Source organism: Peromyscus maniculatus, chromosome 17 (assembly GCF_049852395.1).
Source record: "Peromyscus maniculatus bairdii isolate BWxNUB_F1_BW_parent chromosome 17, HU_Pman_BW_mat_3.1, whole genome shotgun sequence".
Classification (NCBI taxonomy): domain Eukaryota; kingdom Metazoa; phylum Chordata; class Mammalia; order Rodentia; family Cricetidae; genus Peromyscus; species Peromyscus maniculatus.
This window is the reverse complement of record NC_134868.1, coordinates 25,340,194-25,484,372: the sequence shown is the minus strand read 5'-3', so window position 1 is coordinate 25,484,372 and position 144,179 is coordinate 25,340,194. Positions and strand designations below refer to the sequence as shown.

Below are 144,179 nucleotides of genomic sequence, written 5' to 3'. Positions count from 1 at the left end.
TCCTTACTAAGGTTTCAATTTTGCATGAAGTAAATCCGCAGGATGCACCTCACAGGTTGAGACACACCTTTCTAGTTCCTAGCTTTCCTTTATCACCAGGTGTAGCCTCCAAATTGATTATAGTGTAGTTGTTATTCTCTTTTTGAAACCTGTCTTAAATATCACCACAGATTGGATATGATTTTCCAAACCCAGATTGGATTTGAATCAGCCCTCAAGGCAACAAGAATACTAGAGACATTTTAAAAAAGTTTTAGCAAGAGTGACAATTTCCCAACTATTCTGGGGAAGTCTGTTCCTTGATATAAGCTGGGGAAAAGAATGTTTAATTAATTAAGAGACTGTAAGCAGTCAAGGTTAGAGCATATATAGATAGATAGAACCTTAATTGTAACGGTAGCCCTAGCTTAGGAAGCCAGTTGGCCACAAAATAGTCTACCAGAAAGTCAACTGCTAACAACTGGTACCTACTAACAATCTAGGGAGCCAAACCATAACCTCTCTGACTAGTGGCCTGAATAGCCAAGATTTGATTAATAAATTATAGTGTCCTTAATTTTAATCCTTACTTCCCACGTAGTATCAACAAAAAAAGTCAAATACGCATCCCTGAGCAAACTCAGAGGAGACCCCATTTCCCTTAGCCTGCTTGGAGCTTCCCATGCCAAGAGGCCTGAGCAAGGCCTGCCAAGGCCTTCTCTTTTCCCACTATAACATTTTTACTTTAGTTTTCTGTCTCGGAGTCTCTGCAAGATGCAAGCCAACAGTGGTGACTCCTGCCTATAGCAACCTTGGAATTAATGGCCTTTGTTTATTCTCATGTAGCTGGTCATCATTTAATTTCTGCTCAGTCAATATATTGAGCCCACATTGAGTGCCCTCTACAGACACCCATTCTACCAGGAAAAGACCTGGATTCACGGATCCACCCATCAAGTTGGGAAGCTAATACAATGACATAAACCATTCTTCAGGTAACTATAAAACAGTGAGGCAGATTATGACAAAGATTATGGATTTTGCGGTACCGTGGTGTAGGTTTTAGAACCTACTCCATGAGAAAATAATGCCTTATTACCACAGAGGTGCGATTCTGTTGTTTCACACAGGCAGGATGTCTCATTTGAGCATGGCTTCCCATTGGCCCGAGAGAAATCCTCTCAGCAACATTCTCTGCTCCCAGGGTTCCCTTGATGTTGACACCTTTCTCAGGACCCCAGTGACACTCAGGGTTTTTCATACTGGTCACCAAGATGCTGCAGGAGAAAGTGACTGAAACCCTTGCATTGTTGGAGGACCTGAGACAATAATGGTTGCCCAAGGGCTTCTTTCCCACAAACCTCAGTGTTTTTTTTAGCATGCTTTTGCTTCCAGTTCAGTTACATCCTTAACCCTGAGCTCTTGATTAATTATGGGACCAGTGCGATGGAAAAATGGTATTTAACTTGACAGAGTGACTCCATTCTCACAAGCAATTAGGCCCGATACCACATAAGCCTTCTAGGTAGACTGGAGCAAAAATGACTTTTCTTTTTTTCTTCATGACAAGGTTTCTCTGTGTAGCCCTGGCTGTCCTGGAACTCACTCCGTAGACCAGGATGGTCTTGAACTCAGAGATCTGCCTGCCTCTGCTTCCCGAGGGCTGGGATTAACAGAGTGTGCCACCAGTGCCCGATGCAAAAATGATTTCTAGGCCGGGTGGTGGTGGCGCACACCTTTAATCCCAGCCCTCGGGAGGCAGAGGCAGGCGGATCTCTGTGAGTTCGAGGCCAGCCTGGGCTACCAAGTGAGTTCCAGGAAAGGCGCAAAGCTACACAGAGAAACCCTGTCTCGAAAAACCAAAAAAAAAAAAAAAAAAAAAAAAAAAAAAAAGATTCCTAATGGACATTGGGAATAATGTTTCCAAAGCCACGTCACATAGAGACTGGACAAAACAAACAAACAAACAAACAACAAACAAACAAATGAAAACAAACCTTCAAACATCTTGTGTAACAACTTACATTCTTTTGGTCAATAAAGTATGCTGAGATGTTCCTGCTTCAGCCACTGTGCTGTGCTTTGGGGATTGAGACTTAAAAGACGACACCATTATATTATTCTGTTATGAAAAAAAAAATAACAGCAAAACTGAGGAAAGAAAATATGCAAATACTGTAGAAGCGCCCAGACTTTCACAGTCCCGAGACTGTGTCCTTTGCAAATATTTGAGTTCTTCGGAAAAACCAAATCCTATTGGTTCAAACCTGGAGTGGTGGGGCTTCCTGCCCTCTTCCTTCAGGGCACAGGGTCTTAGCGGTTGGCCTGACCCCCGTGTCCTTATGGACACTGTAATCTGTGGGTTCCTGAACACAGACTGGTTTTGAACTCAGAGTCCCTGCCCAATTCTCTCTGAGCGTTGTGGTTCAGGCAGCTTCCTGGATCTGTCTGGCAGATAATATTCTACTTTTCAGCTTCTCTTGGTTTAGCCTGTCTCCTTGGCTAATCTTGGAGTCACGTAGGTTTGAGCCACGGATATTTCCAGTCAGCACCGTTTCCTGCCTTGCCGCATAAGGAAGATATCTAGTCCTTGTGTGGGGTCAAGAAGACATGGGGAGGTGCATAAACAGAGTTTCTGGCTCTCAAGGCATGTGGAATAAAGAGAAGGAGCCAGACTACAGTCCCACTTGCCCCCCAGTGATGTAGAAAACCGGGTCAGAGGAGATCCCAGGGGCACCAAGGAAGATTCATAGCACCCACAGGCAGGACCATCCACATCAGTGTGACGCTCCTCACCCCTACTTGGGGACAGGCATCTTTTGGTTGGCTGTGTTGACCAGCCTAGAATTTGTTTTCATCTTTCCTTGCTCTGGCTTCTTAAGTGTCTGTTCTCCTTTGAATCTGAGCTGGGCCTCCGGTTCTGAGTTTATTATTATCAAACCCAGACCAAGGTGTCCGGAGCTAAAGACAAATGCATTCTCTGTGGACTAGGCTGGCCTGCTCCAGAGTTCACAGAGCCAGGATTTGAGCTGAGACGGGGCGAGAGTGGCAGTTATGACCAGAAGGGTCATACTTAAACCAGCCACAGCAAATTGGGCGTGGCTAACCTACAGTCAGCACGGTCTGTGGCCTGGAGATGGGAAGGTAGGGCTGGGCAGGGGGGAAACTACTGAGAAAGGAAACGGGACCTTGAAACCCATGTTGTGCCTCTTGAGGAGTGTTCCATGTAAGCCGTAGAAACGGGCTGTGACTTCACAAGATATTTGCCTTAACTCTCTCTCTCTCTCTCTCTCTCTCTCTCTCTCTCTCTCTCTCTCTCTCTCGTATTTATCTGTGCATCTATTATGCACTATATGGAACATAGCAGGCATGTTAATCAGTTTTTTTACCGCTGTGACAAGATCTCCGAGAAAAATAATAAGCCATGGTTGATTTTAACTCATGGATGGAAGGTTTCATTCCGTGGTCGCTTGGTTCCATGGTTTCTGAGCTGCTGTAGGTCACAACATCGTGGGGGTGGGGTAGAGAAGAACCTCATGGTAAGCTAGAAGGAAGATGGAGAGGGGGAGCAAAGATGGTCTCCAAGGTCACGCTCCAGTGATCACTTCCTCCACCCAGACTCCACTTTCTGTAGTCTCTACCACCTCTCATCAACGGTCAGGCAAATTAAAGACTCATCAAAAGCAGGAGTGGTGGAGCGCGTCTGGGATCCCAACACTCTGGAGGTGAAGGAACGAGGATCACAGGTTCAAGGTCACCCTAGGCTGCGTATGGAGTTTGAGGTCAGCCTGAGATGTATGAGACTGTGCCAACAAACAAAAACAAACAAACAAACAGCAAGAACCCAATCACAAACCTATTGGTGGACTGATCCGTCAATAAGATCAGATTCCTCACAATCCAATCACTCTCCAAAGCCCACAACCAGGTACAAAGCTTTTAGCTTTGAGGGGACATTTTAGATGTAAACCATAGCACCAGGCAAAAGCTCTTACCATTGAGCTACACCTCACCCCAATATTTATTTTTATTTATTAAAAATTTTCAGGGCTGGAGAGATGGCTCAGAGGTTAAGAGCACTGCTTGTTCTTCCAAAGGTCCTGAGTTCAATTCCCAGCAACCACATGGTGGCTCACAACCATCTGTAGTGAGATCTGGTGCCCTCTTCTGGCCTGCAGGGGTGTGTGCAGACAGAACACTGTATACATAATAAATAAATAAATCTTAAAAAAAAAGAAAAAAAAAGAAAAAATTTTCATGTATTTTACCCACCGGCCACAGTTTCCTCTCCCTCCCCTTCTCTCATTTCTTTCCCCACCTCCCATCTCCTCCCTCCCCCACGCCCCTGCATCCATCTTTCCTCTGTCTCTGTCTCTGCTCAGAAAGGGGCAGGTCTCCCATGGGAGTCAGCAGAGCATGACACATCAAGTTGAGGCAGCGCCAAGCTCCTCCCCCTGCATCAAGGTTGGGAGAGGCAACTCAGCATGGGGAATGGGTTCCCAAAAGCCAGTTCAAGTGCCAGGGACAGGTTCTGATCCCACTGCTAGGAGCCCCACAAACAGACCAAGCTTCACAACTGTCACCCACATGCAAAGGACCTAGGTCGGTCCCATGCAGGCTCCCTAGCTGTCGGTCTAGAGTCCCTGATCTCCCATGAGCTCAGGTCAGCTGTCTCTGTGGGTTCCCCTGTCATGACCTTGACTCCACTGGCTCCTACAATCCTTCCTCTCTCTCTTCAACAGGACTCCCAGAGCTCAGCCTGGTGCCTGGCTATGGATCTCTGCATCTGCTTCCATCAGTTACTGGATGAAGGCTGTATGATGACAATTAGGGTAGTCACCAATCTGATTACAGGAGAAGGCCAGTCAGGCACCCTCTCCACTAGGAGTCTCAGCTGGGGTCATCCGTGTGGACTCCTGGGAGTTTCCCTGGCACCAGGTTTCTCCCTAACCCCCAAAATGCCCCCCCCCCCGTCAAGATATCTTTTTCAATATTCTCCCCTTCTGTCTTGCCCCCAACTAGACCAACCCAATCCCTCATGTTCCCATCCCCCACTTCCTCTCCCACCCCCACCCCAAATTTACCCAGGACACTTTTTCTGTTTCCTCTTATCCTCTTCCCAGGGAATTCCGTGCATCCCTCTTTGGGCCCTCTTTGTTACTTAGCATCTCTGGGGCTGTGGATTATAGCCTGGTTTTCCTTTACATTACAGCTAATGCTTACTCATGAGTGAGTGCGTACTGTGTTTGTCTTTCTGGGTCTGGGTTACCTCACTCAGGATGATTTTTGCTAGTTCCATCCATATCACCCCAATATTTATACATCTTCAGGTGCACTCTCTGTTTGCCAATGTACACTGAAGTCTCATGAAAGTAGGTAGACACTAGTCACATTTACACCTCAGCATCCCGGCTCCCGGGCTTCATAAGGGCTTCTTTTCATGACCTGAAAGAGAAAGAACCAGAGGAGTTGATGTGGTGGAATGGTGAACCCAGGACTTTGATAGGCAAAGATCAGGACCTTATGGCTTATGTTCGGGTTCTAGGTGAAAACTTTGAATTGCTGTATTGAAGGCTCTGGAGCTGTAGAGGTGGCCCTCGCTACCTTGTTAGAATATACTAGCTTCCCATCTTCTGAAGAGTCTGGAGTAAGACAATACCTTCCAGGAAAGTGTTTGTCCTTCGTGGAATCTGCCAGCATATCTATCTACTGGCTACAAGCCCATAATCAGGGTTAAACATCAATGTAACCCGACTCAGGGAGGAAGAGCTGACACCGAGCAGCTCAGACTGTGGCTAGCATGCTCTGGAAATGGAGAGAATGTTTGGTTGATAAACACAACAGTGTTGGAGCAAAGTGTTGGAAGGTAGGAGCAGAAGGAGATTGACGACTTAGCTCCCTAGCAGGAGTCCCAGGCAGCGGGTCTAGCACTTTGCTTGAGTAACTCTGTACCTCAGAACAATGCTGTGGATTACCTGAAGTGACGCTAAGACAGAGCCTTTGAGGCTTCTGAGACAAAAGGTTGAGAGAAATAGAGAACAGACTTCTTTGTGAGAGCAGCTGACTGTGTGTCTTAGGAAGACACTTCACTTATGAAGGAGATGTGGATGCCCTGGTGAGGGTACCGGAGCCATCAAGAAACTCAGTGTACCGTTTCTTAGGTCCAAAATGACATGAGATGATGTCATAGAATCCGTCCATTCAACAGCACTGAGGATAAGAGACTCACAAAACAACCAAGACCAGGAGGCCGGAGAGATGGTTCAGGGGTGGAGAACACTGGCTGCTCTTCTAAAGAGCTGAGGTTTGATTCCCAGCATCCACATTGGGCAACTCACATTCACTGATCGTTCCACCTCTGGGGGACCCAACACTCTCTTCTGGCCTCCATAAGTATAAGCGTATATTCTCACATACATATATACATGCACACATGCATGCATGCATACATACATACAGGTCCTTAATAACATCTTACATTGAATCCTTGGGTTCTATCAACTCCAGAAACATTCTTCTACTGATCCTGGCCCCCTCCAATCCCAGGTGTCATTGCCTTGGTTTTAGAATACATAACACATAAACTGATCGTGCCAGTTAGCTGGCAGAGTCCCGCCATCAGTTTTGTGAACAAGAATTTCTTGACTCCCAGAATAATATTTATGTAGAAAAAAACCACATGGGCCGTCAAGATGCTCTGTGGGTAAAGGCATTTGCAGCCAAGATCGATGACCCGAGTTCTAGTCCTGGAACTCACATGATGAAAGGAAAGAAATAATTCTGACAAGCAGTCCTCTGACCTCCACGTTTGTGTGGTGGTTTACACACACACACACACACACACACACACACACACACACGCGAAAAAGAGAAATTAAACAAATAGAAAAGAAAGAGCCATACGGGGGCTCCTAACACGATTCTCTTTTGACTGAGATAGCCGGGATTAGTGACAGCCTTCAGAATTTATGTGGTTCAAAGACGGGCTCCGCATAATGCCATCTAGTTTTCCCCTCTGGCTCCAGAAAGTAAAGATGAATATGAATGAATCGTGGCACGTGGGCAGCAGACAGTCACCAAGGCAGCCATGCCATACTCAGTTCTAGTTGCTGTTCTGGCTCTGATGTCTTTATCAGAACACATTAACCCAGACCTGGCACGTGGTCAGTAGTTACTGATCTTTGACCCAACTGGGAAGGAGAACATGTGAGGGAGTGACCTAGAGTCCACTTTCGCTGTCTCACCCTATTACGATGTCCTCACAGGCTAGTGTATTGTTATTGTGTTTCCGGCGGCTCCCAGGATGTCAGGGGGTATTCAATGGCTTCTCAGGCTGGTCTGCATGCTGTGGTCTGCATCCTTGAAAAGACGTTGAGTCCTTTGGCTACAGTGTATCTTCACTGCTCTGTAGAACTCTAAGCCAACGCTCATGTCAAGTCAAAGCTGCAAGACAGAGAGTTTGGACTTGAGATCTAGCAAACGTTTTCCCACTGCAGTACTGGCAGGAAGTCCCTGCCAAGCACAGATGGGTCATTATGGATGACAGTGACTTCATCAAAGTTGTCTAAAGACTGAAATTTTGTGTGCCCAAATTTTGTGTGCTCCAAGTTACCAGCATTCCTCAGCTTAGAAAAACAGGTTCCGGGGCTGGAGAGATGGCTCAGCGGTTAAGAGCACTGGCTGTTCTTCCAGAGGTCCTGAGTTCAATTCCCAGCACCCACATGGTGGCTCACAGCCATCTGTAATGAGATTTGGTGCCCTCTCCTGGCCTGCAAGCATGCATGCAGGCAGAGCACTGTATACATAATTAATAAATAAATGTTTAAAAGAAAGAAAAAGCAGGCCTTAATCACTGTCCCTTTCTTCACCCAGGGGACAGGTAGTGTGGCAGTTCAGTTATGCTGACATATTCCATTATTTCATTCAACTCTCACTGGGAGCCAACAATATCTTTTGTCCAACCACTTGCCCCATAACTAAGACAGTGGATGCGTTAGCTTCGAGGTGCTTCTTTCCTTTTCTATTCATTAGCAGGGTTAGGGATCAAATCCAAGGCCTCCTGCCTGGCAGGCTGGCATTCTACCACGGCACCACAGCCCCAGTCCTGGGTACACCCCTTCGGAATTCTAGGATATCGCATCTCTGGTTCATGCCCATCTGGTATTCTATCAGCTTTGATGCCTGTGGTCTTAAAGACCATTCCCAAATAACCCTTCATGGAACAAGAAAATGTCTGCATTATATAACATGGCTCTTTAGGGATAAATACATTTAAAAGCCATAGAGTCTTTTTCCTGAGGTGTACCACACACATACAAGGAGAGGGTTCCTGTCCTGTGCCCCAACTCTCCTTTTCTCTCAGAGAGGAGTAAGATCTGTCACAGTAGAACATGGAATTCATTACTCTCACTTCACCGTTCAATGTCTTGTTCACCCAGTGGCTTCTGATACAGATGTTTTTGCCAAAAGTTGTTCGCTTTCTACTTCTAGGGTATAATGTCAGCCATGAACTTCAGGACTGGCTTCATGGTTCTTTTATGTTGTATTTATTGTTGTTATTGTTGTTGTGTGTAGGATGTGTGTATGTGGCTCTCATGCCACGGTACCTATGTGGGAATCAGAGAGCAACCTCACAGAGTCAATTCTCTTCTTCCATCCTCACGTGGGTTCCGTTCAGGACTGCTAACTCGGGTCACTGGGCTTGCGGGGTGAGTTTAGCCTCTAATCCATCTCACAGACCCCAGCTTTATGCTTGATTTTGTTTGTTTGTTTTGTTTTTTGGTTGTTGTTTGTCTATTTAAGTCATATTCCTATAAACTCAGGCTGTCTTTTAAAAATATTCATTCATTTTTAAATTAGTCTGAGTGTTTTGCCTGCATGTATGCACGCACACTGAGTTCATGCCTGGTGCCTCTGGAGGCCAGAAGGTGGTCCTGGATGCCCTAGAACTGGAGTTCCAAGCCTTTGTAAGCCCCCACAGTGTGCTGGGGATCCAACCTGGGTCCTTTGGAAGAGTCAGTGCTCTTAACCACTGAGCTATCCCTCCAACCCTGATTTTTAATTGTCATAACCCTGACCTTGTTACTGATATTTCTTCTTCCTTACTTTCCACAAGACAATTGATTATCTCCTACTTGGAAAACACTACTTAGTTTTTATGTCTGAAAACTTCCTGTGGGTATTAGAAAGGCCACCTAGTTTGTGCGAACATGATGCAGACGCTTGGATGGTTTTGTGTCATTAGGTGACGAAATTTTGATCCAGACAATACACAGAAAAAATAAAAAGTGACAGGACTGCTTGGATGCAATCTAATTTTCAGATAGTTGTCATCCTGCGTCCTATCCTCCCGTTCCTTCTCTGTGATTGTGGGAAGCATCAGAGTCCTTTGTCCTGGCTTGCAGAAATTCACATCCGGCGTGTGCACCAGAGTCTTGCTGATTACTCACAGGGAGGGTGCTATTCTGAACTGCAATATGGACGGCATGTTTCCGTTATTGTTTCTTATGCTCCAACAGACCATTCTGGGCTACCAACTCACTTTCGTGAAATGAAGGTAAAATGTAAGGCAAGAAGAAAAGTTAAAAAGCATATGTAATAAACGGTATCGTGTATGTTAATTGGAAGCACACAAGCCAAGAAATAGTATGCCGTATTTACTGGATATTAATATCCATCAAAATGATCAACTAGAGCTTACAGCTACATGCAGTCTTGAAACCCCATCGATTTTAGTCATTTCCGTGAAAATTGTAGTCTTTCTTTTGTCTTTAAATTTATGTTTTGTGAGCTAGCTTGTAGCTACCTGCTGAAGTTGCCTGCAGCCTGACACAATTCTAGAAGTGACTTATGGTCTGAATTACAGACTGTCCTGTGGTTTCTGTCATCTTCAGAAGTCATAAAGATTGAGCACCTTTAATCCGAAAATTAAGAATTGGACATGCTCCAAAATCTGAAATATTTTGAGCTCCAACATGATGATGCCCCCAGGTGGAAAATCCTACCCTAAGAAACTTCCTATATTCAATGGTTGAAAATACTGTATAGAATTAGGCTTAGGGTATATTCAAAAGGTAAATGTGAAACATAAATTAATTTGGGTTTTATACTTTGTTTTTACTCTCCATATAGCTCATTATATATGCCAAAGGTTCCCAAATTCAAAAAACATGCAAAATCTGAACTTCCTCTATTATCAAGTATTTCAAATAAGGGATATTCAGATTGCATAAATATTAGCCCAGGATTTTACAAGTTTTTTTCTTTAAATGATTAAGTCCTTCAGATTTTATTTTAACACAATATTCAAAGGTATCGCTTCTCCCTGAAAATGAATATAATCAGCATTATTTTGGAATAATTTGATTTTCTTCATTTATCTAATCACCAGCTTTATCACGCACACTAACTTCCGTGTCTACAGCACATTCTTGGAGGACCCTTTAGATCATCCCTGGATTATGTCAGCTCTATTCCCTATCTTTGCCTCCATTTTCAAAGTTTCAAATTTCCTCTTCCTCCCCAAGGCATGGATATATTTGTGAGCTAGCTGAGACACGTGAAGCTTTGGAATAAGTGGAAAACACTTCACGAGTACCGATATTTTTTTCTTCGTGTGGTTGTTTCCTACTCCTATTAATAGCTGTATATTCTCTGTCTCTCCCCCCCCCCCCCCCCCGTAGTATTGGGGATCAGACCTGGGTGCTTATGCACGGGATACCTGGGAACCACATCACCACCCCCAGGCAGTTATAACTAAGAAGAAAGCCTTTTCTCATCTCTGACACCTCAGGCCTTGGCAGTGTGACCGGTAGGAAACAGTGTATGAACGTACTGTGGCTAAGTCTTCCTAGTTATGATGCCCCAATGAGGAGGCTGCCATCCATTAAGGCAACAGGCCACAATTTTCCTCCAAATGGACCGTGGAGATACTGCCATTATCCAATGACCAAAACCAATGTAATTTGGATTACATCTTTAGGTCTCTAATGTTGGTTGAAAAGTCAGATTTGATTGGGCCTTCAATTTCTTTGTTTCTATGATTCTAAGCCAAAGTGTTTCTCCTGTGCCACCTTTTCTTTTTCTGAATTAACTAAGCTGGAAGGTTCAGCTTGGGTACCCGGAGAGCAGAACTTTCAAGTACCCTCTTGTTTAACAAAACAAAGCAAAGCGTGCTCAAAACCTCTTGTGGGCCTTGCTGAGAGTTTGCATACTCCACACACAGATCTTCAGTGCAAACACCCTTGGATCCAGATGGCTCACAAAGCATCTTGTGATTAAGCGATCTGGAGCAAAGGACCCGTCGGTAGCCTGGGACTGTTAGTGGTTAAATATGGATGGCTTCCATAATCAGGATTCACTAGATGAAAACAGACTGAGTACTATGGTTTGTACTTGTGCCAACTCAGGTTCTTCTATGGACTCCAAGAGATGTTTAAACATGTTTTATTATATCTGTAATTAGCCTCTGTGAAGAAAGACTCCGTTAGCTTCTATAGTGACGCATTGAAGCTTTCATTATAAACAAATACCCGTGACCCCTGGTGCCTAACTGTAAACAATGATAGTTACTAGCTTCATTAGGCGACTAGCAGATGGCTTATAAAGTCCTCATTGGAGTACCAACTCATTTGTGGCTTGCAGTGAACAAATGCTTGCCTTTAAATGGTCTAAAATATGTCAGACATGGTCTGCGTCCTGTTTTCATTAGTGCTGATGCTCTCTGATTTGAACAAGGAAAATGTCTTTGATAAGCTTTGGTTTTCTGACTCTACTTGAACTGATTTTCACACTGAGTTCTGACTTCCTGCCAACAGAAGTCACCTCTGCCTTTCTGCGTGTATTTATGTGAATGCCCACGATGAACCAGCTAAAAGCATTAGCTACCGTGATAAATACACCCTAATAGATGCTCAGTAGATATTTGCCAAAGGACAGAAACCAAAACTAAAGCGTAGCTTGATTATATATAATGCTGCCATCCAGTTAAGCAGTCTTTGCCGAGGACTATAAATGAGGCCAAGAACCAGATAGTGTCTATCTAAAATTAAAAAGGGGCAGACATCTGAGAAAGGTACTGCATCAGTTTAAGACTGTTCACAATAAAGTCTGAGCAAGCCTGACAGAATAACAATGAATGTAATTGAGCATTTCTTTTGCAAAAAAATTATTTTTATTTAAGTGTGTGTGTGTGTGTGTGTGTGTGTGTGTACTAGAAAAGGTGTCCCTGGAGGATAAACAGGGCATCAGATAGATCCCTTAGAGCTGTAGTTAGTTACATGTGGTTGTGAGTCACTTGATGTGGGTGCTGAGAATCTAGAAAAGGTGTCCCTGGAGGATAAACAGGGCATCAGATAGATCCCTTAGAGCTGTAGTTAGTTACATGTGGTTGTGAGTCACTTGATGTGGGTGCTGAGAATCAAACTCAGGTTCTTAGCAAAGGAAATACATGCTCTTAACTGCAGGGCCATCTGTCCAACACCAACTGAGCATTTCTATGTATGAGATTTTACTACCTCACTGAGCTGTGTAGAGTCTGACTATCTAAGGGACATGGGTCACTGTCCTCCTTTGTAGAAGGCTTAGAAACATTCAAAGGTCTGATCTCAGCCTCCTTACTACTTTGAACTGTGTGGTCAATTACAGAGGCTCGTGTGCCCCAACTTCCACATACCAGTGGTCGTTTGTTCTTACTCAGTATCACTTGGGAGGCCATATTTACTAACTGGTCCTTACCACATGGTTCTGCTTGGTTGGAATCTTGGCTCTGCCATTGAAAGCAGTGTGCCTTTGCCACACTTAGAAATTGGAGGTATTTGTCAGTCTGAGATTGGGTAGGCAAATAGTTGGGTATGAGGTCCTCCAGGACAATGGCAGGTAGATCTTGGGAGCTGTGTGTTCCGGTTAGGCAGGGCGTTAGACGTGAAGGGACCAAGGTGACTGCAGCTGTATCTTGGTAGTGGTGGTTCCTGATGTTCAGATTGCCCCTTTGTAGGATAAATATCCTTGAAGCTCATTTTGGTTCTTCCTACTGCCTCAGGAATTAAGGGGTCAGGGCACCTTCTCAGTTACACACATTTACTAATCCGAGGTCCTCATCCTCGGAAAGCCCCGCATTAATTCCGATGCCATTTGCATCTGATGCCCTCAGAAGGTTTTGACCTTCCCTGTTTTTTATGGACTTGTCAAGAGGATCATGGGAAGAAATACCTTAAAAGTGAGATTCAGTTCACTGCGATTTGAGAAGGGAAACAGTAATCTTACTCCATGAATGTGCCACTCGTCTCCTAAACATTCATAAACACCCTGAAACCCCACGTCACAGGCCCGCTGCGTTACTCGCCTGCTTTCTGGACAATGCTCTCCAACCTCTCTGGAGTATGTGATCCACTTTTCTTTGTTAAATAAACTTCTACGTAACTGTCTTTGCCTCTCAGCTGAATTCTTTCCTTTGGGGGAGAAGAGTCAAAGCAGAAACCGTCACAGGGTGATGCTATGAACCTCAACCTTTCCTCGTAGGGATGGAGTGAGAATTAAATACTCTAAACATCTCACAGGGGCTGTGACCATATGATTGACTGTTCATACTACTGTTCTCACCCAAACCACCGACAGTCACTCTGTGTGCTTCGTGTTGCCCCCAGTCATTCGTGCTGAACACTCATATTCTAGCTTCTGGTTTTTCGTTTGTTTGTTCTGAGCCAGGGGCTAGCTATGTGCAGCTTATGCTGATCTCTAAATTCTTGCCTTGCTTCCCAAGTGCTGAGATCACAAGCATGCACCTCCACGTCTGATTTTTTTAAATGAGAAGATGGAAATCTAGATTTAAAAAAAAAAATGAGGTCTCATGATATTTGAATGTCACCACCTAATGGAAACGTTTGAAACTGCTGTGTGTACCGAGTCCAAATTCATCATGTCACACAGCCAGCTCTGTCCAAAGAACCACAGAGAGAAAGAACAGAGACCAGAGGATGCAGCAGAGACACCAGCCAGCAGGGTCAGAGTAGCTCAGTGTCTTCACAGGAGACTCCATCAATGACGTTATTTGATAAGTTTAACCTGGTCTGACTAGCTTGGGTCCCTCTTCTGTGGGACTGGCTGGTAAGAATTCTACCTGGCACCACACCTTTCACAACTTCCTGTAAGGAGGATTCATTCTGGTTGGTTACTTAACAATAAAACAGCAAAACACATTGAATGATGAGGGCAACTTGTAAGATTTCCATTTGCAGAAACCTAATCACTCTGACTGTGTAAACCAGTGCTCTAAGTGTCCTGATGATGGTGATGATGATGGTGACGATGGTGGTGATGATGATGATGGTGATGGTGGTGATGATGATGATGGTGATGGTGATGATGATGGTGGTGATGATGATGGTGACGATGGTAGTGATGGTGGTGATGATGATGATGGTGATGGTGGTGATGATGATGATGGTGATGGTGGTGATGATGATGATGGTGATGATGATGATGGTGATGATGGTGATGATGATGATGATGGTGATGGTGATGATGGTGATGATTCCTATAAAGCTTCTACCAGTGTCTAGGAGCTGTAAGACCACGCTTAGTCCTTACCTGATTTGACCACCTATTGAGGTTTAGTTATGAATCTGGCCCTGAGTCCTTCCCAGCCTGGCAGATCTCAGCCACAGCTGAAGCAAGCCTGGCCTGGGTTCCTAACCTCGGTGCTGCCCTCAGGCCAATCCAGCTCACTGGGAGTGTGGTCCAGACGATGTAAAGATGCTTCGGCAGAGGAATCTGATATGTCCCACAAGCTCATGCTTTGTGTAGTTTGCTCTCTGCGCCTGACGCTGTTTTGGGAGGCTGCGGAGCTTTGGAAGGTTTGGTCCATCTGAAGGAAGTAGGCTACTGGGTTGCAGGTCCTTAGGGGTGTGTTATCTCTGCCCATTTCCGGTCTGGGGTCTCTAATTCCTAATCGTTTGTGTCACACACACACACACACACACACACACACACACACACACACACACACACACACGCTTCCACCACCAGGAACCTGAGATGCTCTTGTCAGAAAGGAGAAAGAGCTAAAACCTGAAGCAGACATTCTATCTGTGAGGAATTGGGGGGTGGGGGACGACTAAGTCCCGCCGAGGTGCTCCTGACCTGCTTGGGAACAGGCTCCGTGATGTGGGGACCCACCAGCCACGTGCACACAAGGGCTGGTCATCCTGTGCACAACGGACAAGAGGACTCAGCACCGTTCTTTCTCCCCATCCTGTCCTGTTCCACCAGTACCGGTCTACATGTCTTAGTGTTCACGCCTGGCCAGTCTCTTGCTCAGGCTGGGGGTTCTCATACTGCCACCTTCAGGAGAGAGACAGCCCTGCAAGCCGGTTCCATTTGCTGTCTGAACTTCAGGGCGTGATTAACCAGGACATATCAAGAACCTGAGCCCCTCTGGTGAGGAGAAGCCCACACGCAAAAGCACAATACTGTCTCCTAGCTTGTTGTCTCATTCTGTCTCTACACTCTGTGTGTGTGTGTGTGTGTGTGTGTGTGTGTGTGTGTGTGTGTGTGTGTGTGTGTGATGGTAGCCCAAATGTCAAGCGGTTCTGTCAGACCAAGGGGGGAAAAGGTCAAACGCGTATGTCACACTCAAAACAAACTTGTGCTTCATGGGCCGAAGAACAAGTGGCTATTTTAGACCAAGTCACCTCTTAAAAGGCCACGCTTCGCTCGCCAGGAACTGGAGGAAGCCCACCTAGTCCTTCAAGGTCTAGCGCCCCAGCTTGCCAGCAGATTGCTGTGAGCGGGCAGGGACGGGGGGTGGGGCACGCTGGGGAACTAATGACGGGAGTTGGAGAAAATGCAAGAAGTCTTTGCATTCCGTTTTCAGTCCCCTGAACCCCACTGCCCTGTGGGAACCGTACATAATTGATGATATTACTATGCAACAGTAGGATTACCGAGATCTGCTAATATTGATGAATGCTTTTCCCGTTTTTATTGCGCTTTTCAAGTGTGCCAAAAACATTAAAAGTTCATGAAAGAAAATAACTTGGCTCCATCATGCCTGATCACATACCTGAAAATGAGTCCTTGGTACCACAAGCTTATACCAGCCATCTGCGCTTACGGGGACAGTCTCATTTGTCACTATCTGTGGTCCCAGGTGCCTGGACGTTCCAGATAAGCTTGGATTTGGATATTAGCCTTTACCAAAAGCAATGCAGTTCGGGGAGACAAAATCCTATTTGATTCCAGAAATACTTTGAAAAAAAAAAGTTATTTGTAGATAAGATGTGTAAATGGTCAGCGATGAGTATTTGTTATATCAAGCACTATAGACTGGCCTCTTAAGCTTAAAATTATTCCTTAAATAGGAGCTAGCTTAGAGCCATCTGCTAGAACCAAGGCTTTCTAAACTCATAGTTCCCACAGCTGGAGCCAAGAGTGCAGAGTTTATCCTCAAAAGCAGACAGGGTACAAATGTTTTTATGCCTGTACACTTGAGGAGAAGTAGGCTCTAGACCCTTACTAAAAGGTTGCAGTTAGTCCCTCCCCCGGGGTTTTGAGGAAGAACCCACCTTTGGACCATGCTGGCCGCTCAGACTCCTTTGCAGAGTTGGCAATCCCCCACCCACTTGGGCATCGACTGGTTCTGGGCGGAAGGGAAGCGGAGATGGGTGTCACTTCTGAACTGAAGTTGCAGGTAAAACAGGTTCCATCAGTCACTGTAAGCAACCTGGTGTAAGGACGTGGAAGACTCAGCCCTGGGTGGTCACTGGGTCCATACTGGACTGTGTGGGAACTGGAAATGAAGCTTATGGTCATATCCTCTAGGATCCGTCATTGCTCTTACACACTGCACACACTGAAGACTGCTCATCTCTGTCCAGGGCAAGAACAAACCCACGCATCAGTACATATCATGGCCCGAGGATGCACAAAGGGACACAGGAGACTTGTGAGCTTTCTCTCAGGGGAGCGTGTTTTCCGTGAGGGACTCTGGCTCACCACTCAGTGTCCCTGGGGTGACAGACAACACACACACAGTCTAAAGGCCCGTGACAACCCAATTCAAGAACACCTGTCACTCACCACCCACGCTTGTGGAGGAAGCATGGGCCGTGATGCCAGAAGCTCAGCTTAGCTTTTGATTCTTAGTGTCATCCAATCTTGACTATTTACTTATGTAAAATGACTCTGATTGTGACTCATTGTGAGCATGTATGAAAGTATGTATGGGAGATGAATATCCTGGAAACACATTGCTTTGAAGTTTTATACATACATACTACATACATACATATGCATGTATTTTCCATGAAGTCCTTCTCGTCCCACTTTAACCGCCCCAAACATTCCCATGCTTTACACTGTCACCGTCAATAGGCTAAACTATAAAGAAAACTAACCCCGACTTAGAGATAGATAGTAACATATAGGTGAAAGGACCAGAGAAACCAGTCATCTTTGAAATTTCACCCAGGAGGCTAGGTTGGTTTACATTTCTTTTACGAGAAGCCTGGTGGAGCCTGATGTAGCCTTCTCTCAGGAAAAAAAAAAAAATTTCTATCTCATCGGTATCCTAACCATGGAACTGAAACTAAAGAATAATAAAACTTGATCCCAGAAGGAATGTGCAGAGAGGAGAGTGATTAATGTCTCTGGATTTTCCTGAGTGCAGAGGAGTCGCAGCGAGTCGTAAAGGTTGAGCACGTGTGTGACGTTTGATTTTACCCTGATGCGCGATGATGCTCGCTAGCTCCAGGTGTGTAACATTTCACACCACTACATTCATTTGTAAATTAGATTTCAATCCGATGTGTTTCTGGGAAAGGAGATGAATGGCGTTAAGAATACGAAGCAAATCTCACAAAGCAGAATGTTGTATTTTCTCTTCCTCCTCCCCCTCTTTCTCCTCTTCCTCCTCCTCCTCCTTCTAGAGACAGAGTCAGATGTAGCCAAGATTGGCACTGGACTTGCTATGTAGCTGGAGATGACCTTATCTGGTCCTCCGCCCCCGCCCCTCCAGGGCTGCGATCGTGTGTGTATACCACCATACCTAGTGTGACGTGGTGCTGGGGACCAAACGCAGGGCTTCATGCACACGAGGCAATCACTCCACTGACTCCATCCCTAGCCTCAGAATTTTGTGTTTCAGATGGAAGCGTATTTCGGAGTATTTCGACATACAAGTGCATGTCGCTGTAATACACATGCCGTCACAGTCCTGAAGGGAAGAACGGTTCCCATCTTCTAGCTAAGTGTGCTGAGCCTCTAGAAAGTGTGACACTTCTAAAATGGTCTTGCTAGGGAGGAGTGGAACCTGGTGTATTCCAGCCCAGAGTCAGTGTGCCTTCCCATTCTGCCAGACTGGCCACAGGAGGATACCACATATCGGCGTCTTCGTCACCTCTATTCTAAGTACCTTCAAGTGGGGACAACATTGTCCACAGTGGGGCTAAAATTGATTCTTGGAAAGATGCAGACATCTTAGCATTGTTATGAAGTACTAATATAGAGCAGAAAGAGAGATATCCAGTAGTCTGGAGGCACTGAAATTTCACGGGGAGGTGGGAGTCTTTGGGGGGTGAAATGCCTGAGAGCCTTCTCTGATGGTGGGAGTAACTTTATTTTTAAGGCTGAGCATTGTTGGGCAAAGGGAAAAAAGAAAATCCTGACTCTCCCAGGGGTGGCTGTTAAGTGAATTGGCCAACCCCCTCTTTGTGTGGCCTATAATAGGGCTCCTGGTACCACCTGTTCTTCCTGAATGTGGAAGTCCAGAAAAGGAACAGACGACGTCTAATAGACATAACCTGTCGCCAAGTCTCCTCTCGATCTCCTCTTCTCTAACTCCTCAGGATCCCCGGGTGGATTTGACTCACACACAGGAATGGCAGAAAGCCTTCAAGAAAGCAAACGGCGGTCCTCAAAAGAGTCGCCATCTCTCCAGTTCACGGAGCTCGTTGGAGTAGGTCATGTGTAGAATGCTCCAGCTGTGGGAGTGTCATTGGCACCAGGCTAGGGCAGTGTGACATTTCAGAAAACAAAACGAATTCTTCCACTCATGTGACATTTGAGGCTTTACATGTTGCAACTCAGGACTTCCACCCTGTGACGCATGCATACACAGGACAGTGACAGCAGCTGCTACGATTGAATTATTTTTTGTTATTTCCCTACCCTCGACAGAACACAGACAAGGCAGAAATCTTTGGGAAGTATGGTCTTATTTATAGCCATCTCAAAAAAAAAAAAGTTGCCAGAGTCCTAGGAACTATTAAATAAAAAATAAAGGAAGCAAATCCTGAGGAAGAGAAGTCCCGAGCTTAGCCTGTGATTGTAACCAGGTCCGACATTATTTTCATCTTGAAGAAGAAAAGGGATTGTTAAGACTGTAAATTCAGAATAAAGGAAGAATGCTGCTGATCGCGGGAAGAAAACTGTACATTTAGGTCATTCACGAACGGGCTTGGAAAAAAAAAATGGCTCCCGTGACCACAAATAATTGGATTTCTTAGGGGGCACACAATGCTTCAGGTAACAGCTTTCTTCTTCATCTGGGGTTTTGATACCAGGTAGGAGGGAGTGAGGGAGAATCACTTCACAGGGGAAGGAGGTGGATAAAAGGGAAAGATCTGACTGTGGCCATTATTACGGTGCGGTATCGTTTACCTCAGTGAGGAGTCACTAGCGTGCCAGGTCACCCCCGGGGTGGAGGGCAAGAGGAGAAGTTTACACAGCCACGGAGGGTTTGCTGGCTGGGGGCAGACATCAAAGCGTCTCAGCAAACATGAGCAGAAGATTTGTTCAGGTACAGGGATCAAGATAACAGTGACTTCCTTGTAATGTCCCACCATGCTGGAGAGAGTGTTTCACATCCCCACATCAATTCCTTCCTGGCTTTTATAGGAAGGAGCAACATAATTGTCTGATAAACCTGTCTCTTTAGAAGGAAGCTCTTCTTTACAGCCTGACTATTCTCTCGTGCTTTCTACATACCAACTCTAAATTCTATAGAGAAATCTCTTGTTTTCATTATTGACATAGTGTAAAAATCACCACTCTAATGATATTTAAGTATACTGCTTGATGATATTAAATATATTTACTTAGAAGTCAGGCTTGGTGGTACAGGGCTGTAATCTGACCTCAGATAAGAGGCCGAGACAAGAGGGTTGCTGTGAGTTCAAGGCCAGCCTAGGCAACATAGTGCAAAGAAAGAAAGTATGCACACGTCGTTAATGTGGAAATTCCACGGAGTCTATTTGGAGGTCACAGGAGTTTATTCAGGGACTAACTCACAACAAGAATAATGGAGTTGGTTTAGGAATCCAGGAGGGGTGGGGTGCGGTTCAGTTTCTCAGGAGAGCTCTGCCTTGATTGGCAGTACCAGCCTCCAAGACCATGAGGTTGTGAAGAGAGAGCGAGCAGGTACTCCTCCCAAGTCTTAAGGGGTCCCCATCTGGGCCACGTCAGTGGTGGGGGGCAGGTACCTAGCAGTTACCTGTTGCCTCACTAGGGGCGATGCTTCAGGATAAAGTACAGACAGTTACCCCTACACTTAGTTATGACACCACCCCCACCGTTCATTTCCAGAACTTTTCATCATCCCCACCGGAAATAGTAGCGCCTAACTTCCCCCTCACTGCTCCATTCCTGGGAACCGCTGTTCCGCTTACATCCCACTAAACGGACTATTTCCAGGTGCCTTGAGGGAACGAAAACACGTGTTTGTTCTTTTGTGTCTGGCGTAATTGCATTGTCATGGTTTCAGTGTTCATCCACATTGTAGTATGCATCCGGATGCCTTTTTCTATTCGTTTCTGTTATTTTATTGTGTTAAAGTACACATACCATCTTAACCATTTTTAAGGGATATTAAATGCTGTTGTTACATACTGTTCTACAACCACTGCCATTGTCCATTTTTATTTTGTAAAATTGAAACTCTCTGGGCCTTAAACACCCTCTTATTCTTCCTTGCCTCTCAGCCCCTACCAACAAATATTGTACTCCGTCTTCATGCCTGGGTTCCAAGTACTTGTTGTCAGTGGGATCACACAGTATTTATATGTTTGTGGCCGGCTTCTGTCACTTAGCAGACTTTTTTCAAGGTTCACCTACAGTATAGCAAATGCCAGAAATCCACTCCTTTTTTAAAATAGTTATTTCCATTTGTAAAACTATGTGTCCCTATATATAAAACCGTGTATGGGTATGTGCATATGAGTCCAGGTGCCCAAGGAGGCCAGAGCCGTGAGATTCCCTGGAACTGGGCTTACAGGCATTTGTGAGCTGTCTGATGTGGGTGCGGGGACCCAAACTTGATCCCTCGGAAGAGCAGCAAGGATTGTCAACCGCTAAGCCGCCTCTCCAGCCAAGAATTCCATTTCTTTGAAAGGTGGCTTGCTTCTCATCATGCTGTGTTTGCTTCCCTTCCTCAGTGGACACTGTGGCTGCTCTCAGCCTTCCCCTGCTGTGAATAATCCTCCCACAGACACAGATGAACAAACAACCCTTTGAGGCCCTCCTTTCAAATTGTTGGAGCAGACAGTGACGTACTTTTTCATTCTCTGGAGACTTTCCACCGTTTTAGCAACGGATACACCATTTCACATTCCTCAGTAACAATATAACAATACACACCGTTCCAGCTTCTCTACCTCTTTGCCAGTTCTTGTTCTTTTCTTTTTAATTTTTTTTTTTTTAAAATTTATGTGCATTGGTGTTTTGCCTGCGTATATGTCTGTATGAGGGTGTCAGGTTTCCTGGAACTTGAGTTTCAGACAGTTGTAAGCTGCCATGTGGGTGCCGGGAATTGAACCCAGGTCCTCTGGAAGAGTAGCCAGTGCTCCTAACCACTGAGCCATCTCTCCAGCCCTACTTGTTATTGTTCATTCTTTTTTTTTTAAAAAATTTGTTGATCTCCTAATGTCCCAATTTGCTTATCCTGTTGTTGTAATAAAACACTGTGACCAAAACAACTTGGGGAGAAGAGGGTTTATTTGGTTTATAGGTTCTAGTCTGTTATGGAGAGAGCAATGGCGGGAACTCAAAGCAAGAACCCAGGGGTAGAAACTGAAGCAGAGATCAGGGAGGAACAATGCTCATTGGCTTGTGTAGCCACCTTCCTCATACAACCCAGGGCCACCTGCCCTGGGATGGCACCATCCACAGTGAGTGTAACCCCCCTGCATCAGGTAGCAATCAAGAAAATGCCCTGCCCTGCGGACATGCCCGCAAGCCAATCCAAGAGATACCATTCCTCCATGGAAGGTGCCAAGTGTCCAGTTGGCAACTGAAGCTGAGTTCGACACTTTATTTATTATTATCTTTTTGTGGTAGCGTTGATTAAACTCAGGGGCTCAAGCATGCTAGGCCAGTCCTCTACCACTGAGCCGTATTCCGACCTTATCTTTTGATATGCGTTTTGAGATAAGGTCTAACTAAGCTGCCCTGGCTGGCCTTGAACTGACTCTGTAGCTCAGACGTACCGTGAACCTGTGGTTTTGTTGCCTTAGCATCCTAAGCAGCCGGGGTTCTAGGCCTGTGGCACTAGGCATGGCTCATCTTTTTTTGATAGTAGCCGCTGAATGGGTAAGAAGTGGTGTTTCCTCATAGTGTTCATTATTTTCTTAACGGTTAACAGTGTTGAGTATCTTTTCATGTACATCTTGTTTGTGAGTTGGGTTGTTTGGGGTTTGTTTGTTTGTTTGTTTGGTTTTTTGAGACAGGGTCTCTCTGTGTGTCCTGGAACTCACTTTTGTAGACCAGGCTGGCCTTGAACTCACAGAGATCCGCCTGCCTCTGCCTCCCAAGTGCTAGGATTAAAGGCACTCGCCACTGTTGCCCAGTTGGAACTGTTTTTTGATGCACACATTTTTATGTTGAACTTGTTGGATTTTTCCTTTGGTTGTCTATGCTTTAGTGACATACACATGACATTCTTGTTCACATCAATTCCATGAAGATTTGGATGTTTAATTAATTAATTAATTGTTTGTTTGTTTGTTTGTTTGTTACTTTAATTTTTGCATATGTGTGATGGGTGTTTTGCCTGCATGTATGTCTGTGCACTGCATGGGTGCCTGGTGCCCAGAGAGGCCAGAAGAGGAGGTCAGATCCCTTGGAACTGGAGATACAGATGGCTATTAGGTGGGTGTGGGGAACTGTACCAGAGTCCTTTGGAGTGGTAGAAAGTGTTCTCAATGGCTGAGCTATCTCTCCAGCTCCTGCTCGTTCGTTTGTTTGCTTGCTTGTTTTATTATTATAATCACTATGAGTGTTATATAATAGGTGAGGTCTCTGACTCATTTCAGGTTGATTTTTGTGCACTCTATTTGTTAAGGGTCTTCTGAATGTACACATCCACTTTCTTAGTGCCTTTCTTGGAAATTGTCTTTCCCTCATCCACATTCTTAAAACCCTTATCAGAAAATCATTTTTTGATAAAGGTAAGTAATTTCTTTCGGGCTTTCTGTTCAATTCCCTTGGTCAGTCATTCTGTCCATATGTCAGAATCACACTTTTGCAGTTGTTGCTTTGAGTTTTTTTTTGTTTTGTTTTGCTTTGCTTTGTCTTTTTAGACAGATTCTCCTGTAATCCAGGTTGGTTTTGAACTCACTTTGTAGCCAGGAGTGACCTTGGGCTTCTGATCCTTGCCCTTCTACCCGTGAGACCTGGGGTCACAGGAGTGTGTCACCATGCAGGGTTTGTGCGATGTTGGCGATTGAACCCAGAGTTCTGTGCATGCTACACAATCACTCTACTGTCTGAGTGGCACAGATCTCTCTCTAGCCACAGAGCCACACTTTCGGTCATTTTATCTTTGTATTAAGCTTTAACGTTAGAAAGGCTACACCCTTTATCTTTGTTTTTGTTTCCTAACATTGCTTTAGTAACTAGAGATCCTTTGATCCTCTTTGTGAATAGGATGGACTTTTTTATTTCTGCAAAACAAAACAAAACAAAATGGAATTTTGATAGTGATTGCATTGAATTTACAGATTGTTTTCATCAAATTGACAGATTAATAGTATTAAGGTTTCCAAACCATATGCTTTTTGTTTTGTTTTGTTTTTTTGAGACAGAGTTTCTCTGTGTAACAGCCCTGGCTGTCCTGGAACTTGCTTTTGTAGACCAGGCTGGCCTCAAACTCACAGAGACCCATCTGCTTCTGCCTCCCGAGTGCTTGGATTAAAGGCATGCACTACCATTGCCTGGCTATATGCTTTTAGTTTTGTCTTTTAAACGTCTTTCAGCAATATTTTATAGTTTTCATTTTACGAGTCCTTCATCTCCGTGGTTAATTGCTGAGTATTTTATTTTGGTTGATGACATTGTCTTGTTAGTGATAAGTGCTTTCAGAATTCCCCTTCCAGATTGCCTTGTCAACACATGCAAATGCACCTGATCTTTGTGTGTTGTGTATTTTGCTGTTTTGAAGGATTTCTTTTATGAAAAGATATGTCATTTTTTTTATGTGTATGATGTTTTGCCTTGCATGTATGTATGTGTATTTCATGTGTGTCTGGTGTCCAAGGAGGCCAGAAGAAGGTGCTAGATCCCCTGGAATTGAAGTTAAGAATAGTTGTAAGCTGCTGTGTGGGAGCTGGGAACCCAACTGAGTCCTCTATAAGAACGACAAATGCAAGCCAGGCGGGGACATGCAGATCTGAGTTCGAGGCCAGCTGGGTCTACAGAGTGAGTTCCAGAACAGCCAAGGCGACACAGAGAAACCTGTCTCAAAAAACCAACCAACCAACCAACAAATAAAGCAAGCAAGCAAACAAACAAATGCTCCCAACCTCTGAGTCATCTCTCCAGTCCTGATGAATTTATATCTCAATTCTAACTTTTTTGTGTGTGGAGTCTTTAGGATTTTTTATTCATATGAGATCATGTCATGGACAAACAAGGATAATTTTACTTTCTTCTCAATGTGGATGTCATGTGTTTAGTCATTTATTTGTTTGTGCTTGTGTGAGCATATGTGTGAGGCTACAGGTCATTCTCAGCTGTTAGTCCTCAGGGTACCGCCTACCTTGCCTTGTGAGACAGAGTCACCCCCTAGCCTGGAACTCAGCAGGTGGGCTGGGCTGGTTGACCAGTAAGCTCGAATCTGCCCATCTCTACCTCCCATTGCTGGGATTACAAATATGCCACTGTGTCTGGCTTTTGTTTGTTTGTTTGTTTGTTTGTGTTTAATAACATAGGTTCTGAGGATTAAACTCCCCAGCTTCATTTATTTTTCTTGAATAACTATTCTAATTAGAGGTTGTTAGTGTTATGTTGAATAGACATGTCAAAAACAGAGATCATTCCTGATCATTGACTTAACGTTTTTTAGTTTTTCACTATTGATGTCCACTGTGGGTTTTCATAATTGGCTACTGTTGCATTGAGGCACTTTCTTTCTCCTCCTAAAATGTGTTCTATTATGTGAAATTCTTTTTTTTTTTTTTTTAAGATTTATTTATTTATTATGTATACAATGAGTGTTCTGCCTGCAGGTCAGAAGAGGGCACCAGATCTCATTGTAGATGGTTGTGAGCCACCATGTGGTTGCTGGAAATTGAACTCAGGACCTCTTTCCTGTATCAATTGAGATGACTGTGGCTTTCCCCACCCCCTCCTTCATTCTGTTAGGCAGTGTCTTACACTGTCCAGGGCTTCTATGCAGAACTTCCTTGATTACAGGAATAAATTCCACTTAGTCATGACCTTTATTCATTTCACCCTGCTGCTGAACTCAGCTGACAGTATTTGTTGAGAAGTTTTGCATCAATATTTATAGGAGATTGTTGGTCACAGTTATTCTTTCTTTAAGTGTCACTGTCTGGCTTTGGTATCAGGGTAATATTAGTCTCATAGAATACAATACAAAATGTACCTTCCTTTATAGTATTTTGGGAAGTGTTTGAAAAGAATTAGTGTTGATTTCTGTAAATATGTGGTAGAATCCACCTGTAAAGCCATTAGGTCCAGGGCTTTTTCTTTGCTGGGAGATTTATAATCACTGATCCAGCTTGCTTATGTTTATTAGATCTTCTATTTCTTTGTGATTTAGTTTTGGTAAGATTTTGGAACCTCTAAGAATTTCATCTAAGTTGCTCACTTTGCCATGATACACCTGTTCATAATACTCCTTCATTGTCTTTTTTTTATTTGTATTGAGTCTGTAGTCATGTCTTGATTTCCATAGTTCCTTTAGGTTATTTGAGCCTTCTTAATTTTTTTTTTGAGATCTTTCATTTATTTTTATTTCATGTGTATGGATGTTTTGTCTGCTTGTATATCTGTGCATCATGTGCATGTAGTGCCCACGGAGGCCAGAAGAGGGTGCTGGATTCCCCTGGGACTGGAGTTACACCACCGTGTGGGTGCTTGGGACAGAGCTCAGGTCCTCTGGAACAGCAGCCGGTGCTCTTAACCTCTGAGTTATCTCTCCAGACCTATTTGAGTCATCTTTTTGTCTCATCTAGCTAACTGTGTCAATTAAAAAAAAACAATTTTATGACACGATCGACTCACGATGATTGATTTGGCTTTCCGGCTTTGATCTTCATGTAGAACTCCAGCTCTTTGCCCTCCAGCCCCTGCTTTACCACCCTTCCTGGGTCTTGATACAACGCAGGCAAGGAGCTCGCCATGTGGCCACCTGGATTATCTCGTACACATTGACAGGCTGGGTGATGGGTATTGTCCTGTAATTCCCTTAGGATGTTAGAATTGATGCTGTCGTGTAAACTCCCATCACTGACGTCCAATGAGAAGCGTGTCTACTGTAGTGTTTTACTGATGCTCTGCCAAGGGTAGTCAACTAATGCACAGTGTTCGTCTTTCACCTATAGCCTATAGCCTATAGCCGCACAGTAATTCCTGTGATGTGTTTAGGTTCACACACTGATGGGTCCATGTATGTTGTGATGGTTATTGTTGATTGTCAGTGGGACAAGGATCATGTCAGAGACAAGCCTTTGGGCATGTCTGTAAGGGTGTTTGTAAATTGGGTTTACTGGCGTTGGAAGAATTATCCTGATGTAGATGGTAGCGTACCTTGGCTGGAGTCTTAAACTGACTGAAATGGAGAATGTGAACTGCGTACCACCATTCATCTCTCTCTGCTCAAACTATGAATGGAATGTGACCAGCGGCCTCACATTCCTGCCTCCAGACTTCCCTGCCATGATGGATGTACTCTCTATGAGCCAAAACAAGCCTTCTCTACTTGACCGTTTTTGTCAAGGGTTTTGTTGCAGCAGTGGAAACAGTAACTAATGCATATGTCAAACTTCTTCACAGTCCTGTGTACCGACAATCAAGTTGATTGTAAACAGACGTATATATGATTGAGTCATATATATGTCTGCCCTTGTTTATCTGAATCAAATGGCCACCTGGACATTTCCTAAGATGCCTTTTCTGAGAGGAAACCCCATCTCCCTCCTGATAGGAGAATGGGGTCACCCCATGAATCTTCTTCATTTTGTCATTTGTTGGGAATGACTGAGGAAGAGTATTTTTTCAATTTGGAGAGAGAAGATTGATTTTTAAAAAGGTTAATTGCTAATCGGGAGCTACTTGCTTCTAACATTTCCCCCCATTTGTTTTATGTATGCCTTATTCATTGCGTTGCGCTCTTCTTTCGTGTTCGGTTGAGTTTTTTGAAGTGAAGTACTTACATTTGTGTCTTACTTCCTTCTGCGTAGACTCTCTCATTTTCCATGTGGGTAGTGTGGGGGATTTCATTTTACATCCTGCAGCTTCAAGGCTCTGGTTTGCATTTACATCAGCTTAACCTCGGCAGCAGACAAAGAAACAGCCCGCTTCCTACACTGTGCACCCCCAAACTAAGTCATCGGAATGCACAGGTCTCCTAAATTACGGAGGAAACAAAAATGTGGGATTAGACGGTAAAGTTGCGATTATATTTCACTCTGTAGTTGTCCACAGGTTTTCATCTACGGAGAACTTTGTTCTTTCATGTGGCTTTGGGACCTCTCTCTCTTCTTTCTCAGTACTTCTTCTGGGTGAGGGCTGCTGCTAACGCGTTCACTCATTTAACAAATATGTAATGTTGTTGTTCATTATTATAAAAAGGACACTGAATTTTAGCTTTTGCCCGTGCATTCACTTGGTGCCTGTCTGTGTGTCTGTGTGTGATGTGTATGAGCACTCATGGCATGCTGTGTGAGTGGAGGTCAGAGGTCAGTTTGCAAGAGTCATTTCTCTACTTCCACCACGTGGGATCTGGGGATCAAGTTCAGCTTGTCAGGCTTGGTGGCAAGTGTCTTTACCCGCTGAAGCAACTTGCTGGCTCTCCTTGGGTTTTGAATTTCTTTATAAAGAACTTGTTTTATTATTTATATTTATTTTCTGTTGTTTAAATCTTAGATGGTCTTTTAATTAAAAAAACAAAAAACAAAAAACAAAAACCCAGAGCCAGATATCAGGGTAAAAGCTGAAAGATCAGAGAAGCAGAACAGCAGCCGCTAGTTCTTACCTCTACGAAGTCCTCAGCCTAAAGAGAATGAGTTCCTGTTTCCTCACATCTTATATATCTTTCTCTGCCCTGCCATATTACTTCCTGGGATTAAAGGTTTGTGTGCTTCCCAAGCAAAGGCATGAGATCTCAACTGCTGGGATTAAGGGTATGTGCCACCACTGCCTGACCTCTGTGTCTAATCTAGTGACTGGCTCTGTCCTCTAATCCTCAGGCAAGTTTACTAGGGTACACAATATCTCACCACAATTTTTAATTTTCTTTGAGAATTTCCTACATGTATACAATGAAATACGATCATATCTACCCCACATTCCCTACCTCTAATTCTCCCTATGTCCCCCTTAATCCCCAGACTTGGTCTTTTTTCTTTTTTCTTTTTTCTTTTTCTGATGACCCACTGTCTCCAGTTAGTATCAACCATATAGTGCATGAGTGTGGCAGTTCTTAGGCGGGCAACCCAGTGGCTGTGGGTTTGTGAGTGAGCTGGCCATCTCATGTCTAGAAGACAGTATTTCTTGGTACTTCTTATCTTGCAGCTCTTGAATTCTTTCTTCCTCCTCTTCCAAAATGTTCTCTGAGCTTCGGTAGCAGTTGGGTTAATATAGATGTCCTGTATAAATGACGGGAGCCATAAGCCTAAGCGACCCTTGACACACATGCCGCCATATTTGGGCTTCTCTCCTCTTTTCCTAGATCTAGGCCTTGCTTAAGTGTCCATAGCACCAGAACCTCTTCTCACAAATACCAGAACCTCCTCTCAGAAATCAGGTGACTGCGCTGCAGTTAGGCAAGAATAGATGATGCCCATAGCAACATTCCCTGCTGTCTGAACAACCCATGATTAAAGTCCCTCCCTGCTTGCACCCCACTTTGCCCCCACCTATATATGCCCTAAGAGGAAAATAAAATTTTGGAGCTTGATCAGACGTCCTGTCTTGCTCTCATTCTTTGTGTCTCGTGTCCCTCTCATTCACCGGCCCTCCCTTCAGGTCCCCTTGAAGACCCTGCTGGCCAGAGCATTTAAAGATAAGCACTGGTCATTATATGTGTGTATAAGTTTGACCTCTTAGCACACACACACTCACAAAAGCAGTTCAACTCTGGGGCCTAGGACCTCCCCAGCCATGGGCTTGATGGCTTGATCACCAGGACTACAGTAGTACTGAGTATGAAATTCCCTCTTGTGGAAAATAGCTACCGCATAACAAACAGTTATACTGCCATTGCTCCAGTAGGCACAACTTGAAAGGTCAGGATTGCAGCACGCAGCTTCCGTCACTGAGTAAGACTACCGATGTCTTTTCTCCCCCAGCAGGCTACACAGCACTCTCCAGCCCTGTGAAAAACTAGCCAGCATAGAGGGAGTTTCCCATTCAGTTTGAGACTGGCTTTTTCTAAATTCTGCAGTTACAGTGTGTATCTTCAGCAATGGTTCATACCTCATCAGTTTTTTAAGGGGCAGCTTCTGTCGATTGCCATGCCATAACTTTCCTATTTCTTTGTTTGCTTGGTGGTTTTTTTTGGGGGGAGGGGGGTTTCGAGACAGGGTTTCTCTGTGTAGTGTTGGTGCCTGTCCTGAATCTCACCCTGTAGACCAGGCTGGCCTCAAACTCACAGAGATTGGCCTGGTCTGCTTTCTGAGTGCTGGGATTAAAGGCATGTGCAACCACCGCCCAGCTGTGGTTTTATTTTTAACTGAAACTGTATACTTGAATCTAACAATAAGGTGATTCTTCTTTAAAAAATTATTTAACTTTATGTGAATGTGTGTGTATGCCTGAAAATATATGTAAGTACACATATGTGCAGGATCCCATGAATATCAGAAGAAGGCATCAGATAGATCCCCTGAAAATGGAGTTACACACAGTTGGGAGCTGCCATGTGAGTGATGGGAATTGAACTCAGGCCCTCTGGAAGAGCAGTAAGTATTCTTAAATGCTGAGCCATTTTTCAACCCCAGGTGATTTTTAGAATCATATTCTTGCTTTTACACAGATTTTTTTTTTTAAATTTGTACTATTTAGTTTAATTTACTATTTAGTGGGACAGGCTCTTGCTATGTACCTGTGTCTGGAACTTGCCGTGGAGAACAGAGGGCCTAGAACCCACAGAGATCTGCCTGCCTCTGTTCTACCGAGCCTGAATGTCACCGCCACCACGCCCAGCAGGATTTGCATTTTGTTGTTATTGTTCTTTTTGTGGTCTGTCTCTGTGACCAAGATTGGCCTAAGGCATGCCCTCACTCAGGCATGCATGGTCACTTTGTATTTCTCCCATAAATCCAGCTGCTTTTGAAGGTACTCTTGGTTTTGCTATCTGGACTCTGAAAAGAGGAAAAGAGAGATGTGATGGGAGCCAGGGGCTGAAGTCACTTCAGCCAGAAGTGGAGGGGCTTGCAGCAACGTGGGGGCAGGGCAGCATTGGCCACATCTTTCCAGGTGCACCTCTGTGATCCGAATGAGCAGCCAGCGGTCACAGCATAGTGCTGTGGGATGTTCTGTATGTTAAATGTGCCGCTCTGATTGGTTAATAAAGAAAACACTGATTGGCCAGTAGCCAGGCAGGAAGTAGAGGCGGGACAAGGAGAGAGGAGAATTCTGGGAAGTGGAAGGCTGAGTCAGAGAGACGCTGCCAGCCGCTGCCATGACAAACAGATGTTAAGATACTGGTAAGCCACGAACCACGTGGCGACTTATAGATGAATAGAAATGGATTGATTTAAGATATAGCTGAGCCATTAGGCCAAACAGTTTAAGTAATATAAGCGTCTGTGTGTTTATTTTATAAGTGGGCTGTCGGACTGCCAGGGCTTGTCGGGACCTGGAGAGAAAACTCCAGCTGCAGCATAGACCCTGGATATTTGGGGAACTGGTTCTTTTGTGTCCCTTGGTTCCCACGCATTGTTCAGCTGCCTCCCTCAGGCCTGGAGAGATGGGTAGCTGCTACCATGCTAAGAGGTAAGAGACACTGGCCACAATTAGTTACAGTGAAACACCACTCAAGCTTTACTCTGGAAACTACAGGATTTCCTTCAAGGGACTCCTGAGTTCCAAAGCATTGATGCTACCACCTGTGATCATGCAGTTGTTGTCTCGGAGGGGAGTCACATTCCTGGAGATTTTATTCTTTGCTGTCTTCTCTTTCACCGTGTTTAAAAGGGGAGTAACAATCGCATTCAGTGTGTGTGTGTGTGTGTGTGTGTGTGTGTGTGTGTGTGTGTACACCAAGTCATCTGTTGATGGACACAGCATTTTCACCTTTTGGCGATTGTGAATAACATTTCTGTGCACAGCTGTATATAAATGTCTATAGAAATCTGGACTTCAGTTCTTTAGGGGCTCATGCTCAGAGGTATTATGAAAGTTCCCAGTTAAAGAAGGAGAACTTTGCATTGGAAAAGTACAATTATTGATTGGATCATATGCTAATTTTATGTTTCAATTTAAAGGATTTATTATCCGGTTCTCCCCACTTGAGTGTATGTGTGTATGCACACACATGCGCAATACCTCTTCCTTCTTTTGTTCATTCAATTTTTGGAGACAGGGTCTCTCTTTGTAGCCCAGGCTGGCTTGGAATTCACAATATAGCTAAGATTAGCTACATGGCTCAGGGCAATCCTTCAGTCTCAGCCTTGTTAGTGGTGAGATGTATGCTGCTTTCTGATTGGGCATTCCATGATGTCCCCCCCCCCCTTTGGTGTTAGGAAGTGAACCTCAAGATGCATGGCAGCACCCTACCAACTGATCTCTATCTTCATCCCTAAAAACATTTTCTGCAAGGTGAATTATTCTATGGACAGATATTATGAAATGGATTATACTCTACAATGGCATTGATTGCCAGTTCTTTTTTCATTAGTTTTTTTTTTTTTTTTTTTGAGACAGAGACAGAGTTTCTCTGTGTAGCCCTGGCTGTCCCAGAACTCACTCTAGACCAGGCTGGCCTTGAACTCAGAGATTCACCTGTCTCTGCCTTCCAAGTGCTGGGATTAAAGGTGTGCGCCACCACCACCAAGCTTGATTGCCAGTTCTTGACTCTAAACAGCAGGTAAGATATACGCAGTGGACATTGTTTCCTGTGAGACGCTATTTCAATGAGAAAAACGTATGTAGCTTTTGATGTTCAACCAAAGGCAGGCAGAGAGTAGGTGTCACTAGCCTGGGTACCCACTAAACAGTAAACAACTGGGATCTGCATACCACACGCCAGACTTCTGATTTTATTCCTTACCATCCAATATCCTGAGTCTGTGGAGCAGAGCTCAGGAAAATGTTAAAGACTCCAATTGGGATCTTGTCCAAGGCTCCCTGGATGACCTTGAGGGAGCCCTTCAGCTTCCGAGACCTTGAGCTCTCTAAGGATGTTTGAGTTAAACCTTTTCTAAGTTACCTTTGAGCGTCACGGTTCTGTGACTTAACAGCCACTTTAAGGCCATGTAGCCGTCACACATCCCTGACTCCTAGTTGTGGCTCCAGCCGCTCTCAAGAAGTCTGTAACGATGCCTCGATTTTTCTTTTTCTTTTCTTTTTTGCCTCTAGTCACTGGGAACTTCCCAGTTAATGACAGAATTTCTGTTACAGCAACTCCAGCTTTCTGTCGCTCTGCTCACTGGCCCAGGAGAGGTGAGTTTTTCTTGTGGTATTAGCCATCTAACAATTATGGAGTCTAAAAATCATCGACAGAGAGAGGATTCTGGGGAACTCTTAAGGTGGGGTGGACTCAGAGTATGTTTACAGTAGCCTCCAGGCAGATACAGTTTTCCTGCAGTTAAAATTAAATTAGGGGTGGAAAATAAGATTTCTGTACGTGTGCAATTCATTTGCATAGAGTCACAGGTTACTGTCCCCTCAAAAGCTACTGTGACATAAATATGATTTTCCAAGTCGTTATGAGAAAGTAATTTGAATATTGGGCCTGGAGTTCCAAGTTCAAACTGGTTGCTTATTATAATTCATGATATAATAGTGCTTGAAGGTCGGCCAGGGTGTCTGAGGGCCACTGGGAAAAGCTGCTGACGAGAGCTGTTGATTTGCAAGAGAGAATAACAACCTTTGGCTAAAGTGCACTTTCTAATTAGTTCAAGCCACGGCCAGGCCTGTAGTGGAGGGGGCTGAGCCTGCAGAGCGTTGGGTGTGACATTTGGGTCTTCGGTTCTGTCACGGCTTTCTTTGCTCAAGTGGTTGGCACGGATTTGGGTTCTGTTTCCAATGTCGCTTAATTTGATGTGATGAGGGGTTTGATGTCTGTCAGCTTCAGCTCCGCAGTGATGAGAAAACCACCCGACCTGTGTGTCCCCAGGGTTAGGGAAACAGTTCTGTGACCCCACGGCAAAAGAGAGCTCACCCTGTTAAGGGGAACTTCAATCGGGTCATACTAAATTACGACAGACACAGCGTGTACAACTGATATGGGCCAGCAAGATGGCGCAGCAGGTAAAGACGCAGCCAAATCTGATGACCCGAGTTCGGGTCCCCAGAACCAACAAGGGGGAAGGAGTGGGCAGAGCCCTGCCCGTTGTCCTATGACCGCCACGCTGCATGCTGTAGGCAATACAAATAAATAATTAAAAACAAGCCAACCAACCCAGTTATGTATGATGTAAAGACCAAATGTCTCGATGTGTCTGTTACCCAAATGAAAGACGGAACAAGTGTGCCCAGTGGCTGTGCGCGCAGACTTCCGCCCTTTCCAGGAGAGTTCCGCGGTATAGAGTACATAAAGGAAAGGTAATGGTGTCACTTGTTTTAGAGAGCTGTTGGCAGGAGGAGAGAGTCAGGAGTGAAGGAGTGGGAGGGGAGAAAGAGAGGAGGGGAGGGGAGGGGAGAGGAGGGGAGGGAGGGGAGGGGAGGGGAAGGGAGGAGAGGGGAAGAGAGGGGAGGGGAGAAGAGAGGGGAGGGGAGGGGAGGGGAGAAGAGAGGGGAGGGGAGGGGAGGAGAGTAGAGGGGAAGAGAGGGGAGGGGAGAAGAGAGGGGAGGGGAGGGGAGGAGAGGAGAGGGGAGGGGAGGGAAGGGGAGGGGAAGAGAAGGGAGGGGAGGGGAGGGGAAGAGAGGGGAAGAAAGGAGAGGGGAGGGGAAGGAGAGGGGAAGTAGGAAGGGGAGGAGAAGAGAGAAGAGGAGGGGGAGAGAAGGGAGGGAAGGAGAAGGAAGGGGAGTAGAGAGGAAAGCACAGGGGAGGGGAAGGGAAGGGGACGGGGACGGGGAGGAGGGAAAGATCAGGTTGAATCACATCACTTCCTGCAAGATTTTCAGCCTGGCTGGGCAGTGGTGGTGGCGCACGCCTTTAATCCCAGCACTCGGGAGGCAGAGGCAGGTGAATCTCTGTGAGTTCGAGGCCAGCCTGGTCTACAGAGTGAGTTCCAGGACAGGCACCAAAACTACACAGAGAAACGGTGTCTCGGAAAAAACAAACAAACAAACAAACAAACAAAAACAAAAAAAAATCAACAACAACAAAAAGATTTTCAGCCTGGAGGAACAGGAAGCTGACAGACTTCAGTGAACAGTCATCTTCAGAGTCACGAGCACACAGGCTGATAGCGTATGGGGCCTGGAGGGCCAGGTCTGTGTGTGATTCCAGTTGCGGGAAGGTTGAGGCAGGAGGAGCACAGGCTGAGTGTTTGCCCTGCCTGCCACGTGAGTTCAAGACCAGCCTGGGAAATTTAGTGATATTCTGTCTCAAAAAGAAAAAAAAAAGGCAGGGGTGGGGTGGTGGGTGGTGGGGTGGGGGTGATGGTGCTAGAGATGCAGCCGAGCCGCAGGGCTCTCGTCCAGCTCCTGTAAGGACTTAGATCCGACTTCCAGAGCCACACACTTACAATAGGAAGTGTTCCAAGCTCTTATTCAGAGAGGGGATGGCACACCTTTTAAAAAAAAACAACAACAGGTATTTTGAGAATTTCGTAGGTGAGTACTGGATCTGCATCGCTTCTGCTCTCCCCTCACCCTCCCCAACTCCCCCTGTGTACCCCCTACAGCTCCCCCTGTAGTTGATTGTTTTTTATTCTTTTGGCTCTTTGTTCTTTGCTCTTTGCCCCCCCCCCGCCCCCCCCCCCCCCGCCCCCCAGCTCCCAAATAAACCACACAGAGGCTTATTCTTACTTATGCATGCCCGGCCTTAGCTTGGCTTGTTTCTTGTCAGCTTTTCCTAACTTAAATTATCCCATATACCTTCTACCTCTGAGCTTTTACCTTTCTCTATTTCTGCATACCTTCCCCCCCCTTCTTATTCCGTGGCTGGCTGTGTGGCTGGCCCCTTCTTTTCTCGCTCCTTGCTCCTCCTTTCTCAGATATCTCTTCCTATTTATTCTCTCCATCTGCCAGCCCCACCTATCCTTTTTCCTGCCTTGCTATTGGCCATTTAGCTCTTTTTTAGACCATCAGGTGTTTTAGACAGGCACAATAGCACAGCTTCACAGAGTTAAACAAATGCAACATAAAAGAATGCAGCACAGCTGGGCGGTGGTGGCACACGCCTTTAATCCCAGCACTCAGGGGGCAGAGCCAGGCGGATCTCTGTGAGTTCGAGGCCAGCCTCGTCTACAGAGCGAGATCCAGGAAGGGCACAAAGCTACACAGAGAAACCCTGTCTCGAAAACATCCCCCCCCCCCAAAAAAAAGAATGCAGCACATCTTTGCTCACTAAACAAATGTTCCCCAACATAAACAAATGTAACACATCTTAAAATAATATTCCACAATACCTTCTCCAATTCATGACCTCTTCTTTAATTACTGTTGTTACATATATCAAAGTATATGTGTGTGTACGTACATAACCTGCTGAGTCCACTTGGTGTTGCTCATCTGTACATGTGTTCATTCTTAGCCAGATTTTGTGGCCCTCATTAAATCTCCATCCAGTTCTAGAATATGGCTGGTACATTTTTCTACAATCATGAGCTGAGATGGTCCTGCTGGGCATCTGATGTTTAGGACAGAAGAGCAACTTTACTTAAAAAAAATTCTTCAGGAGGCTGAAGAGATGGCTCCTTGATTAAAAATACTTGCTGTTCTTACAGAGGATCCAGGTTCAGTTCTCCATGATGGCTCATAATCATCCATAACTCCAGTTCAAGGGGGTCTAACACCTTTCCTTGGCTTCCCTGAGCACCAGGTGTGTATGGAGTGTAGCATACATGTGTGCAAACAAAACATATACATAAAATAGAATATATCAATATTAGAACATTCTTCTGGCTTATCGCATCTTATTTTGGTCTGTAAGAGTTGTTTGTTTGTTTATTTTTATAGTTTTATCTTTTCAGGATTAATCATTTATTTAATTATGAATTTTTGGTGCAATTGACTACAAATATATTGTAGTATTTACTCATGTTTTATGGATCTGCCTTCCACCACATGCCAGATCCTTTCAAAGGACAATTTCACCTTTTATAAACCTTATAAAGTTATCTCTTTCCAGACATGGTGGCACACAGCTGTCTTCTCAACACTCGGAAGGGCTAAGGCAGGAGGATGGCAAATGAGGTCAGTCTGGACCATATAGCAGGATTCTTTTTTTTTTTAAATCTGTTATGCAAATTTTCTTTTAGCTCATAAAGTAAAAACCAATCAAACATTAAGATTCATGACTTTACCAATTCACTTATTGTAGAAATTAGATTGTATCTTGTGTTTAGCCAGAATATATGTAAAATATGTCTGGAGGATGCAATGTTACTTACCTTTATGGCACCTATACATCTTAGTTAGAGAAAAAAAAAGATTTATTAAACAGTTACACAGAAGAGAATATTATTTAGTTATTCCTTGCCAGGATTTTTCATTCACAGCTTTTCCAAAGAAAATTGTCAGTTCAAAATTTCCCTTATAGGTCTCAGAGGCCAGTAACTTATTGGGTACAGAAAATGTCTTGTTTTCAACTTATCCGCGTGTGAAGAATCACCCCTTTAAAAAGCCTCAAGTGTGATATAATGCGCAGCTTATGCAGTAGCTACTGGTGGATAGAACTGTATTTATAGAGAAGAACAGATATATATCCTTGAGCTTCTCCACACATCGCCAAGAATCTTTCTTCCGAGGCCCATTCCCAGGACGTTTTGTTTAGACTAAAGGAAGGATGCCTACTTGGCCTTCGGTGACATACCTCATTATTTATGAGTTGCAGTTCAAAACTTAGTCTAAAAAGCAAGCTGTGCCTTCTCATTTGAGCATTAGAAAAGACTCCAAGGCACTGAATATTTATGACTTTTGGATACTCGGGAACTGGATTTGTAGATTATTGCCTGAAATGGGTAAACCGAGAATTTGGGTTGAGATTTTCCTTCATAACTTTGACGTTGTTGGTGCTCTGGATAGTTGATGGAATTCTACTGTCTACAATAATGAAATCATGATTCAAAGTCGCTGTTTGTTTAGGGCACACAAGGAAGAGAGGCAAGTGGAGCTGATGCTGTGTTTGAGACATTGCAGCCACGGAGCTCTGCTGAGGAACTATAGGATCAGGCATTCATTTATGTAAAATCGTGCGTCGGGGGAGCTAATCCCTCTCTAATGTCACCTTATTTCACAGAATATTAATACCAGAAAATGCAGTTGCATGTGGCTTTATGTTTGATTCTGGCTAGATAAGCCCTTTTTGTCCATAAACAAATAACATGGATTTCAAGGCGGTAATGTAATTTCAGCAATCCTGGAGTCTTCCTAGGCATGAGAATGCATATTCAAAAGTATCCACTGTTCTGCTGGTACCTTAAAAAAATACTCCTCCATGAGAATACCTGATGGGTTCACAAATGCTTCTGGACACGCTGCAGTTTTGTCCACTTTCTTTTTTCTTTTTCTTTTGTGTGCATTGGTGTTTTGCCTGCATGAATATCTATGTGAGGGTGTCCCCTAGAACTGAAGTTACAGACAGTTGTAAGCTGCCATGTGGGTGCTGGGATTTGAACCCGGGTCTTTTGGAAGAGCAGCCAGTGTTCTTAACTGCTGAGGCATCTTTCCAGCCCAGTTTTGTCCACTTTCTGATGGTAGAAAGTTTCTTGATGATGAAAACTGGCCTGAGTGTTCTGGACCCTCTGGAATTAGTTCAGTCAGTCTTGTGCCCACAGACCAAATCTGTGTATAGATATAAATAACATTAACCAGTAAAGAAAAGAAGTAACCTGGAGACGAGGCCATTCCAGTGTGAGTTTTCTTTGTTGAACAGAGAAGTGTCTCTGGAAGTGCTTGGAAGTACTTTAGTCAGATCTGGGTGTTTTTTTTTGTTTTGTTTTTTGTTTGTTTTGGATTTTGGAATCTCACCCAAACACAGTAACAATTGAGACTGGGAACCAAACCTAAACATGAAGCTAATTGATGTTTTGTAAGTAGTTTTTACAGAGTGTCTGGAGATAATTTTATATATTAAAAAATAATTTTGGCTGGGCGGTGGTGGCCCACACCTTTAATCCCAGCACTCGGGAGGCAGAGGCAGGCAGATCTCTGTGAGTTCGAGGCCAGCCTGGTCTACAGAGTGAGATCCAGGACAGGCTCCAAAGCTACACAGAGAAACCCTGTCTCGAAAAACCAAAAGAAAAAAAAAATTGTGCTAACCCTGTCCCTCATCTGCTGCAGCACTCGCGAGAGTGGTCCCTACACCACATCTGGGCAACAAGGTAGAGCTGGCCCTGAAGGTGTAGGTATGGGAGAGCCGACCCTGAGGACAGGAAAGCAGGAGAACTGGCCCCGCCCCTTGCTCATGCAGCAAAGGGTGAACTCGCCAGGGCAATGCAGGAGAGCTCCCCCTGGTGGTGAGGACAAGGGAGAGCGGTCGGGCTGACCAATCCCACAACTACCTAGGCCCAGAACCAGGGCTATGTGTTGGCCCACCCGCAATAGCCACCCCATCTGTGATCTACTGGAGCACATGATGGGACCCAAATATGCAGGATTTCCACAGCACAGGGCAACAGCCGGATAACCAAGAGGAGTCCCAGTGAGGGCCCAGCATAGACAGTGTAGTAGAAACCAGAGGCCCCGAACCAGACCAATGACTCTCTGCAGTGAACACTTGCAAGTAAAGATGTGTGGTTTACTGCGTGATTCACTATGTCACACTGCAGCTTCCATAATGAGATTTTTTTTCCCTTTTCTTTTTCTTTTATTTTTAAAGATTTATTTATTTATTATGTATACAGTGTTCTGTCTGCACATATCCCTGCAGGCCAGAAGAGGGCGCCAGATCTCATTACAGATGGTTGTGAGCCAACTGAGCCACCATGTGGTTGCTGGGAATTGAACTCAGGACCTTTGGAAGAACAAGCAGTGCTCTTAACCTCTGAGCCATCTCTCCAGCTCCCCTTTTTCTTTTTTCTCTTAAATTTTATCTGGGAGGGAGGCGGCAAGGACAGAGGGTGGGTATGCAGGGACAGGAAATGAATGGGATGGAGATGCATGATGTGAAAGACACAAAGAATAAGTGAAAAGAAAGTTACAAAAAATTAATTTTGTACATGAAACGAAGTTTGTATATGCCGAGAGCCTTTAGAAAGGGAAAGTGTCCCAGCACCCACAACCACAAGACGGTCTGGGGTGGTTTCCCCCCACCATCATATTCTCAACTTGTGTGTGTGTGTGTTACATATATGTATCTGTGGAGGCCAGAGGTTGACATCAAAACATCTTCTTTGACTAACCACTCTCCTTCTGCCTTGAGACAGGGTCTCTCACAGAGCCTGGAACTCGATTTGCCAGGCTAGCCAGGGAATGCACTCCAGGAATCGATCCGTTTCTGTCCCACCTCTGCCCTGGTTCTGGGGTTACAGAAGCACGCTGTGGCGCATGACTTTGGTGTGGGTGCTGGGGGTTTGAACTCAGGTTCTCACGTTTCCACAACAGGCACTTTCATGACTAAACATCTTAAAGTCACAGGGCCGAGAATAAGCAAAAATCACGGCATATCTCCCAGATGTGTACATGCCTCCCAGATGTGTACATATCTCCCAGATGTGTACACGTCTCCCAGATGTATACATCTCTTTGTCTCCTGTCCTGATTTCTTTTTCTGTTGCTGTGGCAAAACTCCTTGGCAAAGGTAACCAGGACCAAATGCTTTCCAAGGCAGCTGCTTTTGCGGATGAGGGAACCCTTGAGTACAGGCTCTTCTTCCTACATGAATGTGGATCTTCAGAAGAGGAGGCTTCAGTGGTGGTGTTTTGCCCTCAGGACACCTTTCCTACTATTCCAGTGTAGCACGGATCATTCACTTTGGTGGCATTCATATCTCTTTAACAATTGTAGGTGCTTTCTCAGGACTGACCTGAATGCTCTCCTAGCGTGGGATTTTCTGTGCCAAACAAATGAGTCCGTGATCTCTAAATTCATCTTCACTAAGGTTCTCCGGACACAGTCCGAACAAAGCCATATTCTTGGCCAAAGTACCACACAAATGGTCGCTAGCCCAGTTCCTAGAAGAGTCCTTGTTCACCTCTGACTGGGCCTCTCATTGTCCATGTTTCTTTCCACATTCTTGTCCTCTCAAGCTCCCATAAGAATGCTTCCCATGCGCTATATATTTTTTTTCTAACTCAAAGTGCCAAATTCTTTCCCATTCCAACCATCAACCAGTTTCAATGGCCTAAGAGCCACATGGGTTCTTCCCAGCAATGGCCCCACTTCCTGTCTTAGCTTCTTTCCCTGCTGCTGTGATGATAACAACAACAACAACAACAACAACAACAACAACAACTCAAGGGGAAAGGGGTTGTTTCATCATGGTGGAGAGAGACATCAAGGCCTCAGGAGCTTGAAGTGGCCGCTCACACCACCAGCTTTGGCCGGGAAACAGAGAGGGAACAACATGAGCTCCTGCTCCTCCAGTCACACTGTCCAGGATCTCCAGCCTACAGTTAACACGGGTCTTCTCGCATCCGCGAACATAACTAACGCAAGTCCCTACCGCAGGGGTTCTCAACCTGTGGGCCGCGACCCCTTTTGGGGGGGGGTTGTCAGAGGACCCTTTCACAGGGGCTGCATATACAGTAGCAAAGTTACAGTTGTGAAGTGGCAATGAAAATCATTTTGTGATTGGGAGGGGGGTCACCACAACACGACGGACTGTACTAAAAGGGTGTCAGCATCAGGAAGGCTGAGAACCACTGCTCTACAGATACGTCCAGAGGCCTTGTCTCTCAGGTGATTCTAAAGCGTGTCAAGTTGGCAAGGAACTCTCGTCACATCACCGTCTTCAGAATGCTGCATGAGGAGTTCTGGGAATGTGCAGAAAAGGTACGTTACCATCCGAGGGGGCTGAAAGGGGCCTTTCTTCCTTGAAGATGTTGAACCTTATCTCTGGTCGCATACATTTGAATGTTGCTTCTCCCATGAGGTCAGGCCTAGCTAGCATTGCTCACTGGTGGGGTTACACTAACATTTCCAATTCCTTTTACCCAGTTTTTTTTTTCTCTCTAAATTGGGGATACTTAGTATGTATTTACTTAGAATAGATTTTTTTTTTAAATAACTTCAGCCATGTTGACTTAATGAGAAGACACTTCTTAGCCATTGGCTTGTGGGAGAGCAGCTCACAGGGAATACTGAGGGGGACCGCTCCTTGGTAGCTACATGCGATGCTGGAGAGGATTGGTGTGTGGAGCCTGGCTGAGTGTCCACCAGGTGCATCTTCTCCTGCCCATTGCTGCTTCAAATCTTCGTGGCTTCTTAGGTGGCCTTTCCCAGTAACTAGTGAATCCTGGGAGCTGTAGTCCGAGGAAGGGCTCACCATCTTAACCTGCACAGTGGAGGAGGAAACAAATGGGAGCCGAGAAGCAGCATCCCTTTGCAGCTCTTGTGTGGTGCTGAGAATCAAACAAGATGGCATTTGTGTTCCAAAAATGACCCTGTCCGGGGCATGTGTTCTTGTAGTCAGAAGGTTTCTCTGGTCCTGCCAGGCCCCCGCAGTCTCATGACCCGCTTATAAAATAATCACTCAGAAGCTTATATTAATTATAACTGCTTGGCTCTTAGCTCAGGCTTATTACTGACTAGTTCTTACACTTAAATTAACTCATAATTCTTATTTTTGTTTAGTTACATGTCTTGGTACCTTTTCTCAGTTCTGCCTTGTCATCTTGCTTCCTCTGAGTCTGGCTGGTGACTCCTGACTCAGCCTTTCCTCTTCCCAGAATTCTCCTTGTCTGCTTATCCTGCCTATACTTCCTGCCTGGCTACTGGCCAGTCAGCATCTTATTAAACTAGTGTACAAAAGCATTCTCCCACAGTATGTTCTGTTTCTGCAGGGACACTGGCTCACAGACCATGCAGTAAAGTGGCTCCAACCATCTTCGATCTATGACTTCCTAGGCCGGCGTCGCTGCTATCTTCACTGACAAGAATGGTGGAAAGACAATTGTAAGGTCAGAGATGCTCTCTCCAGCAAGAGAGCATTTTACTCATCTTGTCTTTTCCCACTTCTTTGGCAAGAGCTGAGTTACTTGTGCACCGAGTTTCCAGGGAGAAAGCACAATAGCCTTTTCTGACCATCCTTTGAGAGAGCCTCTACACTGCATCTCAGTTCCATGCCTGGAAGACCTTTATAGCCTGTGGGCTCTTGAGACTGAGAAGAGTCCCAGAGAGAGTACTATATTAATAATAACACACTGATGCACATGCCTACCTGCATACAGAGAGAGAGACAGAGACAAAGAAAGGTTAGAGAGAGACAGATTGAGAGAGAGACACAGAGAGAGACAGAGAGACAGACAAGAGACAGAGAAAATATACAACTATGGGACCCTTAGTACCGTTTTTTTTTTTTTGTTTTTGTTTTTTTTTTTGGTTTTTTTTTTTTTGGTTGTTCAAGACAGGGTTTCTCTATGTAGCTTTGTGCCTTTCCTGGAACTCACTTGGTAGCCCAGGCTGGCCTCGAACTCACAGAGATCCACCTGGCTCTGCCTCCCAAGTGCTGGGATTAAAGGCGTGTGCCACCACCGCCTGGCTTAGTACCGGTTTTTAAGAAATGTTTTGCAAAGTGTTTAAGAGTAAAAATGTCACGATAGCTACAATAAACTTTTATAACAGTTCATGAATAAAATTAACTCATTTAAATGACACAATTCAGTGAAGATTTTGTATATTCAGGATTACAACCATCAAGACAGACAATTTTTCAAAGTTATTTGTGTGTACATGTGGATGCGTGCACAGGGTGGGGGTGGAGCGCACATGTGCATGCATCGTCCATGTGTGCCACCCACACTTGGTGATCAGAGGACAACTTTCAGGAGTTGGTTCTCTCCTTCCACTGTGTGGATTCCGGGGATTGAACTCAGGTTGTCAGGCGACCCACTGAGCCATCTTTCTGGTTCCACAACTTTAGGAAAATTTTCATGGCCCTCTGCTGGGGCTTGGATCTTCAATGTCCTCCAAGGGCCCACATGGTCAAGGCTTGGTTGCCGGCATGGCAATATTGGGAGGCAGTAGAATGAATGTTTAGGAAGTGGGGCCTGGTGGGAGGTCCCCAGATGACGAAGGATATGGCTTTAGGAGCATTCTGGGCTCCTCTCTTTCCCTCTTTGGCTTCCTCACCAAGATGTGAACAGTCTTCCTTTTCAGAGTGCTCCTGGCACATAAACTACCACAGGCCCAAAGCACAGGGTGAGCCATCCTGGCCTGGAATCTCTAAAACTATGAGCTCTTTCCCTTTAGAAGTTGACCTCTCAGATATGAGTCACAGTAACTGTAGTTGTTTGGGTGAGACATTTTCTTCGTGTATGTGAGTACTCTGTCCCCAGTTGGTGGCACTCTTTGGAGAGGTATGGAATCTTTAGGACTTGGAGTCTTGCTGGGGGAAGCACATCATTAGGGGCGGGGCTATGAGAGTTTCTAGCTCTGCCTCACTTCCTCTTCTCTCCGTGTGCTTCCTGTGTGCAGATCAAACGTGATCAGCCAGCTTCCGGCTCCTGCTGCCAAGTCACGGCTTCCTCACTATTATGGACTCTAGGCCTCTGGAACTGCAAGTCAACAGAAACTCTTTTTTCCTTAAGTGGCTTTGGTCATAATACTTTATCATAGTGTGATAAAGAAAAGTAACCAATACAGTAATGTAAGGCTGACTAATAGGCCCACAAAGAAAGTCTTCTACCTTTCGCCATCGTCTTCCAATCCTGTGTCCTTTCTAGTCCTAAGTGACCACTAATGTATACTTTCTGTATCTAGAGACCTCCCTGTTTTTGAGATTTCACATGAACTGAAATTTTAGTAGTCCTGTAGACTGAACCCAGAGTTTCGATGCACAGTAGGCAGGCACCATACCATTGAGCCGTATCTGCATCTAGTGTGTTTCAAGATTCATTCATGGTATGGCATGTATGAGTGTACCATTTCTTCTTATTGATGGGTAATATCTCATGGTATGGGTGTACTGCATAGTGTTTCTCCCACACATTAACGGATGCCCATTTGAATTGCTCATAAATTTTGACTATGACGAGTAAAACTCATTAACACTCTTGTTCCAGTTACTTATGGACCTTCTGACTTACTTCTAGGAGTCGGGTTGCAGTTGACTGCTTCCATTGAGAAAGGGAGCTGGATTATGTCAAATGATCTGGTGAGACAACAGGGTCAGGGATCGCTTGGGTTTTGCCTTAGTGTCTTCTGGGCTGGCTAGCAACAAATTGTAACCATTTTGTTTATCTAGGAATGACTTCACTTTTACTGTTGCAAGTTTTGATTGATGCAGGATGATTACTCAATTTTTTTTTTTTTCTGAAAACTCTTTGAATCTGTCATTCCACTCCCTCATGGCTCCCATTGTTTCTTGTAAATCTTACTGGGGTGTTTTTTTTTTTTTTTATTCCTTTCTTTCCTGCAGAACGAAGGCATCCAGGTTCTTTTCTGGCCTCCTCTGGTACCGATACCAGTACCTTCACACATATGGCACCCACATTGTAGACACTCTCACAGACAAAAATTAAAATAAATATTTTCTAAAAAAATGCTAAATTTGGAGGTTGGAGAGATTATTCACTCTTCTGGCTTCCTAGAGTACCTGCATGCATGTGGCACACACACACACACACACACACACACACACACACACACACACACACAAGCACATACACACACACACTAATAAAAATAAACTTTAAAAAAATTAAATCTGCATACCTTGAGCTATAAAACATTGCCAAGTATCATAGTAGGTCTTTACTGGTTATCTAATGTTCAGACGCAATTGAGAAATACCTCAGGCTAGGATTTGTATTTTCCTTACCCATTTTTGAACTCTTGAGTAGCTTTTCAAATTTGCAAATTGCTGCTAAAGCACATACTAGCATTAAGTGCATTAACATTCCTCAGAACAAATGTCACAGTGAATACAAAACCTGTCCTCTTACCTAGAGCATATGGTTTTAACAACAACAGTGATAATTTTTCATGTACCAGAGATGAACAGTTTGGCTTGTACTTTTTTTTTTTTTTTAATGAATTCAATCTGTTCCTGGTCCCAGGCTTGCAGTATGATTCTTTCTTTCTGAATGACTCTCAAAAATGAAATGGCAATCTGTACTCTTTACCAACCAGGGCACTGAAATTTTGGGAGACACGGGGGCAGATGAAAGGACTTGGTGCTGGGAACGAAAATTACCTATGGGTAGAGTCTCAGCCCAAGGAGCCGCACTGATGTTTTCTGTCTAGCAATTAGCCATTGCCTGACTGCAAGGGCTTCTCACCGGGTCTCGGAGGAAATGAGGGAATGTGGGGTTTTAGTTTCTCCAGAAAAACAAATATTCTTCAGTTCCAGCCTCTTTCAGTTTCACAATGTCCCCTTGCTGAAGAGAATGATTCTGCCCATGTAAGGCTGCGTCTCCGTCGCCTGAGTTGTGAGGGCATGGGTGTCTCTATATACATTGTGATCCCGTAACTATAGTATAAACATGAATATGAGAAAAAAAGAACTAGGAATAGTTATTATCTTGACTAATTTTATTGTAAAAGATCTAAAAATCTAATTCATTTTATATAACTTTTTTGAGGGTTTTATTTATTTGTGTGTGTGTGTGTGTGTGCACACACATGTGCACACGTGCATTGGTGTACATTGATGTGCATGCTGGTGTATGCATGCAGACATCAAAAGAAAGCATCAAATGTCCTTCTCGATGACTTTGCCTATTCCTTGAGGCAGGGCCTGTCTAGGCTGGAAGACAGCAGGCCACAGCAATCCTCCTGGCTCTGCTAACCTTGGAGCTGGGGCTAAAGCATTATATCAGTGTTATGTGAGTGCTAGCATCCAAACTTTGGTCCTCATGACTTCAGAACAAGCACTCTTAACCACTCAGCCATCTTTCCAGCCACTTGTCTTATCTAATTTTTAATATCATGAAAGCTACATGGTATAAGATTGCTTTGACAAAATACTACAAATAGCATAACTCACCATGGGCATGGATCTATAAATAATATTACATGTGCACAACAAAAATCACCAGGTGTCTCTTATTTTGGAAGATGTCACAGTGTAAAGAAAGCACATGTGCCAGTTTAAAAAAAAATGAAGGCAAGAGAGACTTGCTTGTTTTATAAAACAGGCCAAAATATTGATGGCACAGTTCTTTTTGTGGATGCTCTCAGACCCTTCAGAATGCAGCATATTGAAACACCTCACTCATTCTGTATCCCGCCATCAATAAAGATTCTTCCAGTGGCTGAATTTTAGTCATCTGGGCACCTTCTTATAAGATCCAGTTTTAGTAAAAGAATCCTAAGTCAGTGAGGCCTCATCTTTAATACATGATTGCTTCCAATCTCTCAGCTTGTCCCTCACCTGCCATCATTTTGAGATGATGTTCATGTTTCCAACCCGTTTCTAGCAAGAACCTTTAGTTTTTGTGGCATTATTAGGAGGTGTAGCTTTGTTGGCATGCCTATGGCCTTGTTGGAGGTTTCCTATGCTTGAGATATTGCCCAGTGTCTGAGTTGACTCACTGTTGGTGCCTGAAAGATGTAGAACTCTCAGCCACTACTCCAGCACCATGTCTGCCTGCACACCAGCATGCTCCCTGCCATGATGATAATGGATAAAACTTCTGAAACTGTAAGCAAGCCACCCCAATTAAATGTTCTCTCTCTACGAGTTGCCTTGATCATGGTGTCTCTTCACAGCAATAAAAACCCTAAGACAAACATTGGTACCAGGGACTCACGTATTGTTGTGATAGGCCTGACCATGTTTTTGTTTGGAGGAATTTGGACTTTGGTGCTTTGGGTTATGAAAACAGTGGAAAGCTTTAAGCACTGCTTAATGGGCCATACTAGTAGGAGCATGGAAGACAGAGGTGCTAAGAGTTATTTGGACTGCTGGGGGCTCACTCAAGTGTTTTCAGAGGAGAAGAGTTTTGGAACATTGCCTAGAAATTGTTCTTGTGGTATTTTGGTGAAGAAAGTCACTACCTTTGCCTTTGTTCAAAGAGTCTGCCTGAGGATAAAATAAAGAGTTTAGAATTAATTCCGTTGACAGAGTAATTCTTAAAACATCCTAGTATTGACTCTGTTGTATAGTTACTAGTTTTCGTGCTTATAAAGATTTATTATGAAAAGGAGCAAGCTGAGCAGGGTCAAATAAAATGTAAATTTTGAGTAGAAAAAAAAAAGCACCAGGAAGTGGAATGGAGCTAAGTCCTGTGTTCAAGGAGATAAACAGATTAAGAAATGGAATATAGGGAGTGGTGAGCTTAGGGTGAGATCCCACCCAGCTAAGTTTCCAGTTTGTGAAAAAAAGCTTAGAGTTGAGTGTGGTCAGTGTTGTGCCCAGATCTCGACCCCCAGAGAGACCATCAAAGACAAGCATGCTGGAATACAAAAGCAAGGTTTAATTTGGAACATCCAAAAGCATATGTAAAAGCAATACAAGCCTAGGCAGGACTTCGTCCAATACATCCAACACAGTGGAGGCTGGAGGAAGTAACCACCTCTCTGCAAGCTCAGTTTTTAAAGGCAAAAGCCACAAGGTTACATCATTTAGGGGTGCTAGTACTGGTACAATTCTGATTGGTTCACTTCTAGGGGCCTCTAGAAATCATGGCTTAATCTTACTTCTAAGGGGCTAGTTGCCCACCACCATTTCTCATTGGCTGCCCTCAGGTGGGAACATTTCTGTGGTCAGTTACCTAGGGAACCAGGGAGAGGACATTCCATAGTCTGGCAGTCATTACCCCGTGACTACCTTGTGACTCTGTACTTTTACACTTCCTAGTTTCTGGAATCTGGACTGACTGGTTTCAGTAACTCATGGCCTGTACCTAGAAGGAGAAATCTTAGGCCTTAGTTTTAGGGTAAAAGTATTTTGGTCTTATTTCTAAGATGGCTCATTTTGGTCGCACAGTCAGGTGCACCTTTAATCCCAGAACTGGAAAGGCAGAGGCTGGTGGATCTCTGAGTTTGAGGCCAGCCTGGTCTACAGAGCAAGTTTAGTACATTCAAACTTAGGCAGTGAAGAACAGAAAGCTGGTGAAGATGTAATTGAAGCAGGGGGCCATGATCCAGCCCCAGCAAGCAGCAGAACTTGATAGCTTCAGGCATGTGGTTCTGGATTTAGAGTTAAGTATAGAAGAAATGGGTTATGGAATTTGCCTCTGAGCCTAAGAAAAACTGCTGAGGCCAGGCATGTGTCAAGGGTGTCCCTGAATGGAAGCCTACTAGAGAGGCCACTGTGTGAAGCTGTGAAGTTGAAGCCTGGGTTGCCTTAGAGAACCCAAGATGTTTGAGATGGGATATCTGAAAAAAGGGAGCTGCTAACAGGGAATGAAACAAGCCCAAGAGAAAGAAGTGTGTTGTAGTCAACAATGCTGAATAGGATTGGAGATCTGAAGAACATTTTGACATCAGACATGGAGATACAGAATTTGGAGTTTGCCCAGCTAGTTTTTACTTTGCTTTGGTCCATATTTCCTCACTATGCTCCTTTCCCTACATTATGGAATGTCAGTGTATATCCTGTGCCATTATATGTTGGAAGTATGTGGTCTGCTTTTTGACTTTGATTTTTACAGGTGATTACAGTCAAGTGATTGCATAAATCTCAGAAGAGACTTTGAACTTTGGAATTTTAAACATTGTTGAGACTGTGATAAACTATGGGGATTTTTGAAGTTGGAGTAAATGCATTTTGCATTATGATATTGTCATAAGCTTATGGGGGCCAGGGAGTAGAATATGGTAGTTTTAATGTAATTAGCCCCCATAATCTCATAGGGAGTGGTACTATTAGGAGGTGTGGTTTTGTTGGAGTGGGTATGGCCTTATTGGAAGAAGTGTGTCACTGTGGGTGCAGGCTTTGATGTTTCCTATGCTCAGGATACTAGCCAGTGTCTCATCCACTTCCTGTTGCCTGAAAGATGCAGAACTCTCAGCTACTACTCCAGTACCATGTCTGCCTGCATGCCACCATGCTTCCTGTCATGATGATAATGGACTGAACCTCTGAAACTGTAAGCGAGCCACCCTAATTAAATGTTTTCTTTATAAGAGTTGCCATGGTCATGATGTCTCTTCACAGCAATAAGAACCCTAACTAAGACAACTTGGGTTTGCCAGAATCACTAATTTGATTTATAAAATATTTAAAAATCTAATTTGCTTCATCTAAATATTTTTCGAAGACTTTATTTCCCGGTATGTTTATGTGCACTTGCATTGGTGTACATGATTTGCCAGATGGTGCTTGTGTCTCTGATGTTTGTTCACAGTAATTTCCCACCCACAGACCCCCCCCCCCCAATACACCACTTGGCTATAAATTCCCTCTTGCCTCTGTTTGAGGATGAGCTCTATTCTTCTATTTGACTGCAAGACTCCAGACCTGTGGTCCCTATACTTGTCTCTGTTGTTCTGAGTATAGTATGCCGCAACATGTTCTATTAAACAGTATTAACTATTTTATTTTATTGTTGAACACTACAATTTTATTTCATTTTATTTCATCTTGAAAAGGCTTTACAGGGGTTGGGGATTTAGCTCAGTGGTAGAGTGCTTGCCTAGCAAGCACAGGGCCCTGGGTTCGGTTCTCAGCTCGGAAAATTAAAAAAAAAAAAAAAAAAAAAAAGGCTTTACAGCTGGAGACACGGCTTAGCAGGTAAGTACAGCTCTTCTAGAGGATCTGAGTTTGGTTCCCAACATCCACATTGGACAGTTCACAACCATCTACACTTCCAGCTCTAAAGGATCTGCCACCTACCTCCAGTCTCCACGGGTACTTGCACTACCCACAAATACACTCACACATACACATGATTAAATAATAAAGTCAGGCTAAAAATTAAATAATAGCACATAATTAAATAAAGTCAAGCTATGTAGGCATACAAAGAACGTGATTTGTTTTTTTCTTTTTAGCATTTTATTTTTTTTCTTTTCTTTTTAATTATTGATACAATCTTGTTCCCAAATCTCCAGTCTATGTATCTAGGACACTTGTAGAAGGAGAAAAAGACCCTGCCAAATAAAGCTGTTGTTACAGGACTTGGGGTCACGGTCTGTGCTTCAATACACCAGGTTTGGCTCCCTGCCTTCAATAAGCCAATCAAAAGAGCCAAACTGATGGTGAGAAGCAGGAAAAGGAGATTTGTTCAGCGTGGCTTCACTGGGGAGAAGGACAAAGAGATGCAGAGACAACCTCCCCCGGGAACTCTCAAACAGAAGCTAAGAGCTGTGCATTCCTAAGTGGTCCAGCTAAGATGTGGGTCCCCGGTCCATAGTCTTCTCAGTTCCAAGTCTCTCCCACAAGTTCATCTGACAAGTTGTAAACCTTTCTCCAGAAACAGGTTGCTCCTCTGACTGCCCTCAGGGCTTCAACCTTTTCTTCCATCAGCAGGAGATTCCTGAGGAATCTTCTGATGACATCTTGAAGTCTGTCATTTCTATCAATAGTCAAAGAGAGGGGCACAGTTGTCTCTAGAGTATATCCATTCCTGCCAGGCAGGCTGGTTACACTGTCTTCTGATTTAAAGGCTGTTTTCCGGTTTGCTATCCAGGTCTTGAGAGTCCCCTCCCCTTTCCTTTCTTCTAAGTAGGTGTTTATTTGTACACAAGCCCCCCTCATCTGAGGATGGTAGGTACTAAGACCCCCCAGTGAGCGAATTCCAAGACCTCAAACCTCAACCTGTGGCGGCAGTCTATCCCAAAAGACCACATGGCCAGAAGCTGTACAGACTTTAACTCTATCCAGTTTTCCCTAAGCATATAGATCACTGATAAAGTTTAAGTTTTAAATTAGGCACAGCATGGAAATAACTACAGTAATATATTAGAATAATTATAACAAGATGTTATAATAAAAATTACATGGATGCAGTGCTTTTTTAATTTGTTTGTTTTTACTTTCAAAATATCATGGGTTGCATTTACTATTCTTTTTTTCTGAAGACATAAAAGGGGTTCACTTGAAATGACCCCTGCACCCCCCACAACCCCCAGGAGGTCCCAGTCACTGTGTAGACCGGTTCCATCTGCTCTTCTGGACCACTCTTAATCTGGTTCTTCTTGGTTTATCTCATTCAAATTCCAGGTAGGCTAAGTCCTGCAGGCTTATACCCTGGGACGGAAGCAGACCTCTCCCCACCCAAGTGCGAGCAATCATCTCAGGATGGGAACCAAATTGCCCCTTCAAGCAAAACTAATTTTCTGGACTCAGCTGGCCCCCTGCTTGAGCTAATGATCAACCAAGCCACCAAGACTGCTTGAAGACTGCTTGACTATGTTTCTTTCTTAGCCCCGCGTGTTTTTCCCTTCTTCTATTTATCCTGGGGTTATTAATACTGAAGACGTGATTTAGGACAATGGTCCCCCGTTCCTAATCAGTATAGTCACACTGAACAAATTCTTTTCCTACGTCATCAAGGCTTGTTTGTCTCTCTTCGGCCGCAGTGGATGGCCCAGTCTGGTCTGTTGGAACTTGAAGAATCAGGATCATGGCCCAGGACTCTAGTAACAGTGTGAGAGGGGACCGTGGCTTTGGATGACATAAGTATGGGGTACAGTGATTAGGTTCCTCGAACCCAAGCACTCCCGGATGGATAGGCGAAATTTACCACAGCGCTGAGAAGGACGCGAGATTTAAAACTTATGAATTATTTATTTCCAAGTTTTCTGTGTAAGATTTTCAGGGTGTGGTTGATTAGAGGTGAGTGAACTCAGAGAAAGCAAAATCTGGCAGGAGGGCAAGGAATCCTGAAGAAGCAAATGAAAGGGAGGTCGTCCCCACCCCGCAGAATCGGTACAGGACACACCCAGACACCTAAAGCTCAGCACAGGGCTGGAGAGATGGCTCAGAGGTTAAGAGCACTGACTGTTCTTCCAGAGGTCCTGAGTTCAATTCCCAGCAACCACATGGTGGCTCACAACCATCTGTAATGAGATCTCATGCCCTCTTCTGGCCTACAGTCATACATGCTGTATACATAATAAATAAATAAACCTAAGAAAAATAAAAAATAAAAATAAAGCTCAGCACAAAGGAGATTTATTACTCTGGAAGGGCAAGGCAGGGTCTGCAAAGGCAGCAGCAGCCCCAAGCACATGTAAGCAAGAAAGCAGAGAGCAAGAGAGGGTGTTCCTGCAGGGGTGGGTTTTTAAGGGGAGAGGCGGGGAGTCTGGGTTAGTGTTGTACCCAGAGTTCCCCCAAAGACCACCAAGAGACTGAATCCGATGCAAAAGCAAAGACTCTTTGTATTGTTATGAGTTAACTTGGGACTCTCCATCCATCTGACACAGCAGCAGAGCAGGAGAGACCCCATGTAGCAATGGGGCAGGGATTTTAAAGCAAGGGGGGCTTGGGGGTCTACGGACTACATAGGAACAGACTCAGGATTGGGTTATGCGAGTGGCAATCATGTTAGTAACTTTTAATTGGCTAGGGTTAGTTGGGGGATACAGTTACCAGTTTTGGGCAGGCCTGGACAAGTCCCAGGCTGCCATGGAGGCTGGCTGGCCTAGCACATACTGACTGTGGGGGCTGGTTCAATGATCCAAGCTGTCACATTGACCCATGCACGTAGCTCTAAGTTGGTGAGGGGTCCCAGACAGTAAACAATTGGCCAAACCTTGAGCAGTCAGAGTACATGCAGAAAGGGAGCTACTGCAAGGACTAGGTCTTTTGTTCATGGCCCTCCCAGAAACGGCTTGCTCAAGTCTCAGGAAAGAGAAATGGAGGCCTGATCTCTGTAAGGAGACTGAGCAGCCTGTTATGGCATCTGCGTGGTCCTTGCACTAGGGTGAGTGTGTAAACCTGATTGGACAGATTAGCAAGATAATGAATTTTGATTGTTGAACCTTGGTATTTTGTCTCAGGAACGAGTCAGTGGCCAGCCAGATAAGGGAATAGACAAACCTTGGGGCCTAGCTTTAGGAATGTAACTGCTTAGTAAGGGGGAGGAAAACGGGTAAGAGGCCAAACCTGGGGGCTGGAGAGATGGCTCAGCGGTTAAGAGCACTGACTGCTCTTCCAGAGGTCCTGAGTTCAATTCCCAGCGCCCACGTGGTGGCTCACAACCATCTGCAATGAGATCTGGTACCCTCTTCTGTCTTGCTGTCATACATGCTGTATACATAATAAATAAATAAAATCTTAAAAAAAAAAAAAAGAGGCCAAACCTGTCTGCAATGTCTGTCCTGCTCGGGCCTGTGTTTGCCATGCTCCGGCCTGCTAGAACCCCTTCAGTTAGCTTAATGAGAGTCACTCCAGGGTGGCCGAGAAGAGGCGTCAGGCCCTTAAGTTCAGCTCTTTGCCGTCCTCCTGGGCCTTTGCTGGCCCACTGTTGATGACGACAGTCATCTGCGCCCCATAAACTGCTGGTGCTCACTGTTGACACCATGACTCCTGGACTTGTCTACTCTCTTGCTGGTCGGGGCTGGCTAGATAGCCATGTTCTGCCTCAGCTCTCCCTGACAGCTGTGGAAGCAGAAGAAAAGTGTGGAGAGTGAGGTCCTTGCAGCGATTCTTACAAAATTAGCACATGAGCCAAAAAACTATCGACAAAGAGGAAGGCTAGGACTTCCTGTTTCCACACCTTCCCAGGCCAACTACATCCAGCCTGGGCCACTGGCTCAGCCGGTGATGCTCTGGAAGGTCCGAGAATACCCTAGGGCACATTAGAATTCTAAAATACTCCATCTGTGTTGAGAACAGAACCCAGAAGAGCCAGTTGATGTTTAAAGAACACGATGCGGATTTGGATACCCCAACATGAGTCAGCTAAAACATGGTTGATGCTGGACAACTGGGGACCCTGAGTCAGTGCGAAATGGCTGACATTGGATGTCTGATCCCCAAAAGTTAGCAGTGATGTAATCTGTCGTGGAATTTCCTGTAAATATGATCTTGGGGTCAGGAGCCTTAGTTAGAACCTTTGCCTGGGCCTTAACCAACCTGCCTGCCTGCTTACCTCCATATGGCCTGTGTGCTGGTGTGTGTGTGTGTGTGTGTGTGTGTGTGTGTGTGTGTGTGTGTGCCTGTGCCCACCTGTGTGCCTGGGTGGCTGCTAGAGGCTGCCTGCTGAGCAGCCCTCCAGGCCTGTGAATAAAGTATGTCTGTCCATGGTCCCTGAAATCTCTTCGGTCTCCAGGTCTCCGAGAATCCTCCTTTCTTGGCCTCAGAGCATGGACGGCGCATGCTGGGTGGAGCGTTAATATGCTAATGAGGCAAGTGACCCTCGTCATGGACGGAGCCTGTGCCTCGTAGCCTGCACTATGCAAATAACCCAAAAAGCTTATGTCAAGGCAGCAAAAACAAAACAAAACAAAACAAAACAAAACAAAACAACCCAACCTTGTACAAGGGGGAGCTGTCCCCTACTCCAGCACTCTTCCTCCTCTGGAAGTGTGATCTTTCTTAGTAATTGCTCTCTCTTCACGTATTATCTACCGCCTCTGCCCAATTCTTTGTTTGGGGGACATAAGAACCAGGGATCCCCTTCAGAGATGCTCCCTGAACTTGGCTCTCAGCCGTGGGTAACGGTAGCTCCCCACAAATCTGCCTTGGTTACAACAGAGGCAGTTACAGCATCACCTGTGGCCAGGTGTGGTGCATTTCCACCATCAGCTACCAGCTGTCAGCTTCCCTATGCGGCACACACACACACCCTTAAAAGTGTCCATCTGTCGCAATTCTCTCTCTTGCTCCTCTCTTGCGCTCTTGCCTGTTCTCTGTCTGTCTGTCTGCCTCTCTCATTCCCCATTCTGTGATGGCCTTACACACACACACACACACACACACACACACACACACACACACACACACACACCCTACCCACCCAATAAACGTGGTACACTAGATCTGTTGTGTGCAGCAGCATGTTCTCTAAACCGCATACCTTAGCAGGGCCCACTGCAGGTACCATTCACTGTTCATCCTTACAGGTAACGCTACGTCTTTGGCTTCCTCTTTGGGGATGTATCCTTTTCACTCTGTCCTTCTTAAATGTTAACTGGGATTCCCTGAGACAAAAACAGATTAGCAAGTGAAAAACAAATAGAAGTTTATTAACATATAAACGTCATGTACACACAGAGAAAAGTACAGAGAAGTAAATAAATCTCTAGAGTAGATGGCAAAAAAAGGGTCTAAGCCTCGGGCTTAACTAGCTTCCTTGTAAAAAACAAAAGGAAGAATGGTGTGTGGAAACGTCCTGTTTTTAAATACCTGTTTTTTCTTTTAAAAAAAAAAATGGTTAAGAAATGGGCAGGAAGTCACTTTAAACAAAGATAAGGTTTGTTACACATCGTTTAGTCAAGCTTTCTTTGAGTCTCTGGAGATCTTGTTACCATTTTCTTCCCGGTACAGAGGGAGTGATTGCCTGACAAATGGAAATTTCCTTCATAGATGTCAATTTCTCCTACAAAAGAACAGCGTTTCAGAGCTCCAGCCTATGTGAGAAGTGTCTCAAGATAGCCAGCTCAACATCGTTAGTGTACCGAAGAGGCCTGTCCTGCAGGATCACTTCCCTTTCCTACAGTTGTGTGTTGAGGTGGTGTGTTCCCAGCCTCTCTCTGTCCACCCTTCCTTCCTCACCCCTTCTCTTTCTTTATCCCTTCTCCCATTTCTCTTTTGTTTTAGCCCAAATTCCATGGCTGAGACAAAATAACCGAGGCAAACAATTGAAAAGAATGAAAGGTTTGTTTGGGCTTCTAAGTTCTGTCTTTGGTCATTTGGTTCTATTGTTTCTGAGGCTATGGTTAGGTAGAATATCATGGGATGGGACAAAACTGTCAGGTGTGTGTGTGTGTGTGTAAGAGAGAGAGGAGAGAAGGGGGAGAGAGAGAGAGAGAGAGAGAGAGAGAGAGAGAGAGAGAGAGAGAGAGAGAGAGAGAGAGAGAGTGAGTCCACGGCTACATCCCCACTGACCTGCTTACTCTAACCAGGCCCCACCACTGAAAGTCTCTACCATTTCCCAATAGCCTGTTAAACTATGAATTTATCATCAAAGGAAGAGTCCTTCCACAGGACCGAGCTCTCACTTTGTATATTGCTATCTTAGAGATCAATCCTTTAACACACGAGGCTTTAGGGGACATTTAAGACCCAAACCATAGCACCTACTTTCATTCTTTCTCCTCCTTCAGGAATACTTCTTGAGTACCTACTATGTGCAAGGCACTAGATGAGACACGGAATCTTTCCCCCTTGTTGGAGCCTACTCCCTTTAGTGAAGGGAGTCAGACAATGAGAAATAAGTAGAGATCAATGTCTAGAATGTTGGAAATAAAGCAATTTAAGGGAGATTAGGAGTGGCCAGTTTGGGGAGGCATGTAGTGGGCCACAGTATTAAAAAGAAATAGTCGGTCTAGGCAGGACAGCAAGGTTTTATGGAACCCAAAGCTGGTACAATTTGGGTCTCTTTCTTTTAAAAATTGAGGATGAAAAATGCTATTATAAATGAAATAAATATCTATTTAGTAAAGAGCATTGAACACTGATGAGGTGAGAAATAACGATGATAAAATGAGGAAGGACGACAGTGCTGGAGGTAGTGGTCCCCATCCTTAGATTACACCGTTTGCTGGAAGGTACGTAGACATTCTTCTAACCGCCATCCCGTTCCATCGTCCCCACTGTTGGCAACTGTCCACGCACGCAGGGTCCGCTGAAGCCTCCAGACTCAGATGACCTGCCGCTGCAGTCAGTTCAGTGAGAAGAGAGATGTGTTCAGGACTAGGAGGAGAGGAGTTGGCCCAGGATATAGATAGCCAAAGGAAGAATATTCCAGAAAGAGGAGGCTGATAGAATAAATTCCTTATGCAGCCCCCAAGTGGGCCAAAAGACTACTCTTGTGCTCATGGGTATTTCCTCCTCCTCCTCTATTCCTCCCTCTCTTCTTCCTTCTCCCTTTCCTTCTCCTCTTCTCCCTCCTGGTCCTCCCTCTCTTTCCTCTTCTTCTTCCAGATATGTAGCCAAGTTGGCCTGAAACCTGTGATCCTCCTAACGCAGCCTTCTGACTAATGGGATCAGGTCTGATTTACATAATTAACAATATAGGAGGCTTTGCCCACCTCCACTCTATGATCATTCATATTCATGTTTTATATCGCTTTTGATATACCCTTTCCCTTCATTGTAGCTGTTAGTTCACAAATTGCCTAGGAGTGTACATACATGCTGCCAGGTACTGAGTATGGTCACTCTGAGTGTGAGTCCTGCAACCCGGGAAATGGCCGTGAGCGGAGTCAAGGTTAGCCCTCCTGAGATGGACCTCAGGAAGAGCTCTGGGGTTTTTGTTTTGTTTTGTTTTCTCGGGTTAACGCCACATAGCCTTACCTTTGACTAAGTGGCATGATGACACTCTGTAGCCTTCCCTCAGCTCATCTCTGCCTTCTGGTCATCCATTCTTGATTCCCTTTGATTGACTAGGGTCACGTAGCACCTTCAGGCTCCCAGGAGCGCTATTGTCCACGAGGCATATTCTTGGACCCCTTACACATTAGATACTTCTGGCTGACATTCCAATCTTGCTGTAATTAATGCTAATTGCATCCACTTTGCTCTTTGCTGTTAGGTTCTGCCAAGTGACCTTGGCTAGTTGAGTGCTAGCATTCCCACTGATAGTGACCTGGGCTAGTTGAGTACTAGCATTCCCACTGATAGTGACCTGGGCTAGTTGAGTACTAGCATTCCCACTGATAGTGACCTGGGCTAGTTGAGTGCTAGCATTCCCACTGATAGTGACCTGGGCTACTTGAGTGCTAGTGTTCCCACTGATACTGCGGAGACTCATTTCATACTCTGTCAGCTCCAGCCTCTAGAAGACAGCCACCGTTCAGCTTCGGATGGAGTGTGGACCTTGAATGTCCCCTGAAAGCCTGCTGGCCGACCCATGATGCTCTTCCGAGTGGTGGGACCTTCCTAAAGAGACCAGATCACTGGGCATGGGTTCTTGGTGAGAACAGTGGGCGTCCAGCCTCTCCTCTCTTCCTCTCTCTCATTTCTCGGCTGCCATAAAGTGAGTACTATCACTGGCCACACAATGCCATGTCGTGCGACTTTGCTATTGGTCCAAAGTCAATAGGGCCAAGGGACTGTGAACCAAACCTCTGCAGCCAGGAATCCAGATAAGCCTTTCCTCACAGGTTGTCTGCTTCAATGTTTCAGACAGTGACAGAAAGCTGATTGGTGCAAACTCTTTCTAGAAAATTCCTTATCCTCTCAGTGGACCAAGTCCTTTATGTGCACCTAAGGAACTGAATCATCCAGGGATGTTTTCGGGTGTAGCACAGACATTTATTTATTTGAGTCTTTCCACTCTTCCTTCGGTGTTCTGCTGTGGCATTTTTACAGTCTCACATAATTATCAAGGGCAATTATTTTTCCACATGCCTCCAAAAGCTGATTGTGCAGCACAGCAGAACTAGATGCGGACGTCATCATCAAAACACCCAAACCCAAGCCACAGAAATCGCTCCTATATATGAAAATTCTTACAGCCATGGCTTTCTGTCTCCTTCAGTCGTGAATGAAGGAGCGTAAACATTCTTGCCACAGCCTCCTAACTTTATTATTGACTTTCTCCAAGTTAGCCTTCATGTTGCTGTTAGGTTTTCTTTCTTAAAATTTCCTAGGCCAGGTGGTGGCAGCGCATGCCTTTAATCCCAGCACTCGGGAGGCAGAGCCAGAGGGATCTCTGTGAGTTTGAGGCCAGCCTGGTCTACAGAGCGAGATCCAGGACAGGCACCAAGACTACACAGAGAAACTCTGTCTCAATGCCGCCCCCCCCCATGAAAAAAAATTTTCCTGTGGTGGTTCGAATAAGAATGGTCCCCCAAGCCGGGCGGTGGTGGCGCACGCCTTTAATCCCAGCACTCGGGAGGCAGAGCCAGGCGGATCTCTGTGAGTTCGAGGCCAGCCTGGGCTACCAAGTGAGTCCCAGGAAAGGCGCAAAGCTACACAGAGAAACCCTGTCTCGAAAAACCCAAAAAAAAAAAAAAAAAAAAAAAAAGAATGGTCCCCATATATTTGAATGCTTAGTCACCAGGGAGTGACACTATTTGAAAGGATTCAAAGGATTAGGAGATGTGGCCTTGTTGGAGGAAGTGTGTCACTTGGGGGGTGTGCTTTGAGATTTCAAAACCCAAGTCAAGCCCAGAGTGTCTCCCACTGCCTCCAGAGCAGGAGGTAACTCTCAGCGTCTGCCCCAGTGCCTGCCTGCATGTTGGCATGCTCCCTGCCATGTTGATAACATGGCAAAACCTCTGAAACTGTAAGCGAGCCCCCAATTAAATGTTTTATCTCTAAGAGTTATCTTGGTCATGGTGTCTCGTCCACAGCAATAGAACAACGACTGAGATATTTCCCTCTCCTTATATCATTACATTAGCCACATGTTCGGTCATGTGCCAACATCTCTAGTGGAAGGCTTACACCTTATTCATCTGTGTGTGTATCAGTACAGGTGTTTTGAACTTTTACCCATAATGTACATGCACTTATTTGTGAATTATGTATTTGGGCTTGCTGTGGTATAAAAACAGGGTTGAAGAGGCATTTGAGCCATGAATGATCCTTCCTGAAGAAAGGGCTAATATTTTCATGAAGGCGTGTGTATGAGTTTTCTCTCTGTGGGACTCTATTGGCTACTGTGAAAATGGATTGTTAATAAAGCCGTCCTGTGCGCCTCTCTCAGAGTCTTTGGAACTCAAGCTCCTTTGTACAAGCCTGCTTCTCTTTCCTGCTCTGACATGATACGATGCAGCTGTGGGCCCTTCTCCGAAGCCAAGCAGACCCTGGTATCTCACTCTCGGACCTCCCTAACTGTGGGATAGATAATAAACTTCTTTCTTCATAAGTCATCAAAGCTCAGATGTTTTGTTATAACAATAGAAAACAGAATAAGTCAATACTCTGCCTTGTATACATTTTATTTTAGCACAGCTTAATTTTTGGATAAAATAGTTACAAACAGAAGTTGAAACTTTTTTTATTTTATATTCTAAGCAATTGCTTAATAGTATTCTTTTAGGTAATGATTTATACATAAAATATTAAAAAATGAAATAAAATCCCGCCACATGGGGCAGTAGACGATTCTCCCACAGTCCATGGTGCTGAACCAACACAGAATACTACTTTGTAATGCTGTCTTCTAATCTTTGAGTCCTGGAGAGTCTTGTCTAACTTTTCCCATGTTTATGGAACAAAAGGAAAAGAGACTGAGCATCATATTTCTTGTATCCTACCCCTGAAATGGTATTCTTCAGGACTGAATTAGTATTCCCATTCTCCATGCTGAAGGAGTAAGCTTCTTTTCCAGGAAAAGCCAACTGACAGGACAAAGGAGTGGGGGATTTCAGCAAGTCGTCTTCTATAAAAATAATCTCATTTTGCTGTTGGAAAAAAAAAATAACCCAGACAGGAAAATGTTTTAAAAAGATTCTAATCCTCATGTTTTCATAATTTGATAACTTTATAACCAAGAATGATTGAAAACAGGAGGAGGAATTTCTGTCAAATACCATAATACAATGAAGTTGTGAGCCTCAGGAACTTATGTGAGCAGGTACCTGGCTCCTTCTGCAGCTGCTGGCTGTCGGATGTGAGACTGTACAGTTCTGCCTTGAGGGAGATGTGGGTCGTCTGCAAAACATCAGCCGACGTTGTCACAAATCATTGCTTCCGATGACTCCCACGAAGATCAAACCTGCAGTACTTACTCCATAAATGATGAAAGGGGACGTTCTCTTTAAATCTCCAGGCAGCTACAATTCAAATGAATGCAACTTAGAAAGTGAGGGCGACGTCCGGACTGTTAAAAAGTGGTTGTGTTTTTCAGACAAGTAAACTTGTCGCTAACGTGGAGCAGCATCTGCTGTAAAACCGTCAGAAAACTTAGCTTTCTGCAGACGGTTTTGTTGCTTTAAACAATTATTGTTATATTTTAATCAACAGGTAAAATTGTGTATATGGATGCCACACAACACAGTGTTTTGATATATGTGCATGTTATGGAATGGCTAAATATTTTACTCTGCATTGCCTCCTAGGCTTTTCGTGTTTGGGTAAGTGTGTGAACACATACAATGTACTCTCAGCATATTTGTTTTATGTATATAGTATACAGATATTAACTGTAAAAATGATGAGGTATATGTCTGTGTTCATGTGTGTGCAGAGTCACGTGTGCGCACATATATGTGCAGGCTGGAGCACAGCTTTGGGTATCGGTCCTGAGGTGCTAGCCATCTCTCTTAATATAAGGTCTCTTTTTGGCCCGGAATGCACTGGGTCACATAGAATGGCTTGGCAGTGAGTCACAGGGCTGTCTGTCCTGCACCTCTCAGTGCTAGCTTATAAGCATGAACTACCCCCACCTAACTCCCTACCCCCCTCTCCTCCCTTCCTTCCTTCCTTCCCCCTTTATTTTTTTTTCTTTATTTATTATTGGGTTTTCAAGACAGGGTTTCTCTGTGTAGCCCTGGCCATCCTGGAACTCACTCTGTAGTCCAGGCTGGCCTCGAACTCACAGAGACTCCCCTCCTTCTGCCTCCAGAGCTCTGGGATCAAAGGTGTGCGCCACCACTGCCCAGAGACTTCTAATGTTTAATGTGGTTTCTGGGAACCAAACTTAAATCTTTGTGCTTACAAGGCAAGTATTTTTATTGACCGAACAATCTCTCCAGCTCAATTTTACTTTCAAGGCAGGATCTTACTGTGTAACTCAGCTACCCTCGAACTTGTAATCCTCCTGCTTCACCCCCTCAAGTACTGGACATCTGGGGGTTTACCTCCATACTTAGTTGTAGTAGAACTCGTGGCCTTATCCCCCTGCATAACTGACATGTTTCGTCCCTTGACCAATGTTTCTTTAACCCCTTTACTCATGATCTCTGGTTACTACCTCTGGAGACCATTTAACAACTTCCTTTCTCCTTTTAAAACAATAGATCTCTGGTTATCTGGTACCCTGAAAAATGAATGTCTGATTGTGGCTATCAGCACCATTGTTAAATTTGATACTATAAATGATATGCTGAAAGTTTTCTTCAATTTAAGTTTTAATACAGAATTCCATTCCATAAATATTTGATGAGCGAATATCCTGTGCCGGGTCACGTGGACACAGAGATAAAGGAGGAGTTCTGACGCTTCAGAACCTCACAATCCAGTGAAAGGTACAGAGAGGAAGATAAGCCAATATTATCATACTGTAGAGTGTAATTGATGTATAAACTTAGCATCGTGTCAGCACACAGAGAGCTACCTAAGCAGACAGATTGAGCAAGGGCAGGCTTCCCAGATAAGACGGTGCTGGGCTGACTCCGAGGGTAGCAGGCATCAGGTAAGCAAGCTAGTGGTAGACAGGCATTCTAGGGAAGGAGAGCAGTACCTACAAAGGCGGTGAGGTGTGAGGCAGTGGAACAAGACCCGGCGATCCCATGCAGTTTGTTAACAGGGCAAGAGGGCTGTGAACAGGAAAAGGGCTGGGTAGCGCAGTCCAAGGGACTTGAGTTTCCCATAAGAGTAACTGGGAGTTCTCAAGAGCAGGGAAGGGAGAGAGTGTCATTTGCATATTAAGAACATCATTCTAACAACAACGTAGAGAGGAGATTCACAGTCTCCCAAAGACGGAGATACTTTTGGGAAAATTACTGGAACTATTGAGCTATCAACAAAATCATTAAAAGCAAAGACGGAGAGAGGAAACAGATTTGAAAGCTATTTAGCTTAGAGAATCAATGCACTTATTGAACAATCAACTGGGAGGGAGGAGAGAGAGAGAGAGAGAGAGAGAGAGAGAGAGAGAGAGAGAGAGAGAGAGAGAGCAATAACAAAAAAGTTGTTGTTTCAGAGAATCCCAGAGGTGTCCGTGTGTCCGTGTCCGTGTCTGTGTGTGTGTGTCCGTGTGTGTGTGTGTGTGTGTGTGTGTGTGTGTGTGTTAGAAAGCTGGAGGTTGACTACACTCACCTGTAATCCTGAAGCTGGGGCGGGGAGAAGCTAATCCTGGGGAGCCGCTCGTTAGTCTGTCTAACTGAAATGGCAAGCTCCAGGTTCAGTGAGAGACCGTTTCTTAAAGACAAGGTGGAAAGCAAACCCAAGAGTTTGGTGCTGAGGTAAAGCTATTACCTGATCATCAAGGGAATAGAGGAAGAAGAACACAGAAAGGTTTGTGAGCAGTGGACACATGCTCTGAGTAGCTGTGAATCACTCAAGTAGAGATGTCCAGTAGACAGATGTGTAGCTGGGTTTGAAGCGCTGAAGATAAATTTTGGTTCAAAGTACGTGTTTGGGAATCATCATGGGTAGCTGCTGTCAAGGATTCCCAAAGAGAGTGTAGAGTGAGGCTGGAGCCAGGCAAGGGCTCTAGAGGGAGGTATTTGAATAGCAGTTAAAGAAAAGGAATTTTGAAAGTAAAGCTGAGGAGCCAGAGCGACCAGAAGAAAACCAGAACAGGGTGTCAGGGGAGCTGGTACAGCGTTAGTTTGAAAACTTGAACACAGCCTACAGTGAAGAGAAAGAATGGAGCGTCTGTGTCTACTCCATTTACCGCTCCATTATCACTTTACCAATTAAATTTGTTTCATTTTACATACAATAGCTATGAAATATAAAATACATGTTTAAATAGGTGCCCACAGCCACACTTTATAGCTATTATAGCAATCATGGCCATGTAAGGTGTTACATTCCTTTTGTATTCTATGGTAATGCCAGAGGCATTCTTCCCACTTATACTGGAAGAAAAGCCCAGAACCATATAAAGTAACTATTCCTGAGATTTCCCTGTGTAGACATGAAATTTTATGTTATAGAAATGAACTCTAATATGTGACTGAACAGGTTCTTTTGAGAGATAATTTATAATGCTATAATGTAACTACTTTATACCCACAAGTTCAGCCATTCAGTTTTTATATTTGTCGTAATGTCAGAAATTACCCTGAGGTGTCCAGAGAGCAGCAATACTTTGAATATGATGGAAACCTCTTCAGAGTCTCAACACTGTCACATAAACATTAAGTCTAAATAATTGAGTGAGAAAATACATTTAAGAGGTTTACTCCATGCATTAAGTCCACACATTTTATAATAACCTCAACAAGGATGTGGAATCTAAATCTCATATAGTAAAGGGGCTAAAAGAAAAGTCTATTGAAACTTGGAAACTTCTGTCTTTGGTATGAGGTGCACATGTGTGTGTGGACATTTGGTCAATGCCGTATTTAGAGACCAGATCACCCCAGAAGCAAGATGGCATATGTAGAAGTAACCGGCCATCTTATTAAATAAGAAACACAGAGCCAATGCAGAGATGAAAGCCAAGAGGTCAGAGCAATAGCTAAGAGTTAAAAACCTTACCTTTCACTGTCGTGGTGGTCCTACCTCTCCAAAAGAGACCCACTTCCTATGTGTCTGTCTTTTTATAGTGTTTCTGTTCTGCCTTCTCATTGGTTATAAACCCAACCACATGACCTCCTAGCCACTGCCTGTCTGTACAGACCTACAGGTCTTCTACAGTTGGTATTGAGATTAAAGGCCTGTGTCTCCATGCAGGCTGTATCCTTGAACACACAGAGATCCGCTTAGCTCTGCCTCCCAAGAGCTGGGATTAAAGGCGTGCACCACCACCACTGCCCAGCTTCTGCGATGGCTTGCTATTAGCTCTGACCCTCAGGCAACTTTATTTATTAACATACAAATAAAATCACATTTCAGTACAAATAAAATATCACCATAGGCATAGATGAGTTTTCTGGTTCTGGCCTTCCCTAAGAAATCTAAATTTTACTATAGATAATTTTATTATATAATATATAGCTATATTAACCACAATTAAATTGAATGAAAACCAATCAGTTTGTTCACAGTTAATGTACTAGAAAATAAGTATAGGTTTCACAACGTGGAGAAAAGATGTTGGTTTCTGTAGACTACTGTTCACAATCACTTAGAGGGTTCTCCCACGGTGTTATTTAAAAAAAATAACAAAAAACCAAAACAATGAAAAATTTGAAATGGTTGTAGAATTTGAATAAGAAGTGTCCCCATAGTCTTGGGGATTTGAACACTAGGTCCTCAGTTGGTACTGTTTGGGAACTTAGGTGTTACAGCCGTGCTGGAGGAAGTATGTCACTGGAGGCAGGCTTTGAGATGAAAAGCCTGACGCCATTCCCAGCTCAGTCTCTTGGCTTTGTGCTCACAGTTGAGGATGTCAGCTCTCAGCTTCCCACTTCAGTCACCATGCCTAACTGTTGCTATGCTGTTCCCAGCACTATGGACCATGAGTTAAAATGAACACTTTCTTCTGTAAGTTGTCTTGGGGATGGTGTTTTCTAACAGCAACAGAAAACTAACTACTATAGTGGTGGATGTATAATTTTAACCTAGAATCATCATTTGGTGTATCGGGTCACATTTGCTTGATCAGTCTACATGGGAATATTGGAAATTTGGGGGTGGGGATCATACCTCATAGGTGGTACTGTGCACTTCCCATTACCTGCTTGACATATGATTGGTGCACAATTCTCCTACCTGATTAAATCTCTGACAAAGCTCTACTTAAAAGAGGAAGAGTTATTTTGGTTTACAGATTGAGGGCATAGTCCATCATTGCAGGAAAGACACAATAGGCTTCCTCCTTTCCCTTTTTAATTCAGTCTCAAACTCCAACTCATTGGATGACACTGCCCACATTCAGATTTGGGTTTGTCCTTTTGGTTTAACCTCTCAGGAAATGCTCTCACAGGTATGCCCAGAAGTGTGTCTTCTAGGTGATTCCAAGATGATAATGAGGATTCACTGTCACAGCTAAGACAGTGCCTGTCAGATTTCCTTCATCATTAGTAAGCAGTCTATGATCATGGGAGCACAGCTAAGGTGAGGATTCAAACGCTAGTCCTTGTTTGAAAGCTGTCTTAGAAACACAGGTTTGGGGGAGCATGGGATGGCCAGTCTTAGTTGTCAACTTGACTACATCTAAAATCAACTAAAATCCAAGCAGCTGGGCACACCTGTGTAAGACAAATTACTAAACAGTCTTATTAATAAAAAAACCCAGAGTCAGGTATTGGGATAAAAACTAAGAGATCAGGGAAGCAGAAAGAAGTCAGCCATGTTCTTACCGCCAGAAATCCTCAGCCAAAAAGAACTACTTCCTGTATATCCATACCTATATCCTTTCTGTGCCCTGCCATCTCACTTCCTCTCTCCACCCAGCTAAGTCACTTCCTCTTTCTGCCCAGCTCCATCACTTCCTGTCTGTTTGTACAGACCTCCAGACCTCTATGGTTAACTAGTGCTAGGATTAAAGTTGTGTACCATCATGCCTGGCTCTGTTCCCCAGTGTGGCCTTGAACTCACAGAGATCCGGTTGAATCTCTGCTTCCCGAATGTTAGGATTAAAAGCGTGTGCTACCACTGCCTGACTTCTATGTTTAATACAGTGGCTGGCTTTTCCCTCTGATCCTCAGATAAGCTTTATTGGGTGTACAAATAAAACATCACCATACACCTGTGAGGTATTTTTCTCGATGGGGTCATTTGAGGTGGGAAAACTGTGGTGGTTTAAATGAGATTGGCTCCATGGACTTATCTATTTGCATGCTTAGTCCTGAGCTGTCAGGGATGGTTGAGGAGGTGTGGCCTTGTTGGAGGAGGTATGTCACTAGGGGCGGGCTTTGAAGTTTCAAAAGCTCACTCCAGGCCCAGTCTCTCTCCCTCTCCCTCTCCCTCCCCCCCACCTCTGCCTGTGGATCAGGATGTAAAGCTCTCAGCTACTGCTCCAGCACCATGCCTGTCTGCACGCTGCCATGCTTCCCACCATTATGGCTATGGACTGACCTTTTGAAACTGTAAGCAAGCCCCTAAATAAATGCTTTCTTTTCTAAGAGTTGCCTCAGTCATGATGTCTCTACACAGCAATAGGAACCCCAACTAAGGAAAAAGCCCACCATAAGTCAGAATCATTTGAGGTCAGAAGACCCACCCTGAACCTAGGCCACACCTTTGGGTGGCAGCCTATATAAAAGGACACGGAAGAAGAAAGCTTTTGCTTTTTGCCTGCTTGCTCTCATGGCTACTGGCAAGTTCATCTATCCTTCTGCCAAAGTATTCCTTCACTGGTGTTAGAACCTACTTCTTCAGGATTCCAGTATATGCTGAAGACCAGCTGAGACTGCCAGCCCCAGGGACTGAACAACTGTCAGATTCTAGGCCTTTCCATCAGGAGACAGCCACTGTTGGACTAGCTGCAGCACTAGTCTAATAAATAAATAAATAAATAAATAAATAAATAAATAAATAAATAAATAAATAAATAAATAAATTTATATCAAAAGGGGATCATATATGTATATATATATTATAGATAATATGTATGTTCTGTTCCTCTAGTGAACTCTGACTAATACAGAGCTGGATGGGAAATACAGCACATATTTGGTACATCATGGAGAAAACAACACTAAATGTCCGATAGGTACACCAAGGAAAGTTCTCCACAGCAATGGAGGTAGCTGTGTTTGCACTGGACAGAATACCCTCTTCTGTGAATATACAGAAGCCCAAAGGATAGCATTTCAACAGCGGGGAAGGAGGTCCAGAGTTTTCTTCACAGTCTCTACTAGGTTTTTCAGGACAAGATTTCAGTGTGTAGCCCAGGATGCCCTTGAGCTTGTGATGTAGCCCAGGCTATTCTCATGCTAGGACTTCAACCATTTGCTGCCATGCCAAGTTTTGTACCGGATCTTTATGTACAACTGTAGAATGCAATAAAGCAAATAAAGAAGCCGGGCGGTGGTGGCACATGCCTTTAATCCTAGCACTTGGGAGGCAGAGCCAGGCTGATCTCTGTGAGTTCAAGGCCAGCCTGGGCTACAGAGTGAGATCCAGGATAGGCATCAAAACCACATGGAGAAACCCTATCTCAAAAAACCAAAAATGATAATAATAATAATAATAATAAAGTAAATAAAGGATAGATAAAAGCTAAGTCTCTCTCTCTTTTAAAATTAACAGACAGAATTAATCTGTCCAGTCCTTAGGTTTGTGGTATGTATAATTTCTGAACTTACACTTAACAAACAGCTCAAAGGCAACACTGGTCCTTTGCACACTACAGGGATTATGGGAGCTGAGTGTTTCCTTTCTTTCTCTGGGGAGAGAGGTTCTCATCATCTCATTCAGAGTATGCTGCTCTTCTCCAAGACTTCCTCTCTCTTTATTCTACCTCTTTGCCTTCCCGATGGAGTTTGGCTTACCAGTTTTGTTTTTTATTTTTTTCCTGCACAGTCAAGACCATGACAAAGTGAGTTATTCTTGGGGGAGTCTTAGAAACACTCAAGGACCATGTAAGAATAGGCTCACACTTTTCAGATTCTGCTAACTGAAGCACTCACCAGATAGACGACACTTCGCTGGGACTGACAGCCCAGAATGTTTGACTCTGGTCCCCTCTTGGTTTTTCTAAAGCTTCTCCTGTCTCCTCCATATCAGTTTGTACAGAAGTGGTCAGTCCAGCGGTGTGAGAAATGATCCTGCGATAACCGTGTTCTGGACCCAGGAGCTTCTTCTCTCTGTGATGGGAAATGGGAGAGCAGAGAGATTGGCAGAGATTCCTGGCACGGAATCACCTCACGGACAGCGGCAGAGACACAGACCAAGGTCTACATCATTTGCTGGAATAAACCTTCTCCAGGGAAGGGACTGTGCAAAGAGTCTGTTTAGTTTTTTGCCCAGTAGCAAACAAAGATTGAAAGACAATCATCTTTACGGGTTGGCATGTTGAGAGTGCAGAGCCCAAGCCAGGGAGAGTGGCCAGTGCTCACAATTTTCCATCATGTGCTTAGATAATCATCTTTACCCTGTCTGTCACCTACCACATTGGGCTGTTGTGTTAGGATGAAAGCCCATTTGCGGTGTGGAATCATGAGCTTGAAAGTGAGGGCCAAGGCAACCAGTTGCATGAATCTGGCATAGCTCTGGGAGCAAACAATGGAGCTGGTGGATGTCTGTTTATCTTCAGGTGAATGCGATGGGGGGGGGGGCGCGGCGGACAGGGGCTGCGGTGTTAAAATGATGCCTCATAGATTTTGTTTGTTAGTTTGTTTGTTTTTGTTGTTTTTCAAGACAGGGTTTCTCTGTGTAGCTTTGCTCCTTTCCTGGAACTCACTCTGTAGCCCAGGCTGGCCTTGAACTCACAGAGATCCACCTGTCTATGCCTCCTGAGTGCTGGGATTAAAGGTGTGCGCTACCGCCACAGATTCTAATCTAGGGAAGAAACGTTGAGAAAGAGAAAGGCCAGAAGAGGCTCAGAAATGAAGCATTCTCTACACCAAAAACGTGAAGTGTGGCGTGTGGGAGCCTGTTTTTGGGTTCCTCGTGGCTTTACCCAGCAGGTCCGCATAGAGGATGATCAGGACCATGGGCCTGAGTGCAGGTGTCTGAGATGGTCTGCACTTGGCTGTGCTGGGGGAGGAGGTCTTTTGCTCCACCCCTTGGCGTCTCTATAAAAACCCTGGGCCAGAGACAGTCGGGGCCATTGGAAAAGGTTCCAGGCCCTCTCGAGGCTATCCTTTATTTTCTATCTGTTTATCTCTGCAACATTCTCCGCAATAAATCCTTCTATCTAATATTTCTTGCTGTTCTCACTCAAGAAAACTCTGGGGAGCTGTGGGGTTGGTGGGTAAATGCCCCACAGTTGAGGAAGTACCCGATCAAGTAGTGTTGATAAAAAGAGTTCGTGGTTAAAGGTCGTCTGTGTACAGTCATGTAAAGGGCTGGCAATAGCAAAGTATCGGGGAAGGAAAGGGTTAATCCGTAGCTCCCAGGACAGCCAAGCAACTAACTGATTGGCTGGAGTACTGGGTACGCATCATTTGTGTAGATTTTGGAAGCTGTCAAGACACAGGCTGAGATTAGGCATTGGGGGAGGGCCTGAGGGAGAGTGCTGGAGATCGGTAGGCGCGGGAAGTGGTACTGATGGACGCTGTGTGGCTCAAGAGAAGAATGTGGCAGTATCCCTTCTGTGTGTGAGCTCCAGTCAGGCCGAGGAGGATAAAAAAGCTGAGCAGTGGCCGAGCGGTGGTGGCGCACGCCTTTAATCCCAGCACTCGGGAGGCAGAGCCAGGTGGATCTCTGTGAGTTCGAGGTCAGCCTGGGCTACACAGAGTGAGATCCAGGAAAGGCTCCAAAGGTACACAGAGAAACCCTGTCTTGAAAAAACAAAAAACAAAAAAACAAAACAAAACTGAGCACTGAGGAAGAGATGATTGCCTATCACCTGTGAAGAGTGGACTTCAGAGGATACTCAGCATTAAATGCTAGTGATGTGCCTGCTTTATATTGTTTTGAATTGATTGCATGGCAGATACTTATCAAAGACTGAAAAATTGAGAACTAGAAGAAATTATGGAGAAGCCGGGTTTAGTGGTGCTTGTCTTAATCCGAGCACTGGGAGGCAGAGGCAAGCAGATCTCTGAGTTCAAGGCTGGCCTCTTCTCCATAGCAAGTTCCACGCCAGCCAAGGTTACATAGTGAGATTCGGTCTCAAAAGGAGAAGGAGGAGAAGAAAAAGAAGGAGAAGGAGAGGAGGAAGACGAAGGGAAGAATATGCAGAAGATAATAAATGTAATCAGTAATCTGATCCTTAGTGAGAATTTGTAATTATCTTGTGTTTCCTTCCGGTCTACTCTACACATACACCCACATTGTAACTGTGATACATATTTTACCATTAAATTGACATCACGCCACACACATGATTTTGTGCCCTGTGATGGTTAATTTCCATCACCGATTTAGTAGGAATTGGGATCCATATGGAAACACAACTCTGGGTGTTTCTGTCCATAAGGATGTTTCTAAATATTTTTAACGGGGCTGGAAAGTGTCAAGGGGGGGTGGCCCCATCCCATAGGTTGGGGTTTAAGACTGAATAAAAAGGAGAAAGTGAGCTGGGCACCTACATTCAGTTTACTCTTCCTCCTTCTTCCTCTTACCACCACACCTACACTGCCTATGAGAGACTCTACCTTCCAACCACGAGCCAAAATAATCCCTTCCTTCTCTAAATAGCTTTTGTAACGGTAACGAGGAAAGTGACTAACGTGTGTCCCAAGACACAGTACGTCAGCACGCTTAATACATGGACTCTGAAGTCAAATTGATCTCAGTCCAAGTCTTCACTGCGCCATTGATCTTAGTCGAGGTTCCTAAGTCTCTGATTCATGTTTCACATTTATAAAATGAGAAATCGGGGAATTAATTATGCTGTCAGCTAATATGAGGCTTAAATGAAACCATGTACATACAGCAACTTATTGCAATGATCCGGCACACAGCACTTTACAAATTACTATTTTTTTTCTTTAACACAGCACAGTTCTCATATTAAGTATTTGTAAAAGGCAGAACCTGCCTGGTTTCTCAGCATCTGTTGTATTGATGTACTCGATCTCCATCACCTTACCCCCCCTTTTGGGGACAGGATCTCACTATGTAGTATTGTCTGGCCTGGAACTCAGAGAGATCTGCTTGCTTCTGCCTCCCGAGTGCTGGGATTAAAAGCGTTCACTACCGTGCCCGGCCTGTATCCATCCCATTCCAATGGCTGCAGAAGGTAGTTGTTTCTGGCTCTGCTACCTATTCGTGGGGTCTGGGGTGCATAACTTAACCTCTCTAACCCCAAATATCTGAAAAATGTGGATAACAACCTCCCTACTGAGCTTTGGGATAATTCGTTGCTATCTCACATAAAGTGCTCAGCTCAGTCGAGTGAGTGATAATGATGTCATTCACAAGTCACGAGAGTCTTTCAGATAGGTGTCTGCTCCAGCACATTAGTTTTGCGGTTTCTAGGAAGGGAGGCGATCTAAAAGTATAGTTTACCAGGAAAGGGGGAGGTCTGATTGGTCAATAGACAAAAGGTATTTTCAGTTTCTGATGAAAGGTACAAGTAATATAAAACTTTTAAAATCAGTTTGCATTCTGGGTAATTTTTAGCATCAACTTGACACAAACTAGGAATCAATTGGGAAGATTCAACTGAAGACTTGCCTTCATCAGAGTGGCCTGGAGCCATGTCTGTGAAAGACTGTCTTGATTGGTGGTTGATATGGGAGAGCACATCCTACTGTGGGCAGCACCATCCCTAGGCAGGTGAGTCTAGGCCGTATATATATACAAAGGCTAACTGGGCATGAGCCAGGGCGGGGGCCAGTAAGCAGAGTTCCTCCATGGTTTCTGCTTCAGTCCCTGCCCCAGCTTCTCTCAGTGATGCACTGTGACCTGGAGGTGAAATCTGAATAACAATCCTAAGCTGCTGTTGGTCATATTTATCACAGCCACAGAATGAAACTAGGGTAACTTGGATTTCTTTCTTTTTTGGGGGAGGGAGGGTGTACTATTAAGTCATGTAAAGGGTGAACCACTCCCTTAAAATGTCTGTGTAACTTGCTGTATAAAGGGACTCCACAACCATCAGCCTTATAATTTTCAGACCACACCTAGAGTGTTTACTTTCTGCCAGGGACAGGAAGCTTCAGAGGATCTGGTGATCTTGTCATTGGATGTCAGTTTACAGTGAATAAAAGCACACACTCAGTTATTAATGCTTGTTGGCTGCAGACCTCGTACTGAAGTAGAACTTAGCATATGTCGTACTGGTTTTCGTGTGATTACTAAGCCCATTCTTTTCCTCAGACATAATCTTCTGTGTGATGAATCAAATAACAAAGAATTCAACACAATATGTATTATTGTCAGAGAAAATCCTGGTAGATTTTCAGCTATTATCATAGTTGATGATACAGATCTCAATTTTAAAATGTAATCCAAATTCTTTTGGGATTTCTTCGGGTCATACCTTGTTCCATGATAACAATGTTTATATTAATATAAAACTTCATAATATTACATGGAAGTCAGAAGTCTATATTGGGAAAAGAACACTATAAAGGAATCAGGTTCTCATTGTTGCTGGGAATAGAATTAGAATGGGAGTCCCCGAATTCTCTTTTGTTGATGTCCCCTCATTCTGAGACATCTAGAGCAGGTTAGCCATAAACCTCAAAGACCCTACCTGCTTCTGGAGTTAAGATGTCTACCAAACACAGAAATTCTACAGGACCAATTCTGTAAAGCCAAGAGGCTACAGACCCCTGGCAAGTTTACAGATGTAAGACAGAGAACTCTCTAGAAATAATATAGAACCATTTCTTTGCATAGCTCATAGTTTTCAGAGCTACCACCAGGGTCTCCAAGGGGCCAGAGCCAAGAACTGTCATGTAGTCTAAATCAAGCATCCAAACCACTTTCCAGATTTCCAGCGCTTACTTCAAGAAGTGGTAAAAGCTGATCATAAAATCCCACATTATTTCAGCTCCATTAATGATTGGTAAAATGTCACAAGACATCCTTCACCTGGGAGAATGTGGATGGATAAATCCAATGCATGGTTTCATAGGGGTATGACAGGGGCTTTATATTTTCCTTGCGTGTGGATATAGCTTTGTATTTGTTCCAAAACATCCGATAAATGTTCATTCCTAGAATCTATATCATGCCTGTAGTGAGTGTACAATAGACAGATACAACACAGTCAATGTTAGTGGTTCCTAAGCCTCAGTGCGTGAGAGAAACTCTTGGAGAGTCCACGAAGCTCTTCCAGGTCCTAAGTCACATCTAGGTCAACATGGGATCTCTGAGCATTGGGACTTGGTCTCTGTCATGTAAGTGAAATGGCTCCTGATGCCAGTAGTCTATACTGGGAGACAACACATGTACAAGATGCAATTTTTCCATTTCAGGAATCCCTCTTCTTTCTAAAACTAGAAGAAATGTAATTTTAAAACGCTATTATTAAAATTTTTTTTAACCCTACACACTGAAAAATGCCCAGCATGAACAAGCAGCTCAATGAATTAATCATGTAGGGGCACACTGTGTCATCTGCATCGAAGCCGGCAAAGAGAACTCAGCCAGCGTCCCAGGAGACACCTCACCCCATATCTTTCCAATGCAGAGCCCCTACGCTTCTCCCTAAAGATCCTGCTAGTTTTGTCTGCTTTTGAATTTCACATAAATGGAATCATGCTATTATTTTGAGCTTTAGGGGGTCGATTTGGAGACGTCATCGCAGTTATTTTAGCAGAGATTTTTTTTTCCTCCTGTGCTGAGGGTTGATTTCAGGGGCTTGTGTGTGTGCTAGACAAACCCTCTACCAACTGAGCCATCCCCTGAACTTCGAAAATAAGTTAATATAATGAGTTCTAATTGGGTATCGAAGAATCGTGGAGACCAAAAGAGATCCACGAAGACAGCAGGTGTAGGAGACAATCATCGCCTCCAGGGATGATGAAACCTAGGCAAGAAGCTGGAATTGTTAACATTTAAAGACTAAGGGGAGAGATGCCATAGAGGTGACTCTCAGACTGCTAACAAGATGCAATGATGCTGTTTCTTTGTTGGAGGAAAAAAATGGGAACCAGTAACAACTGACGCTATTCGAAGCTGTGGTCCTTCCTCTTCCTCACTTGCAGACTTACTCTAGTGTTTACTGTTGGTAGAGCCTGGGAGAAAGAAGAAAGAGATTTGGGAAGGCAGAAAAATGCAGAGCACAGAGGGAAAGGTGGCCTTGAAGATGAAGAACCTATTATCTGGATCAGTTTCCTTTGCTCTACATGCTTACCCACACTGGCCAGAACAGTACGTCATTGATCTTTATGGCTATATAATAAATAGTGTGCTGCATTCATACAGCAATCTTCTGTTTAGCTTTTTAAAAGATTTTATTGTTTTGATCGTATGTGTATGTAATGGGGAAGGTTTGAACGCATGAGTGCAATGCCCACAGAGACAAAAAGAAAAAAGAAAGGTATTGAGTCCCCTGGAGCTAGAATAGCAGCAGGTGGCTGTGAGCCACCCACCGTGGGTACTGGGGGACTGAGTTCAGGTCCTCTGCGAGGGCAGTATATATTCTTCACTTCTAAGTCATCATTCCAACCCCTCGTTACCACTTTATTGTTGATAGATACTGGTGGATTTTTTCCTATTTTACACAATTATGGATAATAATGAGAATAGCTATTCTTAAACATGTTTCTTGGCATGTGTGCGCACATGTTTATGTGGATATTTGCCTAGAAATGAAATTTCTGGGTAATAGGGGATGCATACATTCAGTTTACCAGGTAAGGCCAGATAGTTGTCCAGAACAGCCCAAAGAGAGCACGCTGTAACCTCTGACACAGGAGAGTGGCCAGCTCATTCTCATTCAAGCCCACTCTTCCATTGAAATTCCTCTAATTTTAGTCACCCTATCATGAGGATGGCATTATATGGTTGGATTTCTAGTTTTCATTTCCTTGATGATAATACCGAGGGTAATATATATTCTCGCTTTTGTTTAAAAGATTTATTTATTATGTATACAGTATTCTGCCTGCATGTGTCCCTGCAGGCCAGAAGAGGGCGCCAGATCTCACTACAGATGGTTGTGAGCCGCCATGTGGTTGCCAGGAATTGAACTCAGGACCTCTGGAAGAGCAGTTGGTGCTCTTAACCTCTGAGCCATCTCTCCAGCCCTATATATTCTATAGACCATTTCACATCACCTTTTATAAGGTCTCTACTAAAGCACCCTATGTGGGTTTGTTTTGTTTTGTTAGACTATCTTTTTCTTATCCATTTGGAAGACTTCTTCGGGGATCTGAATGTGAACTCCTGTATCAATTATATAATATGCTTTTTCTTTGCTCTATCGTGCCCGCCCTCATTCTTTTAATAAAGAATAAAAATTATTTCTTAAAGTATTTAATATTGTATGTGTGTGTGAGTGGGTTTGCACACCATGCCACGTGTATGGAAGTTAGGGAGCAGCTTCGTGGGTCACTGAGCTCTGTCTGCCTTTCTCTGCCTTCTGGGACTTAAACTTAGGTGGCCAGGCTTCCATGACATGCACCTGTATGCACGGAGTCAATTTGTTGGTCCAAGAGCAAACACTCTTCATTTTAATGAAGTACAGTGTATCATTTCCCCTTAAGTATTTTTATTTTCCAAGGACAAACCGATGGGGACATTTTCTTCAACTCCTTTGAAAAAAAAAATCTGTGCTGTCCAGTGCATAGCTACTGCCCATACCGGATGATCGGGTCGAAAGTAAATTCACGAGCCATATGCACTGAGTGTCCAAGTGCATTAGGTAGCAGAGAATTAGCTTGAGAACGTTTCCACCATCTCAGAAAGTTCTGCCTAACTGCTCACTTCCCACGTTGGCTCTGCAATCCACCTGGATTTAATTTTTGTATATGTGCTGCGTAGTACGCAGGGTTTAACTTTTTCCATATGGTCTTCTAATTAACCCAGAGCCCCCCCCCTCTCCCCCCCCCCCCCGCCACTGTTCGGTAGCACTAACTAGTAATTTACGAAGTCTCCATTGAAAGTGGTCCTGTTTATGTGTGCTCTCTCCTGCTCCATTCATCCATTTCTCTACTCTTGTGCCATTAAGTACCACATGGTCCTTGTCAGCATCCCTTAATACCTCTTGATATTCAGTAGCACAATTTCTCCCAACTTGTGCTCATTTGGCGGCACCTCGGCTCTTCTAGGGTGTTTATGCTTCCGTGGGTATTTTAATTTAATTTAATTTTTTTTTTTAATGTTCAAACGATCTCAAACTCAAAGAAAAGTTTCAAGTACAGAAGCTAAACTATTGTTTTCTGAGCCATTTGGGAGAAGGTTGTACTGTCACTCTTGGGCACTTCAATGTATTTCCACCAAGGGCACTCTTGTACAACCCACAGCCATCCAAATCAGGAATTCAGCTCTGGAATCTGTCATCAGGTCTCACCAGTTGTCCCAAGGACTCGGCTGAGGCCCATACATTGCCTTTGGCACATGTCCCTTTACTCTTTATCAGTCTGGGACAGCCTCCTCAGATGTCCCCTGAATGCTGTGTTCTTGACTCTCTATGAAGACTACAGCCCAGTTGCTCTGTTAAATGCCCAGCAAATATAGATCTGTCCTCGTTGGACCATTTCGAGATTCAGGTTATCCATTCTTGGTAGGAGTATCACAGAACCAGCGTGGGCTCTTGCATCCTCTCACATGGCCCAAGATTTCAAGGTTTGCCACCATCAGTCATCATAACATTGACCATTTGGTTCATGTAGTGTCTGTCAGACTTCTAACTGTGAAGTCAACCCTTGACTTGTCGGAAGTTCCCAATCTGTGGGTCCTGACCCCCCACAGGGGTCGCACATCAGATATCCTGCATATCAAATATTTACATTACAATTCATAACAGTAGCAAAGTTACAGTTGCGAAGTAGCACTGAAATAATTTTCTGGCTGGGGGTCACCACCACATGAGGAACTGTACTAAAGCGTCGCCGCATTAGGAAGGTTGAGAAGCACTGGTTATTATTAGGTGGCCCTGGGATCATGTTTTGGAGTGACGCAGACCCCCTCTGTCTTTAATAGGCTTTCAGTTTATAAGAGCTCCTATTGATGCCTTCCCATTTGACTCAGTGGAGGGTATTCAACTACTATTGCCATTTATTTTGACTTTTGTGCTTGGGTGCATGTGTGCTTGTGTGTCTACAGGTGGACCTGGAGGCCAGAGAGCAAGCAACCTTGGGTGCCTTTCCTCGGGTTCTATCCTGCGGTCTCTCACTGCGACCCTTGAGCTCCCCAGTTAGGCTAGGCTGGCTGGCCAGGGGACTAACGCCAGGTTCCTCTGTCTCCACCTCCCCTGTGCTGGCATTACAAGCCCATGCCACCATGCATGGTTTTTGTACATGAGCCCTGGGTATCTAACCCAGGTTCTCCTGCTTCTGTAGCAAACAATTTGCTGACTGAGCTTTCTCTCCCCAGGTGATTTTTGGTGCTTAAATTGATCTACATCTGGTGAAAATAGAAATTGAGTTGTGAATGGGGATGTTGTATTCTCAAGGTTTGTCATCCGTAAAGATTTGGGACTAGAGACCAACAGCAGTCTCTGCCGCATGCTGGGTTTTGGTAGCACCAATCTCCATGTCCATTTATGTATACTGAAGACAATGAGTTCACATCAAATACCCAGTTCACTAAAGAGGGCCCGTTCTGGTCTCTCCTCTGTATGTGTGTGTCTCTGCTCTGATGGTGAGAAACCATTGTCCTTAGGTAATTTTACAAAAGGAAGGCCAGGAAAGAGTAAGAGAAGAGAAAGAAGAGCTGTCTGTCTGTCTGTCGAGGATGGTGAAAGTCTTGTTGGGCTTCTGATTGGTGTTGTATTGATTTTAAATTTCAATTGAGGAAGAACTTAAGTCTTTACATTTCAGAATCCTCCAGCCCATGAATATGCTATAAATTTCTTCATTTATTTCAAACCCTTTTAATCTACCCTGTAATGGTTTTAGTTTTCTGTATATCCATCCATCCATCCATCCATCCATCCATCCATCCATCCATCTATCCATCCATCTCCTATACCTATCATTATTTATTATCTGTCTAGCTATTTATCATCTATCTACTATCTATAATCTACCTATCTATAATCTATCTAGCTATCTATCATCTATTATTTATCTTCTATGTCTATCTATCCATCTATCTAGTTATCATCTATGTATTATCTGTCTATCATCTATCTATCTATCTATCTATCTATCTATCTATCTATCTATCTATCTATCTATCTATTTATCTGGCATTTGATTTCTCATATTTATTTTACATAGTAGCTTTATGTACTTTCTGGGAATTTAAACCAGTTTCATAGAAATTCATTTTATTTTTATAAATTGCTTTTATTTTCACCAACATTGCTAAAACATTAATCAGAGTAACTGTAGCCTCATAAAAAGTGTTTGATAATGTCCCTTCTGTTTCTATTGTGTGGAACAGTTTAAAGAGTATTGGCATTAACTCTTCTTTGAAAATCTGGTAGAATTCTGCATTGAAACTATCTGGTTCTGGGCTTTTTTTGGTTGGGAGACTTTTAATGACTGTTTCTATTTCCTTAGGGGTTATTGGTCTGTGGTGATACTTTATTTGTGCTGAAATATGGTGATATTTTATTTGTATGTTAACAAATAAAGCATGCCTGGAGATGAAGGTGGGGAAAAGGCCAGCCATTTTTAAGTGAACATAGAAGTCAGGCAGTGGTAGCACACGCCCTTAATCCCAGTCACTTGTCAGGCAGGGTCTCTGTGTGTTCAAGGTCACACTGGGAACAGAGCCAAACGTGGTGACACACACCTTTAATCCCAGTACCAACTATAGAGGTCTGTACAGACAGGCAGTGACGAGAATGTGAGGTAGCTGGGCTAAGAGCCAATGAGAGGGCAGAACAGCAAGACAATAAAGGCACAGGTTAGACAGGAAGTAGCTCTCTTTTGGTAGCTGCAATGCTGCAGAGGTAAGGTTGGTGGCTTTCACTATTTCCCTGATCTCTACAGCCTTCACCCCTATATTTGGCTCCGTGTTTTTTATTTAATAAGACTGTTTAGAAATTTGTCTACATTGGTCTATTTAAATTGTTTATCTGGTCTTGATTTAACTTAGGTATGTGGTACCTATCCAGAAAATTTTCCATTTCTCTTAGATTTTTCCAATTTTGTGGAGTAGAGGTGTTTGAAGTATGACCTGATGATTCTCTGGATTTCCTCATTGTCCATTATGTCTCCCTTTTCATTTCTGATTTTGTTAATTTGGATGCTCTCTCTCTGCCTTTTGGTTAGTTTGGAGAGAGGATTGTCTATCTTGTTGATTTTTCTCAAAGAACCAACTCTTTGTTTCATTGATTCTTTGTATTGTTCTCTTTGTTTCTATTTTATTGATTTCAGCCCTCAATTTGATTATTTCTGTAGTCTATTCCTCCTGGGTGACTTTGCTTCTTCTTGTTCTAGGGCTTTCAAGTGTGCTGCTAAGTCACTAGTGTGAGATTTCTCCAACTTCTTTATGTGGGCATTTAGTGCTATGAATTTCCCTCTTAGCACTGCTTTCATAGTGTCCCATAAGTGTTTGGGTATGTGGTGTCTTCATTTTCATTGATCTCTAGGAAGTCTTTAATTTCTTCCTTGACCCATTGGTGATTCAGCTGAGCATTATTCAGTTTCCATGAGATTGTAGGCTTTCTGTAATTTTTGTTGTTGTTGAAATCTAACTTCAAGCCATGATGGTCTGATAGAATACAGGAGGTTATTCCAATTTTTTTGTATCCGTTGAGATTTGCTTTGTGATGGAGTATGTGGTCGATTTTAGAGAAGGTTCCATGGGGTGCTGAGAAGAAGGTATATTCTTTTTTGCTAGGGTAGAATATTCTGTAGATATTAAGTCCATTTGAGTCATAACATCTATTAGGTCCCTTATTTCTCTGCTAAGTTTAGATCTGGCAGATCTGTCCAGTGGTGAGAATGGGGTATTGAAGTCTCCCACTATTAATGTGTGGGGTTTGATGTGCAATTTAAGCTTTAGTAATGTTTCTTTTACAAATGTAGGTGTCCTTGTATTTGGGGCATAGATGCTCAGAATTGAGACTTCATCTTGGTGGATCTTTTCTGTGATAAATATGTATGTAATGTCCTTCTCGATCTCTTTTGATTGATTTTAGTTTGAAGTCAATTTTGTCAGATATTAGGATAGCTATACCAGCTCGCTTCTTAAGTCCACTTGATTAGAAAGTCTTTTCCCAGCCTTTTACTCTGAGGTAATGTCTGTCTTTGAAGGTGAGGTATGTTTCTTGTATGCAGCAGAGGGATGGGTCCTGATTTCATATCCATCCTGTTAACCTTTGTCTCTTGGACCAATGAGAGCTCAGAATTTCTTAATAAAAATGGTGTCTTAGCTAGGATTTCTATTGCTGTGATGAAACACCATGACCAAAAAGCAAGGTGGGGAGGAAAGGATTTATTTGGCTTACACATCCACATTGCTGTTCATCACTGAAGGAAGTCCAGACAGGAACTCAAACAGGGCAGGATCCTGGAGGTAGGAGCTGATGCAGAGGCCATGGAGGGGAGCTGCTTATTGGCTTTCTTCCCATGGCTTGCTCAGCCCATTGTCTTTATATTTATATATATAAATATAAAGATATTTATATTTTATATAAAAATATAAATAATTTATATATTATATAAATATAAAGATATATATTTATATATATAAATAATATATATATAATTTTTTAAATTTAAAATCGTTTTCTTTCCTTTTACCTACTAACCCCTGTTCCCCCTTCCCCTCCTCATACTCCCATCCCCATCCCCTCCTCATAGAGGGTGAGGCCTCCCTTGGGTAGTCAACACAGGCTGGCATACCAAGTTGGGGCCGGGCCTAGCCCCTCCCCCCTGCATCAAGTCAGCCCCACCATCTTATAGAATCCAGGACCCACAGCCCAGGGATGGCACCACCCACCATGGGCTGGCCCCTCCTTCACTGATCGCTAAATGAGAAGATGCCTCACAGCTGGATCTCAAGGAAGCCTTTCCTCAGCTGAGGCTCTGTCCTCTGATGACTCAATAGCTTGTGTCAAGTTGACACACAAACCTGCCCAGTACAAAGTCAACTATGGATCAATAGTCTTTTTAAATGTTTATTTTTAGATTTCTTTATTTTATATGTTTGAGGTTTTGCTTGCTTGCATGTATGTCTGTACACCATGCATGTGAATGGTGCCCAAGGAAGTTAGATGAGGGCATAAGATCCCCTAGGACTGGAGTTATGGTTGGTTGTGAGCTATCATACAGATGCAGGGAATTGAATCCAGGTCTTCTGCAAGAATAGCACATGCTCTTAACATCTGAGTTATCTCTCCAGCCCTGGATCAATAGTCTTGAAGAAGTTCATTAAAAGACTCAGCTTACTGAAAAACTCATGGGTACACATAAATACATAGAATGTTTTTGAAGATGATTTGCCCGGGTGAGGACTCCTGTTCTTTTGAAACTTACCCTGCAGCCATGGTCTCATCTGGAGGGATCGGTCTATGACCCCAAGTTAAGAATCTCTGCAAAGCCTTCTTATGAAAGGTGAGAAAAGTAAGACTTTGTGGGGGAAAGGAATGGAATTTCTTGAAGCACTGTGTCTATGAGTTAAAGGACCAAGAGAGAGGATTAGAAGAAGCCCTTTTTATAGCAACTCACCATATAACCTCTTCTTCCCCTCCTGGTTATTATCTTCTTTGAGTCTAATCTGTACTGCCTTCTTCCAGAAATGCTCTTGGCAATATGTCCTACAAGTTATTAATTCCTCCAGAACCTATTGACACATGTCAATCATGAAATCCCCAAGCCAGCAGGAACTCTACAAGCAAAGCTTTGGTGGGACCACCTTTTGCCATCCTTTCTTCCTCCTTGAGTATCCTAGTCACCCATCCCCTTACACACTGGGCTGTTCCAAGAGTTCCTTCCCTTTCTGTCCAATGCCCAAAGCTGTCTGTAGCAGAAATCTTAAAGAGTCTTATTAATAAAATCAAGCCTGAAGCCAGGTATTGAGGTGAATACTGGAAGATTAGAGAAGCAGAACAAGCCACAGCTACCTCACCTCACCAGTTCCTCAGCTGATACTGTTTTTCCTCAGACTGGATGTCTCTGAGTCCTCATCCAGAATGAATCTCAGCTGAACTGTGCTGCTCAAAAGCCTGAAAAGCTTAACCAGCCAAAAGCTTCTAGTTTCTGGTCCTCACGCCTTATATACCTATCTGCTTTCTACCACCACTCCCTGGGATTAAAGGCTCACTTTCTGGGATTAAAGGCATGAGTCACCATGCTTGGCTGTATCCTTGAACACAAGGATTTCTGCCTCTGGAATGCTGGGATTAAAGGCGTGTGCTACCACTGCCTATCCTCTTTGTTTAATATTGTGGCTGTTCTATCTCTGACCCCAGATAAGTTTATTAGCGTGCACAATATTTTAGGGAACACAATACCACCACAGCTGTCACTCCTACTTCAGCACGTATGAGTTGATGGCTGTGGAAAATGTGGACAGGGGAGAAGGCTGACTCGGGGGTCTAGACTCAGATGTCTTGGTGGCATCTGAAAGAGTCTCATCCCTAATCAGAGTTGGGGTTTTCTGTAGACTTTCATCTACAGACCAGGTATTTTTTTTCCTATCTTAGTAAATGGAATCTCGCAGGGCTGGGGTTAGAGCTCAGTTGGCAGAGTACTTGCCTAGCATTCGTGAAGCCCTGAGTTGAATCCCTAGACCCTCATAAACCATGTGTGGTGGCCTGCACTTCTAATCCCAACACTTGGGAGGAGAGGCAGGAAGATCAGAAGTTCAAGGTCATCAATTACACAGTGAGGTAGAGACCAATATGTGAGACCTTGTCTCAAAAAAAAAAATAATAAAATAAAATAAGATAGAATATTGTCTGTCATGGTGGTTCACACCTGTAATTCTAAGACTTGAGAGTCTCAGGCAGAAGGATTACTGTGTGTTAGCATAGCCTAAGCAATGTAGTGAGTGTCAAGCCAGCTTAGGCTACGGAGTGAGCTCTTGTGTTTAAAACCAACCAAACAACAACCAAAACAAAACCAGAAGAAGGAGGAGAAATTCTCGAGTCTCCATTCCACCTGTTGCTTAAGCCAGTAGGAGGCAGTCTGTGCATCTCTTGTTCTCTCTCCACCTGGTCCAAACCAGCAGCACATCCTGTCTGCTAGCTGGTCTTCTTCTCTCCTGTCTTCCTACAGTGGCTGAGTTCTCTCTCAGAACTGTGCACAGGGCAGCCCTCTCATGTTTCCATTCACTCCTGTGGGTCAGGGTCAGGGTCAGGATTCAGAGATGGAGGGGCAGGAAGCAATTGTTCTGTGAATTTGTTGTGTTTCTTTCCAGATAAGCATGGGTGCTGCTGCTTGCTTCCTATTGGGGACAAGAAATGAGAAAAGGGACCTAAACTGTTGCCCTTTGAGCCAGTGTGTGTGTGTGTGTGTGTGTGTGTGTGTGTGTGTGTGTGTGTGTGTGTGTGTGTGTGTCTGAGTGTGTTATAGCAGTGGAGTGTGGGCGCTGCTGTCTATAGCTGTTCTGAGAGGGCCTGAGCCACTGACCAGCAGGGCCAGACAACGGCACATCCAGAAGGTTGAAAGGGAAATTCCAGGTCTTTGAGGGGCCCATTCTTTCTTAGTGGGTCTTGATGTCCCCAAATGGAGAGACAAAGAGGCCCTGAACCCCTGTGTGTGTGTACTCTGAGGACCAACCTCCTTCTCCCAGAGAATATAGCATTGCCTTCCACTCTGAAAATGTGTGTGTGTGTGTGTGTGTGTGTGTGTGTGTGTGTGTGTGTGTGTGTGTGTGTATACATTGGCATTTCTCTTCCTGGATAGAAAGAGTTGGGGAAGACAGTGCTTAATCAAAACCCAAAATGGCAATGTCCACCTTTTTTGTTTTCCTAGATTGCCTAAGAGCTCTAAGGAGAAGCTCATATATGTTCTGGAAAAGTCAGAAAATTTACATTCATCTGCCCACCTGGGTTTTATGGCTTCCAAGTGCTGCTTGGACTGCCAATGAATAAATGGCAGACACCTTTGAAAGCAGGAGCCCTGGCTTCTTGGAGGTCCGGCTCTGACAAGTTAACTCCTGCTACGTGGATTTCCCTACTGCTAAAGGTGATTGGCTGGACACCTGTGAGGGTTTTTCTATATCCGATTCCATGACTTTCTAATATGTTCGCCATATGGCATCAAGCTTTCCATATGGCATCTGCTTCAGGAACACTGCAGTCTTAAACCGTGCTTTTCCTAGGACCACTGGACATAGCTTGCCACACCTTTTCTCTTTTCTTCCCGCCGTGGACTGGATTTTCCTACAGAACTTCTCTTTTGGCTTTCTTTTCTTCTTTTTTCTTTTGGCTTTTTGAGAGTGATCCAGAGAGCCTCAAACTCTCTCTCTCTCTCTCTCTCTCTCTCTCTCTCTCTCTCTCTCTATATATATATATATATATATATATATATATATATATATATATATATGTAACCTTGAACCTCTGTTCCTCCTTCATCCACCTCTCAAGTGTTTATATCATAGGTACTATTTCTCTATATTATTATTATATGATATATCTGTGTATGATGTGTGGGGTGGGGCATGCATGTGCCAGGATGCATGTGTGGAGGTCAGGGGACAACTTTATCTAGTCAGTTCTTTCCTCCCACCTTTATATGGGTCTCAGGAATCCAACTCACATTGTCAAGCTTGCATGACAAACACTTTCAATCCGCTGAGCTGCCCTGTAATCCAAGGACTATAGATATTATTAGGTGGTTTTTTTTTTCTGTTTACAAAACATAATTAGTGTGGCTGGCGGGTGCAGATCTGTTGCCCCCGTGATACCTAAGGGAGCACCGGCCACAGGCAGACTGGTTGGACTGTCTATCTGCTGCTGCTGTTACCGGACAGTCAGACTGGGGCATTTGTAATAAATCACAGTCCTTTTGGCTCATGATTGTGGAAGCTGGGAAGTTCAGGATTGGATGGGAGCATGGGGTAAGGCCATTCTCGTTCGTGGGTCCTCTACAGAATCCCAAGGGAGCCCAGGGACTTTCATGGTAAGAGAAGAAGCCGACAAACTTGAGACTCGTCTGCCTTTCATAAGGTCCCTAATACCCCACACTCATGGTCTCCTTTAGCAGAGATTCAATTACCTCCCCAAGCCTATTGACAGAACTTTGAGAGTTAAACTTCCTTCTTTTTTCACTTTTATTTTTAGTGCTGGGGGTTGAATCTGGATTTCATGCATGGCAGGTCAGTGCTCCATTGCTGAACGCCACCCCCAGCCCTCTCTTTACCTCACCTTCTGAGGCAAGGGTTCACCACGTTGCTCAGGCTGTCCTCGAACTTGAGATCCTCCCGAGTCAACTTCCTCAATAGCTGAGATGACAGGGCTGTGCCACCAGGCCTTGATTGAGGATTAAACTCCTATATTCCTTTTGGAGGGGACAAATACCCAGGCCAAAGCAGTTGATGAGACCACCACTTACAGGCTGCGGGGTTCAGACTTGATTTGCTTGTCACTGGACTTGGGCAGACTATGGCTGACAGCCAGCAAGGCCCACTGTGTCTGTGGGGTACCCCATTACTGATTTCATGGTCTTGAGACCAGTATAGGTTTTTTTTTAACCTTTTAAAATGACCAGTTGGGCGGTGGTGGCGCACGCCTTTAGTCTCTGCACTCAGGAGGCAGAGGCAGGTGGATCTCTTGAGTTCGAGGCCAGCCTGCTCTACAGAGCAAGTTCCAGGACAGCCAGAGCTACATAGAGAAACTCTGTCTTGAAAAACCAAAATGAATGAATGAATGAATAAAATGAGGGCCTGGGAAGATAGCTCAGTGGGAAAGAGGACTTGCTCTGCCAACTTGAGGACCTGAATTCGAATCCTCATCCACCATGTAAAAAGCTGAGCATGGCTGTGTGTACCTCCAACCTCAGCACCCGGAGGAGACGTGTGGATCCCGAGAGCTCACTGACCAGTCAGTCGTCCTACCCCAAATGCTCGGCTTCTCCTTCCCTTAGAGATGCTGCACCAAAGAAATATGGTAGAGCACACTAGAGAAAGATATTTTATATCCGGCTATGGCCTCTGCATGCACTTGCCTGGGCAGCCCTCTGCAGACTCATACACACACACACACACACACACACACACACACACACACACACACACACAGAGACATACACATAGATACACACACATATACACACAGAGACACACATATACACACACAGACACATATACACACAGACACAGACACATATACACACAGAGACATACATACACACAGACACATACGCACACAGACACACATAAACACAGACACACATACATACACACAGACACACACATACCCACACAGACACACATAAACACAGACACACATACATACACACAGACACAGACATATATACACACACATAGACACATATACACACAGACACAGACATACACACAGACACACATACACACAGACATACACACAGATACATACACACAGACACATACACACACATAGAGACATATATACACACAGACATGGACACATACACGCACAGACACATGCATACACACACACACAGGCACATAGACACACACAATGACTAAAATGAAATCAAAATAACAATATTTTAGGCATATGAACATCGTATGGAATTCACATTTCAGTATCCATAAAGAAGTTCTCCTGGACACACCCCTGTCTTTTTTTTTTTTTTTGTAACCTTACTGCTTTCACATGACACCCGTAGTGCTGGGACACACCTGGCATTGATGTGGCCCTACACCTGTTTCTTCCTGTGACGCCTCCCTGGTCCTCCACCTGCAGTTTGTCAACTGTCACCTTAAGGTGGGTGCTGGAAGTGATTCCTACAGCAGGGTGCTTGTGAGGACCAACCAAACACTAGGAATAGGTGTGGACCCTGCCTGGAATGGAACAGTGCTTCTGGTCTTAAACTTCCTCCCTTTTCCTAAAGTGGTTTTGGAGCACAGCACAGAGAGAGGACAGTGCTGAACGGGACTTGGTGTTCTCCCGAGGATCGCCTTGCACTAAGGAGCCTCCCGGGCCATGTTCGGGGAGCCCTTCAAACCCACACCCTTCCCCATTGATTTGGCACGTCCCCGACATGCAGTACAGAACCGCTGAGTTTAATAACCGATGGCTGGCAACACCATCCACAAAACCCCCGGAGATGAAAAGCCAGAGGGAATTGTCTCTCCGGGACAGCCAGCATTCTGAATCCTCTCCTGAAGTGACTCCTGTACCCACGATCAGTCTGTGTTCATCTGGCCACTAGAGAGCACTTTGAGACTAACAAAGCCTGGGCCGTGTGCCCGGGCCTCCGTTTGAACCCTGCTGTCCTTGGGGTGGGGGTGGGGCTGGGGGGGGGAGCATTCCCTCGATGCACTGCGCCATCTAGCTACCAGCGGTGGCTCGCAAATGGCCTTCAAGGCTGATGGATGCGTTTTGTGAAGCTTAGTGACCTGTGGTAGTGATAATGAAGTATTCTGATGCGCAGATACATTATATTCTGTCACTATGGTTCTCTGCCTCTGGTGACATCACCTAATTTGTACTGCTTTACCGCATCTTTGGAAGGCAAGCATTTTCACCAGGGTCCCAGTTTCCTTATTGCTCCTATTCTTTTCTGTCAGATTGAATTTCTCTCAAAGAGAAAATATCGCTTGATATTGATTCCAGCGCACAAGATAATTTCAGGTTCCCGCTCGGCAGTTCAGCCAAAGCCCTGTTTAAAATCTCGAAGAGGTTTTCCAAGGCTAAGAGGCACAGTTCAAAAGAACAGTTCTTAAATGTGTTTAAAAGACCCTTGGCTACATTTTCTGATGGTTTCATCAGCAGTTTGCACTGATACACTTTCCATTGTTATCGCAAGTGAACCGTATCATAGGGAGTTGTACCAGCAAGACCATCAAGCTTTCTCAAAAGGCTATAACGCTTTGATGTTTTCTGGCCTGTTTCTTACTGTGCTCTTAAAATGTTTAGCTTCTGCTGGGCCAAATATGTACTTGCAAAGGCAAACGTAGTGAAAAAACTCTTCAAGCATCCTGGGTACTGCTGTAATATCCAGACGTACAGCGGGAGGATGAGTCTCTGTTAGGGGGAGGTGGAGGGGGGCGTTCTTTGTGCGGTGCAATGGGAATGACTAATGCCGACCTTCAGCTGAGCTTTGGCTCATCGGTGCTGGGGTCTAGCTGTGGACACGGTGAAGAATCTCCTTTGCTGATCAGTGCTTATAGACACATCCCAAAGTCATTCCATCTTGGCGATAGTGTTTGCATCAAAGAGAAATCACAGACATCAGTTCTAGCCACGACTCCTCCACCGATGGAGGCGTTTAGAAGGATAGATTTTTGAGGGGGGGGGCCGGGGAGCAGTTCTTAGATGTTTTTAAAAGAAATCCTAAATAATTTCTCCCTTTTCTGAATGACACTTGACTCTCAAGTAGAGAATATTTCTGCATGTAAAATGTCAGCTCCATCTAATAATAACCCACTTAAAATATGCCACAAAAAAAATCACTAATAGAATTTCTTACCATTTTATAAAATGAAATTCTCTCCTCCATATGGGGACCTGGTTCATAGATGCTTCTAGAATGGCAGCTATTACAAACACAATGGATGTCTTCAAGCTGAAGTCACACTCTGAGATGTAAACTTGCTATCTCATCTGTTACCAACATGTATCATTCATGCTTTGACACGAGAATAGCATGGGTGAGCAGTGGCAAATAAGGGGTTAAGGAAGACTTTTCGAGAAAAACTCCCCTGGGTTTCTCCGGGAGCCATGAATATGAAAACATCAATAAGAGCTAAGGTTAAGAGTTAATTCTCTTGTTGTAAAGAGAGTCTTGGTTTTCAGCAGCCAGGCTTAATTTTCAGCTATCAGTCTCTAAGCAAATACAGCCAACTTTCTTCTCCAATCCTGGAGGGTGGACTGCCACATGCTCTGATTTCTTTATCGCACGGGATGGTTTTTGTGGGGGTGACAAGATAGTAGTCATTTATCTAAAGGTAATGTTAGCTCTGGCGTTTCAACAAGGCTGGAATGAGACAGCACACGTGCGTGCGTGCGCACGTGCGTGCGTGTGTGTGTGTGTGTGTGTGTGTGTGTGTGTGTGTGTGTGTGTCTTTGCTTGCCCTGATCTCCACGGTTCTTAGGAGCTGTAATTGTGTTGAACAGTTATGGAGGTTTTTTCTTTAGAGAATACAGAAATGGCACGTGCAGCTCTTGGTCTGGGTCTTGTTTCAGAAACAAATACAGATCTCTACCAGTGGAAACCTTTTTCCTGAGTCGTGCAGGAATTCAGTAGGACAACTTTTTCCATTTATTTATTTATTTATTTATTTATTTGGGTCTTTTTTTTTTTTTTTTTTTTGAGACAGGGTTTCTCTGTGTAGTCCTGGTGCCTGTCCTGGATCTCTGTACACCAGGCTGGCCTCGAACTCACAGAGATCCACCTGGCTCTGCCTCCCGAGTGAGTGCTGGGATTAAAGATGTGTGCCACCACCACCGCCCAGCATCTTGCAATTATTTTTATTTGTCCTTTTTCTTCTGAGACAGAGTCTTTCTATGTAACCTAGGCTGGCTTAATTTAAAGGTATTAATTAGCCCAGGGTGGCTTTGAACTCATGATCCTCCAGCCTCCAGCCTCTTCGAATTATAGGCATGTGCCATCACAATTAAAATGTGAATGATCTCTATGTCTGCTCTTATTCTTCGTGTCTTGGTTATTGTATGTGTACCCGCTCCGGTCCAATGAAGGTGGCTTATGAGTTGGTTAGGATGTTAAGAAGCGATACTGAGTGGAGTAGGGGTAGCCCTGTGCAGTAGGGGCTTTGCCTTTGATGCAGAAGACACCCCAAATCTCCAAGTAATCCTGCTCTGCTTGGGGACACCTCCTTCACTGTTACCCAACGTCGCTACTTAATCACTAATATTGCAAACACATGACGTCGGTCTCTCTTAGACAAAGAGAGTGCACAGAGGCTGATTTGACCTTCTGTGCCTTGAAGTCTTCACGCGGTTCCTTCCACAGGGGCGTCCTCAGCAGCGAAGGGGTGCATTTTGATTCATAGAGTCTGTGAGAGTGCGATGGGAGAGGAATCTCGCAGATCAGCGGTGTGGACTGCAGCAAGGCTGGCAATCTTCCAGGGCTGGTATTTCCTCATCTGTAAAAAGAAGGGGCCGGACTCAATGATTGCTAAGGTCACTTCCAGCTCTGTAAATTCTCTGCTTTTTAAAAAATGCTCAGGTCCGAGAGGAGCTCATCTTGGGTTTCTGGACAATGGAGCCCAGGGTGTATTTATGTTTGACCTCCTACCACATTCTGACTCTCTCCTCTAATGAATCTGGGTTTATTCTTCCCTGAAATGGCTCAGCTCCAGGAGTCCTTGGTGTGAGTCTAACACTGTGTAGATATTGATTTTTTTCTGGCAGGAGAGTGGTTACTGTAACCACCAAACTATTAAATTTCGCTCCTTTTCCTAGGGATGATTCCACAAGTGCCTTACCGCTCACTGCCTGGGGCTGATGGTCAGCTCTCCAATCCAGGGCTCACTTGAAGGCGGCGGCGGCATTACTAGGATCGGGGTATTGTACAAAGCTTCGAGGCTGGCCGCTCCTTACCTTCCACTATCTTAGAGCTGTCTATCAAATACTGCGGAGGTGGCCACAGACAGGACCTGGGCTCTGTTCTCTGTCCCCTTCTGGGCCAAAGCTTAGCACTTCTCACTGGAAATGCGATCAACCACAGGACGAGCTCCCTTTATCATTTTGTTTGTATCTTTTTACCCCCTCCTCCTCCCAATGGCATTAGTTATCTATTGTTGTCAGGGTAGGATCACAAATGTCCCCCTCAACATACACTTCTATGCGGGGGGAGTGTCATTTTAGTATGACACTAAAAGATTGATTTGACTCCTGCCTTTTTATTTGAGAAATTTACCCGGTGAGGTCTCCAGTGACTTAAGAAAAGGCACATAGGTTATACTTAGCCATTAACTTCTAAAAAAAAAAAAAAAATTATCGGGGCTTCCATTTACAATAATTTTTAGGTGTTCACCTTGTGATTCCAGCTAAAACACACGCCACAACCTAAGTGGCGAGCATAATGTCGATAAAGAACTCTGTGTATGGGACCATCATACCTTGTCGATGACCTTTCAGGAGATCCATGGTGACCCCAGAGCAGAGGGTGTGTTTAATGAGATCATTAATATTTCTGTAAAACCAGCCATCTGATCACGTCTCTTCGGGGCGGCACTTCCACAGACGCAGCGTGAGCGGCGGTTCCACACGAGGCATTATCTCTTCTCGAACAACACTGAAAGCCTACACGCTGCCTGACAAATCTGAATTTTAAAAAGCGGGATGATTGGCACTTGGTAACTTACACAAGAGTAGAAAGTGGTACGAGAAAATTGCCCATTTCTTTTAGATTTACATTTTATGATTTTTCCCCCTTTAAGAAGTGATAAGACATGTAATTTCCATCAGCTTCCACCAGTTATGTATGAAAGGGGCTGCAAGTTCAGGTCTGTGGAGGAAAAGTAAGCCGCCAGGAGGATTGGCAGAATACAGGGAGGCAGGCAGCTTTCGTGGCTGCCTTTACTTCGGGGGGTTACAAATGGCTTGTTTGGGACTGAGAGCAAACCCTCAGTGTTGGGTTTTTCTGTCTTGAAAACAATTCTGTTTGCCCTTTGTTGCTGGACTCACCAGCCCCAAAGTCTCACCTGCCAAATGCCCCTCTGTGCCAAATGCCCCTCAGTGTGCCAAATGCCCCTCTGTGTGCCAAATGCCCCTCTATTAAACGCAGAGGAGGAGGCAGATAGTGTGGGAATAACTAAAGCTTGCAAAGTTTTGCTTTATGTGTTGGAGACTACACATGGCTTGGTCTAAAGCAATTCTTTTCTGCTGATTTATTTAGCCAGCCGATATTTACTGATCAATATATTTAGTGATACACAAATAGAACAAGGTGAATGCCTAAAAATTGCTGTAAATGAAAGCCCCTGTTAAATTTTATTTAGAAGTTAGTGGCTAGTGCAGCCTCTTGCCACATTGTATCTTTCCTTAACTCATCGCAAAGACCTCACTGGGGTATATACCCCACATATAATATTATTATATATATGTTTATATAATATATCGTGTATAATATATACTTTATATATTATATTGATGTGTATTTTTATATTATATATAATATATACACATACCGAGACCAAAGCATCTGCACTTTACATATGCCAAGTTAATTTTCTCCAATGGCCTCCATTGTAGTTATGAAATAATAAAGGTAATTGGCAACCCTGAACTTATAACAAAGTCTATTTAAGAGTTCTGATTTTTATTTCTGATAGGCATATTCTGCCATGTCCATCACTACTTTGTATACCTATCATTGAACACATACATACAACAGATCTCATGCTTGAAAACACATATGAAATACACAAACACACACACACACACACACACACACGTATTTATGAGATTACACACTGAGTTTCTATATTATCATCATGTAGTTGGTTTTTTTTTTTTAACTCTTGGGGGCCTGACACCCAGCTCCCAAATAAATACATGGAAACTTATTCTTACTTATAAATGTCCGGCCTTAGCTTGGCTTATTTCTAGCCAGCTTTTCTAACTTAAATTATCCTGTTTCTCTTTATGCTTTTCCTTTGGGCTTTTTACCTTTCTTTATTCCATATATCTTTCTTTTTTTCTTACTCCATGGCTGGCTGTGTGGCATCCTGTGTGTCTGGCCCCTGGCATCCTCCTCTCCTCCTTTTCTCATTCCTCACTCTTCCTTAGATTTCTCCTCCTATTTATTCTCTCTGCATGCCAGCCTGGCCTATTTCTCTCTCTTACTTAGCTATTGGCCATTCAGCTCTTTATTAGACCAATCAGGTGTGTTATGCAGGCAAAGTATCACAGCTTCACAGAGTTAAACAAATGCAATATAAACGAATGCAACACATCTTTGCATCATTAAACAGTATAAACGAACGTAATACATCTTAAACTCATATTCCACAACATCATCAACTTTCTTGTCATATAGGAGATAATACAATCTTCCCTTAGGTTTAAATAATCTATTTTAGTTTGGACTGCAGTGTATGGGAACATAAAATAACTAATCCTTTGAAAAACAGTGACACTGGTACTTCTACCCACAACTGGTGGGTTATAAAAACAAACACAGCTGGGAACGAGCTGGGAATGTAGTTCAGTTGGTGGAGTGGTCATGTGATGACACACCTGTACTCCCAGCACCGGGAAGATAGAGTCAGGAAGACCAAAGTCATTTCAGCAATGAAGTAAATTACAGGCCAGCCTGGATACCCAAGACCCTTGCTCAAAATAAAGAGAAAGAAGGTTGGAGAGAGAGGTTAAGTAGGTAGGAAGGTGGATAGATGGACAGACTGACGGACTCAAGTAAAAAGAAGACGACTTCAATGGGCTACTTAGAAAGAACATTCATATGTGAAATGCAGCAGCAAGGTTCACTTATTCTTCATTTCCCGGGTAGTAACAAGAACTGGTTTGTGTATTGTAATTCTTGCAGCACTCAAATATATAGTAGAAAATTTATTTCTTCAAAATGATTAAATGCATACCGTTAATTCAGCAGGAGCCCAGGTAAGTACGTTTCGAAGGTCACTAGGGCACTATGAAGTAATTAAAGTCTGGCCCGACTAAAGCCCTGTGTTCTCCCCCTCATAACAAACTTGACGTGCATATTGACTACTTCCCATACTTCCGCCTCTGTTTCTTTGGTTAAAAAGAAAAACTTCCGCCAGGCGGTGGTGGCGCATACCTGTAATCCCAGCACTGGGGAGGCAGAGCCAGGCGGATCTCTGTGAGTTCGAGGCCAGCCTGGTCTACAGAGTGAGTTCCAGGAAAGGCGCAAAGCTACACAGAGAAACCCTGTCTCGAAAAACAAAAACAAAAAACAAAAAACAAAAAAAAAAAAGAAAAAAGAAAGAAAAGAAAAGAAAAGCTTCCCTTCTTGGCAAACAAAAGAGGTAGGAGAATCATTAGGTGGTATCTTGGTAGGACAATATCTATGAATGCCATCCAAGTTCCTTTCCGGGTAGCCTCAGATGAATTTTACTTTGGTCTTTTCAGTCTGGGGCCCCCACACTCCTGAACTACTGAAACACATTCTAAGTAATGTAATACACATAGATAACCTGATGTTTCTTTCCATAAGCAGAGGAATGGGCCAAAGTCTGACTAGAGCCCTTGGGACCATATTGATGCTGTTTATCCCTTGTGACATCCCCTCACCTTGCCTAGGGAGCCGAAATCTCAATATGGCTGAAAATATAGCAGACCCCCGTGTCTATGTGGTAGGTGACGCAAGAGCCACAAATTATAAGCCAAAATGTAAGGTATTAGCGAGAGATTTAACACTTACAGTCACGCTTGGAGTTACAAGGTGTTAATGAGCAAGACATGGGAAGGCAGGCATTTTTCTCACTTGGCTGTCTGGTTTTACTGTTGGTGCAGAAAATTTGAAAACCTCTAGTTGTGAAACCATGAATCAGGAGCGCTTCCTGGATTATGAATGATGATGCCCTCTTCGAGAGGAGGGCGTTCAGCGGAATGTAGGAACAGTGAGGGTAACTTGTTTGCAGCAGGCAGGATCCTGAATTTATTGCAGAGGGGGAGTGTGGGAGCCGACCAAAATGGAGAACGATGAGAAGTAACTAAATTATGTATGACAGTCTTTACTCGGCAGAGGAAGGAAGAAAGCTTAATGATGCTGTGGTTGAAGGACCAGCAGCAACTGGTGATGTATTAGTTGGATGTTGGTAAGAAGAGAAATGAACCCAACTAGGCCCAAGGACTATTGATGAGGGTGACAGAGACCAAGCAGTGGATGGCGAAGAGAAACCACTCGCTTGGGACATAATGAATTTTAGTGACAACATGATAGTCAACTAAAGTTAACTTGACATTAAAAAATCATCACTTTAATCTATGTGGCTCTTTCAAGCCCGAGTTTTATCAAGGCCAAAAAAAAAAAAAATCTATAGCTAACAATGAAATATTCTCCCCCTTTCCCTTCCTAGTATCCACCAAGAGCAGTACATAATTTAATTATGGAGTCTACAAGCTGGACCATAGAGATGAAGAATGATGTGTTCGCGCTAGTGAGAAATTAGGTAGAACCGACTGTTTATTCTCATTATTCTTCCTCTGTGAGGCTAAATTAATACAGTTAACAAGCTTTTGTTTGGATTAGCAGTTGAGATCGGGGATGTGCAGATCAGAACTCATGATTATTACAGTAGCTTTTATTTATGGAGCGACGGTATGGAGTGTGGGTAGCAGCCGCAAACCCGGCGGGTAGGACAAACATTCTGTCATTCTGGGTTGGAACAAAAGTTCCTCCAGAAAGTCTAACACCTGAGTCCAGTAAACGACGTGTAAGGAAATCAGATGTAGTTCCCTGGGACACAGGACCGCCACAAACTTTACCAGGGGACTGTCAAGCAAGCGTGTGTGCACCTTGACTGATCGGAGAAGGCTTTAGCTTGCATTTCAGGGTCTTTCCCAGGACTGGAGTAGAAATTCTAAACCTGGTCCACCGAAAAAGCCAATGCAAATGAAGTTTCCAAGTATGAGGCCTCGGGGCACAGCTGCATGCCCTACACCCTTCTGGTAGGAAGCTGAGAAGCCATCGTTGGCTAGGACACAGCCTGCAGGGATTATTACATAGACCTGATTATTACATAGGGTTTCTCTGTGTAGCTTTGCGCCTTTCCTGGAACTCACTTGGTAGCCCAGGCTAGCCTCGAACTCACAGAGATCCACCTGGCTCTGCCTCCCGAGGGCTGGGATTAAAGGCGTGCGCCACCACTGCCCGGCCTGTTTTTTTTTTTTTTTTTTTTTGTTTGTTTGTTTTTGTTTTTGTTTTTTTTTAAAGTCGCCTTTCTGTATTTTTAGTAACAGCTTAAGTTGGCTGGTGATGGATTCAGAGGACTACGAAGATCACTCACCATCATCAACAACTACAAGGGCCAAGCTCTCAAGCCCGTGGGCGTGGCCAGGCGCGGTCCCTTCCTGAGACCACCGCCTGCACCACCAGTGCAAAAAAAAAAAAAAAAAAAAAAAAAAAAAAAGCCCCGGGCAAACCGCAAAAGTCACCGCCACGCCGAGGTCCCGCTGCCGCCGCGGGTCAGAGGTCAGATGCTGACTCCACGCGTGCCGAGCGGACTGCAGACCCACTCTGCATCAAGGACCCGCGGCGGCGGCGGCGGCGGCGGCAGTCGGGGGTTCGCGACCGAGCCGGGGTGCTCGCCGCGCCCGTCCCCGCCGCCCCTTCCGCCGCGCGCGGGCCCCGCCTCCCTCCCGACTTCCAGCGCGGCGGCGGCTGCAGCGACAGCGGCGGCGGCCCGGGTCGGTGAGAGCGTGGTCTGCACCGGGGTGGAGCGGCGGATCGGCGCGTCCCCTCCCGGAGGACCCCCGGCTCGCACGGCGCTCCGCTCCGCTTGCACGTGGGCGGCCACTCGCGGGCTGTTTCCCCTTCCCCGAGTCCCTCCTGGCGCCCACGTGGCGGGGAGGGTGGAGACTTGAGATCCTGGAGCGAGCGGAGTTGGCGGGGAGTTGTGTGTGCGTGTGTGCATCCTCTCCCGGGCTGTAGGAGGGTCTCCCTGGACTGGCGACAACCCAGCCTCAGTGTCCTCTTTCTGAAGCTGCTGGTGGGTGGGTACAGAGCCCCCCCAGGGAGCTTGGAAGCCAGCCCAGGGCAGCCCGGGGTGGAGAAATGTGTCCCCGTTCGTTTCCTACCCATCCCCCCACCTCCAAACCTTAAAGCAGGCGGGAAACCGGTTCCCACCAGCCTGCCTCCCTGTTGAGCAGGGTTGCAAGGGCCTTGGCTCTTAGTTGTGCTTTCTGATACCTACGTGTTCACTGCTAGATACTGCCCTGTAGTGTGAAGGGGAAGTGAACTCCCACCTTAAGATTTCTCAGTGAGTGGGGTCCTGTCCTGACCTAGTTTATTTTTGAAAGGATTCCCCTAGCTGAAGTTCTCTGCCTCCTCTCACCCTCTCAAACTCTCCCCCGTTGTAGAGACCATCTAGGCCTGGCCCTAAAGCCCATGTTACAGAACCTGGTTTTAGTATTAGCATTTTCTTGGTTTTCTCCCATTTGATTCAGTCTGCAGAGTTGATTAATCGATTTATTTGGAGGAACGAAGGAGAAAGGAAAGGGAAAAATAACCTGGTTGGTTTCTAAACTGGCCTCATTCAAATGTTTATCTATCTATCTATCTATCTATCTATCATCTATCTATCATCTATCTACCTACCTACTTACACAGGGCTTGGAGGGCCAATTTCCTGAGTTCTGTAAGAGGCTGATGTCCGCTTTAGCCCGAAGTGAGGTTCTTAAGTCTAGGGGGGACCCCATTATGATTTCTGCTCAATAAGTACAGCTGAAGTTACCTAGCGTTTAGGACGGATGCATCGACTCAGAAAGCAGACTGACGGTCGTTCTTCTCCGTGTTTAGTGGCATATGACGTCTGGACCCAACATGAGTGACATTTCCTGCAAAAAACGGGATGACTATCTGGAATGGCCTGAGTATTTCATGGCGGTGGCTTTCTTATCAGCCCAAAGAAGCAAGGATCCAAGTTCCCAGGTAAATCGGTATTTTTTAGGAGAATGTTCAGATACTTGTAGAGATGTACACAAAGAGCAGGTTAGGAAATGGACTTCTGGCAGCTTAAAAAATCCAGAGGTGCCGGGCGTTGGTGGCACACGCCATTAATCCCAGCACTCAGGAGGCAGAGCTAGGCGGATCTTTGTGAGTTCTAGGTCAGCCTGGGCTACAAAGCAAGATCCAGGAAAGGCAAAAAGCTACACAGAGAAACCCTGTCTTGAAAAAACAAACAAACAAACAAACAAACAAACAAACAACCCCAAAAAACTGCCGAGGTAATCTGCTGCCTTTCATAGGGTGTTCTCCCATGCTTCTGTGCCCACCTGCCCAGTGGCACACCAGCTTTTCATAGTTACCAAACCCTTGGGCAATGTTTCTCTCTAGGTCGGAGCCTGCATTGTGAATACAGAAAACAAGATTGTTGGGATCGGGTACAACGGAATGCCAAATGGGTGCAGTGATGACCTGTTGCCCTGGAGGAGAACAGCAGAAAATAAGCTGGATACTAAATACCCGTATGGTAAGGCAGCCTCAGATTCCATCCTGCTTCCTGTCAGAGCCTGCCGAGGGCATCATTGAAAGAATTAGTCTTCCCTTTTAGTTATCAACAAATGGAATGGGAAAAAATGTAATTTTTTTTGTAAATGCTTCCTGTTACTATCTCTTTTAAATATTGTTTTAATTAATTCTTTGATAATTTTATCTCCTTTGAAGATTTATGTATTTTTATTTATGTGCATGTATGTGTACCTGCATGAGTTTTTTGCACTACATGTCTTTCTCTGTCCTGTTAGTAAGCATACAAATCAAGACACAGAGACATCTTATTAGTTATGAAAGCCTGGCCGATAGCTTAGGCTTGTTTCTAAAGAGGTCTTATAACCCAAAGTAACCTATATCTTTTTGGTTTTTCGAGACAGGGTTTCTCTGTAGTTTTGGTGCCTGTCCTGGATCTCACTCTGTAGACCAGGCTGGCCTTGAACTCACAGAGATCCGCCTGGGTCTGCCTCCCGAGTGCTGGGATTAAGGGTGTGCACCACCGCTGTCCACCCATATTTTTTAATCTGTGTTCTTTGACATGGCTCCATTACCTTTACTTTGTAAAGCCCATGTTGCTTGCTCTGCCTCCCTGGCATCTCTTTGCAGCTCTGCCCTTCTTTCTTCCCAGCATCCTCTCTGCCCCGAAAATCCTGTCTAGCTTTGAGCAAATAAGCTTTTTTTTTTTTGCCCCCCAGAGCTGAGGACCGGACCCAGGGCCTTGCGCTTGCTAGGCAAGTGCTCTGCCACTGAGCTGAATCCCCCCCTCCCCCATAAGCTTTTTATTAAACCAACCACAGTGACATATCTTTACACAATGCCATCAAATTATCTCGCTATACATTGGTACAAGTGACCACAGGGGCCAGAAGAGGGCGTCGGGTCCCTTATAACTGTAGTTGTAGGCATTTGTGGGCTGCCTGATGTGGGTGCTGAGAACCCAGTCTGGGTCTACCTCAAGAGCAGCCAGTGCTGTTGAGAGCTGAGGCATCTCTCCAGCTCCGCCTGTGCCCATCCCTAAAGTTTCCAAGAGAGCCACTGACGGAAGCCTGGTCATTGTTACTCAGGCTGGCCCTGAGGTCCTGGGCCTTGCTGCCTTTGTGAGTCTGGTGTGTTTCACGGTGGCCTGAGAGCCTGTGGACACCAGAGCATTCAGTGAAGGCCATGGCCCTTTGCAGAGAGACCAGGGATACAGGTCCCGTGGCTCTGTAGGTCGTTTCTCTACTTTGGGAAAGCAGAATCAGTTTGCCGAGTGCTGTTTCTGCTAACCAGGCAGGGCTTCCCCTTGCTCTGCTGAGAGGCAGGATACATTCGGCTTCTTGGCCTCAGGAGGACGAGTCGAGTACATCTCTGGGAAAGCTGGTACCAGCCTGAGCTGAGCTTCAGGAGGTGGGTGGTACAGCTCCTCTTCTTGTTGCTTGGGTCTCTGGTCCCATCGTGGGCTGTGTTCAAAACCAAAGGCAGCAATATGAAAAGGAAGACCTTGGCCTTGGCTCTTCGGCTGCTCACCTTGAAATTAGGAGAGGTGCCATGTTAGTTTACTGTTGCTGTGACCAAACTTGACAGAAATGACGTACAGGAGGAAAAGTTTCGTGGGTCGCTCCGTTTCTAAGTCCATCACGGCGGGGATGGCATGGCATCGGGTTGGCTCTGTCCTTGGCCCCGGAAGTGTAAGGTAGTGTCGGTTCACAGCCCGTGGACCAGAAGCCAACCTTTAAAGGTCCACCCTCGGTGAGCCATTTTGCTAGGTAAACCCCATTTTCTTAAAAGCTGTACACTGTTGAAAATAGCTTCACAGGCTATGGACTCCGGTGCTCAAAAACATAAGCCTGTAGGGGACATTGTAGATTGATACCCCAGCAGGTGCTTCCTCCAGTCTTTGCCCCAGTGGGAATCGAATCCCTCCAGAGACCTGTGGAGGAGGAGAATCAGCTTTGCTTTTCCTGTCTGGGTAGGTAATTCCAGAAGAGAGCCTCATTGGGTGGCATGTCTCCGTTTCTGACTTTTCGTAACGTTACACCTGGTATTTATGTCTGAGAACGAACAGATTGACTCTGTTGGAAGCAAAGTAGATTAAGGTCGTCTAAATGGGAAGGATTGTGCCTTCCGGAAATCAAGCACAAGGCTTTGATGTAAGACCTGTCTCGTTTGTCGACTCTTCCCTGGTGGGCTTTTCCTCTGGGTATTCCTCGTGAGGAAGTCCATGGCTGCCTTTAAGTCTAATTTATGTATTTTTTACTAATGTTCGTGGACCTTAATCTTCTTAAATAAGCCCCAGAAGTTTCTTTCTAAACTGCTTACAGGCAAATCCTGCATGTTTGTGGGGGGAAAAAAGAGGGCATTGAAGGAGTAAAAGGTGGTAGAGACAGCTACAAAGCGTCCATGGGTCTCCAGGGCATAAAAAAATAGTTTCCTGATTAAGGGGATTGAAGAGTCAGTTCATTTCACCCCTGGTAGGAGTGGCAAGATCTCAGAAGAAATTGGGAGTGTGTGAAACTCTTCCCCCAACCCCGGGGCCAAGCTACAGCTCGTGGTCTTGAGTTATGTTAGGAATATGCTCGCATGTTTTAGAAACCTTGTCACCCTGGTTTTGATTCCCTAAGCCTCTGATGGGAAGAAAGAGGGGGAAATGATGAGTTGTTTTGACATCTGTGCAAAAAAATAATTTTTCACCGTACAGTTCGATGTCCCATCTAAGAACGGTCACAGCAAAAAGGTCGATACGTTGAAAATCTACATTGAAATGTATGACTCACTCCAGTCAATATTTCACTGGGTCGGGACAGTGACATATGGGTCCTTCCTCCGAACTCCAGTGAGGACGAGTTCTTCCACGGAATGTCAGTCTGTGATCAGTCCTCAGGCTGGTTGCTAAAGATAACCAGTGATGTAGAGTGCAGTTTGGAGGGTCCCCAGGGGTCACGGGGCCCTTCTCAAAGTGGGGCCTGTGCCTTCAGTCACGGAGAGCCCTGGGCGTGTTTGTGATAATGCTCTGGATGAGTTACACGCACACACGCGCACACGCACACACACACACACACCTCTCTCCTCACTGCATGGTGCTCTGTAACCTCAGAGTGACCAGCTTTGTTCCGAAGCTGTCACTTTTGTCAAGGGCGGGGAGGGTGCCTTTGGAGCGCCTTCCCAGGAGGAACCAAAGCCATGCAGGCGTCCGTCCAGGCTCACTGATTGTTCTTTACTGAGGAGCTGCTGGGTTTCTGAGCAGCGGTTGTCTGTCTGCGTTATTTTTTATCATCCATGGGATACCTCTAGGTTTTCAGAGCTCTCTGCCTTCGCTCATCAATTATTCATTTTATGTGTAGCTGTGTTAGAGTGTAGACAATTTTCTTCCACGAGAATAACCTTGTAATTTGATGTGCCATAAAAATTGTAGAAGGTATTAAATGGTTTTTAAAAGGCATTTAGTATTACTACCATTATAATACACCTAACGATGGGCTTTAAAGTCTAAATAATGACGGCTGTGTGTACACTTGCGTTCAATCCTGCCTTTCCAGGGCTTTCCAAGCCACTGAGAGGTGAATGTTCAGATTGCCTGGCATCTAGAAGAATGTTCAGAGGCGTTTTTTTTTTTTCAAACTTCTGTTGAAGCTTACAAATCTTAATTAAAATAAAATAAAATAAATAAGGCCATAACTGGATGCTATAACTCTTTTCTTCTCTCACATCTGTTAATTGTTAACCAAGCTTCTCTATAAGAAAGGATAGATAATGTTATGCCCAGATTGAGGGGACCCCCAAAAGACCACCACGGAGACCGAATCCCATATGTAAAAGTAGAGAGCTTTTATTTTCAAGCTCCGAGCTTGGTCTCTGTCTGATGCAGTGGTGAGAGCAGAGAGCCCTGAGCTCAGGTGGGGCAGAGTTTTTATCATAGCAGAGGTTGGGGGTGAGGGGATATCCAGGGTTAGGACCCTGATTGGCTGACCTTTGTCTAGGTGTATCTGTAAAACGGGAAAAGGTGTGTGCTAGACTCGGGGACATCTGGCCATCTTATCTAACCTTTTCTAATGGTTGGAATGTTTGGGATGTCAGATACTTCCTCTTAGACGTAGGCCCTCCCTGGGTAGGGTCAGCTTATGGCTTTTCCTGGATCTGGGTGTTGCCTGCCAGTTAAGCCTGTCATAGAAGCTGTGTCTGGGCTTCCAAGCCTGTCATGGCAACTGTATGGTCAAGCTGTTTCTCTCCCCCCGCTCCCCCACAATACATGGAACCCTTTGAGATTTTTAAAGAGCTCTTAACTGCTAAGTCAGCAGGTCCGTAAGGACAAATTTCTGTTGTCACCTTGTTGGATTAAGAACGGCCAGGTAAGGTAGTAAGGCACATCTTTGGGTGTGTCTATGAGGGAGGTTCTGTCTGTCTATGAGAGAGGATTAACTGAAAGGGTTAGGCCTGCCCTGGAATGTGGGTGTCACTTCCTTCCAGGCCGAGGCCCTGGCCTGAGGGAAGGAGGGAGGCTGAGCTCCAGCCTGTCCCCTTCTCTGCTTGTGATCCGCCATGATGTAAGCAAGAGGTTCCAGCCTCCACAGGCAGGAGCTGGTCCTGCCCCTGCGCCTTTGCCAGCCAGCGTGACAAGACGATTCTGTCAGGGACGCCGTAATGGGGAAAAGTTGTCCGATACAGAGACCTTCATCTAAACAGAAAAGCTTCAGATCTGTCATGTCATGACCAAAGGTGCTGCATGTCATCAGGGTTTACAGTGCTATCTTATTTATCAGATGGCCTTTACAGGTGCGTGGGGACCACACCAGGTCCTTTCTGTTGGTTTTAAATAATAAGCGGCGCCGGTTACCGTGCGAGAAAGGTCACGGGGCTCGACGAAACCCAGTATCTGAGCTTTATTAGGAGAAGAGAGGTGGTGGACAGAAGAACTAGGCCTGGGAAGAGGCACTGGGGGGGGGACACAGAAGGAGAGGGGAGGAGCCTGTGTCCGGCTTTTTAAGGATTCCCCTGCACATGTGCGGGTGGGCATACGGAGCTATGCCACCCACGTATGCACAGGTTTCAGATTTCGAGACAGTGCTGTGCGAGTTTGCCAGTGCACTGGTGACGTAAGACGTAAGTAAGACCCCTGACGTAGCTGCTGAACCGCGCATGTGCGGTCCTACAGCTGGAGGAGTGGCCGGAATCCTAACCCTTTCTAGTATATTCCACGGTATCCCAGGCTTCTAAGTCTACAGCATCTGCTTCTACCCCTTTCCAAGCACCTTCTGTAATGTTTCATGTGTAGGGTGACGTCTGATTCCTGGGCAGGGTCACTTTCTGTGTGTGTGTGTGTGTGTGTGCGCGTGCGTGCGTGTGTGTGTGTGTGCATGTCTTTAATGGTATATCTTTTATTTGTTCTTGGACAATTTCATACATGTAAACAGTGGGTCTTGATTGTATGCGCCTCAGCTCCTCCCTCCAGGCACCCTAAAATGCCTGCCTCCCTCCTTCATTTCCTCTCTTGTATTTTTGGTGACCCGCTGAGTACAGTTAGTGGTGCCGGTTCGGATGTTGACTGATCTCAGTGGACCGATCCTGTGCGGGTAACCAACCAACCTCAGCTGCAGTGGGTTCCTGAGTGTGACAGTCAGGCCATATCCAGAAGACATTTCCCAGCGCATCTCCCCATCACCTACCTCTTATATTCTTCCCGCCTCCCCTTCTGAGGTATTTCCTGAGCCTTGGAGGGGGCAAGTGTTGATACAGATGTCCCATTTAGCGGTGAGCGCCCGATACTCACCTCCCCTCCGAACTTTGATCAGTTGTTAGTGTCTGCATGAACTACTGACTGATGCACAGAGAAGTTTCTATGGCCAAGGTTAAGGGCGGCATTCCTCTACATGTACAGACACAAATATTTAGAATAGAGTTTGACAACATGCCCATTAGCAAGACAGTAGTAGTAGCAGCATCCTCCCCAGGGTCATCACCTCCCTCACCAAGAGCTTTTGTCCAGGCTGAATGGTATCAAACATGAATTCCTTCCCGTGGAGCTGGCCTCAAATCCACTCCAGGAGTGATTGGTTGTCTCCATAACCTCAGGCCGCTATTTTACCAGTGGTCCATCTGGCCTGGAGGGTTGGTACTCTAGCTTGAGGGGTTCACTCTTGGGTAATACCATTGATGGCTTTTCTCTCTCCGCGGCCTGTCTAGAACCTTCCGGCACTGTGAAAGCTAGCTAGCAGAGAGGAGGTTTCTAGGCGAGTCCCAGCTTGGTTTCTCTTTCTGTAACCAGAGTTTGTTGTGTCTTTAGCAGTACGGTTCTTAGCTGGTTCGGTGGACAGCTGAAGCAGTGAGGTGGCCTGTGTTGTTTGGAGAGCCTTGGGGCCATTTCTGCTGTGGCGCTCTGCCTGTCTGCTGTGGAATTCAGCTTCTTTAAGACATTGGTTATCTTTTTTTTTTTTTTTTGCAGTCGAGCAGAAATCAAGTACCTGGGGAGGGGAGTGGTGGCCTGGGCTAGTGTCAGACTGAAAGCCACTTCCGTATGACGTATGTTCATGTTTCTTCAGAGGAGTGTGGTGGGCTGCGTCTGTCGCTTCTGGAATTCCTAAGCTGGCAGCCTGATTCCAAAGGGATGGTGTTTGGAGGAGGGGACCGTGGGAGGTGATTGGGCCTTGAAGGTTGAGCCCTCCTGTACAGTCACCATGGGCAAGTGTACCCTTAGAAGGGGACCCCAGAGAGGGCTTGCTTCCACCCTTGAAGAAGCTGGTGGCTTTGTAAACCTAGACCTGGTCCCTCACCGGAAGTCAACATGTTGATCTTCGGCCTCCGGTCATCAGAACAATAAGAATTCAGTATGGTGTTTTGTCACAGCATCCCAGAGTGACCAAGCCGGGGAGCCTTGACAAATCATGCGAATCTGAGTTTACCAATAATAATGCAACTTAGTTCCCCTTTATTCATTCCTCTGCAAGCTTGAAGTCATCAGCCGTGATTGACACTTGGTGGGGAGAAGGGAACCGCAGAATGCTGGTAGCTTCATAGGAAGACAGCCTTTTCTGGGCTGTCTCCCCTGAGAGGGCTTCTGAAAGGGTGTTTTTGTTCTTCCAGCCTTAGGATCAAAACTTCATGAAGCTGTTTGATTATGATTAAATTTTAATAGGCAAAAGGAAAACCCCCCTGCTAAAGAAACTGCTCTCCCATTCATTCCTTTCCCACCCCTGAAAAAAAAATCCAAAAGCTGGTGTGATGTCTGTGCCAGTCAGCGTCAAGAAGAAGGCAGCCTTGTTCAAGGGAGCAATTTCCGGATGAGCAACATTAAAAAAAAAAAAACAGGAGGCAGCAAATTTATCTAATTTGCCATATAAAAAGACTCGGGGAGATTTTTATTTTTATGAAGAGGGGGTGGGTTGCTAAACTCACGAAGTATTCAGCTGACATTTTTGTGAAATTCATTACAGTGACGCACAGTTCATCAAAATACCACATTTTATAAAATGGAGGCAAAATACTCTTGGTAAATCAGAGATGGCTTGTTCCTTGGGGTTTTGTAGCAAGTTTGGATGAAATAGTTTAGAGACATTATGGCTGTGGTGGAGTCAAATTCTTTGCCTGGTGGGCTTCTGGGAATTTTACAGAGTGGTTGTGACACTCCCATGATGCCCTGCGTTTGCAGCCTTGCTATTTACCGTTGAAAGGACTCCGTGTGTGAGCATGCCTCTTCCTCGGTCTGTGTAGCAGGAATCTTAAATGGTCTTATTAATAAAATCAAACCTGGAGCCAGGTATTGGGGTGAATGCTGGAAGATCAGAGAAGCAGAATAAGCCACAGCTACCTCACCTTGCCAACTTCTCAGCTGGTCCTGTTTCCTGAGACTGGAAGCTTCTGTGTCCTCATCCCAATGGCTCTCAGCTGAACCACTGCTCAAGAGCCTAAAAACTTAACCAGCCAAAAGTTTCTAGTTCCTGGTCCTCACGCCTTATATACCTTTCTGCTTTCTGCCATCACTCCTTGGAATTAAAGGCGTGAATCACCATGCCTGTCTGTATCCTTGAACTCACAGAGATCCAGGTAGATCTCTGCCTCTGGAATGCTAGGATTAAAGGCATGTGCTACCACTGCCTATCCTCTATGTTTAATATTGTGGCTGTTCTCTTCTCTAACCCAGATAAGTTTATTAGTGTGCACAATATTTTGGGGGAACACAATACCCCTACAGGTCAGGAAGCAGGATTACTATGCTGGCCATATCACATGTTGTCCTGTTAGGGACCCCAGTCCTGATGTCCCTAGGAGTGGGTGGCGGCACCTTCACTCTGAGTGCACTGGGCAGAAATGGAGCTGTGGACTTCTACCGGAATCGGTTCCTGTTGCCACAGGAATACTCTAAAGAGAGAATGCACGGGGCTGCCGAGGCGGGGGAGATGGATGGCACAGCAGGTACGAACACTTGCTGCTGCTGCGCAAGCGGGAGGCTCCTGAGTCCAAACGCCTGGTACCCGCAGGGAAAAAAAAAAAAGCAGGACGTAGCTGCATAGCCCTGCAACCCTAGCGCGGTGAGAGATGCAGACGGGAAGGTCGCTGGGGCTGGCTAGCCACTTGCCTCACCTCCAGGTTTGGTGGGTCAAATTGTTTCGAGGGATTTAAAGCGGAGAGTGATGGAGCAAGACACCCAGGGTCCTCCTCTGGCCCCCGTGTATGCACAGGCACGTACACCCACACAGACAGCGTGCACGGGCATGCGCTCGCCCAGGGAGAAAGTGGTGCTGGGAATGAAATGTTGAAAAAACCAGGAATTCATTAAGGTGACAGATCCACATGGCAACTTTCACCACTTTTGCCAGCGTGTGGCAAAGCCTCTTTAAATTCTGTATTTAAATTTAATCTTTATTTTTCATGTTTAGCATATCGTTAAGCATGCAGAGATGTCATTTTAGTGATTACGTGGCCGTTTGCCTTACCCCCCCTGAACACTGACATTTTCCTGACTGCCATGCATGTGATGTATTTCTTTGGCATCCAAAAGGTTAGACTTGAGAAACTAATTTATCAAGAAGTTAGGAAGCTGATCCTCCTCAAAGCTGTGACTTCCTCGCCACTTTTAAGAGCTTCTTCCGGTTGAAACCGAACGCCCCTCTGGTTTTGTGAGGCAGATCCGTCCATTTGATGACACACTGTCTCTCTGCAGAATTTCATTTTGTATGTAGCTTTCTGCCTTCCCTCCCCCTGCCTGCCTGGTTGTCCATGAGTTGTGGCCCGACAGCGGTCTAATTGGGGACTTTTGTGCAAATAACTAATATAACCAACGGAAAAACCTTTGAACACTTGTGAAGGACGGAAATCAGGTAGATTGTTTTTAATGAACCAGCAGGCAGGCTACCATGGTGTGGGAACTCAGGTCTATGTTGGGTCTTTTCATTGCCATTTATATTACCCAGCTTGAGATAAGACTATTTCACCTTGAGGTATAATTCAGGAAGGAACAAATAACTTTTGTGGATGTAGTTGATTTCTATCAAATAAAGTACTCTTCTTTTTTTTTTAATTGGCACGGGGTTAGTCATATTTAAAGCATCAGTGATCATTTCATTATGACTATCTAGAAAGGCTGGTCAGTAACAGAATAATCCCTGTTCTATAGAGCAGATGTGGGCAAAGCTAAAATGTCTGCCTGTGGCGATTAGTCCTTGCCATCAAAACACCCCTGTCTCCCTATTCCAAAGAGAAGCTCTCAGGCTGGTGACCAGAAGTGTGCTAAGGTGGAGTCTTGTACTCTACCTTGAAGTAAAAGGTTTGCAGGAAAGTTGGTGTTTCCAAGAGAGTCGGTTAACTGCGTAAGGTTCACGCCACTATTGTGCCGGTGGGCACGGCTTGCCAGGTTGGTTGGTATTGTCGACCTTGAGGTTCATAGCTGGGTGAGACTGTTGATGGACACCCCCACCCCAGTTTTTTTTTTCCCCATTCCATCACAAATGAATATTTCTGATGATAATAATTCATCAGAAATAATAATAAACAGCCGCCGCCCCTGTTCCCCTCCCCCACCCCAGACAGGGTCTTGCTATGTAGCCAGTGTTAGCCTCTAGGCAATTTATGGCAACTCTCCCTTCCCAGCCTCCTGAGTGCTGGGATCATGGCTTGCTCAGCCGGCTTTCTTGTAGAACCCAAGATCACCAGCCTAGGGATGGTCCCACCCACCATGGGCTGGATCCTCCCCCATCAATCACTAAGAAAATGCCCTACAGGCTTGCCTACAGCCTGATCTTATGGGGGCATCTCCTCAGTGGAGGCTCCCTCCTCTCAGATGACTCCAGCTTGTATCAAGTTGAGGGAAAACCAGCCAGTACACAGGCAGGAAAACCTGGTTCTCAGGGGGTTTATGTCTATATTGCCCTTTGCTTTTATGTCCTAAGACGTCTCTGTCTGGATGGGTTGTGCCTGTCTGTGATATCAGCTCAGTAAACCCCAGTTTACTGAAAACAGCAGTGATCACATTCTCATGAAAAGACCCCGCCCGGGCCAGCCATCAGGAGTCCTGGGTTCCTCCTCATCTTCTTTGGTTATTCCTGGCGGTAGTAGAGTTTAGACATGGCACTCGGCATGGACTTCTGAGTCTCAGTCTGTCTCTCAGCTTAATAAAAAACTGTGTTGCCTGTGTGTGCCCGTGCATGCTTTTGAGAGCTGCTGGGTGATTCTCCTGTCTCCACCTCCGCTAGAACACTGGCCATAAGAATGCTGGGATGACAGATGCCCATAAAACTGCAGCTGGCTTTTCGCATCTTTTTGGCGGTTTTATGCGGGTTCTGGGGTTGAACTCAGGTTGACAGGCTTGCGTGGCAGGTGCTTTTCCCTGCTGAGATATTTCACCCTCCTGACCTCTCGGTTTCTTTGTGGATCATTGCTGAAGACGCTACCATCTGTAATTTCAAAGAAAAAATACTAATGAAGTAACCAATGGCGTGTGGTTCGTGTTGCTCTGTTTGCTGAATTCTGAAGGCATGCTCAGACAAGGCTGCAGGCTATGAAAGTGGTTGTGAGTGACATGGAGAACGTCATATTGTATATAAGGATGAATTCGTAGATAGACTCAGGCTTCCTACCTCCCTTCCCTTTTCTTTTAGTTTTTGATCCCATTTGGGGTTTCTGGGGATCGAACCTAGGGCCTTGTGCATGCTCGGCAAGTTCTCTGTCATCGAGCTGCGTCTCCAGCTCCGCAGTTCTAGGGTAAATACAAACCAGTTAGAGACAGTGTTCAAGAGTAGGAGGGAGTAGCTACAGGGTACAGGCTACCCGCAAATGTGGAGACTAAAAGGCATTAAGTTAGAGAAGGTTGGGGAACCGTATACAAGCGAGAGAGAATGTGTTTGACCACATGACCTGCGTGGAGGAAAGAGGTGACTTTAAGATCAGGTGGGAAGAACTTGAGAATCCTTTTGTGAATCAAGCAGCGGTGGTGGTCTTCATCTGGACAGAGGTGAGTGCTGGGCCCTGGCAGATGCCAGTGGTGAACGCTGACCGTTGGTGGGAGCAGAGGCTAGCACGCTGCCACCTGGCCACCTGAAGGACTGCGCACCGGCTCCTCGGTGGAAGTGCACGTTTGATCTCTTTGCTTCTTTCCCATGATCGATGCCATATAGCAAGTCTAAAATATTGAATATGATAACTGAGTATGAATTTTTAAATTCTGCAATTAAAAGACTTGGTTGAAATGCCATTAATTTTGAGTTTAGGTGAATAAAGGGAAGCGGAACCCTTGGCCATTTTTTTTTTCCCCTCTGCAAATGAGTTAACGCCTTTTGGGGAGTTTAAATAAATACTAACGAATCATCTGTTCTTCTATCAGCCTGAGTGTGTCGGCTCAGGAAGAAGCCGGTCTCTCAAGTCATGTTGCTTTAGAGATACATTTTATAGGTGTTTTGCAGAGTGCTTTCCCGTGTATCCGTTTGCCTGCTACTCCGGGACAGCATGTCTGTATGTTTCTTACATGCCAGGAACTGTGCCAATGGTAAACAGAATGCACGCGCTCTCTGGTCCGTTTTCACAGCACCTGCAAGTTCATTGTGGAGGAGGTAGATGTTAATGTGAGTGAAATAAACCAACATTATTGGCTGCCCCTTTTCTGAGGGAGTAACTTGAGCAGAGATCTGAAGGGTCAGATGGAGCCCATCAGGGGAGATGGGCAGGTCGGTGTTTGGGCATGGGTGAGGCATCCCTGGTGGGACTGCTTGGGTTAAGCTCCCTGGTGGGATGATGCGTGCCCAGAAAAGAAGTAGCCCAGGCTTTGAGAGCAAAGGTCGTGTTGGAGGCTAACGTGGTGGTATGAAGGGGTCGTCTGATCCAGAGGGCGGAGCCTTTGGGTTAGTACCCTTGTAAAGGATGCTCAGTGAGGAACTGGGTGATGGCACACCATGAAGCCCTGACTTTGGAACCCCAGCACCCACATTAAGCCAGCTGTGGTGGTGCACATCTGTCACCCCAGTGCTGAGGGACAGAGACGAGAGCATCGTGGGGCTCCTTAGCTTTCTAGCTAAATCCACAAATTCCAGGTTGAATGAGAGGCTGTGTCTCAAAAACTCAGTTACAGAAGTGACGATGGATGACACTCCAGTGTCGGCTCCTGGCTTCCGCGCGCGCGCGCGCGTGTGTGTGTGTGTGTGTGTGTGTGTGTGTGTGTGTGTGTGTGTACACACGTGTGGAAGCCACACACACACTGACACCCAGGCCAAGTGGAATTAGCCATTTGAGAACACAGGGAGAAGATTCCGTCTACAGCCCAGGAAGGGGACCCTCTCCAGACCCCACATCTGTCGTTTAGAATGTAGCAGTTTGTTAGAGCAGCCCAAATAGACTAAGGCGGGTCGTGTGTGTGTGTGTGTGTGTGTGTGTGTGTGTGTGTGTGTGTGTGTGTGTGTGATGGGTGTTTGGGGCAGGAGTGGTAACAGCAGCCCAGCTGTGAGGCAGCCGCAGAAGAGGGAGGGACCTTGGAGGTGAGAGGGTGCTGGAGCAAGGAGGAACAGGTGAGCACGCGATGTGGCTGACTTGGAGAGCGTGTCAAGCAGATGGGTTGATGCTGATGCGGAGCTGGAGAGGAAGACTCATTCCTTCCTCCCAGCAGTTCCAGGCAATAGCACCCTGTCGTGGAGCGGGCAGTGGGAGGGGCAAGATTGGGGGCGGGGGGATGAAGGGTGAGGCTGTGCAAGCTCCTGGCCAGACTGCGTGTGCACCACCACGTGGGGTGGGGGTGGGGAAAGAGGACCCGGTTGGTGACACCCTCCCTGCCGGGTTGGGCGTCTGAGTGTCTCCATGGGTGATGTGAGAGGGGAGTGTGTTCGGAGACAGGTGGTTCTGACCCATGAGGACCTCAGCACCTGGCGGTTGGGTGTAAGAGGGAGGGCCTGATGAAGAGCAGTGTGACTGAAGGGAGGGCCGCAGAGCTGTGTGAAAAAGAGGGGGCAGGGTGGGGGGTGGGTGGCAATGAAGCCTTCCGCTGTGCCCAGGTCTGCCAAGAGTCCTGTAGAGTAAGCGAGTCTGTGTTTATCACGGCGTTGGTGTTGCCAACAGCACTTTGAACAGTGGTAGCCTTCAGAGCCAGATTGGAGCCAAGTTGGAGGAAGCGGGGTACTATTTAGCTAGAGTTTTGAAGTGTGTGTCTCTGACAGGGCCCAGCCTTGGAACCATGTGGGACTGAGACAGAGTTGTGTAGTTTGTGAGACGGGAGTTCTTATTTTTAGTTTCTTGTTTTTTTGTATCAGGCATTTGTTAGTTGATAAAAAAAAAAATCATCCAGTAGAGTGGGAAAAAAACGTAAGAAAAGGAAAAAGAGGGGAGGTGTTTCAGGACAGGGGAAGGGATGGCTTCCCAAGGCTCGTGTTTAGTGAGAAGAAGCGGGGACACGTTGGGCAGAGAGGGACCAGGTGACAGCAGCCATGGAAAGTTCTGGAGCCGCAGTGGAGCGTGAGTCCAGCGGTTCGAATGAGTTCAGAATGAGCTGACGGAGCTGGAGCCGGAGAAGGATGCTGAGGCCTGGGAGCAGCTGCTGGGGGACCGCCCTAGGAATGTAGGGCAGTTTGAAGAACTGCATGGATTGGAAAATCCCAAGTTAGAGTTGGGTCGGCTCATCCTGCTCACCCCTCTCGCTGAGATGCAATCAGAGTTGCCTGAAGCGGCCAGTCCTCCTGGAGCTGGAATTAATGAGCCCCAGAACATGGATCCTGACTCTTCTTCCACTGCCCAGTGCACTCCCAATTTACCCTTTAAAAGCTGGGGACCCACGAGGGAAGTGTTGAAGCCCGGCTGTGTATATTTACAGAGAGACTGTCGGAGGGTGGCTGATGCTTTCTCGCTCCTGGTACCTTTTCAATCCTTTTTCAGCAATGCCCGTGTATTTCTTGTGAGCAGTAGGAACGGAGTTGGCCTGGCTCAGCCATGGATAAAAATGCAGTTATTTCTACCTCCTCCCCCTCCTGACCTGATTGTGTGCCCTTAGCACATAGGGAAGCAATGTAATTAGAGTTCTGGGGGCTTTATTATCAATAATGGAAACACCACAGTCAGAAATGTCTTTAGCCCTAAGCACTACCATTGGGGCTAAGTGGCTCCCCTGGGTGCCTTGAGTTGTTACCAGCAGCTCTATTGAGAGGCAGAGGAAGGGGGTAGAGGATGGGATGGAAACAGAGCTGCCGAGAGGGGGTGGGAATGTATTCCTGTGGTCCAGCTGAAGTGTGCCACCCAGGGCCACCCGCTTACTCTGGGGCCACCCTACAGGGTAGGAAGCAACACTAACTTTAGCTACCAGGTGGATCTTGTGCACCGTGCCCTTACTGGATTCTGATCCCTGTAGGGTCTCTGGCGGGGGCGGGGGCGGGGTGGTGGTGGGGACTTCTCTCTGGTCGGAAGGCTGAAGCTCGTACATACTGAAGTCCATCAGAGTCCTGAACTGAGGAAGTGGGGGGTGATGGACAGCAAAGTGGGCACCGTAAGGAGGAAGAAGAGGGGAAAGACAGAGTCAGCAGCCGCTCTGAGAACTGGGGTGCCCTCTTCCACGAGTGGCCCCAGGAAGTTGCTGCAGCAGCCAGTAGCTTGAATAGTTTGTGGGTGCTACAGAAGTTCGAGCCTTGCTTGGAACCTGGGGCATTTGGCTGCTTTTGAGTGAGAGGCTTGTGCCTTCTTTTCTAGATCTGGGTTCTTTTCCAATGTCACCTCTTCTCTGGGTACAGGGTGGAAACAGAAAGTTAATAGACATTTTCCCAGCCTAGGGCTGGGCCTCTCCGAATTAATCTCAGTTTCCTGTTTTCATTTCCACATACAAACTATACTCTCTTGTCTCTCGAGGAATTCTGTGTGTCCTTGATGCCAGAAGGCTGTGAGGTTGTCTTCCATGATCTCCTGAGGAGAAAGGTCACTGGCTAAATGTGGGGCCGGGGGGAAGGGAGAGGCATTAGCGTGCACACATAGTCCATTGGCTGGCCAGGCAAAAATGCTCTCCTCCTCAGTCACCTCTGCTCATCAAAGAAGACCCTGTTGTCCATCTCCCAGGAGTCTTCACCATCATGGGGATCTCCTAGGGTTAAAGCCATCCTTTCTCTGCCAAGTTCTGACCTGTGGTAACAAAGGCTTCCTTAGCATAATTCTGTGTTCTTCATGAACTATGCCCAGAGAAAGGCAGAGTTTTATCATTCTGAGAGGCTGGGCTTGAGATCCTTGGGAAACCCTGATAACTTATCAGCCTGCCACTTTACAGTTGTAAACCTTGCTATAGGGGAAGACTGGGTACCGGTGTGTATGTGTTTTGGGGGGTGGGGGTTCCCTTGCAAGTGTCACAGCCAACAGGGAAATGATCCAGGCCAGGTAAAAAACAAAACTCAGGCCAGCAGGACTTAGCTGGTCCTGGGTCCAAAACTTCTAGAGCAGTGGTTCTCAATCTGTAGATCACGACCCCTTTGGGGATTGAAGGACTCTTTCATAGGGGTCACCCTAGACCTCGGAAAATACGTATCTGCATTACGATTCCTAACAGTAACAACATTACAGTTATGAAGTAGCAGTGAAAATATTTTTATGGTCGGGGGTCACCACGACATAAGGATCTGTGTTAAAGGATCGTAGCATTAAGAAGGTTGAGACCCACTGCTGTGGAGTCTGACACCAGGCAGTTTATTGTAAGCATATTTAAACATGGTACAATTTGGGGAAAAATGTTTCCTGTGTAATTTAATTCCCAGGAGGAGGATTAAGGCGTGAATTCATCAAAACTCCTTTGCAAAATACATGTGATCATGGAGATGGGTTCCGTGGCTTAAGGGCATTGGACCTGGTGTGGTTTCTGGCTGAGTTAGCATAGAGGTCAGCAGGCTATAAAATACATCTGACATCTTCTCCCAAGGAAGAGTTCTATTGACCGAGAAACAAAGCTAAAGGTTTGGGGAAGGAGAATCTGGGGTAAGCATTCTGGGGGCGTTTGGGTGAAGCCCGGCTCTACAGACAGCCAAGATCCCCTGGTCATTAACAGCTTCCACTCCCGACCTTCTGGGTGGAAACAGGTATTCATTTTGTCTTTTGAGGAGACAGCCCTGTGTGATTAACATTCCTGGTGTCCCTAGTGGTCTGTGAGCTCTCGTGCCCCCTACCACATAGGTATGACATTGTTGGGGAGCACTTTCTAGAAATGCTGGTTGCAGATTTGGGGGTAGCCGTTACAAAGTGAGCCTTTGGGGTCGGGCAGTGTCTTGGGCGGTGGAGGCTGTGGCGTGTGACTTCAGGGGCTTGGCTGTGGTTAATTATTGCCTTGAAGGAGAGGTCCATGGAAGGCCGGCAGTGACATATGGGGCCTTGTCAGGGTATCTCTCAATAATTAAGAGATCAGTAGTCGAAGCTCCATTTTAGTTCTAGACACCGTGGTGAAGCAAGTTCCTTAAATGGATCTTGGAGAAGTGTGTGCCCTTCCTCTCTCTGGGTGGAAGTTTCCACCCGGCATCTGCACATTAGTGAGGGTGAGGTGGACATAGGTGTGCCCCTAGACAGGTGCCCACACTTAGTGACTCTGACACCCTGGGACCCCCGGAGTAAACTCACGTAGATTCTAATTTGGAGAATAATGGCAAAAGAGTGGGGTCATCAGAACAGAGGTGGGACCGCTTGTTAATAACGTGGATACATCAGCCTTAAACTGGGGTACCCCATTTCATGTCCGTTACTAATTGCAGGGTAAAGTCCAAGAAAAGGGAAACTTGTCTTGGATTAGAAGCAGGAGGTGTGTGTGTGTGTGTGTGTGTGTGTGTGTGTGTGTGTGTGTCTGTGTGTGTACAAATTTTTGTCTGAGTCCAGATTTTATGGGGCTCCAGTGTTTCTCATGTCTCACCAGGAGACTAAGGTCACTGGGGGTGACACTGTGACCACCGGGTTATATGTGTAGCACTTAGAATTTGTTTAGCATCGTTCAAATGTGTTTTCTTTTTTCTCTTTTCCTTTTCGACTTGAGTAGCTGTGATAGTCCTGGTGTCTAAAATAGATATTGTATTAGTCTCCTCACATCAGATGTGATGGAAGTCAAATCTATAAAATGCTGAATCTCTTACATCTAACAAGGATGGAGTACATCCTGTAAATTTGTCAAACTTCCCGAGAACCGCCTACGTGAGACAGTGAGGATTAATCAGGCCCCAGTGCGAGAGAATTTGAAAAATATAGTTTTCTAATTATACAGTCTCTTCTCAGTGGGCCAAGGTTAATGCAGTTCTGAATTCTGACAGTAATAGAAAAAAGAAAGAAAGAAAAGAGCGAAGTGTATGAATTGTCTCATCATCACCTGGAACAGGCCCTCTTCTGACGACCACGCTTTGTATGCATTAATCGGGTATTTTCAGCACTTGTCCCTTTTATAAGATGTTGGGGATAATTAAAGGTTTTTTGTCACTCTTTTATGCTTATCGGATATCTGCGTTATTTGGGGACTTAAGTTTTTACTTAGCTGTAGATATGGATTTCTAGTTAATAATGGGAAAATTCATCTTTTTTGACACTATGGACTGCCTTGTGAATACTTGTTAGGCATTGTGCGCCCTAAGTTCTTTGTCCTTCTAAAATCTCACACAAGAACTGCCAGACAGGACCAGAAGTGGTTGGTTTTGAGACACAGGCATGCTGTGAGTTTTGCTTCAGATTTTAGGTATCCCCCGATACCGCCAGGCAAGGAGAACCTGCTAATAAACCCACTTCACTGATTTTGTAACTTGCTGGGTTTGGTTGTGCATGCCTGTAATCCCAGGACTCAAGCTAAAGAAAGGAATGCCGTGAGTTCAAGACCAGCTCAGGTGACATGGGAGGTCCTAGTCCAGCTAGGGCTTTATATATCACAGTGAGACGGACAGACAGACACACACACGGGGCGTGGCGGGCATGAGAAGGAAGGAAGGGTGTTAGAAACCAAGACTCAGATCAGGGAGAGGAGAAGAGAGGAGGGGAAGGCTGGGGTGGGGCGGGGCCGTTAATACAGGTTGGATATGACTAAAGAGTGATCTATGCGTGTATGAAAAGGGCACAGTGAAACCTATTATTCTGTATAATTAATATGCCCTAACCCCCCAAAAAAAATTGGAGAGAAGAAAACTAGAGGTTATATCTGCATTACAATGAGACAGTTATTTTTAAAATTAGACTAGCAGTTGTTGAAATGATTTCCTCTTGAAAAGAAAGTTAAAGCGCCGAGCGCCTGACCTCTGCTGAATGAATGAGGACTGTGTGTGGTGAAGGGAGGAGGCAGCGGAGTAGGGGGAAGCCACCACTCAGCGTGGGGGTTGGGAGTGGGGGTTGGGGGGTGAGGGCTGCAGCCTTGTGCTGGGCCGAGAGAGGAGCCCCTGTTTTGTTAGTGAGAGCTTGTCCTGGAGGATGGAGGAATGTTAGGAAAAAGCCAAAAGTCGGTGGACTTTGATATTTTAAAAACTGCTTTTACCGTTTATTATTATTGTTGTTGTTGTTATTATTATCTCTTTGTGGGTGGGTGGGTATGCGCACAGGTGTGGGTTATGGCTTATGTGTGAAGGTCTGGGGACAACCTTGGGTATCCAATCTAAAGGCGCTTCGGACTTCAGGCTCATTGGCTTGGACCTCAGCCACATAGGCCAGCCTAGCTGGCCAGAGGGCGTCTAGAGATCTGCTTGTCCCCGGTGTGGCTGATCTTGGGATTACAGACATGTACTACCGTGTCCAGCTTTTATGTGGATCCTTGGGGGTCTGAACTCACAACCTCACTTCATCAACAGAACTGTTTCCCCGCCTGCTTTTACTTGATTTTATTTTTAGTTCGAAGTACACATTCCCAGAGCTGGTATTAATCATGCAAACAGAGCACCCACCTTATTGAAAGCTCATAGACCCTCTGGTGGCAAGCTGGGCCTTGAGCACTGGTACTGTCCCCTGGGAAGCCCTTTCCCCATTCTGTCTTGCTCGAGGGAAGACTTCAGAGTTATGGGGAGAGATACCTGGACTTGTGGCCTTCCTATCCAGGACCAGGACCAGAAGGGCTGGGCATGTGGGTTTGGAGCACGCTTTCTGGCTTGAAGTAGCTTTAGAGGTTACCCGCTTTCAGGGTCTGTAGGTGGCTGAGAAACAGGCCCCAAGCATTTCACTCCAGTGCACAGGCAGCAGATTGAGTGGACGATTATCAGGTCGGTCCGTTGTTCCTTCTTAAGGGCAGTGTGGGGCTCTAGGCCCGAGGCCCAACTCAGTGGTTCTCCACAGATGATGAAGCAGTGATACAGAGGCTGTGGAGGACCCCCACCCCCCAGTGTCAGTCAGGTGTTAGGTGGGAGAGTCACAAGGGAAGATTGGAGACTCTGAACCCTGAGGGACTGTGGGGAGTTTGAAGGTGGGAGTGAGATGGGCAGGTCCAGGGTGAGGGTGTTCTCCCAAGTGGAGGGTCCTCTGGACCCCTTCTGACCCCAGGAGGCTGGTATTAGTCAGATAGGCCTCTGGTAGGGAAGGGGTTCTGGGGAACAGTGTGCTGTGGTTTCTGAAGTTGAAAGGGGTGCAGGACTTAGCCAGAGCAGTCAGAGTGGGGGTCTGTCGCCCCCTCTCCTCAGAGTGCATGGTTTTCTTTTTGGGTTATCATTCAGTCATTTGGTTTTTTTTTTTTGTTTTTTGATTTTTTGAGACAGGGTTTCTCTGTGTAGCTTTGTGCCTTTCCTGGGACTCACTTGGTAGCCCAGGCTGGCCTCGAACTCACAGAGATCTGCCTGCCTCTGCCTCCCGAGTACTGGGATTAAAGGCGTGCGCCACCACCGCCCGGCCATTCAGTCATTTGACTTTGAAGGTGTAAGCTTGTGGGGTGTGAGCTGGCCTGTATTCCGACATCCGTTCATGTCACCCAGCAGACCTTTGCTTTGCATTTTCATCCCGTGACTTTTGATAGGATAAAGGACGCCTGTTTAGAATCCTGTGTCTTACTTCTGCACACTGCCTGTCTCTGGCCATGTCGGGGGTTACCCAAGAAAGGCTGTTTCTTCGGGTGATTTTCATGAATGATAAACTTGGTTCCGGTTGTGGTCACCGTGACAGTTCTTCCAGAGGAGGACACCAGAAGGCTGTGTGGTCACAGATGGGGTCTTCGAAGTTCTGAACATGAACTTTGGCACCATCCGCAGAACACTTCTTAGATGGGGAAAGCCCGTTTTTGAGAACAGAAGAGAACTTCTGCAGTTTCCCAGCGTCACCATCAATAATTGGGATCTGCATTTCCTCCTTTATTTATTCAATAAATATTTAACACCATTATGTTCCTGGCATGCCATTAGACCCTGGGGAGAGCTACCGAGAACTTGGAGGGCTGGGCTCTGCCCCCAAGGGGGGCATAGAGGAAACAATTATATCTAATTGTTTTTAACACTGAACAGAGTGTTAAACTCTGTGATTCCACCCTGCCGTCTTGGCCACCAGGGGAGAAGCGGCCATGGATACCTCTTGAAGTCCACTCCAACCCTTTCTGGGCTTTCTCCTGTCTTCCCGTGGCCTTGGAGTTTATGGGACAGGCAGGCTTGGGGGACAGGACTCAGGTCCCTCCGGCCAGCCATTGCTCCCTGATGGTCTGTGATTTGATGAATCACAGATTGTTTCTTTCACTCCCTGTATTGCCAGACACGATTCCTTTTTTCACTCATGCTGAGAACTCTTAATCCATGGAATTAATTCCCAGTTTGAGGATGCTGGTGTGCACAAGCATTTCCTGAGAGAGCTCTCGCGTAGCTTCCTGGTAAAATACTGCCTGGCTACTACTATCCAGGTAGTTGGCTATTCCATGCAAAGCCAGGAGGCTGGTCCTTCATCCTGCTAACTCAGAAGAGATTCTCAATAAACTAAACATGCCTCCTTCATCCTTCTAACCCTGAATAGATTCTCAATAAATATGCCTCCTCCATCCTTCTAACCCTGAATAGATTCTCAATAAATGTGCCTGACTCTATGAACAAGTAGTGATTGAAATGCCCAGGGTCATGGGCCTCGGTCGTGTGCACTGACAGTCTCGATGGATGAAGGTTGAATATGGGAGACTGGTGGCTGGAGATGGACGCTAGAGGAGATCCTTGAAGGGAGCCGTGTTTCCTAGGAATTATGTATGGTTTGGACCATGATCCGAGAGAGACTCCATTCACGCTGCGGGTGCTTGTTTTAGTATTGTGTGCGGAGTATATGTTGGGATCTCAGGGCAGCCTGTAGAACAGGGCTTCCCGAATTTGTTTGCACATTTGAGTCATCTGGGGGTTCTCTTAAAAGTTCCCAAGGCTAGACCATTACTCTCCAGTACGGAATAAATACTGATTTGGAAGTTCCTCTGGGGATAAATATTCACATAATTGTCATAAGGAGGAGTATGCAAGGTAGTTGTAGATAACACACCCAAAACCTTCAGGTGAGAAGCCTGCTGGGCAGGTGGAGGGATTCAGAGCTGTTTCTGTGCTGGAGTTTTTCTTTATTTCAGCCCCGTGGCTAGGGAGTAGCAACAGCCACCCTAACAGGACAGGGAATATCAGCTTTGGTAGCGAGGGAGAGAAAGGAGGGTGCTGCTTTTGTCCTTTAACTCAGTCAAGGATGCTCGCGTGATCCTTGGGAGTCATTGGTGGGGTGGATCCGTATGTAGAGAACTTGACTGTTCATTGCGCTTAAGTGGATGCGTGTGTTTGTAAAAACAGATAAATAGCTGGTTATCCACTGGCTTTCTTGTCTTTTCTTTCCCTCCTCAGGGATCAGGGCTGAGCATGATGAGCAGAAGCAGACCCCTCAGGATAGAAATTCTCAGCCTCACTTCTTACTCTTGTGTCCTTATGCCCCCTGCCCTCTTAACAGCCATGCTGACCGACACACAAACGAGCCATTTTATACCAGCATTTCAATACCCCAGGGTCTTGTGGAGCAGCGAGGTATTGCTCCGCTTAGGGTGGGTGAAGGTACTTGACCTCAGTCCTTCCTGGTGCCCTAGGTACTTACGTATCAAGGCCAGCTGCTGCTACAGCCTCCCCTCCCTGGTAATCCCCACCCACCCAGACAGACCCCGCGGCCCTTACTGGTAGTCTCGGGGTTGCTGTTTCCAATCGATTTATTTTCGTTGAGTATTCTGTGCTATTTCGGAGGTGGAGACAGAGTTACTTAGTAAACCTTCCATGAGCTGCAGCCTAAGCCCCTTCTTCTCTCTCCCGCAGTGTGCCATGCCGAGCTGAACGCCATCATGAACAAGAATTCGGCTGATGTGAAGGGCTGCAGCATGTACGTCGCCCTGTTCCCCTGTAACGAGTGTGCTAAGCTGATCATCCAGGCAGGTAGGAGGCACCAGGCCCTTCCCATTTGTCACCGTTGCCTGGGGGGGTCTGCCCGTCAGCAGCTCCGCGCGCGCGCAGGTGTGTTTGATCGGAAGTTGTTATTGTTTAGATCTAAATTAATTGCGCTATCAACTTGGCGGCACATTCCCCGTGTTTTGTTTTTTGAGTGGTGCCAGGTATTCTAAGACTAATTGCATCCTCTGTGATTCTTAGCGTGTTTTTAATTTAGTTTGCAACTTCTTAAACTGCAAGCTGCCAAAAAAGAACACGGGCATTGCATATAATTACTGTCAGTTTACCATTCCCTGACATATTGTGCATAGATTGGGGGGGGAGCGAAATGAACTTCTGTCAGAAACAAGGTCAGCTGGGAGTCTGTATATCAAATTTTAATTTCTATCTAATACGTGGTAGATATTTGAGGGTCTAAGCATATCTTTGCATATAAATACCATGAGACTCAAATGTTACTCTGAGCTTCTCTTTTATTATATCACAGCTGCCGTAAACCTACCAAGCTGTGTTCTGTCTATTGTACCTGTATTTGAACTGTCCCACCTAAGAGTGAGCTACGCTTTATCTCCATAAAGCTCTCAGTTTGAGATGTAAAGACTTAGCATGTTTAGCCAGATGTGGGGGCTGAAGGGGCTGTTTCTCACGAGCCCCCCGGGTTTCAGAGCAGAAGTCGGCTGATAGCGGACCACAGCCGTGGGTGCCCATGAAACTGCTGCCATTAACCTCTCTTTTGGGGGTGCTTCCTTAGCTGGTCACAGGCGAAGGGGTTGGCGGTAGGTGCCTGCCCAGAGCAGTGTGTGGGCTCACCCCTTCCGAAGGGGGTACAGAGCGGCCCTGAGGAGAAGGCGCTTAGAAATCCTGGCTGAGTTTCATGCCGCCTAGGGAGATCGGGAGGCGGATCTGCCCCTCCACACTGATAGCTGAACTTTTCTTGGGTGCCTAATGCTGCTGACCTCTGGACTGGCCAGCACCCTCCCTCTACACCTCTTGAGTTGAGTCGTTGCTTCGTGAATAAAGAATAGTTGCTTACCTGCCCATAAAGAAAATTTGTTAATTAGATCAAGGCTTGACGGCTTGACGCGTTTTCACTTTTCATTTGTATATTTAAAAAAAAAAATCCATAAAGACTGGAGGCAGATTAAATACAGTCCCCTCTGCTGTCCTGGGAAGCTGTAGATGAATAGTTCAGTAACTGGACATTGTCTGCACGCTCACTCGAGAAAGGTAATTAATCATCGGCGCGGGGCTCTCTTTCTCTTGCCTGTCTTTTGAATTTTATGTCTGTGCTTATCTTCTTCTCTTACCTTTTCAGGTATAAAAGAAGTCATTTTCATGTCGGATAAATACCACGACAGTGAGGAGACAACGGCCGCCAGACTCTTGTTTGAACTGGCTGGGGTTACGTTCAGGTGGGTCTGGGAACTGATGTAGAAATGCACGTGGCCTGGCCTGAAGTCTGGTGTCCCCGCACGTGGTGGCAGTGTCTTTGGAATGTGACAGCATCTGCCCCTAAAGGTTATTTTAGGTATGGGAGTAACGACAAAAATATCTGGAGACAGCCTGTGTAATGGTTATATTTTAATATTAGTGACTTTCGAAGGCTGAGGCTGATTATGCAAGGAGCAAGAAATTTAAAAATTTACCACTTTTGTGCTAGCCCTGCCAAGGCTTTATAAATCTTGCATATGTAAAGGGCTCTGGTGGAGATAGTTTAGGATGAAAGCGGCCCGCCAGGGTGAGACACCAGGAATTCTTTCCTGAGCAACATTTTGAATTAAGAGAGGGAGCCCTTGCCATGCCTGTGATTATCTTCGCAGAGGGAAGAACGTGTTTGCCTTGTTCGTTTTGCCATCTTTTATGAGCAGCCGAAAACTGTCTTCAGACTGAGAAGCTTTGCAGAGTGTTAACTTGTGTGTCTGGCCGGCAGTGAGAAGGCTTGTGGGACGGGCGACTTGCCCCGTGGGTTGTCGTCTTAGTTAGAGATGTGGGGTAGTTTTTTTTTGTTTTCTGAGACAGGGTCTCTGTACGAATAGGCTGCCCCTGAGTTTGCTGGGTAACCCAGGCTGCCTCCTGCCTCAGTCTCCCGAGTGACACCACCCACCAAGCCCAGTTGGAAACACGATTTTTGCATGATGCGTGTCTGGAATTATTGTGCCTTGTGTGCTTCTGGTTTAATAAACCACTGACTGAAACTAACTTGGGGAGTAAAGGCTTGGTTTGGCTCACGGGTTACAGTCTGGCATCCTGGAAGTCAGGGCAGGAAGGAAAGCCCAAACCTGGAGGCAGGGATTGAAGCAGAGACCATGGAGGAACACTGCTTACCTGCTCTCTTATTTACTTGTTTGAAAAAGTCCCCCAGTATCTTCAGGTAGGGTAGCTGTATCTGCGTTGGGAGAGCTTGAATTTAGAGAGTCCCCCTGCCCCCACTTCTAAGAGTTGTCTTTCTATTATATAGCTCAGATGCAAAAGAAAACGGACTGTGTTTGCTTTTAGAGCGGCTCAGAGTGGGCTGCAGCGATTTCCTAGAAAATAAGATAAATATGATGGGGAAGCTGTAATCGGATATCATGGGGTGCTGCTAACTTGTTAGAATTCCTTTGACTCCCGGATAATTCATGAACTCGGATAGCTGAAGAACACACAAGCCGAGCCACCCCATGCATCGATCTTGTCTTAGTCTCTTCTGCTCTGTGTTCCTCTCCGTATGGGGCACTATAATTGGCTCCTATAGAGATAAGATATCAAGCGAATCCCAGGATATTTCTTTCCTCTGCCCTGGAAATACAGTTTAAGCTGAAATAAACAAATCACTTTAACTACTCGTTGGATAATTCCTGTATATATTTTGTTTTTTCATGTTTAGAAAATTCACCCCCAAGTACAGCAAGATTGTCATTGACTTTGACTCAATTAATATCCAGCCGAGTCAGAAGCTTCAGTGAGTTCCGTCTCGTTAAGTCCCGGAAGAAGAGGGCTCCTCTCCTCTCAGAAGCCCCTGGTGCCTTTCATCTGGAAGTCGCGCATAACTTTTTAATAGCCGGCGCAGCACACGCAGACCTTGAATCCTCTTTCCCGTCCCCACCGTCCCACGGATCTACATCTGCTTAAGCTGTTGATTTAGTTTGATTTGGAACCCCAGGGCCTGCCTGCCCACGGGGCTGGAGTGAAGGTCTTTCCGCCTTCGCCGACCGTCTGGCTGGGGTGAGGGTTAGGACAGTGTCGGCTCTCTCTGTCACCCACCGAATTCCGACAGCCGCTCCTTCGCTAGGACACACACATAATTGTGTTCTTAGCAGACTCACAGTGATGCGAACATCTGGCCCGAATGAAGCCTACCCTGTCACGCCAGGACCACGGGGGACGGAGGCAGGGGAGCCGTTGCTGTGGAGTTGAGGGGAGCTGGCACCCACCTACCCAGAGAGGATCGAGGATGACACGAGGCCCCCCCAGATCAGCACAACTGAACCGGGAATACCCTCTCAGTGTGTCCCTCCCTGCCTCACACACAGCCCTGGCACGCCATCCCTCTGGAGGGTGGCGGCCCCTGTGCTTCCAGCCTCTTCTCCTTGGTTTGTTGGTCACACAGCACTGTTAAATTTACCCCAGTGATAAGTGGTTCCTAGAGGAGGCAGCTCATCCCTCCCCCTAGACCAGGCACTGTGTGGTGACAGCTGGAGTTTATGGATGGGTAGCGTGGGGCATCCCCCCCCCCTCCCCAATCCCATTTCCCCCCGCTGTGTGGAAACATGTCACTCGTGCTGCGTGCCAACATGGTTTGTTTCCAAGGGCGCCCTACAACCAGAGAGTGCGTTCATTCACGTCCTGTAAGAGAACTGTGGGAAAGACTGTGTACTGGAGGTGGTCTCTTCCAGACCCACTGGTGACTGTCCCTCATGTGTGCCTTCAGCCACACAGGCAGCCTCGGCTCCGTGATCAGTGTGGCAGGGGGTGGGGGGGTAGGGGTGTGGGGGGTTGGGAGGGTGGGGGGGGTGCTCCACTGTGAGCTTTGTTTTCTGTTCCATTTAATTTCTGTTAAACATGCTCGGTGCCTTTGATGAAATGGTTTTCTTTATCTTAAAGATGATTACCTTTTAGGGTGCTCTTATTTTTTCATGAAAGTTTTTATGAAACTTCGTCTCTGAGTTGTTTTTTTTTTTTAACTCTGTATTCTGGGGCATTTTGTCATTTTTGCTCTTTACCAATATTATTAAAGTTCTATTAAAATCTACCAGCACCAAAGCATGATCATTTTTGTGTTATTATATATGCTCAGCTCTCTGATCGGATTGTTTCTGTATTGTCTGCAAAGCATGTTAAGCAGGTGTGTGCTCAGAGTGTATCGGAAGTGTTGACGCCATGTTCTTTCCAGGATGGTGGAAGGGTGCTTTTTTTCTTTTTAATACATTGTAGTCTTTTAATATTGTGTATGTGGGGGGCGGGGGCGTGTGTGCGTGTGTGTGTGTGTGTGTGTGTGTGTGTGCACGCGCGCGCGCGCGCGCGTGCGCGCCTGTCAGTGTGTACTGTGCCACAGTGCCCCAGTAGAGGCAGAAGAGAACTTTCTGGCCGTCAGTTCTCTCCTCCCACCTTGTTCTGAGGCAGGTTTTTCTCTCATCTTTGCTGCTGTTCTGCGAACCCAGGAGCCTCCCGCGGATGCTGCCACGTCCGGCTTTTCGCGAGAGTGCAACAGCCGGACCTCAGGCCCCAAGCCCATCCTCTGCTCTCCTCTTTCTCCATGACCCTCTTTCGTTTTCCTTCTCGGTTTATTTCTCTTCCGTTTGCTCCTGCTTTGCTCCAAAATGTGTGCACGCGACCAAAGGAAAGTAGAAGAAATCAGAAGAGAGACAAAGACAGAAAACGCGGTCTCCTTTCCTGTTGCTGCGAGCTGTAAGCCCTGTTCTCAGGCAGTAATTCTCGTGTGCCATGTGCAGATCGGTCCAGGGGCTCGTCAGTCACTAGTATGTTTTCTTAATTTTGATGCCATTGTTTTGTCTCGGCTTGTTACGTTGAACGGTGGTGAAAACCCACGTCTTCCTTTTTCTCTTGGGGGAGGGGTATGCAGGTGGTGGCTGAGTTGTCTGCGGGGTGCTAGTGCCATGGATGATGTCGGCCCACAGGCAGGCCTCCACCTCTGCACTCTTGCTGAGCCTGGATCCCCGGTGCCTGGATTGCAGGTAATTAGGTCTTCGTTTCCGCCATCGCTCCAAGAGGAGTGTAATTGTCCTGTCCGGAGGATTCTGCGGATGTCGGGGCTCCTGCTCATTGAGGGGGTGCTTTGAACTGTTGCCTTTGGGAAGAGCGGTCCACAAGGAGGGTGTCCCGAGCACTCTTTCTGCCTCGCAGGCATGGCTGGATAATTGTGGCGAAGGGAGGCTGTATCTGAGAGCCGCTGTGGCTGCCTGTCATGGCTAATAGATGACAATGAGGAAGCCATCGTTCACTGAACCGCTGGCAGGACCACATGAAAAGGCAGACGTTGGAGGGAAATGGTAGGCACCGTTTTTCCGACGTCTTACACATCCCCGCCCCCTCTTGCACATGTCCTTAAAGCCTTCTGGAGTCCAACCGGACCTCGCCATGAAGATGATCTAACTTACTAGCCACGTTCCCTAATTTCATGTGAAGCAAAATAAGATGAGCAAAACCAGATGGGGGGACAATCTCGTTAATAAGAACGGGCTCCTGTGTCCAGTGATCCGAAATTCTTAGGTGCCAGGGATAGCTCTTCATCTTCCAATGTCTGTATCTACCAGAGGATTAAAAATATCTAGGATGAAGCCAAATGCAGAAGCAGACCTTGGGAGGTGGAGGCAGGAAGACAAGTTCAGGTCCACCCTAAGCTACACAGGGCGACTAAAAGTGGCCCTCGCCTTTAATCCCATCACTCTCTTGAGTTCCAGGCCAGCCCAGGCTACACAGGAAACCCTGTCTGGGATGGGGTGGGTGGTAAGTAATTGCAAAGGTGTCCAAGGAATTCAGAGAGAAGACTGTTTTGCTTTTAGGACTAGACAGGTTTTATTGTTTGTCGGTGATGTTTTTAAAAACAGTAAGGCCGCTCTAGAACTGGTAGCTCTGTAAGTAATTAGCAGGACAGCTTGCCTTAGGCTCAATGGCAGGACTGGAACTCGAGAGAACTTTGCACACCCATGTCATCTGGAATGTGGTGACGAGCTGTGCTGAGCCGCAGGGGGGCAGGCACAGTGTCCCCAGGCTTGGTGCTTTGGGACCTGATGACATTTATAGGAAAAGACGTCACTTACATGGTGGTCGCCTACGTTGGCCTACGTGAGAACTACTCTAGAATTCTAGCAGATCTCTTTCAGACCTGCCGATGGGGTAGTTAGTATAGCACCCTCTCTTCTGAGAGTAGAGGATGTCTCCAAATATTCACTGAGTGCTGACTGTGGGTTGGATTCTCTTATCCTACCCACTTCGGTTTCCAACGTGCTGTGATGGCGTGAGACCAATGAAGCCATCCTCTTCATCGAATTGAGTGATGGGCTTCAGGCACCTGAGTCATGGCCTTGATGGTGTCTGCGGTTGGTGTTGCCATCTCCCAGAGCCAGGTCACTCTATAGAAGCCAGGCTCTCAGGAAGGTCAGAGACTTTGAAGAGTTCCCGTCTTTGATGAAATGGAGTTCAATATTTCCAGAGAAAATTGGGAGAGAGGTCCTTTGGTTGATCAAGGGGAAAGGCATTATCTTCTCATGACAAGGGGAAGAATTGCTTCGTGGAGCCCAGGGAGCTCTGACCTGGAGCCTTACACAACTACATTGCCCTTTGTGTTCATTGGCTACCGGGTCTCCATTTAAACACTGTGTTCCCTCACAAGCCAGGTCCACATCTTGCTTGCTGCCGCTCCTCTTATTGAAAAACAACAACAGCAACAACAAAACCCTCTTGAATGTGTGTAGCATAAGACTTTGTTATCCTCACCGTCTTTAGGCTCGGTGGTACTGATCTCAGTTCTGTTGTGCAGCTAGCTGTTGCTCCATCCACCTCCAGAAGGAGTGGTTTCCAAGCTGCAACTCCGCATCCCCTTAGTAACGAACTCCCTCTTCTCCCTGGTCCCTGGTAACCCCCACGATCATTTCTGTATGACTTTGACGACCCCAGATACCACCCTGTAGTTGGAAGGTTTCTCCAGTCCCACCCCGCCCCCCCCTCGCAGTCCCTCAGCCGCTTATAAAATAGTCACCCAGAGGCTCAATGTTATTTATAACTGCTTGGCCACTAGCTCGGGCTTATTACTGACTAGCTCTTACACTTAAATTAACCCATAATTATTTATGTTTAGCCACTGTGGCTTGGTACCTTGTCTCAGTTCTGCCTTGTCATCTTGCTTCCTCTGTGTCTGGCTGGCGACTCCTGACTCTGCCCTTCCTCTTCCCAGCATTCTCCTCGTCTGCTCGTCCCGCCTATACTTCCTGCCTGGCGACCGGCCAATCAGCGTTTTTATTAAACCAGGGTACAAAAGCGTTTATCCCACCACACCACTCATTCTGTAAATGGAGTCCCAGAATTCTCCGGTGATGGGTTGTGTTACTTAGCATGATGCCTTCAGGATTCATCTGTGTTGCAGACTGAAGACATGTTGTAAGGTGACACCTTTTGTTATGGTTTCATCCACTGACAGACACTTGGGGTGTTGCTCTTTGGGCTGCCTTTGGCTTGTGTTCCCCCTTTACCTGTGCTGTCTCCCTCAGCCCTGGACACCTGCTGCGCCCTCCTTCCCCACCCTGCCCTACAACCCACAATCTCTGCTGAAGACTCTTTAAGCCAGCATTCCTGCCCCCCCTTATATTTCGTTATTGTTTTGAGACAGGGTTTCATGTGGAAATTACTGTGTCGCCTCCAGCTCTAAATCCCGCTGCCACAGACTCGTGAGTGCTGGGATTATAGGGTTGTACCGCCACACCTGGGTCTTTCCATCTGTGTGTATGTGTGGTGTATACACGTGTGTGCACCTGTGTGCAGCCGTGGTTGGCTGTGCCTGTGCGTGCGGAGGACAGAAGTCAGTGGTGGATGTCTTCCTTTCGTACTCTCCACTTTATTCTTTGTGTCGGGCTCTGGGTGAACCTGGAGCGCATCCATTTCAGCTAGATTGGCTAGCCAGCAAGCTTCCTAGGTTCCCCCTGTCTCCATTCCCCTGCCTCTGCCCCGGGGGGTTACAGGCATGTCCCACCAGACCTAGATTGTGAGGGTAGATTGTAGACTAGTGCTGTGGGATGTCTGTCTGTGTGCTGTGAATATGTGTTGCTCCAGTTGGCTAATAAATAAGGCTATATTGGCTTATGGCAGGGCAGGATGGAGCCAGGCGGGAGATCCAAGAGGGATAGGGGGATAGAGAGAAGAAAGGCGGGGCAGGAGAGATGCTGGGAGCCACCACCAGAAGAATCAAAATGTGAAAGAGCAGGAAAAGCCACAGCCATAGGTTAATAGAAATGGGTTAATTTAAGATGAAAGAGCTAGCTAGCAAGAAGCGTGAACCGTACGCCATACAGCTTGTAATTAATATAAAGCCCCTGTGTGTTTACTTGGGACCGAGCAGCTGCAGGACTGGTTGGATACAGGAAAATTTCCTACTGTGCACACAGCAAGTACTCTCTCCACTAGCGATCTCCCCAACCCGACATCTGGCTCAGAAACCAGCATTTCTTAGACTCTCAATGTGTGTGCTTTGACCATCCACGCGTTTCTGTACCTCTTTCAGGACAGAGCTGGGGTTCTGCCTTCTCTATATGTTCCTCAGACCTTCCTTTCTAGCTGGCTTTTTCCTCTTCGAGGACCCTGCCACAGATAATGCCACCAACAGTCTTCCGGATAAAGAACCTTGTTTTATGACGTCTCTTCCACTGTCTGGAAGTGATATTGAAACACTTCATTTCGTGGTTGTCGCTTCCTGCTCTAACTAGATGATAAAGGCCACAAGAAGACAGGCACTGCCTTGGAAGGCACACATTGCCTCGCCGTACCTCACCACCTCTCCTCACCATGTGTTGCACAGCTTAATCCATGCTTTTAATATTTCTACTTAAAAGTTACGAAACCTGATCACGTTTCAGTGAAGCCAAGCGGCTTTTCAGGAGCCAGCCTCCTGATTTTTGTTCTTTTGTTTTTTTTTTAAGGTTGACTTCCTTGTGAATGGCTTGGGGGAAAAAAAACAATTGTCATTTAGAATATAAGAGGAAGAAATCTCCCTGTTAGCATCTGGGGTTAATAGGCACATTTATCTTTTAGAGAGAAGGGAGATCACTATTTAAATGTCTTGTTTTTAACTTTTGTGTTTGAGTTACAGTGTTCTTATATATGGTTTTGAATTAGGAATTTGGCAATAATGGATGCTTTTGGCAGGGCACCCTGAATGCTGTTTGTGCTGAAACCCATCTGATTGGAAGCCGCCTTAACCTTTTAGTCTTAAATCACTGCGGAGTACTTAACTGTCGTGCGGTCCTTCGACTTTGGTTAGTGAAAATGATTGCATCTTGGTGTTGTTTAAGAATTTAAGGATGTCAGTCGATCCAGGTCTTAAGTAGGCATTCTGTTTTGGGGAGTCACTTCCTCTGCACGGTGCTGCGTGGCCTCATCCCTGCTTTATTTCTTCAGCCCTTAGTGGGTAGGCTTCAGGAGTGGGTGCAGCTGTACGCGGCACGGTGGCTTGAACAATAGGGTACTCTTCCTTCGCATAAAACGAAGTGCAGGTGTATGCGATTGCCCAGAAGTGGGTCAGGTGACCAATAATGTCAACAAAAGATCTAGACTTTCCCCCTTGATGTTGTCCTCACTGGCATTTACTTGATGTCAAGCTTGTTTGTAGAGTCTAAGTATCTCAAGTCACATTGAATGGCGAGAATCTGAGGGTATGTGTATGTGTGTATGAGAGAGAGAGAGAGAGAGAGAGAGAGAGAGAGACATCATGGTAGTACATGGTTAAGTACATAGTTAAGATTCTCATCTCTAGCCTGTCCCTTTGGTCAGGAAAGCAAAACTTCCCCAGGAAATATTCTCTTTCATCTCGTTGGTCACAGCTGGTTTACATGGCTACTCCTAGCTGCAAGGGAAGCTGCAAGGGTGCTCAGCATGCAAAGCTCTATCCTGGAGGCTGTGTGGAGAAAGAGGTGAATAACAGCTGTAAGTCATGGTAATAGCCGCTGCATGTCCTTTCATGGAAAATTGGGTAGCTGTCTGATTTAATTTTTACTCAGCTTCTCCTCACATCCTCATACTAAAATATTTGTTCAGATGAAAAATGGTACGTCTTTTATAAGGTATTTGTGTACTTTACATTAACTTTCAAACTCCTTTGTGAAGAACCTTATTTATTTAGATTATCATAAGAATTTTATACCCAGAGAGACACAACATTTTATTTTATTTTTTTTAGTTTGAGTTACGTTATAGCTTTTGGTCCTCAAATATTTAGTGTCTATTTCCTAAGAACAGGGATATTTTCATACATCATCACAATGCGTTTATTGACTTTATAAATTTGACCAGATAATTTTCTTTGTAGCATCTTTCCAAAGTACAGTCTCATCTAGGGCTTAGTGTGGCCTACTCTGTCATGTCTCTTTAGCCTCTTTAATATAGGACATTCCCACAGGGGGTGTTGATTCTTCAGAAAACTGCTTTCTCCTGTTCCCTTATGATCCAATCCCTTGGAATCAGCAGTTTTCAGACTTTTAGTCTCACGGTCCCTTTACACTCTTAAAAATTATTGAAAATACCAATGGACTTTTCCTTTCCACAGATTAGAGCTATTGGTATGTAGTGCATTAAAAATTTAAATTGTGTTTTAATTCATTTAAAATAACAGTGACAACCCTTTCTCATGTTAACACAAATAGTATGTTTTTATGAAGAAGGACTATTGAATCCTCCAGAAGAACCAAAGATGTTTAGTAAAAAGAGTAGCATTGCCTTACATTTTTTTTGTAGCTTTGAAAAATGTTGGTGTTGTGTGGCTGTTTCCTCTTGATTGAAATATTCCCTCTTTGTGGGGAGGAGAAAAGCTCATACACCTTACAAGGTGGAGGAAGCTCACAAAATTACAAGATTCACAAGGCTCTGCTCTGGTGCCACATAAGCAGTAACAACCACTTGGTCCTCATTGGGATGCTGTTCAAGTGGTAGAGCCCCCCACGAAGTGTGGTCTGGGGAAATGACAAGACTTGGGAAGCCCCGTCTTTGCAAGGGATGAATAATGCACTCAGAGGAGGCAGCTCTCTTCTGCCATGTGGACCTGTGGATTGAGCTCAGGTTATCAAGCTTGGCAGTAAGTGTTGGCTATTGAACCCTCCCCAACCCTCTATTTTTAACTGGTGTTTTTCCTATGAATGGCATCATAATGCGTTTTTGATGATTTGGAAAATACTGGTTCAAGTTAGATGGATAATTCAAATATTAACACGTTTCATTATTTGATACCAAAAAAAAAAGCCCTTTTGCAAATCAGAACAGACTGACTAGTTTAGCTTATAACTCAAACAACCGCACCATGCTTTTCTTGAAAACGGCCTTTGTATTTGGCATCTAGCAGAGGAGTTTTATGCTTAACTTCCCATTTCATCCCAGGGAGTGTTCCAAAGCTAATGACTCCACAGCCAAGATTTAGCACCTTTGGGAGATTTTTTTTAATTCATTTTAATTTATTTTATGTGCATTGGTGTGACGATGTCAGATCCTCTGGAATTGGAGTTACAGACGGTTGTGAGCTGCCATGTGGGTGCTGGGAATTGAACCCGGGTCCTCTGGAAGAACTGCTGAGCCAACTCTCCAGCCCGGCTGCCATCCCCCCCCCCACCCCCACACACCTTTGGGAGATTCTTAAAGGCAGTTCACCTTCTTTCCTTCTCTTCTTCTTCCCTGATTGTAACAGTTCAGAGTCCACACCCCTCCTTTGGAAGTCAAGGCTTGATGGGCTCCCCAGCATTTCCCTTCACCCGTGGTCTGTTGCATCTGTGCCAATGTTAACACGGTGCAAAAGGCCAACAGGTGATCCAGGAAATCGTTCTGCTGATGGGGGTGCCCCGGAAGAGTCTTGTTATCTATTAAGCCACATAACGTTATTCATTAAGCGGCGGCACTGTTTACCATGCGAGAAAAGCCAAGAGGCACAACAAAACCCACTATAAAGAGTTTATTAAGGGGAGGAAATAGAAGGGGGTGCTTAGGCCTATGGAAAGATTGTGCAGGAAGAGGAGGAGGGACAGGTGGAACCCACTTTTATAGATCTGCCCCCCACACACACAAATGCATATATGGGCTCCCATAACTACGCCATGCATGCATATAGACTACGTGATCACGCTCGTGCAAATTACGTGATCACGCACGCATTATATAGGATGCAAGGCCCTGGGATGACTGAGCATCCTGCCTGGCTACTGGACAGCGCATGTGCGGTCTCTAGCTGGGGGCGTGGCTAGGAATTCTAGCAGTCTGTAGAGCTGGGCGGTGCAGAGCCCCTCAGATGACTGGGCTTCCAGCCTGAAAGGCATGTTAGACATGCCCAGTCATTAGGTGTATCTGCAGTCCGGATCTTCAGTTTCTTCACCCACAGTGCTATTGGGAAGTAGAGGTAGGGGTCTCGTGGGAGGAAGTTATGACTTTAGCCCTTCTTCTCTCTGCTTCCTGGTGACCTTGAGGTAAGCTGCTTCCACCAGGAAGTCCTGCTAGCTCCCACCCGGAAGTATTATCACTGCGTTCCCACCAGGCAATACTGCTTTGCCTTGGGACCAGCTAACCATGGACTAAAACTTGGGAGGGAGGGAGCAAAAAATAAATCATGCCTCATAAAAAATAAACGAACTGTGTATGTGTCTGTGTGTACATGAGTGTGCAGGTCTGTGTGTATCACGGCCCCACACGTGGAGGTCAGAGTTCACCTCGGATTTGTCCTGGGCTTCTACCTGGACACAGAATTGCTTTTAATTCCCCACTGTGAACTCCAGGCTAGCTGGCCCAGGGACTCCAGAGATTCTGTCTCTACCTCCTGTGGACCCACTGGGGATTACAGAGGGAGGCCACTGTGTCCAGCCTCAGATGGGTCTGGGGGATTTGAACTGAGGTCCTTACGCCTGTGTGGCAAGCACTTTATCTGCTGAGCCAGCTCCCCCAGCCCACCCCTCTTCTGTTTCGGTTGGCTCTCACAAGTATTGCATTACAGTCACAGAAATCCGAGGCACACGTTTTTTTCTCCTCACCTGTTGTTCTATCTCTTGTATTACCGTGACTATACAGTGTGATTAATATCGTCTCTTCAGCAAAAGCAGAAAGGTAGAACAGCTTGATATATACCCGGCCCTCGTGGTTTGCTGATACCGAGCAAATGGGACCATCGATGACTGATTCACAAATTTAGAGCCCCGAGGACTCTTCCTGTTAGCGTGCCTGCGTTGACCCGTTCGTAAGAGGCAGCACAGTGAGTCGAGTTACGGGGTGCACTTCTGAGGGGATGGGGTGCATTTCAAGAGGGTGGAGTTTTCAGCAGCCTGGGCGGACTGCTGCAGTGCTGGGCTCCAAGTTCCCATTAGAGCTGTGTCCAGCTAGGGAAACCTCATGCTTCCTGCCTCCTTTTCCCTCAAAAGCGGACAACAGTTGCTCTAGCGATCTAAGCCCAGGCGAGGTTGGTTGGCCTTGGTGGTGGAGCTTTTAATTACCCGTGGCAATCCTGGAAGAAGAGGCTATAAGACACAGGGTGATTAACACTTGAGCGGCACATGTCTGTGCTGATTAGCTCGGATGGTTAGAGTGAGGACTAATGAGGCTGAGGTCATATCCAGACTCTGCAGCCCAGGTATCCCCGTCATCCTCCAGACTGTAGCCCCTGCTCGGTCAGCTGCCCTGCAGAAGCTCACTGCCGGCTGGAAAGGGGCCAGGGAGGCACCGGCCAGAAATCAGCATGGCCTCTTTGTGTTTAAAACAAAACAAAATCAAAACAGGTTCTCTATAACGTACCACCCCCTGTGATCCCTCTCTAGGAGTATCATCAGACTTCATGATTTAAATTTCATTTGTTAGCCATTTGGTGGTTAGTTAAAAAAACAAAACAAAACCAACAACCAAAAAAAGTGATGATTTATTAGCATTTTTATAATAAGCCGCATTTAATATCTATTAATGCGAGTTCAAACAGATCAGCGATTTAATTTCTTAATAAAACGAATCGGAAGAGTATTACTTAGAGGAAACGGCATACTGTGAGCATGTTGCCTGTGTGTTTTGTGACCTTGATTCTCGTGGGTTATTAGAAGAGACAGAAGTGGAGGAGGAACCGGCGAGTTCAGAGTTCAGCCCTTCTCCGGTACTACCTTCCAAGTGGGAGGGGTTGGGGGGAGGGTGCCCCTGAGTTTTCATTTACCCCTACAAACAGCTCCATGTCACATCCAGGACAAGCAAGATGGGGGAAATGCAAAGTGGTATTTTAAAAAATGCCACCCATGAGCCCAGCACTCCCGATGCTGAAGGGGGAAGACCATGAGTTCTAGGCCAGCATGAGACCCTTCCCCCCAAAACCCAAACCAACCAATCAACAGCGAAGGCAATCCAAGCCTTTGTGTCCCCATTGGAGTACCACTTACTTGATTAAGTAACTCCTTATATTTCAAACAGTGGCGGGGAGATGAAGAAGTAGAGGATTTGGATTCGGGAATGCAGTTCCAACTCTAAGAGGTAGAAAGCGGCCTGTGACGGGGTTCCCTCCTTCCCCGGGGACTCATGGTGAATGGTGTGTGCATGCAGAAAGGATTACTATGGAATGAACGTACCCTGTCGTCCAACCCCTTAACGAAGCATCACTTGTGAGCGTCTAAGTGAAGAGGAGCAAAAATGGACAGTGAGCAGAAGCCGCCAGGGTTTCGGGAAGGAGTACAACAGACTCTGAGCTACCTGGGGTCACAGCCTCGAATGTGGGGCTCAAAGCCGTGACTGATCACAAAGAGTGAGAAGTCCCGTGGCTTCAGGGAAGGCAACACGGTGTAATTGATTCGAGGATTAGTGTTTTAGCCACTGGTGCTGATGCCGCTGGACTCCAGAACACTGGAGGAGCCTTGGCCCAATTAGGAAGTCAGCTGGAGCCCCTCTGCCCGGGCGGCGGCCATGTTGCCTGCTGTCTGATGCGTTGCCAATGTGCCTCGGCGCAATCACTCCGCGGCACTGGGATGATGTTTCAATTTAGCCTGCTTGCTCAGTCAGGACTCTTAAGAGCCTCATTGTCCCGGAGTGGGCTTCCTGCCTGTGCCTCTGCTCCTCCTGCCTCTCCTCTCTTGGACACAGCTGTGACGTTGCTCACCCGGCCAAGTGAGTTGTCAGCGTCCCTGGGCTGCGGGTTGGCAGGTTTCCACTTTCAGAGAAGCACCAGCCAGCTTTCACGGGGAGAATCGCAAGCTCCGGAGAGTCAAGTCTTGGAGTTTAGACTCCCGGAGTTCTCTGTGAGTCTGTACTGGGGTGGCCAGCATTCCACAGCCGTGGCTGGGGGAACATTAGCACCCTGTCTGGAACATGTGGGACAGGCAGATGGGAATTTCAGCCAGGGTAAACGCTGACCTGGCTGTGGGAGGTTGGTGCTGGGGTTGCGGGGTGCCTATGAGGGAGATCTCAGGAGGTGCTGGATGGAGTAAGGGAGCAGATGATGGATGTGAGGGGTGATAGAATGCCTGGCATTTATAAACCAGCCACTCCACACCCGTGCTCATGGCAGTAACATTCACAATCGTGAAGAGGCAGGAGTCATTCTGCCGTGGATGGCCAGGTAAGCAAACTGGCATGTCCGTGCAGTGGAATATTCAGTCTTAGAGAGGAAGAAGTCCTACTGTCTAGAGGAACACGATGAGTCTGGATAATAGGACTATTGCTGGAGGGCTTCTCTCCAAGTTCCAACAAGCCCTGCAGTCCCACAATCCACATATAAAATAATCACTCAGACACTTATATTACTTATAAACTGTATGGCCATGGCAGGCTTCTTGCTAACTGTTCTTATATCTTAAATTAACCCATTTTTATAAATCTATACCTTGCCACGTGGCTGGTGGTTTCCCGGCGTCTTTACATGCTGCTTGTCCTGGCGGTGGCTGCAGTGTCTCTCCCCCTTCTTCCTGTTTCCCCAATTCTCCTCTTTCCTTGTCCCGCCTATACTTCCTGCCTGGTCACTGGCCATCAGTGTTTTATTTATATAGAGTGATATCCACAGCATAGGACGCTAAGTGAAAGAAGTAGATGATAAAATTTTCTGATGCCGCTTTGAAGAGGTAGGTAAAGAACATAAATTCGTAGAGGCAGAAGGAATTATGGGCTGGAAGGAGCAGGGATGGGGGGGGGGTGAGGAGTCATTAATGGGCGGAGTTTCGGTTTGACAAGATAAAGAGATCGCCTGGTCCCACACCCATGTGCGTATAGCTAGCGCTGACCGTGTAGGAAGGCTCAGTGAATGTCATGTTATGTTCCCCGCCACAACTGAAGATCAAGCCGCTCGCTGCCTTGGCCTGTAGAATGGCTGAGGATCAGCAGACTGGGGTCGGTTCTGGATGGCCTCACCTGGTATTGACCTCACGACTTGCTCTTTGTCTGCCCATCTTAGTCAGCATAAGCTGTTCTAGCAGGACACCATGACTGCTACAGCAGCCTTTAACAGCAGGCGACTCTCTGTTCACTGTTCTGAAGGCCCAAGAGTCCGAGATCGGGGTCCCATCGTAGCCAGGTCCTATTGAACTCTGGCCACATTCTTACTGGATGCTCATATGACGGGAGGAGATATCGGAGGAGCTCTCTGGTCTGTTTCAAGGACAGTGTATCAGTCACTTTTGCACTGCTGTGGCTATATACAGTATCTGACAAAAATAAAGAGAGGAACTTGTCTGGGCTCACGGTTTTGGGGGGCGCATCGGGGCGCTGGTGGGAAAGCTGTGGCAGAGCGCACAGCTCTCTGTGAGAGGTGGTGGAGGGTGTCGCGGGAGCCGATCAAACCTCAGTGGGTCAGGGAGCAGAGAACGTAATGGCAAACAGGGTCCAAACTGTGCCGGTGAATCGTGATTGTTCACTCAATTATATCTGGGATTAACTAAAAGACGCGCCTCTGGGTGGGTCTGTGAGAGTGTTTTCTGGAAGGATTAGCTGAAGGAGGAAGACTGATGGGTAGGACCTTGTGTCGGGGGAGGTCTAGACATGAAGAGGCCTGGGGGGGCATGGGTGGGGGTGGGGGTAATGGGGGGGGAAGGGGGGGTGGGCGGGTGGGCGGGGAATGCTGTTCTGTCTGCCTGTCTTCGCTCCTTGCCAGTCAGCCTACAGAGCCTGTTGCTGTCTCTGCTGCCATTGTTTGCTGACATTGGTACCCAGCTCCTTCAGCCTTTCCACATGGACTGCAGACCGCTGCTTCTCCAGGAATCCTGCCGGCCTGCAGTGCCAGACTGGGACTGTGGAAGCATCCAGTCTCACACACTGAGAAGGAAGCCACCACGTTCCTCATCTCTAAAGCATGCCAATAGCTTGTACACCGTGTGAAGATGTAATTGCTGTGATTGGTATAATAAAAGGCTGAACGGCCAATGGGTAGGCAGGAGAGGTAGGCGGGACTTCCTGGCAGAGAGAGGAAGAGGACACACAGAATGGGAGAGAGGTAAGAGCCATGTGGTAGAAGATAGATTAATATAAATGGGTTAAGTTATGAGAGCTCATTGAGGCAAGCCTAAGCTGAAGGCCGAGTTTTCATAATTAATAAGAAGTCTCCGTGTTGTTATTTGGGAGCTGGCAGTACAGAGAAAGACTTGCTACATACGGCATCCAACGTGGAGGCTGGAATAACCAAACATAGGGCCTGAGAAAGCTAAGGAAAGTTCTGGACAAGGAGTGGATGTAGATCCCTGGTCCTGCAGTCTCTGAGGCAGGCCGGTGCTGGATGTACAGAGATGCAGCTCCCCGCCATTGCCTGCTGGCTCTAACCAGCCAGTGCCATGTGCCAGCACCATGCACAGAATGAGCCACACAGTGGCTGCCATGACAGTTTAAGATTTGGCTCATGCAGTCAGAGTGTGAGACCAAAATGAGCCATCTTAGAAATAAGACCAAAATGCTTTCACCCAAAAACTAAGGCCTAAAATTTCTCCTTCTAGGAATAGGCCATTAGTTACTGAAACCAGTCAGTTCAGATTCCAGAAACCAGGAAGTGTAAAAGTACAGAGTCACAAGATAGTCATGAGGTAATGCCTGCCGGACTATGGAATGTCCTCTCCCTGGTTTCCAGGGTAACTGACCACAGAAATGCCCCCACCTGAGGGCAGCCAATGAGAAATGGTGGTGGGCAACCACTCCCTTAGAAGTAATTTCTAGAAGTCCCTAGAAGCGAGCCAATCAGATTTGTATCCATGCTAGCACCACTAAATGATGTAACCTTGTGACTTTTCCCTTTAAAAACTGAGCTTGCAGACAGGTGAGCACTTCCTCCAGCCTCCATTGCGTTGGATGTATTGGATGAAGTCCCTGCCTAGGCTTGTATTGCTTTTGGATATCCAGAATTAAACCTTGCTTTTGCATTCCGGCATGCTCGTCTTTGGTGGTCTCTCTGGGGGTCACAATCTGGGCACCTCGAAAAAGGGACAGTGTGTTTAAAAATGTGCTTCGATGCTGAAGGAAGGAAATGGGTATAGACAGTCACAGAAAAAAATGTTTAAAAATAATAAAGTCGCCGGGCGGTGGTGGCGCACGCCTTTAATCCCAGCACTCAGGAGGCAGAGCCAGGCGGATCTCTGTGAGTTCGAGGCCAGCCTGGGCTACCAAGTGAGTTCCAGGAAAGGCGCAAAGCTACACAGAGAAACCCTGTCTCGAAAAACCAAAAATAATAATAATAATAATAATAATAATAATAATAATAATAATAAAGTCTTTAAAGAGAGTGAATTCTGGGAAGGAGAAGGCAGGGCTGCCGGCTGGACGTGGAGGAAGCAGCATGGGCCGTATGGAAAGATGAGGTAAGGGGCCACGTGACAGAACGTAGATGAAAACGAATGGGTTACTTTAAGTTATAAGAGCTCATTGAGGCAAGCCTAAACTGAAAGCCGAGCTTTCATAATTAATAATAAGTCTCCGTGTTATTATTTGGGAGCTGGTGGCCCGCCCTCCAAAATCTGTCTATCACATTAGCTAATCCAAACCTCATTGCAATATATTTTTATTCTGTCAGTCTTGTTCCTCTGCAGAACTGTGCCTAACACACACTTCAAAGGCCTGATAACCTATTTCCACCAACTAGACGCCATTTCCTAAAGGTTCCACAGCCTCTCCACATAGCACCCCGCGCTGAGGCATGGGGACTCAAAGCATGAGCTTCTGAGGGACAGTTCAGATTCAAACATAACTGTCACTCATCTTATCATGATGACAATTCTCTTAGGACTTCATTTAACCCCGACAACCTCCCACAGGCTTTATCTCCAAAAACCATCACACTGGGGGCTTCAACCGAATTGGTGGTCGGTGGGGGGGGGGGGATGCGATTCAGTTCACAGTATGCGATTCAGTTCACAGTATGTCCTTCCCCCAACCACGTATCCAACAGACATGCACTGAACTTCCCGCATTCTAACCCGCATTCTTCTGTGCTCTCTCTGTCTCTCCCTCTTTCTCTCAGCATCTCAGCCTCTCAGGAACACCTGGCCAGTTTCTACCAGCTCCCTAGGTCCCTGTGATGCAGACATGCTCCCCTGGCCCTTGTGGCATAAAACATGAAGACTCATGGCTAAGCACAGGACTCAATCCATTTGGACCCCGTGTTCCCGAGAATCCATGGCCGAGCAGTCTTTCTATTATCACTCGGTGATTGGAGTTTTCAGGCTTGGGATTAACTGCTAATGGGAAGCAAATGGGCTTCGAGTCAAGAAATAGGCACTTGAGCAGCCCGGCACCGCTCTGTTTGCGAAGAGGCTCTTAGGCCACTTGATGTGCCTGGAGACCATCATTTGCAGAAAGACGTGCAGAAATCTCGCCCGCCTATGGGAACGCCACCGCCCCCAGGACGTTGTCCTGTCCTTCCTGCCCACTGCAGCTAAGCAGCCACCCAGGTGTGAAGCCTTGCTGCAGGACCGATGTCACCTGGGACCAGCCTGACTCCCCCAACCCCCCACCCCAGGGCGGGGGGGAGGGAGAGAACCTCCCTTTTGCCCTAGCTGTCTGCTGCTTCTCTGCTATGAAAAGCTCATAGAAGCCCTCAGAACTCAAAGCACAGTTCCTGACCCCTCCTCACACCTCCTGGGATTTCTCACCCACCACAGCCCTGAGACCGAGTGGTGACAGATCCAGGATGGTGTGGCCTTGGGCTAAGAGCTCAGATCGGTAGCGGTGGCTCTTGACTCAAGGACAGGGAAGTGGCTTTGCAGAGTGATGTTTCCTGGGGTTTCCTGACCCCTGGTCTCTCAGTTAATCTTGCCCTTTCTTCTGGGTGAGGTCCTGTCAGCCATCATGCATTTGCATAAGGGGCGCTTCCTCCCCACATCACGCCACCCCCTTCCCGGTTGCTAAAAGGCGATTTAATATGCAGAAGCTTTGCGAGACAGCATTAGGTTATGACACGAGAAACTGGGAAAAAAAAAATCCAGGCCCCAACTCTGTCCTTCAGGTGTCCGAGAGAGAGAGAGAGAGAGAGAGAGAGAGAGAGAGAGAGAGAGAGAGAGAGAGAGAGAGAGAGAGAGAGAGAGCCATTGTTGGCCAAGGGCAGAACAGGCAGGCTGGGAGTCTGGGATGCAGAGAGAACACCTGGGAAACTGAGGCCACTTCGCCTGCTCTCAAAGGAGACTCATGAGAGTTCTCATGTTCAAGTGGGTCCCAGGACCTGACGGTTCCTTCCTTCACTTGCAGCAGGCACAGGGACCTCTCCAGACAGGGAGCGAAAGAAGAGGACGTGAACTCTCTTCAGCTCAGCCCCTTGGAAGGATGCCTTCACTTCACCTGCGACTACCTCACTTAGCCATTAAATGTCAGCGCAGCCCCGTTCACGGCGGGGAGAGAGTCCACATCTCACAGTGGGGAAAAAAAAAAAGGTGACGGAGTGAAAAGTTGTGAAATGACATTTTTTTTTTCCAGTAGGTTTGTCATATCTCCTGCATGGAGGAAAATTGCATTCTGTAAATCTTGGTCCAACAGAACAAAACACCCATTTCTTTCCAGTTGGGGAGATAGCCATTCTCATCGGCATAATGAAGGTATTGTAAGCTGTGACTTTTACAAAGTCGGAGGGAAAGCAATCTACAATCTTGGCAGATATGATCTTTCCGGAATGCACACTGTTCGTTTACGGCAGCGAGAGACCTCAATTAATTTATGAGCGAGGACAGCAGGATGTGACCCCGTGTGCGTAGTCTAGGTGGAGCTGTCCCTGTCTGAATTTATGTTCTGGTAATTTAAAAAGATTTATATTAAGCTTTTCTTTCATTTGGAGAGTAGATTAAAATTCTAATGGAAACCATTTGTATGCATTTGTTGAATTGAATAGTATTTATGGCTGTGTAAAAAAAAATGCGGCAAAATTCTGCCGATAATAAAGTCAGTGAAGCAAGAATAAGTGTAAAAACAGGAAGGAAACACTCAATAGAAACCATACTGTATTATACAAGCATAATGAAGAAGAGAAGCCGAGCAGAACGGGGCAGGGATTAGGCCCCCCGGATGGGATCCTTTTCCTTATTTAGCGTAAGGTTTTTATTGCCCTTTTATGACTTAAACCCGAATTTAAATTTCAAAATAAGCGGGACCCGGTCCTTACAGACTCCGTGGCCACGTCGTCCTTTCCCATCATTGCCGAACTCTCACTGGTATCCAGGACAA

General features: G+C 45.7%; 1 protein-coding gene across 6 annotated transcripts; it reads left to right on the top strand.

Annotated features, from left to right (window-relative positions):
• The first annotated feature begins 32,922 nt into the window (after positions 1 to 32,922).
• On the top strand, positions 32,923 to 126,616 carry Dctd (dCMP deaminase). Of its 6 annotated transcripts, none has more exons than XM_076553320.1 (6): positions 32,923 to 33,099; positions 98,920 to 99,051; positions 99,457 to 99,592; positions 122,241 to 122,357; positions 123,685 to 123,781; positions 125,236 to 126,608. In XM_076553320.1, the coding sequence occupies exons 1-6, from the start codon at positions 33,037 to 33,039 to the stop codon at positions 125,312 to 125,314; spliced, it is 624 nt and encodes a 207-aa protein (XP_076409435.1). In that variant the 5' UTR covers positions 32,923 to 33,036; the 3' UTR covers positions 125,315 to 126,608. The 6 variants fall into 6 exon arrangements, with proteins under 6 accessions (XP_076409435.1, XP_042118689.1, XP_042118690.1 ...); XM_042262755.2 differs by lacking the exon at positions 32,923 to 33,099 and adding an exon at positions 97,672 to 97,808; XM_042262756.2 differs by lacking the exon at positions 32,923 to 33,099 and adding an exon at positions 97,695 to 97,812.
• The last annotated feature ends 17,563 nt before the right edge of the window (positions 126,617 to 144,179 follow it).

Excerpts from the sequence above, each read along its gene's own strand:
- Dctd (XM_076553320.1), top strand. The coding sequence starts at position 33,037 with ATGACAGAATTTCTGTTACAGCAACTCCAGCTTTCTGTCGCTCTGCTC. Across the intron at positions 99,052-99,456 it reads GCAAGGATCCAAGTTCCCAG|GTCGGAGCCTGCATTGTGAA; the intron begins GTAAATCGGTAT and ends GTTTCTCTCTAG. Across the intron at positions 122,358-123,684 it reads TAAGCTGATCATCCAGGCAG|GTATAAAAGAAGTCATTTTC; the intron begins GTAGGAGGCACC and ends TTACCTTTTCAG.